The 144,179-nt window shown below is 37.6% G+C and overlaps 3 protein-coding genes and 2 pseudogenes across 21 annotated transcripts in view; 3 read left to right on the top strand and 2 right to left on the bottom strand.

The window, feature by feature from the left end:
* The window catches only part of LOC308499854 (uncharacterized protein C5orf34), a 23,903-nt gene extending 22,717 nt beyond the window's left edge, over positions 1-1,186 (bottom strand). The window contains exon 1 of the mRNA XM_081053718.1: positions 798-1,186. The gene's annotated coding sequence lies outside the window, so the exon portion shown is untranslated. The remainder of the gene's footprint in view (positions 1-797) is intronic.
* A 904-nt stretch (positions 1,187-2,090) lies between these two features.
* LOC308499433 (large ribosomal subunit protein eL6-like) lies at positions 2,091-2,969 on the top strand (annotated as a pseudogene). Its single transcript has one exon. The product of its transcript is annotated as a large ribosomal subunit protein eL6-like (transcript).
* Positions 2,970-6,829: 3,860 nt separating this feature from the next.
* On the bottom strand, positions 6,830-35,000 carry PAIP1 (poly(A) binding protein interacting protein 1). 5 transcript variants are annotated; one of them, XM_081053895.1, is made up of 12 exons: positions 34,292-34,552; positions 33,288-33,457; positions 25,503-25,688; positions 21,872-21,984; positions 19,696-19,740; positions 18,365-18,476; positions 16,888-17,013; positions 15,224-15,330; positions 14,628-14,745; positions 13,807-13,861; positions 9,041-9,134; positions 6,830-8,021 (listed from the first exon to the last, which is right to left on the bottom strand). In XM_081053895.1, exons 1-12 carry the CDS (start codon positions 34,317-34,319, stop codon positions 7,928-7,930), a joined length of 1,248 nt encoding a protein of 415 aa, XP_080910021.1. In that variant the 5' UTR covers positions 34,320-34,552; the 3' UTR covers positions 6,830-7,927. The 5 variants fall into 5 exon arrangements, with proteins under 5 accessions (XP_080910021.1, XP_080910019.1, XP_080910023.1 ...); XM_081053893.1 differs by having other exon boundaries at positions 34,052-34,514; XM_081053897.1 differs by lacking the exons at positions 19,696-19,740; positions 34,292-34,552 and adding an exon at positions 34,787-35,000.
* Positions 35,001-53,209: 18,209 nt separating this feature from the next.
* NNT (nicotinamide nucleotide transhydrogenase) lies at positions 53,210-143,802 on the top strand. Of its 13 annotated transcripts, none has more exons than XM_081053889.1 (23): positions 53,306-53,336; positions 57,326-57,465; positions 57,619-57,822; positions 62,722-62,951; positions 65,531-65,748; positions 69,080-69,167; positions 74,966-75,054; positions 78,223-78,410; positions 100,087-100,220; positions 100,518-100,709; positions 101,279-101,432; positions 104,134-104,295; positions 105,329-105,439; positions 106,283-106,428; positions 107,593-107,788; positions 109,486-109,719; positions 110,871-111,031; positions 113,054-113,233; positions 119,257-119,416; positions 121,528-121,609; positions 139,780-139,898; positions 141,152-141,267; positions 142,821-143,802. In XM_081053889.1, exons 3-23 carry the CDS (start codon positions 57,672-57,674, stop codon positions 142,968-142,970), a joined length of 3,261 nt encoding a protein of 1,086 aa, XP_080910015.1. In that variant the 5' UTR covers positions 53,306-53,336; positions 57,326-57,465; positions 57,619-57,671; the 3' UTR covers positions 142,971-143,802. The 13 variants fall into 13 exon arrangements, with proteins under 13 accessions (XP_080910013.1, XP_080910012.1, XP_080910015.1 ...); XM_081053888.1 differs by having other exon boundaries at positions 53,324-53,474; XM_081053890.1 differs by having other exon boundaries at positions 53,325-53,376.
* LOC308500232 (keratin, type II cytoskeletal 8-like) lies at positions 96,725-98,821 on the top strand (annotated as a pseudogene). The gene is made up of 3 exons: positions 96,725-97,320; positions 97,520-98,510; positions 98,811-98,821. The product of its transcript is annotated as a keratin, type II cytoskeletal 8-like (transcript).
* Positions 143,803-144,179: the final 377 nt, after the last annotated feature.

The following is a 144,179-nucleotide window of genomic DNA, read 5'->3' as shown; positions in this document are numbered from 1 at the left end:
TTATATCTCTGGCATCTAAAACAATACTTGACAAATAATAAGGATGCAATAAATATTTACCTAATGATGAAAGAATAAGTAAAATTTTAAATTCTTGCTTTTCTTGAATTTGCAATTTGAGTTGATGACATCTCAATGTTAGCAATATTTGACTTCTCACTCTGTTTCCCTCCACACTCTTGTAACAAGTCCTGTTGATTTTGTAAGTCTCTCTCAGGAACTTGGCTCCTCCTTTTCTATTTCAAGCCATCAACTCTGAATTCCTGTAACTATCTGGGGCCTTTTTCCAGTTTCTTCTTTCTTCAATCCATTTCTAGCATTGCTGTCATAGGTAACTTTCCACAACTCAGACCATACTAACCACTTTACATCACTAGTTTACATACTTGTTAAATGGCAATAAATATTCTTGGCCATATGATGTCTACTTGCTATTTCAGAAAAAAAAAAAAAAAGGTGCCTATACACAGGTGGGAACTTATATTTTCTGATACCGATTAGGAAAAGGTCTCTATCTTTGGCTAGGTTTTTAATTTTTTTATAAACAGTTTATTGAGGTATCATTGTTGTTTAAGTAAGAAGCATACACAAGAAAGAGTAGAATGTCTAAAGGTCCTGGCATATCATAATCCGGCCCCAACCCCCATCTCCAGCCACAACTCTACAGTCTGTGTTTTCACCACCCAGCGCATTACGTATGAATATGTTTAACGATCAAAAAGCCACAAATCTGTTGTTGATATCAACGGGAACCTAATTTTTCAAAATGCGGTATCTAGTTACAGAAAAAGCCTCACCAAAACAACCAACGTCTTGAATTCACACAGCCGTTCTGAGCTGACAAGTCGTGGAAATGAGACCAATCAACGGCTCATGTGCTTTAATTTGCCAAAATGCTCGAAGCTGCAACGTATACGCCTGCCCACAGACTGCTTCTCCAGAAATATTTCTTGAATTTGACAAGTTACCAACAAGTGATGTTTCTTGATGAAAGAAAACAATCACAACCGCAGAGGAGTAAGGTCACAGGCAGAGTGTTTTGGCCGACACGTCCGTCAAGTTTGAGTAGCGGGAGTAGCGGCAGCGGCAACAGCAGCGATGATCTAGGAGAAAAAAAACACAGGCAAACAACAGAAATTCAAACCTTCCCGCACCTTGGGGAAGCGGCTTTCCTCTCCGGAAATACAAACACCGGAAGTCCCGCCCTGACCGCGCCACCGCTCCAGAGGCCACGCCCCGTCGCACTCCTAGCGATGGGCGGGACCGGAAATGCAAATGGTTAGGGAGATCTCAGTCCGGAATCTACTGGAGGGCTCTTCCGTGTTTACTTCCGGTACCCACACGTAACCTGTCCGACCTGCTTGTGACAAGCTTGTGAGGACCGGCGTTCTGATGGTCCAGCCAAGCTAACTACACGGGTGGGTTTTAGTGGAGTGATGCCTATTTAAATATCTAAACGACCGTTATACTTCAATAAAGCTGTTAAAGAAGAACTCGGCCAAATATAGACACTTCTTCCTAATTTGGTACAGAAAATAGGTCTTTCGACTATGTATCTGCACCTTTATTTTTTCTAAATATGTGTGTACTATATTTATTTATTGCCATTAAACAGGTATTTATGGAGTGCCTGTTATGTGCTAGGCACGCTGGGGATTAAAGCAGAGACTGAGACCCAGGGTCAAAGATGGAAACTAGAGATTAACTGGAAAGAAACGATTAGACAATAATTTGATCCCAGTTGTAGTAAGTGTTCTTTCTAAAATAAAAGAGGTTTGTGAGAGCACATAGTGGACAGGCCTAACCTAGGCTCAGGAAATATTTCCACTGAAATCCAAAGGATAAATAGGTGTTAGGTAGAGAAGAAAGATGTTTCAAGACTGGGTAACAGCCTGCGTTAAAACCCTGAGGCCCAAAGGAAAGATCTTCCCCTTAAAAGATCTTTCGTTTAAGAATGATTAAATAAGAAAGAGAGGACTTTGGGGCAGAGAAGCCTGAAATGGAGCTGTAAGGTAGGCAGGGCATGATCATTATCAATGTATGGATTGTGGACTTATCTTAAAAGTAATGGTGATTTCCCAACTTGCAAGATGGCGGGTGAAAAAGCTGGGAAGCCGGACACTAAGAAGAAACCTGAAGCCAAGAAGGCTGATGCTGGTGGCAAGGTTAAGAAGGCTAACCTCAAGGCCAAGACGCCTAAGAAGGGGAAGCCGCACTGCAGCCGAAACCCTGTCCTGGTCCGAGGAATCGGCAGGTATTCCCGATCAGCTATGTATTCCCGAAAGGCCATGTACAAGAGAGGAAGTACTCAGCAGCTAAATCCAGGATTGAAAAGAAAAAGAAGGAGAAGGTTCTTGCTACTGTCACAAAACCAGTTGGTGGCGACAAGAATGGTGGCACCCAAGTGGTTAAACTTCGCAAAATGCCTAGATACTATCCTACTGAAGATGTGCCTCGAAAGCTGTTGAGAGAAACCCTTGGCAAGAAACCCTTCAGTCAGCACATGAGAAAACTGCGGGCCAGCATCACTCCCGGGACCATTCTGATCATCCTCACTGGGCGCCATAGAGGCAAGAGGGTGGTTTTCCTGAAGCAGCTGAGCAGTGGCTTGCTACTTGTGACTGGACCTCCATCCCTCAATCGAGTTCCTCTGCGTAGAACACACCAGAAATTTGTCATCGCCACCTCCACCAAAATTGATATCAGTGGTGTGAAAATCCCCAAACATCTCACTGACGCTTACTTCAAAAAGAAGAAGCTGCGTAAGCCCAGGCACCAGGAGGGGGAGATCTTCAACACAGAGAAAGAGAAATATGAAATTACAGAGCAGCGCAAAATTGATCAGAAAGCCGTGGACTCGCAAATTCTGCCAAAAATCAAAGCTGTTCCTCAGCTCCAGGGCTACCTCCGCTCTGTGTTTGCTCTCACAAATGGGGTTTATCCTCACAAACTGGTGTTCTAAATTAATTAAGAAAAACCTAATTAAATGCCTGAACTGTTAAAATTTTTTTAAAAAAAGTAATGGTGAACTATCACAAAGGCGTTAAGCAAAAATGGCAGCACCAGATATGGGGAGAAATCTAACTCCTTAAATTCATCTCCATTTTTAAAAGTCTGATATGCAAATTGACTTCGACCTTATATAAAGTATAATAAGGGCATCCTTAGACAACCATATTTTCATTTATTTGTAGTATCGATTTGTATTATATAGTGCTAACTTAGGTCTTACCGCACTTCCACCTTTTCCCTTCCAATGTCTAAGAACCTCCTGCTGTGTTTCCCCCAAAGTAAGACCTAACTGGAAAATAAGCCCTAGCATGTTTTTCAGGATGACATCCCCTGAACATAAGCCCTAATACGTCTTTTGAAGCAAACCTTAATATAAGACCCAGTCTTATTTTCAGGGAAACACGGTATATATAAATTCTGTTTACTACTGAGGGTTTTTGTGATGCTGTTTGTACTTTCGAAAGATTTCTGGAACTGCTAAGTAGAGAATGGATTGTAGGATGCAAGGGCATATGTGGGAATCCAATAGAAGTCTTCTTTATTCTTCTTTATTCTTCTTATGCTTCTGAAAAAGCAACAAGACAGATGTGGCAGTTCAGACGGATTGGGAAGTGAGGATGGAGAGCACAGCTCCAAGAAATAGGAGATATATTTCAAGACTACAGTCTTGGTGATGATTGAATGAAGGTGTGGTAGGAGTTAAACAGTTGCAGATTTTCTGGTTGGTGCAAGTGAGTAGGTGGCAGTGCCATCAATTGGGGGGCAGGGGCAGGAGAATAAGAAGAGCAAATTTAGGGAATAGCATAACTTAAATTTTCTAAGTCCTCCTGGTGGAAATGACAAGTTAGTAAAGGTCTAGTATCAGATTAGAAACAAACCTGGAGGTCAATACCTGATAGTTGTTAATTGAAGCTATAGGAGAGGATGAAAGAGTCCAAGGATATTGTGACATGAGAAAAGAATGCTTAGAACTAAGCTTTGAGGAACACCGATACTTACAGATTAAGGAAGAGAATCACACAAAGACATTGAGGAACAGCATGAAGCTAGAAAGCAAGTGATTGTGTTCAAGATGCTTAGAGGTTTTCAATTTTGGTGTCACAATACTGTCCGATACTGGCTAGAGAACAAGCTAAGGAAGGAACTACTAGATTTCGTAGTGACATGGAGATCTTCGTAATTCTAGTGAGAGTTGTAGACAGTGGAGGCAGAAGCTATAGTGGGTTTGAAGAGCAAATGGAAGGAAATGGAAAAATGGGACAGCACTTGAGAAATCTGACTAGGAAGCAGACATAGGACTATATTTGGAGAGAAATATGAGGCATGTTCAACAGCTCATACGAAGAGCCAATGGAAAGACATAAAAAGTACCGATCAAGTAATAATAGAACTCATAAGAGCGTGAGAGGGGATAGGTTTTGAGCACATGTTGAATAATTGGCCTTTAATAGGAAGAGCAATACATCATCTATAGGAAGAGGAGGGATGAAGTGAATGTTTGTGTACATATTCGTCTGGTGTTTTATTTTTCCTTTGAAGCAATTCACAGGGGATGAAGGAACAGATGAGTGTAGGGTTTAAAATAGTTGAAAGAAAGAAGAAACACAGTAAGATTAATGGTAGTGCTGACAGCCGAATTGAACTTGATGACTGAATTTACAGTGGTACAAACCTACCAGAAATGTGACTTCCAGCTATCTGGGTGCAGCATCAGCACTGGGTTCATCCAGGGTTGGCATCTGGCAATAGCCAACTCTGGCAATAGCATACATGACCTTAAATGATTTACATCTGTCTAGTCAGCCAAAGGCCACTGAACTCAGGCCTGTAGTCTGACAAAATCATATTTATTGACTTGAAAGCAAAGGAGCACACTCCAGAGGAATCATGAAGGGTATTCAACACAGGGAGGAGAAGGGCACCATCTTTGGTAAGGTTTGGGTTCCTTCTGAAGAATTCTGAGGAAGTTCTAAGGGAAAGGAGACCAGTTCTGGGTTGGATGCTGTTTCTGAAGCAGGATTAGGAGAGGCAGGGATTAACTAGGGGTTGGGTACTGCTGTGAGTGAGGGCAGTTTAGCAACTGGGTATCCCCAGTAATAGATGGGTGGGGATAGCAAAGAAGTCTGGAATTGTCACAGAGGAGTCATGACATTTTATAGCTGCAGCATGACCTTGGAAGAAACAATGTTTCCTATTAACTTTGCAGCTGGCTTCATCTGTTCATCCTCCCATCCTGATTAATAGCAGGGCTGCTCCACCCCCACCCCCACTTTGAACTGATTTTCAGTCCTTTAGTCCTGGACAAGTTTTGACTTTTATACCAAGCATCCTCCTCTCACTAAATGTGACTTTTTAAAAGTAAATTATAACTTAATCCATGCCCCTATCTGTCCCTTGATAAGATTTCATGAAATACCTAATCACAGAATTGCCCCTGCTTTCTGACATCCAGTAAACCTCCGGTTTCTTAGACCCTCTCCCAAATTACCAACCAAAGCCCAAATCCTGTAATAGGTTGCTTCTAACACCTTAGTTGCTACACCCGTTTCCCCACAGTATATATTCTGCCTTATTGCAACGTTCAAGGACAGCTGTTCCTGGTAATCTTTGGCTAGAGGGCACTAACAACACAGGGGGTCTGAGATGACAGGACTGCCAGGTTCAGACCAGTATTTGCACTTTATTGCCAACAACATTTGTGGCACCTTTGTGTCCTTGCTCCTTGAAGACTTGTACTAATAATCCTTACAAAAGACTTCATGATGCATATTTCTGTGGAAGATATGGCCATCCTAAAGGCCAACAACAGCAGCACAGAACCATATTTCTCTTTGATTATGTACTGTTGCAGTTTCAAAACATGTCCACACATTCCTCGATGGCCTCCTATCTGATATGGCGTTAGCAACTCAGACTGTAGTGGCAGGAATGTTCCTGTAGCTTCTGAATGCAGCCTCTTCCTGGGTCTTTTGGAATGCCCCACCCCCAAATCCAGCTTCCACGTTGTGAGAATTGCAAGCCATGTGGACAGGCTATGTGTAGGTGGTTCTGGCTGAGTGATGCTTTCAAGTCACCTCCAGTCATCAGCCATGAGAGTGAAGAAGACTCCAGGTGATTACAGCACCTAGCTGTTCAAGTCACCCCGAGTTCTTAGTTTTCCCAGCTGAGGCCCCAAACATTGCAGAATAAAGCCATCCCTATTCTGCCCGTCCAAATTCCCGAGCCACAGAAACCATGAACATAACAGAATGCTTATTATACAAAGACACTAAATTTGGGTGGATTTTTAAGCAGCACTAGTAACGGGAACATATATTGATCTTGTTGCTTAGAAGCTGTTATGAGTAGAACAGTGGGAGATGATAATGAGCTAGTGGACAAAACTGGATGGTTATTCATAGAGCAACTGCTGGAAGTTTCAAGTATATTCAGTTAGCATAGACTTGGCCCCTGGTCTAATGCCCTGCCCCTGAGATTTACAGTGAGCACAATCTTTAGAGAACTGCAGATTAAGGTAATGGCTACTATTTTGAAAAAAAGTTCTATTACAATTTCCAAAAAAATCCAATTGCATATATACTTCCCGTTTACAATAAGGAATCTTCAAGTTTTTTGGGTTTTTTTTGAATCTACAAGTTTTAATGTTTTATATTTACTAGTTTTTCCAACTAGACTTGTCATTGAACTGAATTCTTATTCAACAGGCATTGAATAGAATATCTTCTAATAGTTTCTCTGATTTCAAACCATAATTTTATGTCATGTAAAAAAAGTTCAACAGAAATTCTTTAAAATACCAGGATACTACTCCAAAAAGTTAGAGAAAACAAAACTATTTCAATTTTATTTTCAAAGTCTAATTTTAATCCAGACTGAACAAACAAGCAGAAAAGTGAGAAAACTAACTGTATTAGCAGACACAGATGTACCAAATGTAAAACAGTGGGTTATTAACAGAACTATTTACATGCATATTTACAAGCAATCCCTTTGTACATAAGTTTTAGTTAGTTGGAAAAAGATTTTTTGACATTAGGTAAAAATAGGGCTGAGGTGGTACTACATTATAGTAAAAGTATTAGAAAAGTGATCTTCAAGGTGTATCAATTATAAAGCAGATGAAAACTTGAGTGACAAAGAACTAGCAAAATTCTCTAGTAAAAAAGTCAATGCAACTCATGCCACAAAATAAAAATGAGAAAGCCATATAAATGAAGCAGAAAAATTCTCCAGTCTTCTAAGTAAAGTAATGAAGTTATATGAAAAAAAAAAAAATTCTACGACTGCAATAAATCCTCAGTGAAGAATCTTGGTTGTTTAGTTTGGAGTTCTAACTCCTTTTTTCTTTTTTTTTTTTAATGACATTTTAACAGCCCTTGGTATCAAATAGCATCTGGATATGTAAATCAGTTAACGATATAGTCTAAGACTTTACTGCTAAAGATTTTTGTAATTGTGAATCATATTTGAAACCCAATTTATTGAGACACTAAATGTAAAACTAAATGAAAGCTATATACTTATATCTAAAAAAAGGGTGCTACATTTTTGCAGTAATATGTATTTCCAGGCTAAGACCTTTTCCCTCAAGAAAAACTGAATTTAAAGGATAAGCCTCTAACCAGCTAGCAAAATTTACTTTCAACATTTTATTTATTTCAAAATCGATTTTATTGCAGCCAAAACAGTGGAATTAACTGTACATAATAAACTATTATATATATATACACATTTTAAGTTATAGGGAATAAAGTTTATTTTGGCAGACAGTGTTAAACAAAAGTTGTATACATTAGTAATGTAACTTAACATCCTTAATTTGGTATAAGTGTGACACAATTTCTTGCTTTCTGTGTTCTGCTAAATCATCATAACCTAAACTGCTTTATAAAACTGATTATGCTGACATTGAGCTTTACTGTTTTCGTTTGCGCTCTGATTCCAAACAAAACTTCTCATATGCTTCTTCTATCTCAGGGTCCATCTCATCATCGATATCATCGAAGTATCTGTGAAAGGAGCAAAGATGACTCAGACATTTCATGTTTTTCAGTTCAGAAAAGGTCTAAGATGCTAAACCATGAGAAAAAGTGACTGAGCTGTGATAGAACGCAAGCACTAACTGTTTAGAATTACATTAACTGGCAGTCCTCAGACAACAACTGCTTAATATAATGAGTTAAATTTTACACTGGATTTTGAGTCTGTTGTCTTCGAAGTTAAGATTCTGTTACATATTTAGACATATGTTAAATTCTTTAACCTAATCTAAAAGTTAAATCAAAGGCTTTACGTATAAACTCGGGGGCTCATGAATGAATTTCATAAATTTATCTTATCAACATTTATACTATAATTAGAACTTAAGTTCAGATGTGCCCTTCACCTCTAATGCTGCCCTAACATTTTATGTCTACTTAACATCAGAAATGGTATTCTTACAATGACAATTTAGTCAGATTCCATTTGGAATCAGGCTTCCATAGCAAAAAGCTACTTTCAAGATCATCTATTTCAGAAGTTTTCCACCTATTCAGTGGTTTAAAATGATGGGAAACAAGGCTTTCCATAGTTAAGTAAAAAGTGTAAAGTACCCTGTGAAGGGCTTAATATACACACTTTTACTGAATTCCCACAGTCGCCTTAAAAAGATAGGTACTACTATAATCCTCATTTTAGAGATTAAAAAACAAAGAAACAAACTCCAGAAGATTAACATAAGATTTGTTAATATGTGGCAGAGAGAGAATTTGACTCCAGATCTTTTCCCTTTTTTATACTTTTCCTCCACAAGACACTGACTCCCCATCTCCCAATAACCCTTTCCACCTACATGAGTGACAAAATTATACTGTTTTTAACATGGTTGTCTGAAAATTTTTGATAAGTTACTACATATATACCACTATATATCATCAAATCAAAATGCACATTCTTTCATTATCTACTTTTTTCTGGTCTAAACTCTACCTACAAACTGTGGCCACAGAAATTTCACAAATAAAGTTAGTAGCTAAAGAGAACTTACGGATCACCAGCCCCCGATAAATCTGTTCCATTTTCTTCATAATCTGGAAAAAAGTCTTCTCTTTCAAGTAACTCTTGATATTTCTCTTGGTAATCTACAAAAATATAATAAAAAAATTTAAAAGCTGAAAGAAATTCACAAGAAATGGCCAGTTATCTCTAAGAAATTTTAGTATAATGACTTTTTAAGTAGATCCAAAGTACAAATAGCAGTAAGCTATTTTAACTTACTTGTTATTAATTATGTATTTAAGAACAGCTTTTACAAATCTTATTTTCTGATTGGTTTGCTTTTGCCCCCTGCATGCTCACAAATTATATGTAATATTCCTCTAAATATAAGTTAGAAATCAAAGCTACTGTGAATATACCAGAGTACATTTCACAGCCTATGTGCATGCTGTTTACATTTTTTTACTGCTTTTTTCCATTGGACAACATATTGGCTATATAATTTGTTAGGGAAGAACGTGTTTCTTCTTCTACACCTATTTTTCCTTTCACAAGGAGAGATTTCAATCAAACATCCTGGTTTCCGGCTTCCCCATTATTCCTCCCCAAGGAGATAAAGTGAGCTATCTATCTGCTAGCAGGTAACAGCCTTTGGTCCATATTTCTCAATCAGAGGAAGCTAACCAAGCATAGGTTGAGCATAGGGGATTTTCGTTTCTTCCCTCTATTTAAAGATAGCTGGAAGGTAGCTACCTGATAAATGTTTCAGCTATACCAACTTTCTAAGGCAGTACATATAATATAGCTCTCCATCTGCTAACTGTCTTAGACTTACTAAGTATCTTATAAGATTAGCATGTCTATATGGAGTCCTTGCCTTTGAATAATAAAATCGATCAGTGTATATTAAAACTAGTTTTAATAAAATTAGTTTTCTATGAACATTACCTCAAATTTTGAGAGAATAATATAATTACGTTAGATTGGATAAAGACCATGTTCCCAAGATTGTCAGTCTCTATAACTCTAATTCGAGCTTAAAGGATTAGTGATATCTTGACATTCAATTCTGGCAATTTGGGGACCATTTTAGGTGTAAAACTTTCCTGCAACAAACACTTGAGGTAACCAGTAAGATATTCTTTTTAAATGTATGGGTGACAAAAAACATCATGTCATCCGATGACAGAAATGGAAGGGCACTGAAAGTCATACATAATTACTGCAGCTGGGAGGCTGGTAAACCATGTGGTAACAAATAGGCTTGGATTTTAAAACACACAGAAGGTCAGAAAGGAAGGTCTTGGGCCCATGTGAAACGGAGATGGAATTAATGCTCCACAACCATCTCACCCTGCACAAACCCAGGACATTCAAAGGACAGGTATCTCAAGCAAAAGATGGACGGGGGGAAAAGCAAAATGAAAAATGCCTCAGTGAAAGGGAGCTAGCAAAGAAGTTTGGTTGTCTCTGCCTGGATTTGGTAGTACTCTGAAGAAACTGGTTACCCAGAGAATTTGTAACAATGGGCCTGGAGCCCCCGTGACAAGACAGTAAAAACTTGTCCCAAGTCACTGTTACCCTGTGGCTCCTGGCAGGAGCAAACAGAAAACCCACTTTGGACAGATGTTCAGCAATCCAAGCCACAAGGAATGTTCATGCAGATAAACAAAAGGCAGTTAAAACACTGGAGCAATCTCAAAGGGCTATAACATATGTAACTTAACTGCAAATGATTAGTTTTGTGTTGTTTTGCTTTTTTTTTTTTTAAGGAGGGTGCAGCTCACAGTGGCCCATGCCGGGATCAAACTGGCAACATTGGTGTTATCAGTACCACACTTTAACCAGCTGAGCTAACCAGCCACCCCAACTGCAAGTGATTTAGAAAAAAGAATGACTGTGGAGACAACAAATGATAAACAGAGTAAACTTAACAAAAGGTATGTCTGAGTAAAGGATAAATGGATGTTCTTTGTACAATTTTTACATTTGTAACTTTTCTATAAGTTTGAAATCATTTCTGGAAAAGTTTAAGAAAGACGGTTGAGATTGCAATAAAAACGATCATAACATAAACAATTTTGGGTGTAATAATCTGAAAAAACAGCAGGATTGGAATTAAAAGATAGAACAAAACTATGAAGCAAAAATAAGTGTTTAGAATGATGAGAAAAAAGGACTCAAAACTTTGAGAAAAGATCAAGATACTTTGAACAAAATGCAAAAACCAAATTCAGTTTGAAAAACCAAACTGAATTTCTATAAAAAACAGTCACTAGAAATTAACAATTAAATAGGATCAACAGATTAGACAAAGATGAAGAACAAAGAAATAAAAGGAATCAAGGTAACATTGAAGAATAAGGGAAGAAAAATTTGTTTTATCAGACAGCAAGATGTATAGTGAGAATAATTAAGAATGTGGAATTGGTGTCAAGACATACAAACGAAAGATCTACATACATTGACAGAGGAATAAGACACGAGCTTACAGAGGAGTTACATGGTGCCCAACAGAGGAATGTTTTATCTAAAAGAGGATGATTCAACACTTATTGCTGCCATGAGAGATGATGGAAAAAGTATATCCCATATATAAAAAGTAGCCAGACAGATTGAAGACCTAAACATAAAAAACAACAAAGTAAGACTTTTTAGAAGAAAATGGAATTTGATAGTAGGAAGGAGACTGTCCCAGAGAGCACAAACAAGACAGATACATTTAGTTTACATGAAAACTCAAAGCTTCTAAATGCTCAGACATAAACAAATAGTAGGACGGCACATACTGGGAAAAACTAAGGATCACTTTCTAGGCGATGCAAAGAATTACAAATCAGTAAGAAAGATAAATGGTCCACTAGAAATATGGACAAAGAACACAAACAGGCAATTCTCAAAAGAAGAAATCAAAAGGTCAACAGAAACATGAAAAGAAATTCAGTATCATTAGTAGGAAAATAAAAATGTACAATTTCATACAATCAGACTGACAAAAAAACTAGGTCTGGTAACAATTAACTGTTGCCAAGAATGAGAAATAGAAAAGCAAACCAAGTTCTTATATAAACTCTCTGAGTATTATTTGGCATTTAAAATGAAAGAACCAAATGTATATATTTCAACATGAATAAATGCCAAAAATAAAACTGAATAAAATGTAAGTTGCAAAAGGATGTGCACTATAAGATACCACTTACATTAATACTACTATGTGATAATACCTATTGTTTACAGACTCACATAAAGTAAAAAGACACCACAGTGACACAAATGTAAAGGACAGTAATTACACCTCAGGATGAGAAGTAATAGAAGGACTGAACTTGGGGAGGAGGGGATCAATTACAGGACAGATAATGGTTTTAGTAGAATCTATTGGGTTTTTGTCTTTAATAAGACCCACAGTATATGTTAATATGGTAAATGACATTGCCATAATCAATGAACTTGGTTTAATCTTTTTTTTTTTTTAAACATTTGCCATCGTAACTTTTTTTTTTTTTTTTAAAGGAGGGCACAACTCATAGTGGCCCATGTGAAGATGGAACAGGCAACCTTGGTGTTATCAGCACCACGCTCTAACCAACTGAGCTAACTGGCCACCCCGAACTTGGTTTAATGTTGACTGAGTGGTTTTATTTTGTCTGTGAATCAACAGGTCAGTTTTCTGTGGTTTTTTAAATTATGAAACATTCAAGAAATTTAAGTCGAAAGTTAATCAGTCCTTCTTTTACCTCCTGTGTGCTACAGGCACAGACCAGTTAGTGCCTGCTATCCAGAGGAAACAAAAGAGAAAATTTCAACGATAAGCTGGTTGTAGTTGTACCAAATGGGAAAAATGTCTCTCTTGCTCACACAGTAGTCCCATTTATCACAATTAAAGCAATCTTTTTATAAATGTCCTTTTCTGGAAGAGCAAGTGTGAAGAGACTTAGATTTTAATTAACTTTGACCCACCAAGTATTAATGAAATCCATAATTCCTAATATCTGTGAATATTAACCCATATTAATGAAAGTTGCTGACTATGTAGTGAACTAGAACCATCTTTTCTTTCCATTCAACCACCTGGAAAGTTTAGAGTATAAAAACAAAATATCAGAGGAAATACAAAATAAAAATTGCTGCATTTAATTGAGGTATTCTTCCAATTCTTCATTGTTAGGGTGACAAGACACTATATACTGAGTCAGATGTCCCATCTGAAATGGTTCCAAGTGTAACTAACCATTGTAAAGAATATTCCATGAGAGGGCTGGCCCGGTGGCTCAGGCGGTTGGAGCTCCGTGCTCCAACCACAAAGTTGCCGGTTCGACTCCTCGACTCCTGCAAGGGATGGTGGGCTGCGCCCCCTGCAACTAAGATTGAACACGGCACCTTGAGCTGAGCTGCTGCTGAGCTCCCAGATGGCTCAGTTGGTTGGAGTGCGTCCTCTCAACCACAAGGTTGCCAGTTCGACTCCCGCAAGGGATGGTGGGCTGCGCCCCCTGCAACTAACAACAGCAACTGGACCTGGAACTGAGCTGCGCCCTCCACAACTAAGATTGAAAGAACAACAACTTGACTTGGAAAAAGTCCTTGAAGTACATATACACTGTTCCCCAATAAAGTCCTGTACCCCTTCCCCAATTAAAAAAAATACTTTCAAAATCTTAAAAAAAAGAATATTCCATAAGAGATAAGCTTTTACTCTGTATTTTAGACTGATGTAAACGCTTCAAAAAGCTACAGCTTTGTGCTGGTGAGGTTATGGTTTTTCTGTAATTTACTATCCTACCTAACAATGGGGAGAAAATGACTGGGACAACATACCTGGATCAGCTGCAGTGAAAGGAACACCATCAGATGTATAAAATGTTGGCTCGTTCTAGGATGAGTCAAAGTGATAAAAATGTTATCATTTCAGAACTCATTTTTAAAAAGCATATTATTAATTAAGCATGGCTGATGTCATTCATCTGCACCTGATAATGCAAGAGCAAACAAAACACTAACCCCCAGTAGCCATTTTCATTTTATTGAGAAAGTCTATGGTTTTCAGATTTCTATTCTATTATCTCAAGTTCTTGTGGATCTAACACTGCAGTCTATTGTCTGTCACACTCATGGTGAATTGTTCTGCTGTATACTATGATTTACTGTCAGCTCATTTTTAGTTGTGGTTCCTTCCCCCCTATCATTTTTTCCTCCAAGAATTTCCAGACTGGGGTTGTCGGAGCATTCTTCCATAGTTACCTTATGTTTGGTCATGTTGGGAGCTTCTGGGCATCATTGGTCTGGTAACCCTTTTTATTTTCTTGATTTACTTTACTACAACATGCAAAGTAAAGGTCTGAGATGCAGGCGTTTGGTTATGAATTTCCTGGAAAAACTGCTTCCTGGAATCCCTATGCTCACCCAAGTCCAAGCTTTATTAATTTCCCTTGCCATTGGATGGATCTTACTCTAGCCCACCCATTCATTGGAGGATTCCATGTTTCTTTTATTTACCATGTGTTTGCTGCCATGTAACCCTAGCGAGTGACAGGTATTAAATTCTGAGAATAGCTTTATATATCTCATCTAGAAATTTCCAAAATTGAATGGGAAAATTCAAGCAATAAACAAAATTAAAAATGTAAACATTGGCATACCATGAAATAGTTAGGATCATTTTCAGGTGTTGCTTCTCTGTATGTTGAGGTTACATGGACTCTACCCCAGTTACTTGACCGGAGTTCTACAAGCTTCAAGAGCATCTGTTTTACATCTCTGCAAACAAAAGTTGAAAAAGAGTTAAAGTATATCCACCGTAAGAGTTGTCAGGCTCTAAAATACCACAGATTTCTAAAACTAGTTCATAAATTTAACATGTACGTTCATTGCTTTTTCTAGACATTTACTACAATGACACAAGTTTACGTTTAAAAAAAAAAAGCCTTGAAATTTGTTCCATGTAACTATGTGGTTCTTAAAGTCAGTGGCTCTCCTACAAACATTTTTATGCCTCCAACTGGACTTATACTATTATTTTACCCAGATATTTATTGGACAATGGCTAGAAAATTGGTTAGGTGAGCAGAAGCCATAGGTAAAATATGATGCCTTTAAAGAAAATGTTTCTGTAGATAAATCTATAAGATTTCAATTATTCTGATGAAGTATAGATTTAAAAAGATTTAAAAACAACCCCCAAAGAAAAAGCAAGGAATTGAGACCTACTGGCTGTCTTTATTACTTCATTTCTTACCTGCTGCAATTTGCATCTAGGACAACATTTTCAATTCTCTGAATAATTTCTACCATATCAGTCTTTCCTTTTTCCTTCCAGGCATCTTCCAAAACTGACCCTGTCAACTAAAATAAACAAGCAAACAAACAGGCATCAAAATAAAGAATTCAATAAAGTATAGAAATTCTAAAACTATATTAGTAGCAGTTTAAGCATTCTTTGAACAAGATGAATTTAGCAAGTGAAATATTCCCAATACTTCTCTACCATCTGATATTCAGGCATCTCCATACCTTCTATGTTTTTCTTGATTGAGAGAACCTAAAGAAATGACCTATAGCAGAATTTTAATCATAGGTTTCATGTGTCAATGACCACATGGTATACTACCTGTATGTCTAAAACAGGCTATAAAATTTTAATCAATATTTTTTTTGAAATATGCAACATACAATAAACATTGAAGCTTTGAATTAAAAAATACAAACTTCAGAAAAAAATGAGTTAAGGATATAAACAGGTAATTCACAGAAACTAAAAAAATGTCTAATAAACATGAAGAAATTCACTAACGATCAGAAAAATACAAATTGAAATGAGATTTTTGTTTTTACACATCACCTATGACAAAACAAAACCCAGGATTGATTATATCCATCACTGATAAGGATTTGGGGAGAAAGATATATCATTCACTGTTGGTGGGAACAGACTCCGGTTAAGCATTTGGAATGGAAATTCAGCATTACAGAAGGTCCCCAACTTATGAGAGTTTGACTTAAAATATTCTGACTTTACAATGGTTCTAATGCAATAAGCATACAACAGAAACTGTACTTCAAATTTTGAACTTTGGTCATTTCCTGGGCTAGCAACATGTGGTATGATACTGTCTCGTGATGCTAGGCAGCGGCACTGAGTTGCACCTCCCAGTCTGGCATATGATCACGAGGGCAAACAACGAATACTCAACAGTGTATTCGTTGTGTTAGATGATTAGGCCAACTGTAGCCTAACATAAGTGTTCTGAGCATGTTTAAGGTAGGCTAGGCTAAGCTATGATGTTTAGTAGATTAGGTGTATTAAATGCATTTTTGACTTACAATATTTTCAGCTTCCAATGAGTGTATTGGGATGCAACCCCTTTATAAGTCAAGGAGCATCTGTCCTTACCAAATTTAAGTACACATACTCTGTGATCCACCAAATCTATATGTAGGAATTTAACCTATATAAACAACTGCACATGTAAACACATGGTGAAAGATTACCGACAGTGCTACAGTAACTAAACTGAGAAAACCCAACTGTTTGACAATAGAATGGATAAACAACGTGCAAACATACAATGAAACGCTAGGAAGCTACTGAAGAAGTAAATCTATGTGTCATGCAAAGATATTAAGATCTTATTTACGAGAGCATACATATAGACATAGGAAAGGAAGGAAAGGGAATTTACAGATGGGGGTAGAGTGAAGGACTTCCATTTTTTCACTTATAAATTTTGCTTAAGTACATATTGCTTTTCCAAAATTTAAAAAATTTGAGAGCAAAGTAAAATGTCAGCATTTAAAGTAATAACTTAATTTTGAATTCATTTGTGTATAATACTTTCTTTTCTCCAAATTGTACACTAAAGGGGTAGAACTGTTACATTTAAACAAATTACTAAAACCTACCTTCAGTAATTTTACTGCACAAATTAAGTTGTCATCCATAGGATTAGAAAGGAGGGCATTCAGCAACTCCCGTAGACCAACCTGAAGAATATCTGCTCTTGTAACCTGTCCATTTGTTCCTTTGATCTTTTGGGACAAAAGAAAATGAAAAGCAACTATACCAAAATATAATACATACATGTAAATGCCCTAACAAAGTGTTGGCAAAATAAAGTGTTTTACATTAAAAATACACCAAAATCATAGGAACACACTCTGGTATCGTCACAAAATTAGACTTACTTTACACGTAACTAAGACCAGTAATAAAACTGGTAAACTATAGGTAAGTTTTCATTTACCACACATAACATATGGTCACGGAATTTAAGCCTCCTTGAATGTTACTGCTTGATAAAGCATTCTCTAGTCTATTAAGCTATGCCCTTTTTTTGGAACACGTAGCACTTTATTCTGCTTCTTATACTGATTAAAAATATTGTTTTGCATTAGAATTGTATACATATCTTAGCTCTCTGGCTACAAGAATTAGGAGCCATGCCTCATCTTTATGTTCCCCACAGACACAGCATCAGTACTTGCACATATAAAACTCAACAGCATTTTTAAAATGGCTCCTCATTAAAAGCACATTTTAGATTGGTGCTCTTATTTTGGCTTATATAAAAAACCGAAAAAGATTAAAACATGAGATTAAAAAAAATTAAGTCCACCTGTGATAAAAAGGGATCGCAAATGAGGCACCAGAATAGACAAAGACCTTTTAAATGCACTGAGATGCATATTTAATAGTGGATTTATGTGTTTTTTCAGTGGTGTTTATGATACTAAGTCCTCAATTCAGAGTTTAAGAAATATACCTATATCTAGGACTAGTCAAAAAAGAAAATTAAGCAAATCCATTACAAAGTAATATTCAGCACTTATGTTGTTTATTAACAAGTATATATTGATGTGTACCACCAATTTAGAAGTTTAGCTGTACACCTTACATAAATGCATTTTATGTGGAAGATTTGTAAAATAGGACCAAGATGCACCAATCTGGGTGAATTAGGTGAAAAAAATCAGAAACTCTAGTCTCTCCTCTCTTCATGCAAAGCTTTATTAAATGTAAGTTTAATATTAATGTTTCTGATGAAAGAATTGAAAAAGGTATAAATGTCTGTATTGCAAAAGCTTAAAGTTGCATGTAAACCATGGCTTTCCAAAATGACACAAAGACCTTAAAATGCTCAGTAACTACTTCCCAACACCTTGCCCATGAACAGGAAAACAAATGTTACTCACATTCCATTAAAATTCAGACACCACCATGAGTGGGTATTAAGACATTATTTTCTTACTCTCCCATTCTCCCTTTCCCATTTCACTCTTAATGTTATAAAAGTATCATGTAAACACAAAATCCTTATTAAGATCACTTTTGTATTCTCAGGCTTTGTCAGTACATAGCAAAAGAAAAATTTCTCCTCACCTCCAGGTTAAGATAAAGTTCTCCCAGAAAGAGTACAAATGCATGGAATCGTTTTCGAGTCACTTCATCCCCTTTTGCAGCTTGATCTTTAACTTCATATTCAGTCCGACATCTAATAAAGATATGCCTTTTATAACCACACGATTTTTCTTAATTGGGGAATATTGGGGAACAGTGTGTTTTTCCATACACGTTATTTTTTTAAATAGTCAAAGGAGATAACCATTTGTCGGTTTGGTTGTCCACAAGCAATACAGAAGCAAGTACAATGCACCAACTTCCTGACGTTCTATAACAAAAAGTTCCTGTCCATTGTAGAGAACAGAAAACAGTCTCGTTCATTCTAGGATTCCTAGTTTTAAGAAACTAATAATAGTTGAAAATAAACCTATCAGATCAAGCTGTAGTAAGTTTAAACAATATAGGTTTCATGAGGTCTGCTGTATACTGGCACTAAAAAGAAGGAAAAACAATGCCTCACCTTATTTACCTTATAAGCATTTCTGTTTAAAAAAGCACTGTTATGATCCAAATTCTCTCTGTAAAATGTTCTACTCTTTCTGAATATATGAACTTTTGAAATATACCTTTAAAAATATATTACTGGCCTCCAACGAAGATGAAAATAAAATGAATTCTTATCAACCCTATTATCCTTATTATTTCCATTATATGAATCAGAGAAAAGAAATGAGGGGAAATCCCCAGTTGAGCAGACACATAGGAAGCGATTAATTTGGTTTCTATTTCCAAGAGACTGAAGGAGTTAAATACCTTATTTTCCCCCAACTTGGCCCAGTGGCCTTACACAAGTTAACAAAAGAAATCCTCTTCTTTTGAAAGCTCTTATGAGCTTACAGACATAGTTCCTACTTGATTTCTAAAATAATGACAATAAACTTGTCCTTGCCTGCGTCAATGAATTACGGTGTTTGGCTATTGTCACTAAAATGAATTTTTTTAAATGGTCTTTAAATGTTTACCATTTGGGTGTTAAATATTTTTTTTCTATCTTTATTGAAAAGATGGTGAGAAAATTCTAGGAACGTCATGTGTTTTATAAAACTAATTTTGACAGTTCTTTTAAAGATAAAGGGAGGAGCTTATGGAGATTTAATGGCTTTCATACATGAGGGATCAGTTTAGGTTGCTTTGTAAAAAAATTGTTTAAAAAAAAAGAAGTCACTTCAAGAATTTACCATGGGTCAGTCTGTGAATCAACCATAAACCAGGATAGCTTGTTGTGCCTACGTGACTGATTCCAGTGTTTACAAGCTATGTTAAATGAGCAACATCTTGTGCATGAGTAAGACATAGAAGATATTTGTTACCTTCTCATCCATATTAATTCCTCATCAGAAAAAAAGGTGGGATATCTATAAATAGAACACTCTGGTTAATAATGGAAAGGACCAGTTAATTAATGCCAATTCAGTTATCCAAGCACCATGTTGGCTGGTATTTCTCTGTCCTTTCTTTTACGATTTTACAGGTAAGAGCTTTGATGAAATGATCTCCTCTTTGTTTTATAAATGCTATGACTATTATACATTAATTTATGTCAATGTATGTGCAAAAGCAAATCTCTCATGCTGTACATGATTGATTATCTAGGTGAGAGGAAAGACCCAAAACCTTTTTAGGGTAAAGAGTTCAATTATAAAAACAATACATGCTTATTTCAGAAAGGTTAAAGCAAAGAAAAACAAAGAACAGAGAAAAAACAAAGAGCAGAGAAAAATCACTGCAACCCAGAGGTAACTGCTGTGAAGGTAACTTAGGTCTTTTCCAAGTATGTATATATTTTTAAGTCAGATAATAGAATTATGCCCTGCTCTTTGTTATATGATTAGCATTTCTCCATGTTAATATCCTTGACAATACCACAGAACTACAGAAGCATACGAGGGGTCAAGAGTCGGAACAGTGGTTCTCAACCATGGCTACAGAGTAGAATCACTTGGGAAGCTTTAAAGAACCATGCCCAGGCTCCACTTCAGTCCATTACGTTAGAATTTCCAAAAGTGGGGACGGTCTCAGCCCTATTTTAAGGCATAGCCAGGGGTAAGCAGCACCGGGGAAGATAAGCAAGCCTTTCTGCCACCCTACCTACTAGAGGTGCCTGCTTTCACATCTTTCCAGAAGCTATGATTTTCATTTCCTCAATTATAGGTTAAGGTTAGATCTTTCTCTCATTTATAGTTTTCCAAATTGTTCCTATGCAAAGCCATTTCAAATATTTCTATTAAATAACTGGTCTTTTTCTTACTCATTCCTAAGAGGCCCCTCTTTTCATAGTGAATAAATGAGCTCATTACCATGTGTTAAATATTTCCTTATTTTTACTTTTCAGTTCATATAAATTTATGACTCCCCCAAATATTATAACCTGTATGTAATTAAATTTAAATAATCTCTTTTTAGAGCCTGTGGGTATCATGTCTTGCTTAAAAGGGCTTTACCAACCTAAGATTTTTGTTTGTCAATTTTTCCCCTCGCATTTACTGTTTCACTTTTATTTAAGTCTTTAATATATCTGAAATATATTTTGGTGGGAAGACTGAGACAGGAGCCCATCTTTGTTTTGTTTTCCCCCCAAATGACTAGCCAGTTGTGTCAGCAGCACAATTTATCTTGTACATATGTATCTGAAGTCTCACCTTTATCAAAAGTTTAATTTTTAAGTGTCTCTGAAGTGTGCTTTTGGAATTTTTATTTTGTTCCAGTGTAGTGTAACCACATGATGAGAGTATTTTGCAACCATTAAATGTATCTTTAAAGAACTAAGGTGCAAACTATAATAAACTCAAACACAACCTTATTATTGAAATAACTCAAATTATAAGAAAGTTCCTTAAATTAGTTAAATGTCACCCCAAAAATAGCTAATAAATACCAACAAGATTTGTATAATTTCACATGCTGATTCTAAAATTCATTGGAGAAAACAAGCATGCAAGAAGAGCAAAGAAAATTCCACACAACAAAAGTGGGGAACTAACTAGATATTAAAAAATTAAGAGCTTTTTAATAGTATGCTAATAAAACAGGAATAGAACCGATGATGAATAGAATATAATGAAAGTCCAGAATCAATACCCAAATATAAGGATACAGTGTGATAAAGGTAGCAGTTCAAATCAATAAGGAAATGGATCATTCAAAAAAGTGGTATGGAAAAAACTGGTTAAACATGTGGCAATAAATAAATTAGATCCAAGCTCAAACCCAAAGTACAAAAGTACCAAGAAATATGTAAGTGATCATTTTTAAGATCTTGGGAAAGGAAAGGCTTTTCCAAGCACAAAACCAAAGGCAGAGACCATTACAGAAAAAAACAGCTATATATGTGACTATAAATTTTTAATACTGTACAAATAAAAATGGTCCACCTATTCTCCCCTGCAACTTTCTATAATATAGTCTTTATAAAAAAAAAAAAAAAAAGAATGGTAAAATTCTAGTACCTTTAGAAGTTTTCTTTTAATTTCATATAGTCACACTAACCTTTGAAGTAGCAATTGGCGGAAGTTGCCACTCTGTGGGCTGATTGTCAGATGATGGGACAGGTAATTACACAGGCGAGCTCCCATGTAAGAGAAATTTGGAATAGATGTGGCCTTTCAAACAGAAAAAAGTGTTGTAGGACACAGATAAGTTGTCATTAATGCAAACACTTAACAGCGACATTCTAGAGAGGAAAAAACATTTCTACTCCCCAAAACAACCATATTGTACAGAAAAATGTACAAGTCTTTTGTAATTGCTAGGCATAAGAAAATTAAGTTAACTCCCTCCTAACTGTATACCAAGAATCAGAACAGGTACAAAGAAAAATATTTGAGGCAAGTTCTCCCAATCATTTACCTGAGATTACCAGAAAGCAAACAGACACTATCGCTTTATACTAACCCATTTGTACAAAACATGTAAATGAACCCACTTGCATAGTGCCCATTATAAGAATATTTGCCAAACTATTGATGTGTGGTGCTTCTCAAAAATAGGACAGCACTGACTTTGGCATCTAGCAGTCCAGAAACAGGATTCCCAAGCCTTCTGATCTGTGACTTTGGACATCACTAAACCTCTCTGAGCTTCAGTTTGATTCCTAAAGAGGTGCTTAATAGTACCTGGTGCAAGAGATTAACACTTCAAGAACAGTCCAAAAATTCTTGGGGTAAAGAGGAAATCAAAACGGGTAAGCCATTTAAAGAAAATACGACAGTGATGAAACACCACTTATCAAAGACTGTGTGATATAGACAAAGCAGTACTCAGGAAGTTTAACTTTCATTGTAGTTTTTAAAGACTGTAGAGAACATATTAATAGTTCACTACCTAATGTGTGTACGAAAAACAGACATTAAGAGGTTATGGGACTCGGCCAAGGTTACAAAGGTAGTATTAACCAGAATCTAGATCTAACAAATGTCCTTTCAACCCTATTTTGGGTCTACTTATTAGCTGTGGTAACCTTAGATAAGTCATTTAGCTTCTCTGTTAAGATACGTATAAAATGAGGGTAAGAGTATCACTCAACCACTGAGGATTAAATGAGTTAACTACAAGTCAAGTGTTCAGTTTTGCCGGGCATGTAGTAAGTACTTTATAATTAGATCTTTTTATTTCTAATTATTTCCTTGTTCAATCAGGATCCTGTACGTTTCTCATTAAGACTGGTTTCTCCTGACATCACATGTGTTTATGATGTATCTGGTACCAGAAAAGACTTGAGATTCAAAATTTATACTTTTCCCATTATTGGTATTGCCTGTTTTCTTTTAGTTTACTTTTAAAATTATCACACACTTTAAAGACTAGTTCTACAGGCTGGTTATTAAAGTTTCCTGCTTCCCTGCTATACCTCAATTTTACTCCCATGGACAACCACTTTCAATTCTTTCAGCTAAGAATTTAACCTCTCTATCTGCATGATCTGTGATTTTTCAATTTAGACATTATTTCTTCCCACCATGGAAGATGAGCATTTAGTTTTCACCCTGCTTAACCCCACTCCATTCCACTACGTCACAATCCTTCCACCTACAATTATGGTTATACCATGATATCATTCATTAGTTTTTGTTTCCATTTACAGCTAAACCATGTCTAATACTGATTTCTTTTTTGTACAACTTTCTTTTCCCTAGACTTACTCATTTTTTTCTAGTACTTTGTTTTTTATATACTTCTCATTGCTTTATTCTTAAACTCACTACTTTGTAAATTTATTAATATCTTCTAAGTGCACCTGTGCTGGTCTCACCAGGAAAATCTTTCCTGGAGCCTTCTGCCCTATTCCAGTGACGCCTGGCCCCTCCAGGACTGCTATGCTCATGGCTAATATCTTAGGATCGATCTCCTTTCATCATCACTTAATGATACACTTAGCATCTCCTATAAAATTCCCCATTTCCTAGTGCCCATGTCTTAGTCCTTGGCTTAGTTGCTTTTTGCCGGAGCACTGTCTTTAATAACTTCTCAAGAAGGGTTATAATAAAATTTCAAACTGGCTACTCAGTGCAAGAATATCTAGAGGGTCTAGCTTTTGTTTTATTTTTCAAGCAATTTTTTTTTTTGTCCCCATTCTATCCTTAGAAATTTTTGGTGATTCTGCATTGTAAATCAGGGAGATTCTCAGCTTTCCTCACCGGCTTGGAATTCAACTTTTTTAGATCTGCCATGTCAGTTACCACTCACCCACCTGCTTTCTAGTCTCCCAAACTGATACTTCTATCTCCTTTCCCCATCTCAGTACTTATGGGATTCTGGCTTTTAAAAATCCCCATACTATCATTTTAATGGTATTTGGTGAGGAATCAAAGTTGACTATGTATGTTTAACCTGTTTTTTTGTTTTGTTTTGTTTTTTAACAACAGGTCTTCTTTTGTTAGTTGCTTTGAGTTAATTCCCTCAATGAAACTTAAAGAACTGTTGGTAAATCTGTGTATCACTGACCACAGAATGTTAAAACTTAAAAGAACGCTGAGAACATATTTGAGGAACTAGCTTTAAGACAAGCAAAGAAATTGTAATTTGTCAGGTCACATCCTTCTGTTCAGCCCTAAAGAACTATAATCAGGCAGACTATTGAAGAGCTGAAACTAAATAGAAGAGAAACCAAAAAAGAATTAAGAAATCAGTATAATTCTTCCATTTTCTTATCTCACATTCCTCCTCAATCCATTTAGAGGCCAAAAGCACTTTTCAGAACAGAGTATTTCTATTTTCCTAAAATTTCAGGCATTTCCGGAAACCTGAAAGTTGGCTAGGTAATCCAGCAGGGGTCCAGAAATAATCGACAACAAATTGGAAATGTAGTCAAATGAGACACTAGATGGGATAAAAAAAAAAAATCAACCTGCTATCATAATCACCTGTCCATATATTCCAAGTCTGTTGTTTATTCAGCAATGACTTAAAGAACACTAAAAGTTATATTTCTGTTCATCTACTATTCTATTTTGGCCAGTCTCACACACTCAAATGTCTTCAAAATCCAGTGTTATCTATTTTTTCCTCCTTAAAATAACATTAGTTTGTCAATGACCAATATGCTAGGATCAAAACTAAACTTTATGTGAAGAAACAATCTAGACTGACATCAGACTTTCAAGGAATTAAGGAATTAAGATATATCCTTGAATATTTTAAAATAAGTAACAATAAGCAGAAACGTTAAAACTTAAGATACAGTGCTTTGTGGTCTGGGTTTTTTAAAGACTCATTTACGAGGGAACAAAGTGCTTCCATGATTTTTTCTTCCCTACTCTAATAATGCTAGATAATTCAACATATAAAAGAATTAGGCTTTTTAAAGTATTGTTAATTACAAATCCTATAAAGCGTGTGTGTGTGTGTGTAAAAGGTATGACTCATGTAGCCTTCCTCATAAATGGCCAAAGCTCCTTACAACTGCTTGTGTAGCGCCTTGGCTACACAGGTGCATTTGCACTCTGGCTCTAGCTATGGGTGCCTAACTATTGAATTTTATACAACAGACACGTGAAAGCTCCCAGAAACCATAAAGTTAATGAATGAGGCAGGTGAACATGACCCTGGCCTCCCTCAAAGAGCAGCTACCATCCTTGAGCTTTAAGTAAACTATCTGATAATCACCCATCAGCCAATATACCTGTTGATAGATGAGATCCACAAGTTCTTGCAAAGCATCATCTGTTGTAACCCAGCCATTCAGGGTCTCTGCAAACTGTTCAATTTCAGTTTCAAAACTGCCAGGCTGCTCTGTAAGATGATTCAAGAAATCCTGAACATATTCTGCTAGAGTGGGATAATCCTCACAACCATCCTCATAGGATTCCTATAGATAAAAAGTTTAAAAATTATTAATCCATGCAACTGGCTAAAGTAAACATGAGGCAGCTTTAGGTTGAAATGTCTCTAGCACAAATGATTTTTAAGGACCCTTCACGTGATAAAATTTGTTATTTCCTTTACTAAAATTAAGTCCACTAAGGAATCCTTCTTCCATGCCCAATGGTCAAAATGTTTTAACAGAAGGGCTCTATCTAGCTGGGTAGGGAATTGTCTTCTCATCAGATAGATTCACAAGATGGCTGAGAAATAAAGTTTAAACCAATATAATACCAACATCAAAATTAAAATGCTGACCTATTTATCGATACAATAAAATCTAGGATTTGCTTCAAAATGGGAGGGAAGGAAGGGTCAGGAATATAGAATCAAGAATGGCCACATGTAGCTAAGTGACGAGGCCATGGCGATTCATTATATCATTCTCTATATTATTATAGATATTTGACAATTTCTATATTGAGAGACACTAGTAAGGTTTGTCATCCATCTGTTAATCCCCAAGGAGAGGGAAATATATAGTTTAGTGACTATAAAAATTAATCATAGTGTACAGTGGCAGGAGATTTTCTGGCTGCTATATCCAGGTTTCTAGCCATCCTTGATAATAGTAGTTTCCAATTATTATCTCCACCACTACCACCTTTGGAAGTTCCCAACCTTTTAATTAATGGCAAGAGAATGAGCAAGGTGAGTACTGCCAACGGTAATAGATCAGTGCACCAGCTTATACTTTCAATGTCTAGAACACCACCCCAAAGCATCCTGAAGTTTACCTAACAGTTATGATTTTATAATGACCATATTGCTTGATGAAATTTACCTTTCAAAAGGAGTCAAATGAGAAACCAATATGAAAGAATTAGAATTATGACTACAGTATAGAAGAACTTTATGAAAGGGTTAGGTTCTAAAGTCAATGACTGCATAAAGGAAAAAAAAAGTCACACGGAGTCAAAATTGCCCTTAGGAAAACTCCATGTTGGAGAAGGACATACAATCTTAAAAGAAAGACTAACACAGCCAATTTTTCCTCCATTGTTGGTGCTGACCATTATTTCTTCAGCTAACCACCATTCAGAAGCCATATTGCTTAATTTTTATTTCTCTCTAGACATTAAAGTGACACATTACACGAGAAATTGCATGTACTATATGTATGAGAGGCACTCAGGAAACGCCATCTGCAGGACAGCAGATTCATATGCCCAGATCGTGTGCGTACAGCGTTCACTGACAAGAGCAGGTAACCTCTCATGTATTAAATGTTTGTCTGATCACACAATTGAATCCATGACTTTCAATGTTGATGAAATTCAAACCATGAATCATAAACATTACAGTTGTGTAACTGAGGATGAAATGAGTTCATGAGTTAAGTTAATGATTAAATGCCCCTGGACCAGTGACTAGCACATAGTAAGGCACTAAGTGTTCAACAAATACATTTTTAAATTTCTAGGAAAAGACCAAAACGTATTCCAAATGCGACAGTCATGTTCTCATACCTGAAAGGGTTAAGGCATAAAAAGCATCCAAAAAGTAGAATGATAAAAAGCTGTATTTCTTGGTACCTAGGATGGTATTCTAACTGATTAACTCATTAATAAGTTAATAACCAGTATGTTATCCACTCAAAACCACTTGAGGGGTGGTTGGTTAGCTCAGTTCGTTAGAGCATGGTGCTAATAACACCAACGTTGCCGGTTCAATCCCCGCATTGGGCACTGTGAGTTGTGCCCCCCTTAAAAAAACAAACAAAAAAACCACTATTTGAGTGTGGAGTATCTAAGAGCCAAAGGCTGTTCTATGTGCTGTCGTGCCATGAATAAAGGAGAAAAAGTCCTCCTCCTTAGGAGCCAACCTTCCATGATGGAAGACATTATTCAAACATTGAGATACCCTATGAAAAATGTGGTCAGGGAAGGATTCTGAACAGTTTACATCTAAACTGAGATCGAAAGGGGGGGGGGGAGAATCCAGCCATACAAATATCTGAGGAAAGATTCCATGCAGTGGGTACAAGAAGCATATAGGGGCTGGCCCGGTGGCTTAGGCGGTTAGAGCTCTATGCTCCTAACTCCGACGGCTGCCGGTTCAATTCCCACATGGGCCAGTGGGCTCTCAACCACAAGGTTGCCAGTTCAATTCCTCGAGTCCTGCAAGGGATGGTGGGCAGCGCCCCCTGCAACTAAGATTGAACACAGCACCTTGAGCTGAGCTGCCGCTCCCGGATGGCTCAGTTGGTTGGAATGCGTCCTCTCAACCACAAGGTTGCCGGTTCGACTCCTGCAGGGATGGTGGGCTGCGCCCCCTGCAACTAGAAAACGGCAACTGGACCTGGAGCTTAGCTATGCCCTCCACAACTAAGACTGAAAAGACAATTTGATTTGGAAAAAAGTCCTGGAAGTACACACTGTTCCCCAATAAAGTCCTGTTCCCCTTCCCCAATAAAATCTTAAAAAAAAAAAAAAAAAAAAAGATAATATTATGACCAAAAAAAAAAAAAAAAGAAGAAGCACATAGGCCTCAAGGAGATAGGTATTTGCCTGAGTCCTTTAGGAAAGGCCAGAACACAGAAACTAAGGGTGGGTGGTGGCTAATGAGATCAATGAAGCAGATAGGGAAATACTGTAGGGTGATGGGGAACACACTAAGGAGTGCCTGGAAAGATAGTGGGAAAACCAGGGCGGCTGGGGAGCAGGTTAGGGTGGGTTTGATCAAGGAAGGACCATGTACCAAGGACCATGTCATTTGCACAGTCACATAGCTAGTTAGAAAAATGGAGTACAGAACACAACCTATACTTTAACCTCTATGCTATATTCCAAATAACCAACAAAGAAGCTTAAATGCCAACTTCAACATATATGCAAGGATACTCATTGCCAAAAACTCATCCAACAATCCATCAACAAGGAATTGGTTAAATATATTACCTTATAACCATATAATGGAATATTATATAGCCACTTTATATTTACATTATCAATACAGAAATATCACCAATATAGTGTTAAATTTAAAGAGAATACATAACCATAATTTAGTACAACTCAATTTTTTTAAAGAGTTACACACAATGAAAATTTTGTAAAGATAAACAAGGGATAATAGTAGTTACCAACGGAGAAATATTCATATTATAAATATTGACCATTTATTATAAAATTGTGAAAGCGATTATAAATGCATACATAAATAATATACTTAATATTAACCACATACGTGCGTGAATTTTACATTTAAAAACTAAGTTTAAGTTTTTGATAGTTTTACAGACTTGTAGTATCCTACCATTAATGATAATAAAAAGCAGGACGTCTATAGGTCCCACCTGAAGGTATTAATTTCCTAATGATCTCTATCAAATGTCATTCATTATGGCAAAATGTAGTTTAGAACACTGATATCAGCCTTTTTTTATTTTTTTAAATTAGCAAAACTCTTACAAAAATCTGAATTCTGAAAGTAAAAGCAGAAAGTGAAGTCTGCTTTGAACATAGCAGAACAGGGGATTCAGAGCCTATCGTTTTAAGCAAAAAAAAAGCAAAAATATTCGGAACAAACAAGCACTCCGACATGTTTGAATCAAAGCTTGTGCTAGTTCTCTAGTACCATATTTTTTTTAAGTACTTAGTTCTTCAGTCTTCAATGTGGAATTAATTAAATGGTTTCCAAACTGAGGAATATTTAAGTTTTATTTTCTTGGAAATAATTCTGTGACAAGAGATTAGGAGGGACATCAATTAGAAAACTCATTTTTCACAGTAGGTACGTTAAATACATTGTCAAGATGAGAACCTAATACAAAGCAGTGGGAATAAAAGGAAACTAATCAGACACTTAGTGGAATAGTCAAGACGACAGCTGACCCTTAAACATGGGTTTGAACTGCGCGGGTCCACTTATAGGTAGAATTTTTTCAATACATACCTGCACTGTTTTCAATCTGTGGTTGAGTCCATGGACGAGGAGGGCCGACTATATGCATTGACCTATGCCATTTTATATAGGGGATTCTAGCAACCGTGGATTTTGGTATTCACAGGAGTCCGGAACCAATCCCCTGTGGATACTGAGGGACAACTAAGTTTTAGAGGAGTCAGAAGTTATACGTGGATTTTTGACTGAGCCAGGGTTGGTGTCCTTAACCCCCATTTTGTCCACGGGTGAACTGTACTTTATAGTTAGCTGGATTGAAGGGGGGCAAGAGTATGAAAGAGAAAGGTGAACTGATATACCACCAAAGTTTTAGCCTGAACAGCTAGTTAGGGTATCAAATCATATGAAGTTTGAGGAGATACATGTTTTTGTATTTGAATTTAAACATGAGATCCTCACGAAGAGGTCAAAACAAATGGAAACACAAGCCTGGAGTTCAAAGAAAGAATTAGATTTCAGAGTTATGAGAAGACACATAGGCAATGGTTAGAGTCTAAGGAATAGGTAGGTAGGATCACCACGGGAGGTAATACAATGGAAAAAAGACAGAATCTCCAAGACTACAGTCTGAGGGAAGAAGGCATAACCTGCAAGTTGTGAAAAGAAAGAAAGAATACTGTCACAGAAGCCAAAAAAAAAAAAAAAAAAAGGTAAATGAGAAGAGGTGCTCATAATATCAAATGCTACAGAATTTCATAGGTTGAAATGTGAGAGAATGATTGCAGTCTTGGAAACAAAGGAGACGATGAACAGAGAAGGAAAATTAAAATAAAAAATTATTACCTTAAATATTCAGTTCTTAAAAACAGAACTTTTCTAAGACTAAAAATCCTTGGTACCTAGCACAGGCACATTAAACCTGACTTGTTAAACTTTACAGATTATCCTCTAGTCAATAAAGTCCAAGACGAGGGTTAAGAAGACAATAGATTTTAAAACCTGGAACATCAGTAAATGTTGCAAGAATAGTTTCAGTACAATTAGGGGGATCAGTTTGTACCAGTTTGGTCAGTGAGCTGTAGTACTGACAGTGAGTAATTTTACATTTTGGAGAATGTCACTACTGAAAGGCAGAAGAAAAACTAGGCAGTAACTTGAAAGGGGATGTTCTTAGAAAAAAGCTGGGATTTTTTTTGTGTGTCTTGGGGGAATTGTGTCTCTTAATAAATGCTTTATGAATTCCTCTGTGAAAATTTTGGTTCTCATAAATGATTAAATATTCAAGACGTAATGGTTTATCTGAGAAGCGCAATGCCAGTAACAGATGGATACAGCAACTCACTGGTAAGAAGGCAGGAAATTCTAGCAATGGGATTAGAAGGACTGAAGATAAAAGAACTTAAGAGTTTTGGAAGGGTTAAGAAAGCACAGCAAAAGACTAATATAAAGGTTTTTAGGAAAAGCATGCATTCTTGAGAGCAGATCTAACTCAAGGATACCAAGCAATAGATTTTCATGTGTCTAACAAAAGCAGATTCAAGGAGTTTCTGGAGACCAAGCCAAGACCACTAGAATAGAGGCTCTAGAAAGGTAGGAATTTTTGTCCACTTTGTTCAGTGATGTACCCCCGGTGCTTGACTCGTGGTAAGTGTTCAACTGTTTGTTGAATGTTCAAGGGAAAGATAAGGATACTGCTATTCTGTGACTATGTGCATTGCAAAAGCTCCTTAGTCTTGACAGAGGGCTAAAGGGTAAACAAGTAAGGCTTGAGAATGTACCAGTGCAGGGGTAGCAAACTTGAATGCTTATAGAATCCAGGTGGATTACAAACACATGAAGTAAGTGAGCCAATGAGCAAACTAGAGCTCACACACTCCCATCTAAAGGGGCTGCCTCTATTCAGCCAATTTTTATCAAGATAACAGTCCAGTACGGCTGGATCTTATGATTTCAAGAGAAACAAGAAAATTTAGATTTGCAGTATCTAATTTAAGTGTTGGTAACTTATTAAAAAGCCTTAAAAAAAAAAAAGAGAAAAAAGAAAACAGGGCCACAAGTTTCCATTATGCAATTCATTCTGGAGAACTGAGCATAGAAGGGATCGATCTACTAAAGGATATCAAGAAATGCCTAAAAGATGACAGTGGCTCAAAGTAAGTGAACTGACATAGCTTTATACACTGCTCTATACAGCCCAGGAGTCACTTGATATATGTAAAACGAGTTGATACAGAACTGAAAAAAATTGCATCCCTCTTATAAAGGAGCCCAAGTCAATAGGGAGACAAACAAAGGGGGAACTCTAGCTGTTAGAAGGTAAGTACCGTTAAGAGTTTTTTCAACTACTCACAGCTCTCCAATGATTCCTTTCCTCTATGAGCCAAATACAATTTTCTGGCAAGAACCCAAGCTGCTCTTACTTCTTCTACTTTAATGATTGATGGCCCCTTTCAACCCAAATCAACTGCTCTTCCTGCTATGCAGATACTTCCCTCCTTTCATCCCCAAAGCTTTTTTCTAATGCAGTCTAGGATGCATAGTTTATAAAATGTGGAATACAGCTTTTCCATACTTTCTACCAAATATGGAAGCCAAAAAAAATAGTAACAAAAAAGGTGTCCCACCATTAGTTATAAGGTAAATACATATATTGAAACCACAACTAGATACCACACACCCAACAGAATGGCTACACTTAAAAAAAAACAGAAAATACTAAGTGTGGGCAAGAAAGTAGAGCAACTGGAAATCGCATACTATTCCAAGCATACACTGGAACAGTGTTTTAGGAAAACTATCAGGCAGTCTCCACTAAAGCTGGCTGCCCTATGTCCCAGCAATTCCATTCCTAGGTATGTACCACATAGAAACAAGGACACATAGCCAGTAAGACATGGCCAAGAATATCAGCCCTATTCATAACTGCCCCAAAGTGGAAGCTACCCAAATGTTCAATAGACAAATGGGACTATGGTTTAGTCACACAATGGAATGGCATGAGAATAAGTCACTTCCAATTACATACTACAATATGGATTTTGATGTTGAATGAAAGTGAAAAACAAAAATAACATTCTGTATGATTCCATTTATATAAACTTTGAAAAGAGGCAAAACTATTATAAAGGCAAAATAGTGGTTGTACTTTATCAAAACTCCTACATTTCTGCATAATAATTAGCATCAGAAACACTATTTTAACCTAACAGAGCCCATGTGCACTTCTCAACATTCAAACACCTACATGAATTAGTCTACGGGAAAATCACTTTTGATTTACCCTAAAGCAACCAATGAATATTCAGCTATCTTGCTAAAATCAAATTAAAAATCAATTTTACCAGGGCACTATTCTATAGGCTGTCCATAAGTATGGACAAAGATTTTAGTTTTATATAATGAAGAGGTCCTTGCCTACATCAAGTTTAACCGCCTAGAGATACTCTATAGATGCTGGGAATAGGACAGTTAACAGAACAGACAAGAATGCCTGCTCCCAGGCCTACACTCTGATACCCTGACTATAATAACTACAAAGTATATTCCTGAGTCGGGAATATATTTGAGGAATATGCCATATTCTTGAGTTCAATGAATTCATGTTTTTACGTTGTACAGAAAGCACCAGCATCCTGATTAATGGATAACCGTATTATTCCAGTAACACCAACCTAGAGTTGTAGTAAAAGGGTGCACTTACTGTATAATTAGAAGAATAACCTGATGGGTAAAATTCAGGGGCGTTAACGGACAGCTTCGACATTAACACGGGAGCTACGACCACCTGCGGTTTAGCCATCACGGACTCCGAGTTCTGCGGTGGGATGTTATCCTGTGAACTAGGCGGAGCTCTCTGGGGTTTCGTTTGTTCTGAGAAAGGAAAAAAAAGGGAGGGCGGGGGGATGTTAGATGCGTTCATTCCTTTGTATAACAACTTAACTACACAATGAAAAGTTATCTGAGAAGGGCTGGTTTTTAAGAGTTAAACAAGAACCGTCCCGAAATGTAAGGTCATCGCCAGGGTAGGTGTAGACAGCCAGCGAAAAGGAACAATAGACTTGCTTTGAAGAAAGCTCCTTTAGGTACATCCGTGCCTCCTACATGAATGCTTGAGGCTTTTTTTTTCATTTGAAAAGAGTCGGCTGAAACAAGGTGGCTGCTCCCCTAAGATCTCCCCTTCGGGGGCTGGGGCCGGGGAGGTGATTGTTACTTCCTCCCGGGACAGCAGAACTCGGAGCCCGCGCGCTGCGCCCCTCCCCCCGCCGGGGCGCACAAAGGATTCCAGCCGCCACCTTCCAAAGCCCGTTCCGGGCCCATCCCCACCCCGTCACAACCCGGCCCCTCGGGGACTGCTTTCGGGGAACCGGGGAAAGGAGGAGGCAGCGCGCCGGCTCTCGACGCGAGCGGAGGGCCGTGGGCAAGCGCTGGCCCTGAAGGACCGAGTCCCCTCGAGCTGCTCCATACCTGGGAGCGCCCCGGGCCGGGGAGGCCGCTGGGGGCCGGCGGGGAACTCGCACTGGGCCCCTGGCGGCGGGGCCGTCCTGGGCTGGCGCAGCGGCGGCGGCTGCAGGAAGCCCGGGGCTTTGGGCTGAGGCGGCGGCTGGTGCCGCGGCCGCTCAGCAGGCCCCGCTCCGTTCGGGAAACCGCCGCCCTCAGGCCCGCCCCCTCCGCGGCCCAGGCCCCGGCTCCGGCCCCGACCAGCACCTGGAGCCCGATCGAAACCGTCCGACATGCTCCTCCTCCTCCTCCACCGGGGGCCGCTGCCGCTGCCGCTGCGCTCTGGAGAGGACGCGGGGGGAGGCGCCACGGGCCGGCGGTCGCCGCCGCGCTCACTCGTCCCTCATGGAGGAGGAGGGCGGCCGGCCCCCGCTCGGCTCCTCCGCGCTTCGGGCGGAGCGGACAGCAGCTGGAGCACCCGCCCCGCACCGCTACCCCCCGCTTTCCAGTTCTCCCCTAAAGCCCCGCGACCCCGCCTTCGGCGCGCCGGGGGTGAAGGCAGGTCACAGCGGCCCCCCGCGGCCCGGAGGCCCCGGGCGCGTCTGCCGCGGCTCCTCCGGTTTCGCCGCGGGCCGCCAGCAGCCGCACCGCAGGCCGCCCGGCGAGCGGCGTCTCGGCCGCCGGTTGTCCTGTCCGCCGCGGGGGCCCGGCGGGGACAGCTCGGGTCCCGCGGCGGGGCTGGCTGGAGAGAGGGACGCTTACCCCAGGCGGGCCCGACCTGTGCGGTGGTTCTCGGGAGAGAAGTGCAAGACTGACGGTTGATGCCCGGAAAATAAAAATACGGGGGGAGGGGGCGTGAAGCCGGCGCCAGGATTCGCGGACGCGCTCCTCCGTGGCGCGCAGGTGTGTTCAATGACCGCCACGGAGCGGGAGGCCTAGTCCTGAACCAGCTCTGGAAGAAGCTCGGCCACCTGCTTGGTTTGCGGGGCCGCGGGGAGTAAAAAGAGAATAAAAAGACGCTCAATCCCACCCCTCGCCCCCGCCTTTTTCAGTTTCAAAGTAGCTAGTCATCACAGTAAATCACACCTATTGTGATCCAGCTTCAATCTCTTTCCTTTGCACCTCCTGAAATTTTAAGGACATAGACTACCTTACAATGAAACGCCCCTTTTTCGTCTTCTACCAGTGCTGTCAAATGTATAGTGCGAGCCACAAATGCAAGCCGCTTAATGTAATCATACGTTTTCTAGAAGCCACATTAAATGAGTAGAGAGAAACAAGTGAGATTAATTGTAATTGACTTAAGCGTTTTACTTAACCCAATATTTCCAAAATGGTATTATTTTAACATGCAATTAATATAAAAAATTAATAAGATCGTTTCTTTTTTTCCATAGTAATCAAAATTCAGTGTATTTCACAGTGAGTATACCAGCTGGGATTAGACACATTTGAAGTGCTCAATAGTCACATGTGGCTAGTGGCTATCATTGTACAGCAAAGTTCCGGACATTATGTGTAAATTATTGTTTTTGTCAGGACTGACAGTGTTAAAGCCAAATGAGGGGTGACTATAAGTAATGAAAAGGAGAAAAAGTATTTCTTTACTGTTAGTTTGAAGCATCTGCACAAATTGATTGTAGCCCTGTAGTCTAAGCAGGACTTAATGTTTTGCAATCTTGTCATCTTGAAAGTCATTTCAATTTGGAACAAAAAGTTATGTTAACCTTTTTCTCTAACAGCTTCACCTAAGTGAATGAGAAAAATGGCTTTAAGTGAGAGCAATCATGGATAAATGATTTGTGCTGTTGATTGTTGACAATAATGAAGTCAGGGAAGGAAGCCAGCAAAAAGTGTGGTTCCTTGATGCTGAGAAAGAATGTAGGGTTAAAAGTACCAGCAGGCCAGAGCTTGGTTTGGGTCCTTGCCTTGACCATCAATGCCTCCCTAATCTTGGGTAAGTAAAGGATTTAACTTCTCTGAGCCTCAGTTTCCTCATCTATAAAGTAAGTATATTGCAGTATTAAACATGTTTTACAAAGACAAGATTACAATTTAAAAATTAGATGTGGTAATACTCATAACATTAAAATCCATTCTTTTATCATATTATCGTTGTCAGTCACTTCTTGCCTGGACTTTCTATTATACAGGAAATACCCATAAACTGTATGCTCATGCAGGGATGGAAAACTTTTCCTTTTTCCCCTTCTAGATTCATTGGCTGGTCTAATAACTGAATTGACTAAGTCAGATCAGCAAGAGAAAAACAAGTTGAATTTTGTACATACAGAAGCCCATAAAAATATGAAACACCCTAAAGTAACCAAAGCAGGCAGCTTTTATACCTTTTAGATAAAGAAACAATAAGTTTGTGAAGAATTGACAAAGGGGTTTGAACTTGAGGTAGCACATTGGTGAAGAAGTAATAAGGTTTATTTACGCAATCTTCTCAGCCCTGAATTCCCTATCTCTGGCAATAAAGATGCCTTCTACCCTCCTGGTACAGGGTGGGAACCTTCACATGGGACATTTATTTCTTGCTTCCAGAGGACAAAGGAGGGTCAGAGTGTCCTTGCACTGGCTATTTCTTAATAACTTTTATTCAAAATAATCAGTATGCCAAAGTTGCATGATTTGGGGAGACAATGTCTGCTCTCTTTCACTTGAAAACTGTGAGTTATCCTATATGTAACTTTAGGATGTAACTTTAGCCCTATTCTTATGATATATGAAAGGTGGACTTGGGGATAACATGAATGGAATTAGCTTCATGATAATAACAATAGTTAACATTTATTGAATGTTTATTATGTGCCAGTCACTGTTCCAAGAACTTTACTTTTATCATTTTATTTAATCCTCTCATCCCATGAAGTAGACATTCCAATTATCCCCATTTTACAGAAAAGGTGCCGAGATATTATGAGGGCTCAAATTCACCTGGGGACTGTTTTAGGGCTAACTGGCAGGTGCTAGGTATCGCAAAATGCCAAGAGGCTACACACACACACACACACACACACACACACACACACACACACACACACACTGTGGAGACAAAGCCCCAAAAAGCAGTTTCCAGGCCTCACATAGAAAGGTGCTGGCTCGGGTGGTAAATGGCCATCAACTGTAATCAGATGGCCATCAGCTGTGGCTAGTTGGCCGTCAGCTGTAACCCGTAAGCCATTGGCCACTAATATAATTGCCGCGGCTACGCTAGCAGGGATGGGGGCTAGCAAGAGTGGATTGCAGAGAGGCGGATGCCGCTGGTGAGAATATAGTGATATGACTCCCCTACTTATGGCTCCGTGGGTGTTCCTTTTTGGCCTCACCATGTCCTGCGTTCTTATGTGGGGAGAGGGAGAAGAGACCCCGCAGGCCGCCCTGCACAACACACACACACAAATGAGCACTATATAGGACTCCGAGGAGAATCATCAAAAATGCTCCTCCTCCATATTTATGCCTTTCTTATAGGTTTATGGTGAAAAGAGAGTAGGAGGACTAAATTCAGAGAGGTTGCAAAATATGTTGTAGTATGTGGAGAGGCCTGCGGTGAACTACGGATAAAGATTTATTTCCTTCAGCTGGGATTGAAAGAGGTTTTTCAGGAAGAACTTGACAAGTTGGCTAATCTTAGATTCCCTCCTTTGTGATAGTTTAACGCTGAGAAAACTCTGTTTTGGCACTTGGCATGCTGAATTGTTGATCTTTGGTTTATTTAACTGTCTCCTCCACTAAACTAGCCTTGTGAAAGCAGAGGACACCTTTTAATCTGCGCCCCAGTACTTCTTGGTACATAACAGGCTTTTAACAGTAATAGGACTCAGCTGCAACAGTCCTGTTTTCCTTTGAGTCACCAGTATAATGACTGTAAAGAAAACTAGTTTTCAGAAACCTAGCAGAATTTAATTGAGTTCAAGATCATCATTGGACCATACAGGAGTAAATAGTGCAGTTTTTCAAGTCCAGCTAATGGGAGAAAGTTGTTATAAATATGGGGGAGAAAAAATTTGTACACCACATATCTGACAGAAGATTTGTTTCTAGAATATATCTTTATACATATAACTACTTTATAATCCAACAGCTACATTCCTGAGCATTTATGATGGTTAACTTTTTTTATTGGGGAATATTGGGAAACAGTGTGTTTCTCCAGGGCCCATCAGCTCCAAGTCGTTGTCCTTCAATCTAGTTGTGAAGGGCGCAGCTCAGCTCCCAGTCCAGCCACCGTTTTCAATCTTAGTTGCAGGGGGCGCAGCCCACTATCCCATGCGGGAATTAAACCACCAACCCTGTTGTTCAGAGCTCACGCTCTAACCAACTGAGCCATCCAGCCGTCCCCTATGATGGTTAATTTTATATGTCAACTTGACTGGGCCATGGGATGCCCAGATATCTGGTTAAACATTATTTTTGGGTGTGCCTGTGAGGGTAACCCTGGAAGAGATTGACATTTGAATCTGTAGACTGAGTAAAGCAGATGAATCTCCCCAATGTGGGTGAGCATCATCCTATCCACTGAGGGCCTGAAGAAAACAAAAAGGAGGAGGAAGGGAGAATTCCATCTCGCTGCAATGATTGCTTGAGTTGGGACATAAGTCTTCTCCTGGTCTTGGTCTAGGACTTACATCATTGTTGCTCTGGTTCTAGGTCTTCAGACTTGAACTGGAACTACACCTCTAGCTTTCCTGGGTCTCCAGCTTGCAGACAGTAAATCATGGGACTTCTCAGCCTCCATAATCATGTGAGCCAATTTCTTATAATAAAGCATGTATATCCTATTAGTTCTGTTTCTCTAGAGAACCTTGACTACAACAGAAATTGGTGCTGAGAAGTAGGATGCTACTACTACAACAAATGCCTAAAAAATCTGGAAGTGGCTTTGGAACTGGTTAGTGGGGAGAGGCTGGTAATGTTTGGGGGTGAGTGCTAGAAAAAGCCAACAAAGCCATGAACGGACTGTTAAAGGTAAATCTTATGAGGGCTCAGAAAAAAAATACGAAAGCTACAGAGAACGCTTCCATCTTCTTAGACAATACAAATAATCATGTATAGAATGTTGGTAGAAATATGGATGGTAAAGGCATTTCTGATGAAGTCTCAGATAGAAATGAGGCATGTGTTGTTGGACAACGGAGAAAAGGCAACACTCATTATAAAGTGGCAAAGATTTTGGCCAAACTGTGTTCATGTTCTAGTGATTTATGGAAGGTGGATCTTGTAAGCAATAAATTGGATGTTTAGCTGAGAAAAATTTTAAGCAAAGTATTGAAGGAGCAGCTTTATGTCTCCTGATATGGAAAAATGTGAGAAGAGAGAAAAACACATGTAAATAAATAAATGTTTTTTTTTAAAGGTAATTGTGTGATTCCACTTATACGACCTTGAAATGACAAATTTATAAAGATGGAGAACAGATTAGTGTTGCCAGAGATTAAGAAGGGGTGGAGTTTGGAGGGAAGTAGGTGTGGTAGGGTAGGTACCAGGAGGAGTCTTTGTGATGGAAGTACGTATTCTGACTAAGGTCGTGGTCACAGGAATATATAAAATTGCGTAGAACTAAACACATGTGTGTGAAGAAGGAATTATAAAGCAAAAAGTAACTAAAATGTAGAGATTTAGAAAATTCTCAGCCTGTTCCTATTGAAAAGAATGAAAAAGCATGTTTAGAAGAGAATACCAAGGGTAGGACTGACCAATCACTTGACAAGGAGATTAATATGGGTATGAACTGTGGACCTAATCAGCCACGCCAGCAGGAACACTGCCAGGTGAAGAGGACAGAGATAGGACAGAAGGAAAGAAGGCTATTGACTTCTTGATCCTACAGGACAAGATGATAAAGCTATTTGTGAATTTGCACTATTCTTCAAGAAAAGGGAAGAATGGCTCCCAAAAGCAATTCAGAGATCATCAGGGGCACCATCTCAGTTTCAACAGGCCAGATAACCTCGAACCAAAGCTGTGGGGCAATGCCACCCAGAGTTCTGCGGGTGATCTCCTGCCCAGCAGAGCCCTGGGGTACTACCCCCACAGAGAACCTCACGTAGACTCACGTAGATGTGGAGTGGCATCCTGTGCCACTGCAGTGGGCCTGGAGGGCGGATCATAGAGCCAAGGATGATTTCTCAAACCTTAAGATGTTATGATATTTGCCCTGCTAGATTTTGGATTTACTTGGGACCTGCTACCCCTTCTTTCCTATTCTTTCCTTTTGGAATAGGAATGTCTATCCTATGCCTGTCCCACCATTGTGTTTTAGAAGCATGTAACTTAACTGGTTTCACAGGTTCACAACTGGAGAGGAATTTTGCCTCAGTTTGAATTGTACTTTGACTGTCATCCATATTTGATCTGGATGATATTTAGATGAGACTTTGGACTTTAGAATTTAGAGTTGATTCTGGAATGAGTTAAGACTTCTGGGGCTGTTGGGATGGAATGAATGTATTTTGCATGTCTGAAGGACATAAATTTTCAGGGGCCAGGAGCAGAATGCTATAGACTGAATGTTTGCGTCCCCTCCAAATTCATATGTGGAAGTCCTAATCCCCAGTATGATAGTATTTGGAGGTGGGGTCTTTGGGAGGTAATTAGGTTAGATGAGGTCATGAGGATAGAGCTGCCATAATGGGATTTGTGCCTTTACAAGAAGAGGAAGAGACCAGATCTCTCTCTCTTTGTGCCATGTGAGGACACAGCATGAAGATGGCCATTGACAGACCAGGAAGAGGGTCCTCACCAGAACCTGACCATGCTGGTGCCTTGATCTTGGACTTCACAGCCTCCAGACATAAATTTGTAGTTTAAGCCACCTAGTCTTATGGTATTTTTGTTACAGCAGCCCAAACTAAGATTTATCCAGAGGAATACAACTTTATTTTCACACAAAAATCTGTACTTACATTTTTATAGCAGCTTCATTCATCATACCCCAAACTAGAAACAACCCAGATGTTCTTTAATAAATGAATAGTTTAACTGTGGTACATTCATACCATAGAATACTACTCAGCAAGAAAAAAGAATAACTACTGATAGACACAACAACTTTGATGGCTTTCAAGGGAATTATGCTGAATAAAAAAAAAAAAGCCCATGTCAAAAAGTAATTGTGGGAACAGCCCGTTAGCTAAGTTGGTTAGAGCAGCTCAGTTGGTTAGAACTCGGTGCTCTTAACAACAAGGTTGCCGGTTCAATCCCCACATGGGCCACTGTGAGCTGTGCCCTCCACAACTAGATAGAAACAATTGCTTGACTTGGAGCTGATGGGTCCTGGAAAAACACATGTAAATAAATAAATGTTTTTTTTTAAAGGTAATTGTGTGATTCCACTTATACGACCTTGAAATGACAAATTTATAAAGATGGAGAACAGATTAGTGGTTGCCAGAGATTAAGAAGGGGTGGAGTTTGGAGGGAAGTAGGTGTGGTAGGGTAGGTACCAGGAGGAGTCTTTGTGATGGAAGTACGTATTCTGACTAAGGTCGTGGTCACAGGAATATATAAAATAGTGTAGAACTAAACACATGTGTGCGCGCACACATGAATGCATGTTAAACTAAGGGAGGTGAATTATATATTGTCAATATTCTGGATGTGATGTTGTATTATAGTTATGCAAGATGTTACCATTGTGGAAAACTGAGTGAAGGGTAAGTGAGATCTCTTTGTATTGTTTCTTATAACTGCATGTGAATCTACAATTATCTGTAAATAAAAAGTTTTAAAGACCAAACATATAAATAAACCTTGTTCCACCTTATTCCGTCACTCCCAACTCTTTCCTAGATCTTTCAGTTCACTCTTCTCTGCCCAAACATCATGTCAATTTACATATCAATATAAATTGGTGGGGCATCATTAAAAGAGAGAATTAGGAGATGTGTTTGTTCTCTTGGGTCTCTTTTGTGTAAATTATCTTCCTCTGGTGAAGTCTCTTGGGTTTGGTATGAAATGCAGCGTCAGCCAGACAACACCCATCTGGATTAGGCTCCAATACATCTTTGAGTCTGAGATAGCCAGGAATGCTGCTGGGATCACCCCATATCTAGTACACTTACTTGTTTAATGTTGATCTCTTAGCTGGACTGTAAACTCCATGAGAGTAGGAATTCACTTCTTCATTTATTCAGCAAATATTAATTGCATGCCTACTCTGTGGCAGACACTGTTCTAAGTGCTGAGGATATGCAGAGGTGTGAGATTAGTAACTGTGAACTATATGAGACTAGAAGCTGGAAGACCTGTTTGGTGGCTGTAGTGGAAATTCTGGAGAGAAATGATGATGGCTGCTAAAGTAGTGGTAGTGGGGTTGGAGAGATGGGCCAAGTTAGAGATGGTTAGGAAAAAGTTGACAGATGTGTGTGAGGCTTCATGAGAGGTCAGAGATAAGGGTGACTCTCAGGATTCTAGCTTTGGTACCTAAATTCCTAAGAATTGGGAATACCAGAGGGGAGCAGACTCTTACTAAAGAGGGGACTGTTACTAATTCCATTTTGGATGTTTCACTTGGCACCTAGGACATCCAAGAGGAATTGTTAGTGGACAGCTAAATTGTGGAGCTGGAGTTCAGAGGAATGTTGCCTAGGATTAGAGATTTGATAGCTGAAGCCATGTGAAGAAACGAGATTACTTAGGAAAAGGGTACAAAGGCCGAAGAGGAAAGAGAAGCACCAAATTTAATGGCTGGTTGAAAAGGAGGAATCTATTTATGAACTAAAACTGAGAGAAACCGGTGGGGAATAGAAGGTCAAAAAGGGAGAACCCAAGAGTGTCAAATGTTGCAGAGATATCAAATAAAAATAGGATTCTAATGAATCCATAAAAGTGCACCATTTCCCCAAGTGTACACACTCTAGTCAACTCGGCGGGTGTGTCCTGCCTGAATGAACAACTATCTCTGGGAACCAAGTCCCCTTCACCAAGCAGTCTTCTGACTATAATTTGACATCTGTCTAAATTTGCATTTTAAGAGGAACAATAATAATAGCTAATATTTAACACTCACTGTTTCAAGTAAACACCTTACATGGGATATCTCATTTAATTATCTCATCTAATCTTCAAAAACAATCCTGTAAGGTAGGTACTATTACTGAACCTATTTTATAGATAAAAACACTGAGGTTTAGAGAGGCTAATTAATGTGCCTAAAATTACGTAAATAGTGAGCAGTTTTGTTAAGTTCAGAGTCCACAAGCTAAAACGATATACTACACTTTGTCTCCAAAATAAGTGGATCACAGTGATGCAAACATTCTATTCTGTTTGAGTTATATTTCTCATTATAAATTAATAAATAGGCATTCCAATAATATTATTGGAATAATATAGATTTGTGAGTGACTTGGGTGCAAGCAACTGTCAGTATTAGAAATTGTAGACAGCTCTGAGCTTGACTCTGAAATAAGTGGGAGAGATACCGGAAGTTTGCAAGGAAAATAAAGATGTTTTATTGCTATTACAGTTTTTTCTTTTTTTAAAGAAGAGAGAAAGGTGTGTTTGATAGCTAAAGACAACAAGGCAAAGGAACACATCAGGGAAAAGGGGGAAATTGAGGGAATAAAGGAACAGAGCAGGTGGCAGCTCCCAAATTCAGAGTACAGGTGGCAGGAATAACTTGGGTTGGATGAAAATCTATTTCACTAAGAAATGGAAACAGATGCAGATACATTGTAGGAGAAGGAAGGTACTGGAACCTTAAGAAGGTCTCTATGTCCTCAGTATAAAAGGAGGAAATGTCTTTGCTGTGAGGGTGGGAAACATAAAATAAGGGAGCTTGAGGAAAGTGGTGACGGCTGCAAAAGCTGCTCTGGGAGAGGAAGCTAAGAAAGAGGGAGTTATTCGGAAAAGAGCTGCTGGGTGGTACGAAGGTCTGCTTGAGGTTGGAGACAAGAATTTGCAGAGGCAACACTGAACAATTTTGTGATTTTTCTCTAGTAACTCTTGACAACCTGATGTAGGAACTGAGAAGCTTGTTAGTGGGAGTGAAATTTCATTATACAGTTAAGGCAGAAGAATAACAACAGAAGAGGCCGAGAGGCTGTTCATGATTTAAGCTTGGTAGACAAAGGGTTGAAGATGAAAGATAAGTTGCAGATTGGAAGAAAAAGGGGAGCAAGAGACAGAAATAAGGGAGTTGGAAAGAAAGAAAGTGGTCAGAGCAGAAGATACAAGAGTTAAACATTTCAGAAGTTCTGGATGAATAATTACAACAGGCAATATTCTACTAATTGCACAATTCAACTAATTGAACTGAAGTACTTGCTGGCCAGCAGCAAGGTTATGTAATACGATAGTTGGAAATGCTATTTTCATAGTCCAAATTTGGCATTCAAAAGACATCAATATTTAATGGATAAATGTCAAGTAAGAGGTTTTTTGCTACTGGCACTTTCTGTTTCCTTGTCTCTCTGGCACAGCCTATTATTCATTGCCATTTCTGTTGGCATAGGGTCAAAAGCCAGTATCTTCTTTCTGTTTCTTTTTTTTCTTCTTTTTAAATTTTTTTTTGTTTTTTTATTTTTTATTTTTTAATTTATTGGGGTGACATTTGTTAGTAAAATTACATAGATTTCAGGTGTACAATTCTGTATTACATCATCTATAAATCCCATTGTGTGCTCACCACCCATAATCAGTTCTCCTTCCATCACCTTATATTGAATCCCCCTTACCCTCATCTTCCAATCTTCTTTCTGTTTCAACTCCTACAGTGTACTTACCATGTTTTTCTTCCTTTTAACAAATATTTGTTGACTGTGTAATAAAACCAGTCTGTTAGGTGTTGGTGGGAAAATCAATGGATAAGACAAAATACCTATCCTTAGGAAGCTTATGTGCAGCAATCAGGCAATAATAATAATATAGAATGATAAACACTATAATTATGTTAAAACTTGGGTCTTCATAGGAGGGTACCTAAGTCAATCTTGGGTAGTCAGAAGAGGCTTCTGTGAGAGGATCTCATCTCAAATGAAATACAGTAGTAGGTATAATCCAGGCAAATGAATGGGGAGGGGAAAATAAAAGGGACTCTTGACAGTCACAAAGGCATCTTTCTCTCTGAAGAGGCCTCTGTTTTCCTTGCTTCTCTTGGTACCTTCATTTCCACAGGCCAGTCATGCCCTATGTAGAGGACACTTTTCCCACCAGGAATCAGAGAACCAGAAGATCTACATTTAAGTCTCAGCAACATCTCTTATTGATGTAACTAAGTGTGTCAGTTAACCTCAAGCCAGTTTTTATCTTAAAAGAGGAATAACAATACCTACTTCAGTTACTGAAATGGTCAAATGAGGTAACACATGTGAAATGCTGTATAAACTGTAAAATATTACATAGATTTTACTATTCTCAGTGTCCTAAGGTAGCATGCAGACTGTTTGCTTCTGTACTCTTGAGCTCATTAAGGAGATTAAGAAACTAAGAATCCTTAATCATTACTCCAGATTTATAGGTACTTTTCAGGTCTGTCCAGCTTAAGATCTGAAGTGAATTATTCCCTGAAGTTATTTAAAATGTTTGAGTTAATGCCATAAATTATTGGAATTGACCCTCTACTCAAAAGCCACCACACAGAAGATGTGGCAGTGAAAGCATCACCTAGCAGTACAGTGAGCAATGCAATCCTTAGAGTACCTTAGCCATTCTATGGATGAAAAAATCAGTAGAGAGGGAATTTGATAGCAGGCCTAATAAATACTGGAAATGCTGAATAAAGGTGAGGGGCAGGATAAAAAGCATCTTTCACCGCAAATTTAGGATGAACTCTTGAACCATTAATATTTGCTTCCTCTACCTCAGAAAAGCCCCACTAATTAAAAACCATTTCATGGTATTGGTTTCTTGTTCAGTGGGCAAACTCATTTGACAAACTTATGCTACAGGGTAAGAGGCATGTAGAAATACCTCTAATGAATTGAATCTATGTTACCTTTATCCTTTAGATTATGGGAGTGGGCAGATTTTTTCTCAATATAATTATAATAGTTAACATTAAATTTTTTCCCCTAATTTTACTAAGAAAAATTTAAAAACTACAGCTAATTCAAAAGAGTTTTATACACTTACCTACCTGTATACCTACCACCTAGATTATATACCATCACTATTTTATGACACCTACCAGGTGTATTTTTTAAATTAACTTTTGAGATAATTGTTGATTCATATGCAGTTTGTAAGAAATAATACAGAGATACCATCTGTACTTTTTACCTCATTTCCTCCAGTGGCATCATCTTGCAAAACCATAGTATATTGTCACAGCCAGGATACTGACATTGATAAAGTCAAGATATAAAACAGTTCCATCATTACAAGGATCCCTCATGTTGCCCTTTTATAGTAACATCCACCCTCACCTTAAACTTTAGAAACTACTAATCTGCTTTTTATTTCCATAATTTTGTTGCTTCAGGAATGTTATATAAATTGAATCATATAGTATGTAATCTTTTGAGATTAGCTTTTTTTCTGTCAGCATAATTCTCTGGAGAGTCATCCAAGTAGTTGGTGTATCAGCGATTCATTTCTTTTCATTGCTGAGTATTCCATGGTAAGGATGTAACCTTTTATTCAACCATTCAGCTGTTGAAGGACATCTAGCTTGCTTCCAGTTTTTGGCTATTATGAACATTCAGGTACAGGCATACAGGTTTTTGTATGAACATACATTTTCATTTCTTAAGGATAAATGCCCAGTACAATAATTACTGGGTCACAACTGTTTAAAAACATGGTAGTTGCATGTTTAGTGTTTTAAGAAATCACCAAAGTGTTTTCTAGAGTGACTCGTGCCATTCCTATCAGCAATGTGTGAGCAGTCCAGCTTCTTCCCATCATTGCCAGCATTTGGAATTGTCACTATTTCTTATTTTAAACATTCTTATAGATATGTAGTAATGTCTCAATTTGGTTTTAATTTTCATTTCCTTAGTAGCTAATGATATTGAACATTGTTTCACATGCTAATATCCCTTTTTGGTAAAATACACTTTTTGTCCATTTTCTATTTGGATTTTTTTTCAACCTCACATTTTGAGAGTTCTTACATATTCTAAACACATGTCCTTTGTAGTTATGTGTTTTGCAAATATTTTCTCCCAATTTGTAGCTTATCTTTTTATCCTCTTAACCAAGTCTTTTGCAGAGCCAAAGGTTTTTATTTTGATGACGTTCAATTTATCAATTTTTTTCTTATATAAATCATACTATTGGTATCAACCTTAGCCTTAGGTCCTGAAGATTTTTCTCTTATTTTTTTTCCCCTGAAAATTTTATGGTTTTGCCCTAAAGTCTGTATTTCATTCTGATTTAATTATTGCATAAACTGTTAGACTTAGATTGAGATTCATTCTTTCTTTTTCTATGGCTGTCCAATTACTTCAGCACCATTTGTTTAAATGGCTATCTTTCCTCCATTGAATTCCTTTTGCATGTTTGACAAAATTGAACTGGGCGCACTTTTGAAAATCTATTATGTGCCAGACTCTTCTTTATACAAGTTTTGTTCTCTTCTTTACAACAACCTGAGAAATAGTTATTTAGCATCTGTTCTGTTATCGGTAAACTCTAGTTTAAAAAAAGATCTATGAAGAGATGATGTTTCACAAAACTGTTTAAAAAGTGTTTGTGCTAAGCTCAGGGAAATAAGAGGCAAATAAGGCTTTGTGGAATGCTTCACAGAGGAGAGACAAAAAAGCCCACCGTTGAGGATGAGCATAAACCAGAGAAGAATAGGAAAGGCAGGGAGAGCATTCCAGATTGAAGGAAAAGCACGTAAAAAGGGTAGGGGGATAGAACAGCTTCATACATTTATGTAATATAATTGTAAGTAAATATTTTGTTATGGTTAAAAGCAGGAGAGCAAGTGTGAATTTTCTCATGTTGAGTTTGTGGGGGTCAGGAACAAGTCTCCCCAGAAAGTGCCAACCTGGCATGCAGATTATTTTGAGCTGAAAACAAATCCCAACAAACTCAAGAAGAGGTTTTTTTGTTTGTTTGTTTGCTTGTTTTTCTTTCTTTTTTTTCTCTCCCCCTTTCCTGCAGATAGAAAAACCTCCTCAGGCCGACTGGAGGATCTAAGTAAAAATCTGTCTGCTAGATTTTCCTTTGTGTCCCATTGTTTCTGGGTGGTCCTGCAAGAATTTGTTTACCGTTTGCTCTTTCTCATCTGCCTGTGAATTGCCTACCTCCCCCTCCTTAGTGCAAAATGACATATGTACCTCATTTTGCCATGCTATCTTTGGAGTTTTCATGCTTATGTGAATTCCCTGTGCACATGTATTAAAATTTGATTTTCTCCTGGTAACCTGCATTTGAATTGCTTGATCACACAAAAGAACTAGAGGTAAGAAGAAAGTTTCTCTGGCCCCCAGACAAGAAGATATTGTGGTTATCTCAGTGGAAATGACCAGCAGGTAGTTGGCTGCTTGAGTCTGGAGCTCAGGAGAAAGATTTAGGCTGGACCTTAAGCTTTGGGAGTTGTCATAGCACAGTTGACATTGGACTGCCAGGAAGAAATATTAGAGTTAAAAGGAAAGAGGGCCAAAGCAACATTTGAATCATTTGCATATTTAGGTGGTGAAAGAACTGAGAATGAATGGTTAAAGAAGGAGGAGATAGGAGAGTGGAATGACAAAAACCAGTGGAGATGAGAAATTCTGGATTTTGCTTTTCTGTTATGGGTAACCTATAGTTTAAAAAATATCTATGAAGAGATGATGTTTCACAAAACTATTTAAAAAGTATTTGAATTAAAGTTTTCATCACATGCAATATTTAAAAAGTTAAATATAGACATGGTAACTGCTTTTATGGAGTTTTATAATAAGTAGTTCGATAATGATGATAACTATATATCTAATTACATATGTTTAAAAAATTGAAGGAAGAATTCAGTTAGAATTGAGTAGTAAGAAAGCAAAACAAGTATATAGGGAAATTCTTCTAATTATTAATACAAAAGGACTTTTCACCTGAATTTCCCCCCCAAATAATTTGGATTTTCATGTTAAACGCAATAACTGGTAAATCTACTCATGTTTTATAAAAAAACCCTCTTTACTTGTAGTACCCTTAAAAACAGAATGCCCGGGAGGCCGGATGCTCAGTTAGTTAGAGCATGAGCTCTTAACAAGGTTGTCAGTTCAATTCCCGCATGGGATGGTGGGCTGCGCCCTCAGCAACTGAAGATTGAAAACAGCAACTGGACTTGGAGCTGAGCTTCGCCCTCCACAACTAGATTGAAGCACAACGAGTTGAGCTGATGGGCCCTGGATAAATGCACTGTTCCCCAGTAATTAAAAAAAAAAAAATCAGAAAATACTGAAAAAAATTAGAAAAAACAAAACAAAAAACACAGAATTCTCTTGTAGTGGGTTGAATAGTATTCCCACAAAATTCATGACCACCCTTATTTGGAAATTCAGTCTTTGCAGATATAATTAGTTAAGGATCTCAGGATGAAATAATCCTGGATTTAGAGAGAAACTTAAATCCACTGACTGGTGTCTTTAAAAGAGAAAGAAGAGGGAGATTTGGGCATAGAGAGTCGCACAGAGAAGGTGGTAATGTGAAGAGGCAGAGATTGGAGGGATGTGTCTACAAACCAAGTCACACCAAGGATTGCCGACAAACAGAAGCTTTCTCCAGAAAGCTAGGAGAGGCATGGGGCAGTTTCTCCTTTGGGGTTTCCGGAGGAATCAACCCTACTGACACCTTGATTTTACTTCTGGCCTCCAGAACTGTGAGAATATATTTCTGTTGTTTTAAGCCATCGAGTTTGTGGTAGTTTATTACGGCATGTCTAAGAAACGAATACAGCCCCTATTCCTCACCATCTTCTTAGGGCTCCCAAAGTATCATTAAATAAATAATTTTTATATTTATAAAAACAGATTTTTATCATTGGCACTTACTATATGGAGAGAAAAATATCCACAAATGTATACTAAAAAGCTAGTTTTTTAGATGGTCATAACAATTCTAAATACAAACCAATTTTATTTAAATAACTTAAATTGCCAATTATTTAACTTTGTATTGACTTTTTTTTTTTTAAGGTTTTATTGGGGGAGGGGAACAGGACTTTATTGGGGAACAGTGTGTACTTTCAGGACTTTTTTCCAAGTCAAGTTGTTGTCATTTGAATCTTAGTTGTGGAGGGAGTTGAACTGACAACCTTGTGGTTGAGAGCCCACTGGCCCATATGGGAATCGAACCGGCAGCCTTTGGAGATAGGAGCATGGAGCTCCAACTGCCTGAGCCAACAGGCCAGCTCCCTCCCCCCCCCACTGACTATTTAATGTCAGTTGTCTTTGAATCTCTAACTAATTAATCAACTAATTAATGTTGATTCATGTAAGTTCATTTAGTTGGTTAATATTTGTTTCCTAAGATCAAACACACACTTGATTGTTCTGCCTAGGAGAAGAGAGCTAAGACTGAGGTTAGTGATGGTTGCCTTAAAACCTGTCAAGTGTCTGTATTATTAAAAATCCCTGGTGTCTAAGAATACTATCTCATTGGAATTGTTCACTTAGTTAATAATTATAAAAGGGAAACTTGAAACAATAAACTGCTAACTATTTAACATAATAAACACAATTAATTCAGTTTTTGATCACATATCTTCTCAGGTTCAGTCTACATTTTGATTTTTGGGTATTGGGCACCTTTCTGGTTTAAGGCGTCAACGCAGATCGTAATAGTGTGTTACACTTTACTAAAGATTTCATCTTTTTTGCTTTTGATAGATTAGGACTCTAAATATTAAATATAGATTATACTATATTTGTGCATTTGTGGGTACAAAGTCTGCTAAATTTCAGAGAGTTTAAATTTTGCTGTGTATTCTAATTTTAAAGTATATTTAAAATTTAAGTATCCAATCATAGAACAATCTGTAATTAAAACTTGCACACATGTGAAAGTTACTGTTGGAAATGGCGTTTGGAGCTGGAGGAAGCTATGGATAGACAAAGGAACAGATATCAAAATGGACAAAGCCCTCACAACCTAGGAGGGGATATAACAAAAATTTCAAAAATTTCAGTGTCTAAGATTCAGAAGCAACTAACTTACAAACTTTTGGAACTTAATCCAATTTTCTTTGGGACTCTATGAATACATTGTAATTACTATGAAGAAGTTGAAGGCCTAAAACAGAACCTTCCAAATGATAAATGTTTTCATCTGGAACAATAGTACCCAAATTATGTTAGACAAATAAGCAGAATAAATTTTAAAAATTACCATATGCTTACTATTTAACAGAAAAAGTGAAAAGTTGTGTGTTCTCTTCGGATTTGTTCTCATGTCTTATAATCATAAGCAAGTCAAATTAAATAACCCATTGAGTATTTATTTCAGCCAGTGTTTCTGGATCTTACAACTATTGAAGTTTGGGATTGGCTAAATCTGTTGTAAAGGATGGTCCTGTGTAATGCAGTGTATTTAGCAGTATCCCTGGCCTCTGTTAATGCCTCTCTTTTTCAGTTGTCACTGATGGAGGAATATTTTCCTGTGAGTCCCCAAATGACATAGATGATGTTGGATCTGCCGGGAGTTTCTGGGTGTAGGACGGGTTAGTGTCTCGTGAGACCGAAGAATGGAAACACAGACTAAGGAGAGGCAAAGAGTTTTAAAAAGACGATAATTTATTGAAAGCAAAGAGTCAGAGCTCCTGAGCGGAGGGGGTCCCGCATGGGGGTGGCCGGTGAGTGAAGCAAAAGCTCTTACTTTTATACCTTCCCTGGCCTGTTTGGGGAAGCGGAGTTATTTGAAGAAGGGAACTGGTGCCTTCTAATGAAATTCATCTACCAGGTTTGTTCTGCTTGTCCATCCTAAAGGAATTAGCAAAGTAACCCACTCTTAAAGGAATTTTATGATTAATCTCAAGGCCTTGTTACATTATGTCCTGGAGCGGAAGGAGAGATTTCAAAACCTAGAGTTTTAGAATATGGCTGTCTTTTGTTTATTCCACCAAGGACCTCCCTGTCTACCTAGGGACATGCTAACTGTCCGGTCTCATGACCACCAAAATGTCTCTAGACACCTTGGGACAAAATCGTCCTCAGCTGGGAACCACTGATATTTAAGCCTTGAAAGAGAAAAGAAGCAAACACACCTATACCCTACAGTTGTTTTAAAACTAGGGCTTAGTTCCCCCCCCCCCACTTTATTGAGATATAATTGACATAAAGCACTGTATATGTTTACGTTATATAGCATGACTAGACTTACATACAGAGGGTGCCAAAAAATGCATACACATTTTAAGGAAGGAAAAAAACTATTAAAATTATAATAAGATATACAAATAACAAAAGATGAATACAAGTCACATTTGACTTCTGCAATTACAAGATGTGCTCAAAGGGTTACCATCAGCGTCCAGACACTTCTGATTACTACGAACTACTGCTTGAGCTATGTTGACCATGTTTTTAGGCACCCCCCCATATATTGTGAAAACAGCTTAGTTTTAATCCTTATCAATTACTCCTGACTCATTGTATATGCAGTATCTTGAACCTGTCCCTACTGTTGCACTTAATCATGGTTCATTATCATTTTAAAAGGTGGCTTCGTCCTTTCCCACTTGGGAACTCTTCCAGGACAGGAATAGTGTTTTACCTTGTTTGGGTGTCAGTCTGAGTCCATTAGTTGAATGACCTTTTGTGCTGGTTAAACACGAAATGTTCTCAAAGTAAGGATTTCTCTGCTACTTATTTCTTTTTAAGAATATGGAATACTTGTTTTGCCATATGTCTTTTAGATTCATAATTCTTTTATTCATTTTAAAGTAAAAAGCAGTGACTGTACTGACACTTCACGATGATTCAGCTTTGGGTAAAGGGGCCATTTTATACTCTATATTTTATTCCTCCCACTTTTAATCAGAAGACACCTGCATACTAATTAATGGAACTATGTGCAAAGAACAACTAGATCATTATGTTTTGGAGTCCTTTAATAGTTTTGCTGAAATCAGCCTAGGCCTGGTCAGGACACTTAACATCCACCAAGGACGCTCTCCAGCCACTGGGTATGAATACTAACATTAGCACATGGCTTTGGGCCAGCCATTGGAAGACGAGTACGCAGATGTGTGTTAATTTTCGGGTCTAGATAACGTTTCCTGAGGAACTTAACTCCACCTCTCCCACAAGAATGGAAAAACAACGCCCCCATTCCCGCCCTTCACCACCCCCTGCCTTCCTTCCCACTTTCTTTTTGGTCCTCTCCTGTTACAGAAATTCTGATTTTTCCTGGAGAGCTAGAGGAAAGTCAGGTACAAAGTGTGGAGCTATATTAGTCTCTTACTTGATCAGGTGGGAGACAGGAGAAGAAATCACACTTTCTAACTGCCTCTCCAGGGGAAGAGATCAAATGTAGCCCTGAAAACTTCAGGGCCCGGGTTTGGCTCCAGGTTTGATTGACAAGGACGGGCGCAGAGAAAGCGCGGAGGCGGGGCGGGGGGCCGCGGGTCCAGCCCGAGACAAAGAGGTTTGGGCTGCCACCGCGGAGAGTGAAGGACCCCTTAGGGTAACTGGCCTTTGCGCGCTAAGGGGGCATTTCGTGAGGTCGCTTTGCCGTGCCGTGAGAGGGCAGGCGGGAGAGCGGAGGGGGCCGGGCGGGAAGAAGGGCCTGGCAAGGAGGGGGCTCCGGGCCGAGGTGGGGGCTGCGTCGCCATCACGTGGCCGCTGCTGCCGGTTTGGGGCTGTTCTTCCGGGTTGGAGGCGCTGTGCCGCGGGGCCCCAACCCGGGTCTGCCAGCGCGGCGTCCCCTCGTTGCCCCTTGCGCACAGCCCAGTCCAGCCCGGCCTCCCCGCCCAGGTGAGCGTGGCGGCGCCGGCAAGGGCAGCCTGGGGCGCAGCAGGGAAGGGGCGCAGGGCTTGCGGCGACATTCCAGGCCCCCGCCGGGAAGGAGACCTGTCAAGGAGAAGGGGGCGGGGTCGATAGGGACCTGGCGCGGGGTCCTTTCTTGTCTCTTGCTGGGGCGACGTGGAAAGGAGTGGGCGCGTGGATTCAGGAACTGGGTCTGCGCAGAGAGCGGGAACGAGTGCAGGTACCTGCGGCAGCTGTGCAGGTACAGGTCTTGGAGCTTTGAGGGGTACGGCGGGAGTGGTACGGGGGGAAGAAGAGGGGTCCGAGAAGACTCTCGATAGGGGGTGCATCCAGAGAGGTGGCGGCGGGACGCCCCGAAGTTATGCTTCAATCATGAGGGGATTCGGGGTGGGGACCTGGTTGGACTCATAGGACGTGGCGAACCAAATCTGTGAGTGCATGTCGGGCAGGCTTGTGGTGGTGGTCCTGGTAAGGTTCTAGGGGGCCGGGGCTGGCGAGGGGGAGGAGCCAGCGGAGGGGCGAGAGGGGGATTCGAACTTTGGATGCGGAATGAGTATTATGCAGCCTCCTCCAATCGGCTTTCGGGGAAGGTTATAAATAGCGGTCCCTGGCAGATGCCAGCTGATGGCAGTGTAGTTGCAGAGGTAGGGGTGGTGCCGGTGGGTTTGGGCAAGGTCACTCTGCCTGCCAGCCTAAGCTTCCGTAGGTTGTTGCGTCCTTGGTTGGTATGTCTCGCTTTAAACGCATGACTTGTTTACGGTTGCGGGCTGTCCTTTATTTACCCTGTGATGCAGGGCAGTCCTTAAGCGACCCTTTTTTAAGGAGCCTTGTAGGACAGGCTTTATTGGAAAGGTGAGGCTTGCTTGCCTACTTTTATTTAAAATGCTTCTCTCCTCCGTCGCGCCCCTTTTATTTGCAAACTTTGGCTGTTTTTTTTAATTGAATGAACAGTTTAGGATTACTTTCTTATCAGCAAGTGTGCCCAGGCTGCTTACCTTTGCTGATGGAATTAGTTTTCCACAAGGCTACACAGCATTTCATTTTTAGAGGAAATTTCCTGAAACTCCTTGGAGTATGTGTGCCATAGATACCCAGGCTTCAGGTTATCTAGCTCTAGTTATTCATTCTTTCAGTCAAAAAATACTTGTTCATTTCCACTATTTTGTACAAAGCACTGGGCCAGAGGTAATACCAAAGTGAGTAATAATAGGAGTAAAGATATTGTATCCATTTAATCCTCACAACAATCCTATAAGGTAGGTGCTATTATTATTTCCATTTTAAAGATGAGGAAATTAGGTACAGAGAAGTTAAGTGACTGATTTGCCAAGGTCACACAACTAATGCATTGCAGAGTAGGGGCTTCCAACTCACACAGTTCACCGTATTAGTCTCTATGTTATCCTCTCAAGTGCTTGCCCTCAAAGATTTTAATATCTTTTAGGGGAGAAAGTTACCCAAATAACTTACATGTATGAATGCCATATGTATGAATGCCATACTAAAAAACAAGTGTTTTTTTTTCTTCCAATTTAGAGTTGTCAAATTTTCCCCTGTTGTTTCAAAGCCATAGAAGCACATGGATAGTAAAACAGCAGAAAGCTTTAAAGTGAAGATAGGGGAGAATGTGACAATTGAGATGGAATACTATCTTTGGTAACAAGTGCTGGCTTGTGATAGGTTCAAATATTCTCTGAATATCTTTCAGGATGTTTTGTATTTGATTGAGGCTTGGTGATAGGTACTGCTCTTGTCAATAAACTGCTTCCTGATTACTGTCCTGTACGTTCACAGCTTGGATCAAGTGGAACTTTTGGGAGAAATTCACCTCTGAAGGCCCTGGCCATGTTGACATCTGATGCTAGGGATCTGCTCAACATCAAATTACCATTTTCCGAGTAGGCAGAGCAAATTTTCCAGACTCCTGGCTAAGACATAGGACTTCAGCTTTGCAAAGCATTGCAAAATCTCACCTAATCTTAACATTTCTAGAGCCTAAAAAATGAGCTTTCCTATGCTTCTTTTATAGATGGTCAGACTGAGGCACAGGGTCAGGTCATACAGTGAGTGAGTGGCAGACTTAGGCAATACATAGATGCTATGATAGCTAGCTTTGTTTAATTAATTTATTTATTTATGCTGATGAGAGCTGGGTAACCCTCATCAGCGCCAAGACAATGGTGGTTGTTGGGGAGCTGGGATGACCCAAGAAGAGAAACTAGGGTAAGGGGAGGTTAGGAGAGGGCTAGGTCATTGGTAATGGTAGGACAAAATCTCCCTCAAGACAAGAATTATCTTTATCTTTGTATCTCCCTTGGTTCTTAGCATAGATTCAGTGAATGTTTTGAATGAGTGGCTGAAATTGAACTCATTTGCTTTCTATTCTCAGCCATGAATAACCTTGGAAGTGACCCATGAATGAATGAGAGTATTTTTGGGACTCAGGCATGCTTTAGGACTGAAATGGAATGACATGTGGAAATACTTTGAAAACATCAAATCTTCTATTTAAATGCAAAGAATTATTTATACTCATTTTTGGTTGCATGCCTGAACACATCTTGCATGCTCCCTCTTCCTTAGCTTTTGTTCATATTACTCTCTCCATCTCAAATGCCTTTCCCTTCTGTTTTGAGCCCTGTAGCAGGATATGATCTCCTTTGATCCCTCCAAGAACTTTGGACTTGCCTTACTCTGCTTTGTAGTATTATTACTTGTTGATTTTTACGTCCAAGCGTGTGACCTATTCCAATTTGATTCTACAGATGCTCCTAACAGCTGTGCCTCTGAGGCAGCTCTCCGTACATGGTTGTTGAATTAAAGGGCATCTTAAGAATCAGCACTACCTGGATCGAGGATTTCCATTCCCAGTGTTGTATTCTGCTGTTTGCAAGAAGTAGCTTCAGGGAGTTGTGGCGGCAGTTCTGAAATTAAAAATGAGCTAGACCCTTCTTCCTTTGGAGGCTGGAAGATTGTTTATGGAGTCTGCTGGGATTAGGTGCTGGGCCCATGGGGGCACACATGATGGGGCAGAGTATAAAGGCATAGGTGGCGGAATTAGCCATACCTGACTGATAGAATTCCAGGTCCTCTGCCTCTTCCCAATTTAGAAGGACAGGAAAGAAGGATGGAAGAACATTAGGAATCCTGGGGATGGTGGGGTACCTTCCATGAGCCCCTGGGATCTGGTACGGAGAGCAGTGGAGGTCTCAGTTCGGGGGTCTAACAGGATGGCACGCTGAATAGGATGTTAGTGTTTTCTGTACAACATAGCATCTAAACAAGTTACTGTGCTGTATAGTATTTTAGACAGTTTAAGGGAAATCCAAGGGTAAGTTTGAGTATGTGAAATTTTTGCTGGACATGCAGACTTAACTTTCATGTAAGATATGACAGGACTGTATAGCAATTTCTTTTTTTTTTAACTTTCCAGCTGCATTAAGGATCAATTGGGCTTAGGTGATCTAGGCTTGGAGTTCAATAGTGAGTTTATAACTACAATTTAAGTGGGAAAATGGATTCCAAGTTTTACATACCTGAATTGGAAACAAACTTTTGAAGCATCTTCTGTAGGTAAAAGACTTTGCAAATAAATTTATTGTAGACGCCCACATATAACCGTTATATTCCAAGCCCTTTGGATTAGTATGTTTTTATGTTTTTGATGTTCGAAAGACAAAGTATGTTTTTCTCAGCCCATGACTATTTTATTCTCTTTCCTCTTAGTGATTTACCTTTGAGAAAATTGGGGATTCAGAAAGTCGGGAACTCCTAGGAACATGGCGAACCTACTGAAAACAGTGGTGACTGGCTGTTCGTGTCCTATACTTAGCAGTTTGGGGCCCTGTAAGGTTCTACCTGGGAAGAAGGATTTTTTACGAACATTTCATACTCATCAGACGCTGCGGTGTAAATCCTCTGTAAAACCAGGTAAAGTCTCACTTAATGTGTGTAAAGCAAACCTTCAAGTCATAGGAACTGATAGATCTCCTGATGATTGATAAAAGGAAAAGCCACACAGTTTTACAGCCTGGTGCTTGTGAGTGATTATTTTGAATAAAAAAAGCTAATGAGTACTTTTTTTAAACATTTTCCATGTATAGAAGTTCTTGTTTATCAGAGCTAATAGAGAATAAAAGATAATAGAAAAAGAAAAGTGGTACACCAGTTGAGTTGTCCCCTGGAAGATACTGCTCAGAATAACTATTTTCTCTTTCCTGGTCGGTACTGGGGAATTGTACCATATGTGGATCATCTATGCTCAAGAATTAGGAACTAAGTGTATTAAGTAATCTGCAGTAATGCTTCTCAATTTAGTAAATGGCAGCTTCTTAGTTGCTCAGGTCCGAAACCTTGGCGGCATCTTATATCCTCATAGTAGGTGGAGGTCAGTTCTACCTTATGTCTAGAATCTGTCCTCTTCTCATCATCACCACTGTTATCCTGGTCCAAACACCATCATCTGTCACCTGGACTACTGTATTAGTCTTATAAATGATCTTTATGCTTTCTGCCTCTGTCCTTCTACAGTCTGTTCTGTATACAATAGTGAGAATCATCTTTTTAAAATGAAAGATCATGTCACTCATCTCAAAATTTGCCACTGGTTTCCTAGCTCCTATAGAATAAGAGCTGAAATCTTTCAGTGGCCTGTAAGGTCTTCCCTGCTAGGAACCCCACCCCCTACCCGCATCCCTTGCTTCTCTGTTCTAAGGTACATGCCAGAAGGAGGAGAGGTTGAAAGGGGCCCTTCTAAGCTGAATCAGATCCCTTTAGGCATTTTGCCCATAGACTCCCTTGAACTCTGTCTAAACCTCATTGGTCAGAACGCACACAGGTGGTCATATGTAGCTATAAGGGAGACTTAGCCATTTAGTCAATTATTCCAGGTGACGATATATTCAACTAAAAATGGCATTCTGTTACTAAGGGGGAGGAACAAGATGCACATTTGAGGGGCAGTCAGAAGTGTTTGCCACATGGTATAATGCCCTTTAAAATGTAAGTTTGTAGGACTGTTTGTTGTGTATTAAGGACCCCTAACCTGCTAGGCTTTTTGAGTTCTTATGTCTGCCTTTAGTAGATTCCACAGCCCCTTTTCTTCTTCTCATGTGACAAGTCAGTATTGACAGGGTACCTGCCCCTGAGAGCCCTCAACTTTTTCTCCAGATTAAAAAAAGTTTTCTAGAAAGTCAGATTACCCAGTGTGATAAAATTGTGTAGTACAAGTAAATACATTGAGGACACGATTGTTGTCCTTGTGAGTAAATGCATGGGCACCAGGCATGGGCACTATGTTGACTATGTTTAAGACTTTTTGTTTAATTTCTGATTCTGGACTATTTCGTAGGTAATTGTTTTTTATCTTTAAAAGATAAGGATTCGGAGAAGATAGTCAATAATGTTGTGAAAACTATGTGTGGTATCAGATGGCTTCTAGACTTAAAGGGGGATCACTTCATAAATAAATGCCTAACCACTGTGCTGTATACCTGAAACTGATGTAATATTGAATGTCAGCTATAATTAATAAAACCGTATATAGCCATAGGATGTAAAGTACAGCATAGGGAATATAACCAGTCATATTGGAATAGCTATGGAAAGTGTCAGATGGGTGGTAGGCTTGTTGGGGTTATCACTGTGAAGTGTATAAATGTCTAATCAACAGAAACTAATTAAAAAAAGATAAGGATTCTATTTTTTCCTTAATTAAACCACAATTTCATTATCACACCGAACAGCATGAAAAGTAATTTCAGTCAGTATTTGTATCTTCTCAAATTTTTCCACTTTTTTTGTTTTTTACAGTTGCTTTGTTCAAATAATGATCCACACAAGGTCCACGTGTTGTATTTCCTTGCTGTGTCTTGAGGTCTCTTTTGAGCTATATGTTCCCCTCCTCTTTTTTCTGTTTAATTTATTTGTTGAAGAATTTAGTTGTTGCCGTGTAGAATTTCTCACATTCTGGGTTTGCCTGGCTGAATTCCCTGGGTATTTTTAAACCAGTTTCTCTGTCTCTTGTATTTTCTGTAATATTTAGCTAGATCTAGAGGCTTCGTCAGAGTCAGGTTTAATTTTTTTTTGACAAGAATACTTCATAGGTGATGCTATGTATTATCTATTGCATTATATCAAGAAGATTGATTGGTGAGTTTAGATGTTGTCCATGTGATCCATCTATTATAAAGTTCCCATCAGTTTTTCACTCAAAGGCTATAGAAGCAATTTGATTATCATTAACTAAAGCCATGATTCTCAGGGGTTTTAAATTGGTGACATCTATCATTCTATCTTAATTTATTAGCTACAATTTTTCTATAAAGAAAAACTTTCCCTCTATTCAGTTACCCTCAGAATGTACTGGAAATATGGGAAAAATGTTTCATTCTTTCCTGTTATTTACTACTTTTGGTAATAATCATTTGGTTCCCTTATGTATTTATTCCAGCTGTAACAAATGACTACAGTCTTATTAGCTTCCTACGACACAAATTTATTGTCTTACCCTTCTGGAAGTCAGAGTGTGAAATGGCTCTTACTAGGCTTAAATCAAGGTGTTGGCCGAGCCGTATTCCTTCCAGAGGCTCTAGGGGAAAACCTGTTTCCTTGCTTTTCCAATTTCTGGAGACCATCTGCTTTCTTGGCTTATGGCTGGCCCCTTCTTCATCTTCAAAGTCAGCAGCATAGCATCTTCAAATTACTCTTTGACTCTGACTCTTCTGCCCCCTCTTTCACACTTAAGGACAATTTGTGGTTACGTTGGACCCATCTGGATAATCCAGGATAATCTCCCTATTTCAAGGTCATCTGATTAGCAACCTTAATTCTATCTGTAATCTTAATTCGTCTTTGCCATGTATTGTAGCACATTCACAAATTCTGAGGCTTAGGACATGGATATCTTTGAGAGACCATTATTCTGCCTACCACACATTACTTCCGCCAAAGGTGACCAATGAAGCTATTAAAAAATATTTATTTTTTGAGTGACATCATGAACTCATGAATTTTAACATCCTTGGATGTATTTTACTACATTGCAATTAATTATTATTCTTTTCTTTTTTAAAAAACATTTTATGTATTTAAGTATGTTTTTCCAGAACCCATCATCTCCAAGTCAAGTAGTTGTTTCAATCTAGTTGTGGAGGGCACAGCTCACAGTGCCCCATGTGGGGATCGAGCTGACAGCCTTGTTGTTAAGAGCACTGCTCTAACCAACTGAGCTAACCGGTCGACTCCAATTATTATTTTTTTTGATCCTCAAATTGTCTCAGAGTTGTCTAGTGGAAGCCCTTTCAGGTGGCCTTCTAAGTCCTTTTGATGTGACTTCATTTGTCTTTGGAACTTTCCTTGGCATATGGTATGTAGGCCCAGATAATCTGAGGTTGTTAGGTAAGTGAACTCCAGTTAAGTGTATGTGATTTAACTTTGTACATCAGTCCGAAATATTTGCTAACTTTCTATCATTTTCCTCCCTCTCCTTCAAGTATAGAGTAAGATTCAGTATATATTTGCTTTTGGCTTACTGTCAACTTTTACTGCTTAAGTAGTGTGAGATCTAAGACTTTCAAAGGCGACATTTTTAGGTTGATGCACTCTCTCTAAGGTCTCAGTAAGTTTACTCTAGAGATAATCTTATTTCTTTTTTTATTATGTACATCCAGAGTTTATGTTGCTAGAGTAGATTTTCTAAACGTTAGTAAAACTTATATAGAAGCAGATCCTTTTTATTAAAAAAACCTGTTTATGCCCACTTTTTGAGTAAAACAACAGAAGAAAGTAATGTACTTTAGCTAAAGCTGGTCTGTACTGTGTTAAATGCTTTAACTCTATTGAACAGGATGTTTTAGGTTGCTATGAACAGACTCACATCGGGTTATATTTTGTGATGAGGGCTTATTGTATGGGCTTATTTTGGGAAGTATGAGAGCCCAAGAAACCCTTCACCTACTTCTTGGAGGAGTGGAATGCTGTTCTGGATTTCATAGCTATGACTCATCTTTTCTCCTTGCATCTCCATTACTGTGGCTTGCTGATCTCCCTTTGATTACCTTTTGTATATGCTTACAAACAGCTGCTGCACCATGCTCCTTTCTCCGTCCTATTCTTTCTGTGGGTCTCCCATTCAGACTTCCTGAGAGAGAGCCTGACTGGGTTGGGTAGTCACTGGCCAACATAGAGTGTCCTTGGGCAAAATTCCTGTGTAACTCATCTCATAGGCTGCTGGTTTTCCTCATGTCTGGCCTGTAGATTTTTATTTTTGACCTTGCTGCTAATCCCTGGTTTAATTAGTTGTGGCCAAGAATGTAAGGTCTCAAGGTTTAATACTTGGAAATCTATGAGGCCAAATTGCCAGGAAGGGGACTTTGGGTGTGGCAGGCTATTAGAGTATGTAATGTAGGGGTATTCTTTTTTTTTTTTTTTTTTTTTTTTTAGGGGTATTCTTTAAAACACCTAATTACTCCTGTCTTGCTTAAAAGTAAGGACAAGGAGAACATAAACCCAAGAGGGTTAGTTTGAAGAATGGGGTATGCATTTTTTTTCCCCTAAGAGTGAACTAAGCTAGTCCTGTGCTTTGAAGAGAGCCATTTGATTAATTAAAATATTTAGAATTTTTAGGACAGTGGGCATAAAAACTTATCTATCAAAAAATAGTCAAGAATTATGATTATGAATCAGAATCATCATTTTGAACAGTAACTTGTATGTGCAGTATGTTTTGAACAGATGGCCCATTTCCATTATCTGAACTTTGTTATTAAAGCTTTTTTTTTTTTTTTTTTTTACCAAATGTTCTTTTTTCTTTTTTGCCTTTGTTTGTAGGAATTCCATATAAGCAACTGACTGTTGGAGTCCCCAAGGAGATTTTCCAAAATGAGAAGCGAGTGGCATTGTCTCCTGCTGGTGTTCAGGCCTTGGTCAAGCAGGGTTTTAATGTTGTTGTGGAATCGGGTGCTGGCGAAGCTTCCAAGTTCTCAGATGATCACTACAGAGCAGCAGGTGCCCAAATCCAAGGGGCGAAGGAAGTGCTGGCTTCTGATTTGGTGGTCAAAGTAATTATTCCTTTCCCCCTCTTGTTTATGACTTTTCAAAATGTTTTCATAGAATAGTTAAATGTCATTGTTATAGCTTTTTTTATTTTCAAACGATGCTTTTTTTCCTCAAAGAAATGATTGCTTTTTGTGAATATTCTTCACATTCCAGTAGAACCTTTTCAGGCCATGTGATCTTTGTGTAACCATGAGAAGAGAAAAAGAGATCTTCCTTTTCACATGTGGAAATTTGTTTTAATTGGTTAGGGAAATTGTACTGCATGGTTCATATGTATCCAAAATACCCACAGGTTGAGTATTTAATTGCTACTAAAATAGAAAGAAAGCGTGCAACTCCTCCTGGGACTGAATGTACAATGATCTTTTGATACCTACAAAGGAGAGTGATTTAACTGACCTAAGTGCTATTTTTAGAGAGGGCAGAACTATTCTGGAGAAAGCAGCATTGGGCTGAGTGGCTACTTGCCTTATGTACTTTAATGAAAGGTCTTAATATATAATAGAAATCTGTATGCTGAAGAACTTTAGAAATAAATCTCCAGTAAAAAATTATGTAGGGAAAGGAAGAGAGACTATCATAAGTCTAGCATAGATAATTACTGGAGTTGAACATTAACTTAAATCCTAAGCCTTTTGCAACCAAGGCAGACAGGGCAGTATGGGTTGTATAAGCATAATTATCAGGTTAAAGTAAGCTCACTTCTTTTGGGAGACATCATCTTTTTCTTGTGTTAATTTCTCGGGAATCAGTTACATAGGTTTTTTTTTTTTTTTTTAAAACAAAGTCCACTGAATATCTTGATAGGGTCTTAAATAGAGGTTTTTGGCGAAGACATAAAACCATTTTTTTTGCTATAGAAAATTAATAGTAAAATTTATGGTATGGAGATAAATTATAATTTAGCTAGAGCTTTTAAAGTGTTTGGGTGTACAGATACTTGGTGATATAACTTGGTAGAGTGAAAGAGTTAGTGAAAATAGAAAAATAAGTATAACCTATGCCAATGTATGTTTTAGGGATCAAAACCTTTTGAGATGTCACATAAAAAAAGGTTAGTAAAGTGCTCAAAAGTTTTCAAAATGCTTTGTGTTCCTTTTAGAGATTTATAATGTGTTTGAGCATGTTAAAGTCACTGGGAAATTCTGTAATATAGAAGCTTATGTACTTGCATTAATAAATTACTTGACCTTGGGGCCTTTTTTGAGTCAAGCTTATTAATATACTGAAGAACTACCGTGTTTCCCTGAAAATAAGACCTAGCCAGACCATCAGCTCTAATGCGTCTTTTGGAGCAAAAATCAACATAAGACCCGGTATTATATTATATTATATAAGACCAAGTTTTATGTTATATTGAAATAAGACCGGGTCTTATATTAATTTTTGCTCCAAAGGGCGCATTAGAGCTGATGGTCTGGCTAGGTCTTATTTTCGGGGAAACATGGTAATGATCTAAAAAGTACATTCAGGGAAACATTCTATTGGCTTATCTCACTCAGATGATGACAGTCTTAGCTGAGCATTCGATAGGGGCCAGTAGAATCAAGTCAAAGTGGTCCTCTAATTTTTATTAACTCTATATTAATAGAAATTCTGACTGAGTAAAGGTAGGCCTTATCAGAGAGTCTTAAATAAAATCCAGAACCTAAAATCACATGCATCACCAGATTAACGACCGAAATGGGAATAACAGATAAAGGTGTCTCATAGGTAAATTGAGATGAAATGCTGTGAAAGGAAAGTATTGACCAAGTGTTTGTATTTGTATTTCCTTTTAAAACTTAAATCCCAGAGGTTATTTTTCTGTGCTTACTTGCCTAAAAGCACTACTGTGAACTGGGAGCTAATGAAATGATATACTTTCATTGAAGACTACTTTAAACTTTGATATAAAACACATTTTAAAATACTTTTAGAACGGAATTTTTAAAATTTGGCTTTAAAACATGGACATTTGAAACTTTAAAGCATGTGAAGTGTGTATTTATTGACTGACTTGGTACTTAACAGTGTATTGTAGCTTTTTGCTTAAAAGCAATTCAGCAAGGCTACTGCTATGTGTTCATCTGTGAATATTCATCTGGAATTTTAAGGTGACGTAAATCTATACATACAACCATGGAAATTTTAGTTTATAATATTCTTCTCAGCACTCCAAATGTTCGTGCTTATCAAAATTAGCAAGTGGAATCTTTGAATACACAACAAAAACTTCCCGTCTGTTTATTCTAATGTCTCTTAATTGTACCAGAGTAATAGGTTTTGGGAGGACAGATTTGTTATAGAACTTACATGTTTTTTCCAGTGTTCTACAGTTGATTGTCAAACCCGTCCCGACATTATTTTCAGTTGTGTGTGCACTTTACTCAGACCAGTCAGTGCATAGCTCATCAGAGGATAGATGGCATAGATCTTTATGTGCCTTAACCTGGTTAGGACTTTAGTCAGAAATTTATTGCTGAAAGATTACTTCTGGAGTATTATTTCAACAGTGGCATATTATTTAAATTGTCCTGTTTATGTAAAAATATGGTAAAGGAATTTACATTTTTAATCGGTGACCTGACTTTTCTCTTAGGTGCGAGCCCCCATGCTTAATCCAACGTTAGACTGTCATGAAGCTGACCTTTTAAAGACATCTGGAACACTGATTAGCTTTATTTATCCAGCTCAAAATCCAGACTTGCTAAATAAACTTTCCAAAAGAAAAACTACAGTTTTGGCGATGGACCAGGTTCCAAGAGTCACCATTGCTCAGGGATATGACGCACTAAGCTCTATGGCCAACATTGCTGGGTAGGTTCTTTTCTATTTCAGTTCAACAAAAGAACAATGAATGGTACGGCAGAAACATGCTCACTGTAGCTCTTCTCTCTTACAATGATTTTGTGAGAATTGTTGGCGGTTGCAGCCTTTTAACTTTGCACTTAAGTTATTTTTAAGACTCATTATTTCATAGTCATCAGATAGGAAATAGTTCTTCATATTGCACTCTGTTGTGTGCTCTTTTTTAATCTTTATGGGTAGAAGTAGTAGGAAATGACTGCCAGATTATTTGTATGAGGAATATACTGTATTTCATATATATGTGTGTGTATATATATATATTAGGTTGAAATTGCTATTTTCCCCCCAGTGTTTATTGAGATGTAATTGACATAACATTGTATAAATATAAAGATTTGATATGTGTATATATTCTGAAATGATTAAACAATAAGTTTAGTTAACATTAATTGCTGTTTTTATAGGTCAAAAATGGTTGGATAATGGCAGTTTCATATGGTTCAGTCTAATATACACATATTAGCAGATTTACCATTTTAATTAGGTTTTGCTTAGGTAAATTCATAAAATATTTAATGAATAGGGAAAATGTCTTGAAGTTTTATCTGGTGTCAAAACCTATATTGATAACTGAGGACTGAGGACTGACTGTGTCCTCTTTTAAGGCAGGGGTGTCAAAACTGCAGCCTGTGGGCCAACTGCTGTCCGCAATCCATTGTTAATTGGCCCGCAGCAAATTCCAAAAATATATTTAGTTTACTTAAATAAACCAGGTGAGGCAATACGTACTTTACCTTGAGTGAGTGGCCCGGCTTTTACCGCATATGGCCCTTGGTAAAAAACGTTGAAAAAAGTTTTGACACTCCTGCTTTAAGGCTAAGATGGCAATAAACTTCATTTACCCACTAGCAGTAATGCATTTCCTCTTTATTGCCTGGGGTGCTACACTGGGAACAATTCTAAGGCCCATTTTGCTCTGGGGAATGTGGCTGTGATTGAGTAATCATGCCTGCCTCAGGGGAGGGATAGGAATAGTGATATGATTGCAGTATGTTGCTGACTGTGCCTAGAGAGTGGGAAAAATCTGGAAATCAGATAATGCTTGTGAAATCAGCTCATTTAAAAAGCTAGTTGAATTCGATTTTTTAAAATGAAAATTAAATGGGGTTGAATTAGATTTTTAGCACAAAAAACAGTTAGTAGTAACATTTGCTAATATGAATGAGGCACCAACAAATGAAAACATTTAAAAACACAAAATAGTGCATGAAAAAAGACTAACTTAAATAAAACCTTTTATGGCCTGACACATAAGCTGAAAGTTTTGTTAGGTTTTGTATCTTAGGTACAGCATACTAAATAGGCCAAAGATTGTACTTTGGGTTTCAGCTGTTCACTTTGGATATAAATGAGATGAGCAATAAACAAAAATCACAAGGTAAAAACACATTTTGTTGTCCTTAATGTAACATGGCAAATGGCTGGTTTGAAGATTTTGTTTTTGTGTGACATAAATTACATACAAGAGACAAAATAAATTTTTGCTGTACAGAAAGTGTACAGTGTTAAATTTTGAGAGTGCTGTTGGTTTTGTTGTGTGACATGCACATATGTGAAAGGTTATAAAAACCAGTAGCTGTAGACCAGTGGTTTTTAGCTGCAGAATCTTTTTGAGCAAATGAAATATTACCAGGAAATACAAACAAACCGACTAAGAGCAGAGTGGCCTTAGTAAAACTGAGGCATGGAGGGGTGTGCAGAAACATGTCTATTTTCTACCCTGCCTACTGTGGCCCCAGAGGTGGCTGAAATTTGAATTCATACACACAGATTACAGTGAAGATGTGCTCCTTTTAGTTCGTTTATGTTCATTCTTAGCTTTTTTGCTGTCATAAAAAAAGGCCCACTTTTTCCCCCACCCTAAGTGTTTTCTTGTACATTTCCTGTATAACCAATTCTAGTTTGTTATTTTTTTTTCAGTATAGCAACTGAATATTTTAAAACGTTAATTCCCAAATTAATTTCTTACACTGGCCTTTGAATCTTTGTCCTGTTTGTTCTTTAACATTTCTATCCCTCGGATTCAGAAATAAGACTAACAAATCATGTAACCTCTAAAATTTTGTTTTCCTGCTCTGGTATTTTTTAACTTAAAGTAATAGTAGTAACTGTTTAATGCTTTTGTACCAAATATTATATCAAGTATTGTTTTATTAAAAAACGATCAGGGAAAGGTGTTAATGTCAGCAAGCAGGTAGATCTTATCATTAAGTAGTTGTATTATAATATTAAGGTAGAGTATATATTACCGAGTGAGACTGTGCAAAAGTGGTTTTTAAGTATAAAATGATAAGAAAATGAAATTAGCTAATATGTTAAAAATATTCTATTAAAGATGGCATATTTCACTAGTTTTTGCTGCATAGAATGTTTCTTTAGCCCAAACCACTAAGATTTACCAAGCACTTAGGAAAGGCTGTAGGTAAGCCCTTTACCTGTATTATCTCATTTGGTTCTGACAACACTTAGAGACGCTCTTTTTGTCCCCACTTTATACATGAGGCAACTACGGATTAGAGAATTAAAGAAATTTGTCCAAGGTCACATATCTAGTTAGTGGTAAAACTAGGACTTGAACTGAGTTCAATCTGTTTTAAAATCCCATGCTTTCAGCCGGTAAAGATCAAGGGAAATTTTTTTTTTCTGAGGTTGGAATTTTATCGTGTACAAGCATATATAGCTAATCTATTTTTTAAATTTTAAAGTTTTCCCCCTATTACACAAAAACTGTATTGTCATAAAGGAAAATTTGGACAATATAGTAAAATAGAAAGTTTGAAATATCTGTAGTCTCAGTGCCCAAAGAAAACCATTCTTAGCATTTTCTTGTCTTTCCTTCATTTCTTTTTAAATCACAACTGATTTTCTGCAGTATTTGTTATAAAGAGTCCAGGAAACATGGATAAGAGTGTGTCTCTCTAGGCAGGGTACCAGGGTTAGACTTCTGGTTCTGCCATTTACTAGCTGAGAGACCTTGGGCAAATCTCTTCATCTCTTTGTCTCAGTTTCCTCAGTCAAAAAAATGAAGGTAATAATTGCATCTATCCATAGGATTGTTGTGAAGATGTTGTGAAGACATACATAAGTGTCTTATGTACTTAACGGCGTAAGTACATATATAGCACTTAGAACTGTTTTTGACACATAGTAGGTACTATAGAAATGTTAGTTATTCTTTGATGATTAAAGTGTAATTGATGACTTATGATCTATGAGCCTAAGCTTTCATTTTATGGAATTATTTATTTATATGTTTATTTATTTATTTATTTTTTTTAAGTTATAAGGCTGTTGTACTTGCAGCAAATCATTTTGGACGGTTTTTCACTGGTCAGATCACAGCTGCTGGAAAAGTTCCTCCAGCTAAGGTAGGTAAAACTTCTATTTGTTTGTAATATGAATTAATTAAAGGCAAGGATATATATGGTTTTAAAATACAGCATTTAAAAATGTTTGTTATGTGTTAGCTTCACACTGACGACTTATGTGGCATGTACAAATATGTGGTGGAACCTCAAAGATGCTTAAGATTGCTTGAAGAAAAAAATTGACATTTCTGGACATTCTAGTCTTTTTTGAATTTTTAAAGGGATTTTGGATAACTTGTTCCTTGTAGTCTGTTTAGTACTAATTTTTATAAAAAGCTTCAAGATCCCATTGAGCAAATTTTAAGTTTCCTAATGATTGCAACATATTGGTTCATTCAAAAGCTTGTTTTGGTTTTCTCACTTTTTGTGAAATTTTGGGTCAAAAGGACAGAAAATGGGAGATGGCGTAATCAGGATATTTGTCAGGGGGAAAAGATGCAGTTTCTTTAATCTATATGGAGAGCAGAGAGGAGCATTTGAAGAGGGATAAGGATAGCTAGGTGAAAGAGTAGACTTTGTTGTCACCCCTCCAAACTACCTACACGAAATGACAATGTAAGCACATCGGCAAAGTATTATAGGAAACAGGACTTGTAACTGTTGTCATCTACCTGCAGAGTGTACTCTGTCTGTAGGAGACAGGTTTACTTGGTGCTTCCTGCTTTTAAGTCATTATAAACCCAGAGTTCTCACACAAAATAAATCACCTAGAAAAATAAAAGAATGCTAATAGCAGCTTTGAGAAATCCAGTTAATTGCTTTAAAAACAAGTCAGATGAAGAAAATGACAGGTGGTTCAAGTGAAAACCAGAGTACTGGTACGTAACAAAAGTATGAGCCAGCAACACGGAGCTGTGGTATGTGAAGTGATTACGTTTTGACTTCTTGCTCAGGGTCGTAGGAAAAGGTTGGGCACTTGTGGTGGCCAGACGTTGGAAGCTGTTCTTAAACTGGCTGTACAAATGCACTGCTCACTTTTGGTTAGAATTTTTCTTGAAATATGTGCAAGTTGAGTGGAAAGCTGTGAATATGAGATTAAAAAGTGAAACAAAAGGGAAGAGGCTTAAAGGAAGAAGTGACTATCTTTACTGAGAATTTAAATTGCAGCTTAAGGGATTGGGTTACATGTCAGAAATGTTTTTTCTGATACTGAAGAATTAGATGCTAGTTGGGTTCATCAAGGCAGATTGCATAATATTTTATTTTGGTTTCCTTTAAACATGGAATGTTCTTAGTTGTTTAGAATGATCTAAAATCAAGCAGGCTTATGATACGCTAGGTACTGTTCCAGGAGCTGGGGATATGGCATGAGTAAGGCAAATAAGGTGTCTGCCACGTGAAACGTACATTCTAGTAGGGGACACAGTGAGGAGGTAAACAATCAAATAAATATATGAAATAATTTTGGATATAAGAGAAGTGACCATAATGTATGATAGCGAGTATTGGCAACAAGTTTCTTCAATGGGAAAGGCTCCTCTGACTTTAGAGCTGATACCTCAAGTATGGGAAGAAGGAAACCAGAAGTTTAGGATTCAAGGCAAAGGAAACAGCACATATAAAAGCTCTGAGATGGGAAAGAGTTCAGTGTGTTCTAGAAGAATAAAGAATGCCTTTGGTCTTGGATTGTGGAGAGCAAGGTGGAGAGTGATCTGAGATGATGTGGGAAAGGGAGGTGGGGCTGGATGATGTGGGGCCTCTCTTACGGGTCATGGTATAAAGTTTATCTTTTCTTGCAAATGAGGAAAATGTCTGATTTAGGATTGTTTTGGAAAAACACCACTCTTGCTCCCATGTCCCTCCTTTACTTTCATCCAAAACACTTCTCTTCTAATACCAAATGTGTGGGTTTTTTCTCCATACCAAGCAATTCTGTGATACCATCTGGGTGTTCAACAGTTTAACCAAATTTTAATACTATTTATATGGAGATAGTGTCAGATCCCATACATTAAGCGTCCAATCCCACAAGACTGCCCTTCCTGCTACTTCACATGCCAGTTGCAAGTCCAGGTTTTCACCTGTGCTTCTGACAGATTGGCTGTAAATTGGAGGTTCCCACGATTGCCTCCTTGTGTTCGATTAATTTGCTAGAGTAACTCTCAGAATTCCGGAAACAATTTACTTACTGTTCACCAGTTTATTATAAGAGCATACGATAAAGGATGCAGATGAACACCCATATGGAAGAGATGTGTAAGGCAGGGTATGTGGGTGCCATGCTCCCCATACCTGCATGTAATCACCAACCTGGAAGTTCTCTGAACCCCTACTCATTTTTGAGTGCATGTTGGAATTTTTATGGTGGCTTCATCATTAACTGATTTCCAGCCCTTCTCCCCTATCTGGAGAATGGGAGGTGGGGCTGAAAATTCCAAGCTTCTAATCATGGTATAGTCTTTCTGGTGACCAGCTCCCATCTAAGAGACCACCAACAGTTGCCTCATTAGAATTAAAGACACTGCTGTCACCCAGGAAATTCCAAGGGATTTAGGAACTCTGTGTCGGGAATGGGGGTCAAAGACCAAATGTTAGAACAGAAGATTGCTCCTAGTGCTTTTATCACTTAGGAAATTACAAGGGTTTGGGGAGTTCTGTTCAGGAACTGGGAGCAGAGACCAATATATACATATATTTCTGTTATCTCACAAAAGTTTAAAAGAATCATCTGGCTGTTTTGTGGGAGATGGATAGTAGGGGGAAGAATGAATCAAGAATTGGTTGCAGGGGCCGGCCCCGTGGCTCAGGCGGTTAGAGCTCTATGCTCCTAACTCCGAAGGCTGCCGGTCTGATTCCCACACGGGCCAGTGGGCTTTCAACCACGAGGTTGCCAGTTCAATTCCTCGAGTCCCACAAGGGATGGTGGGCTCTGCCCCCTGCAACAAGATTGAACACGGCACCTTGAGCTGAGCTGCCACTGAGCTCCCAGATGGCTTAGTTGGTTGGTACGTGTCCTCTCAACCACAAGGTTGCTGGTTCGACTCCCGCAAGGGATGGTGGGCTGTGCCACCTGCAGCTAGACTGAGCTGCTCCCTCCACAACTAAGACTGAACAACTTGACAACAACTTGAAGCTGAATGGCACCCTCCACAACGAAGATTGAAAGGACAACGACTTGGAAAAAAAAAGCCTGGAAGTACACACTGTTCCCCAATAAAGTCCTGTTTCCCGTCCCCAATAAAATCTTAAAAAAAAAAAAAAAGAATTGGTTGCAAAAATAGTGCCCTGGGTAGGTGGTAGCAGTAGAGATGTAGAGAAAGGGCTGGATTGGGAGCTCTTTGGGGGTTAACACCAATAGTACTTGCTGATGGGTTGGAGGAAGGAATATGTGTAAAGGGAGGACTCAGGATGACCTCCCTGTTTTAGCCTGAACGATTGTGTGCCCAGTTAGTGCCCTTTACTGAGATAGGGAAGCCAAGAGGCAGACCAGGTTACCTGACTGGAAATCGAGAACATTCTAATGGTAGTTTCTTTCCCTTGACCTTTTCCCTACTCATTTTTGAGTGCATGTCTCCAGTGTGACAGCAGCCACTCTTTTTGATTCCATCATTTAGTGTAACAACCTTCTGGGCAGGTGTTTTGACTGCTGTTTTGCAGTTGCTATGTGGCTTGCTGAAGGTCTCTCTTAGAACTAGCTGGTAGCAGAGTCTGGATTTGAACCTAAGCTCTCTGACTCTTAATCTGTATCTTTTTCTTCATACTATGTAGCAGAGAAAGAGTAAATTCCTTTTGTAAAATGACATTGCTTTATTTTTGTGCCATTCCATCTATCGTGCGTGGTGGCCTGCGGGGTCTCTGCTCCCGCTCCCCACATAAGCATGCAGGATGTGGTGAGGCTAAAAAGGAACATCCACGGAGCCATAGGTAGGGGAGTCACACCACTATAGTCACACGGGAGGCTGGATTCACATGATGTGCGACCTGCTGTCCGCTTTGCTGCCAACCGACCGACTCCCACTCCCCAGTGCAGCCGCGGCAGTTATATCGGTGGCCAATTGGCTAACCGGCCACAGCCGACGGCCATCTACTACTCCCCGAGCCAGCACCCCTCCACATGAGGCCGAGAGCCTGGAAACTGCTCTCTGGGGCTTTGTCCCCACACTATCGTTTAAATTCTGGGGTCTTCTGTTATTTCTTGATTCCTAGGCCTGTGCTTTTACTTCTTTCATTGTTTTAGCACTGGTCTGGCTCAGTGTGCAGACGGTGTCAGTGCCTTGGAGCCCAGAGCCTGCTTTGATCCCTTTGGCCCCTCTTTGTCCCCTTTCCTTTACCCCCAAACAAACCATCACCATCAAGAGCACTTAATAGGATTTCTGAGACACTGCCTGGGGTGGGGGTCACTGGTGCACAGTTAGACTAATCTAGTCTTAAAGAGGCAGAAGGAGGTGTGAGTATTATGGGTGGGTAGGAGTTTATAAACTTTACTGTTTCTGTGGGTGGCTTTTTTTTTTTTTTTTTAAACAGCAACAAGGAGTTGCCTTCAATTGACTGGGAAGTACAATAGGACTTTGATGGTCTCCCATTCCAGACTGGAGACAACAGTGTTCTTATTCTGTTTCTTAGAAGGCGGGTTGGACTCTTGTTTCTGAGGAATTCTTTGGTTTTCTTGGCTCTGATCCTTCCATGGTTAGGGAGATTAAATGCATTGCTTTGGATTTTAGGTATAGTTCATTCGAAAAATGATTCAAAATTATGTGGTTGACCACCTGCTGTTCCTTTCAGAAGTGTGTGAGCTCAAAATAGAGGTTGGAATAGATGTTTCACCAAAGTTATACCCATCTTTGAAACTTATTTTGATATTTTGTGAACACAGTAAAACCTTAAAATTTAGGAGGGGAAGGGTAGCTACAAGGCTACACTGGGAATGTTAGTAGAAGCAGCTTTTATACACTGAAAAAACCTGTTAATCTTTAACATAACATAAACACTGATTATGTTGTACGTAGCTTTTACACTGAGAAGCTGATTGTCAGGCTATTTTTAGTGATGGTTGTTGGCCTTTGCCAGCAGTTGTAACTTTGATAAATTTTAAAAAACAGTGGCAGCTCAGTTAAAGAATAGTCTATCCAGGATCTAGAGAACATTATGTTAAGTGAAATAAGTCAGAAAGAGAAAGACAAGTACCATATGATCTCACTTATATATGGAATCTAAAGAAAAGACTATGTGAATGAACTAATCAGAAACAGTTTTGGGGACACAAAGAAAAAACCGAGAGTTGTTAGATGGGTGTGGGTGTGGGGGGGGGGTTGGGGATAAGGGGAAAGGTGAAGGGATTTGGAAGCAGCTGGTAACCACAAGATGGCCTCAGGGTTTTTTTGAAAATTAATTTGGGGAAGGTATTCAATAATGTTGTAAAGATTTTGTTGGGTATCCGATGGACATGCGTCCTATTTGGGAGACCACCTCAGGGATACTGTGGATACCTGATCATGGCATTGTACACCAGAAGCTAAACATTAATGAATGCCAACTATAATTTTATATATATAATGTGATGGTTCAGTGTGAGGTCGGAGGGATAGTGGATGGGGGGAGGGGGGTTCACAGTGTGAGGGATATAAATGATGAACGTCTAAGTATTACCTTGTCTTGTACACCTGAAACTAATAAATAAAAAAAAAAAAAAAAAAGAATAGTCTATCCATTCAGTACATTCAGTGAGGGCTGATCACCACTGGTATCACCTGGTGTATTATTAATTGTGTACGAGGCACAGATAGTTGTTAGTTGATCATTTTTCATAATCAGTTGATAATGAACTTTATCGATAACTTACTGGTTCTCTTTTTTCCTAGATTCTGATTGTTGGTGGTGGCGTTGCTGGGCTGGCCTCTGCAGGTGCAGCCAAGTCGATGGGTGCAATTGTTCGAGGATTTGACACGAGGTGAGTGCCTTACTAGTGATTACTGTTAAGATAAAAACACGTTTCAGGTGGATGTTATGCTTTGTGTAGAATTTATAAATTGAAGTAGCACATTGAAAACTGCTTTATAAGCTCTTTCCATTTAAAAATGTTTCCACTTTTTCAAAGTCAACTCAAAGTGAAAAGGTATCACTTAGTGAAAAAATTTAAGGACCTAGACTCAATACAAGAGAAATAATTATAACCAACAGCAAAAAAGTTGGAAACTAACAACTCATACTCAGTTTTGTCTCTGCATGTGGATTAGCATTGGTTGGGAGGCATATGACTTTTCAGAGTAAAGGATGTTCCATAGAATAGTGTTAACAGTGCTTTTCTGGAGTTCAGGGATGTGATGTACTGATAAAAAGCTATTTTGCTAAAATGAGAAAAGGTATTTCTGAAGTAACCAGGACACAAGCCAAGGAAAGCCAGAGTTAAGAATGCCATTAGTCCTGTCTTTTAATTTTTAAGGTTGCTGATGTGAAGTTTTTGAAGACTTCCAAGCCTAGAGAAAGCAGGTTGTTCAATTTTTCATTGTAGTGGACAATAGCCTCGAAGTGGAAACATATACTATATTTGAGTTAGAGACGATTTGAAACTCGGTGTTGGGATAACTATTGAGAATTTATTAATATCATTGGTTTAGATTTTGTATAGAGTAAACAGGTAGAATATAGCTGTTGCTTAAATCCATTTTGACTTACCTTTATTAAGATAACTCAAGTTTATAGTGAAGAAAGATGTAGCTGAACTGATACAATTTCTAAGAAGTATAGAGCTCATTAATAACTATTTTGAGACTGGGGGTTGGTATCACATAAATATGTAATCCAAATGTGTTAGAAAGCACACTTCATTATAAATTCTTTTTGGAAGCCTGAGTGGAGTATATTTTTTAGTTAAACATCCAAAAACCTAAGGATAGCTCATTGCCCAGTAATATTAATAGAGTGTGATTTTTTTTGAATTCTTTCAAATAACTAGGAGATGCCCCTTGTGACAATAGTGAGTATCTTGCCTAATGCCTGTATTACAAAGTTTAGAAATACACAAGCTTTACTTTCTTTTTTATTTGTGTGTGTGTGTGTGTGTGTGTGTGTGTGTGTGTTCCAATAAAGCTTTATTTACAAAAATAATTGGCAGGTTAAGAGCTATTGCTTTCAGACTCCTGTATTAAATGTTTACTCTCTTCTAGACATTGCGCCTATATGCTTTGTTCTTTCTGATCATAAAAAGAATACATGTTTCCTTCAATTCAGAAAATATAAAAAAATACAAAAAAATGAAAGTACAATCCTGCAACCTAGAGATAACTGTTAACCTTCTAGTAAATGTTCTCTTTTCTACACATTAAAAATGTAATTTTACTAATAGTACTATATAATTTTTTTAACTTAAGAGTAGATCATGAAGGTCTTTACCTATAAATATTTTTAATGGCTGCAGAAGATTCCATTGTCTAGAAGTAGTGATTTAATTAGTCCTCTATAAATAAGCATTTTTACTATATTTAAATAACATTGTATATATATATATATATATATATATATATATATATATATATATATAACACGTATAACATGTATTTGGAGATATCTCATTTCTTTAGGATAAATGCCTAGAAATGGAATTTTTGGGTCCAAAGATACATCTTAAATTTTGATGTAATATTTTTAAATGATGAGATTATTTTGAGGGCAAAGATTCCAAAATAGCATTGTGTTTCTAATTATACATGTTCATTATTGGAAATACAGGGCAACATAAGGAAGAAAATAAAAATACCTTTTATTTTAAGTACCAGCTAGATATGATAGCTAGTGGTTTTTTGGTATAATTTCTGATAGGTTTTTTTATGTAGATACCTTTTGAACAAAATCGGCATCATTTTATATATATTTAAACACACACACACACACACATCATTTTGAATTCATCTTATTTCATTAAAAATAGTAGAGATTTCTAAAGCATTTTAAAGAGCTGTGTCCGTTGGCTATAAATGGGATACCAAATCAAAATGGATTAAACTATGAGAAAATGCATTATTTCTCCTATGTGAGATTTAATGGAAAGGACTCCCTTTTCACACTGGAGTCTGTAGCTCATTGGTGCCAGCCTGGACCAGGGTCTTTCTGCTGTCCTCAGCCTTGGCTGATCCCCTTTGTGGTCACAAGTTGAGCACAAGCTTCCTTGTTCAAGCCAGCAGAAGGGGAGAGAACGTGTTGCTCAACCATGCCTTACCCTTTCTGTCTTGCCTTTTACGTCCTACCCTTTGGGTCCCCTCCCTGACCATGACAGTTGCCAGGGACTGATGCGCTCAGACCACAGTTGCCCAAACTTCCCTGATGGCAAGAATTACCTGTAGCTCTTGCTGAAAATATAGCTTCTGGTCTGTCTGCCGGAGATTATAACTCAGTGGGTCTGGGAAGGGGCCTGGGAATTTGGTACCTGGAGTGATTGGTGTCATAAGGGAAGTTTGAGATGCACTCTAGTGGGATGGGTGTTGATGAACTAAACACACTGTCCACCACAGAGCTGAGATTTTCGTTGGCTCTGGTTTTCTAACCAGTACACAATGTTTGGCCAGCATTTATTTTCTTTAAAGTGAGTGTATTTTTACATAATCGGAATGTGTTGGATTTTCACATTTACCGTTTATACCATTTACAAGTTGCTTTTTTCAAACGTAATTTAATGGGTACTAGAGGCAAAAATTATTCATTAAAATATTTGTAAGTAAGAGTCAGTTATGTGAATAAAGTCTCCATAAGTCAGAACATTTACGAATGAAAACCTCGACTTGAGTGATTTGAACGAAGTCAAATCTTAAGGTAGATCAGAGCTCACATAATCATTGACATTGGGGCCACAAGAACCATAATGGGTTACTGGAGCTGGCAACAGTGAAATTCCTTTTGTGACTTTACTGAGTAGAAGATGGAATTCTCTATAGTTATTTTTCTTTCTTAGGAAAAAAAATTATTGTTACCTCCCTTCAGAAAAAATTTGAAACAGTCCATTCAGACATCAAAAGAAAGTCTCCACTTTTGAGTGTATTTTTTCTTTTTACAAATGTAAATAATGATCTTGATATCTGTATTAAGGGTCTGAAATAACCGCTGTTTTTCCTTTATTAATTACCAGAGCTGCAGCTTTGGAGCAATTCAAGTCTCTTGGTGCCGAGCCCTTAGAGGTAGACTTGAAGGAATCCGGGGAGGGGCAAGGTGGATATGCGAAAGAGATGTCCAAAGAGTTCATTGAAGCTGAAATGAAGCTCTTTGCTCAGCAGTGCAAGGAGGTGGATATCCTTATCAGCACAGCACTTATTCCAGGTATGTCATTAGGTTATTGGCATAGCACCTCTACTAATGATATTTTAAAATGAGGGTGAATAATTGCTTTACGTTTGAGTTTCTTCAAGTAAAGATTGATTTACTTTCCAGAAAATGAGAAAGCACATGAAAAGCAGAAAAGACAAAATCACTGCAGCCCCTCAAGAAAAACGGTCATTAATATTTTGGTATATTTTGGTACACTTTCTTCCAGTTTGTTTTTGTGTGTGTTTTTCTGTGTGCCTAGATCATCTCTTATGTACAAGATTATATTTGTAAGCAGTTTCCTCTGTATACACCCTTGCTAAGTTGGTTTGTAATTTATTTCTGTTCTCTTTGTTAAGATGCTACATTCTTATTGTAGGAAATTTAAACAGTACTGAAAAATATGGAGAAAAAAGGACAGATCGAAACTTCCACCAGAGATGACCATTATTAATATTCTGATGACCATTTTTTCATACATGAGATAGAAATGGGGGAGATGTGTGTGTGTTTATGGAATTTCTAGTACATATCTTTTTACTAAAGGATATGATACTTTGTCATTTCCTAATTTCCTTTAACATGTTTGCTCTTTGCAACCAAATTGTGAGCTCTTTTGATGGCAGGAATTACTTTCCATTCCGTTACAACATCCTCTTCTAAAGAATATTTTTTACTCAATAGATGACTGATGTCAAACCAGGAAGTACTTATTGTTCAGTAGACACTAGCCTGATCTAGAGATTTGGGAGTGAAGAAACTCTCTACCTTTTATATTCTTACCTCTTTCCTTCTCCTGTCCTTTCTTTCTGTTATTGAATAATGAATAGACTTGCTGACTCTCATTTTTTTCCTTTTTGAAAGAAATTGGACCAGATAATAGGAGCTTACAGGGCTCATGGTTACTTGTGTTAGTTCCTACTAAAGGAGCCTTGCTTTTTCTAGGGGACTGTGTGTGGAAAATTAGGAGAAGTTGCTTTGTCATGAGATCGTGGGAGAGGCGAAATTCTCTGCTGTCACCCCTCTCCCCAAAATATGGCTATTATATTCTCAAGGGTATGAAATTAATTGGCATCATAACTATGAGCGTGTAGGGGAAAACGTACCTCCCAAACTTTTTTCTGTCCTGTTTACCCAGGTGATACCTGATAGGTGAGCTGGTTTCCAGATACCCCGTCCCTCCAGAGCTGACTACGTGAAGCAGACAGGCAGGAGGGCGATATGGCCTCAGCCCATAGAAGAGTCTGTGAGAGTAGAAATGAAGCCAGGGTTGGTTACTGGAGGTGGATGCATGTCAGGCAAGCCAGGAGCCCAGGGTGGTGTTTGTGAAATCTGCCAGTGAGGATAGGATTCAAGAACAATCAGTGGTAAGAGAGCACTTGAGGATTCGTCCTTTCCTTTTGCAGCAGTGGCTCCTGGCGCAGCTGTTTGCACAGGTGGCTTTTGAGGAGGGACAGGGTGGCCTTTGCTATGTATGCCACCATTTGACCTATGAAAGAGATGCATGCTGGGGAGAGGAGTTATGTGCTGACTAGATATAACAAGTGGCCAGTAGAGGGTGCTAAAACATTTACTCATGGAGTAAATGAGGAGAACATGAAGCTAGTTTTAGTCAAGTCAGACTCTTACTAAAGAACTGAGGATAATTTGCATATAATATATAGAATTATTGATCATAAAGCTTGAAATGAGTGATAGGATTCAAGATTTCTTAAATAGAATACTGACTTTTAGGGTTTCCCCCCAATAATACCTATTTTCTTTTATAAATAGCTTATAGTAAGTATACTTTAGTAAAAAGTCAAAATGTGTAATAGTCTTAAAGAAGACTTGTTGAAGAGATTTTATTAATCTGTTCCACCGAGCCTTTCCTGCTTTCAGCCTTTTCTGAAGCTATGAGCACATTAAACGTACACAGAGACCAATGGATTGGTCCAGAGCGTGCACTCAGAAGACTGATCTGAAAAAGACTTTTGCAGTACTTTTTCTGAAAACCAAAAAAAGAAAAGTTAATTAGAACATCATAAGGAAGTTTCTAAAGAACTTTCCTATCTTTGGGGGACTGAAACCTGAAAGCATCAGCATTTAAAAAAAGATTGAAAGATTATTATAAAGGTACAAATGCCCTTTGAAAAACAGTGTCTCTGGCATTATACCTTTACAGGTTTATGTCCTGACTCTGCATGGGTCCCCTGATGGTGTGTCTAGCTCTTGAAAAACTCTTAGAGCAGAAGTCATTCTAAAGTTTTCCTTGAGTTGGATCCAAAGGGGATTAAGTCAAATGTCAGAAGTTCTCCAAGTTGAGATTCCTTAGACCTGGATCCTCAGGGCTGTACCGAAGACCTGGCATGGATAAGGATGTTGAGAGAGGGACGGAGATTATTAGCTAGTTTCAGATAGCAAGTTTAGGAAGTTGGTTAATTTTCATTTCTCTTAGGTGCACATCAGTCAGTGGACTTGAAAAACAGGAATCTTGTACTTATGTAGATTATACGTGGAATGAAATATGTTTGTAGCCAGCTAGTTATTACTCTGCAAGGTACTTTGTACCAAATACTTGTGCCATCATCTAGACCCCCTAGATTGGGTTGAGTGATGGGTTAAAGGCTAGAATTTCCCTTAATGTAGTTAACTTTAGGTAGCTCCGAAGTGACAGTTCCATTATGTCGTGCTGTGCACGCCAGGGAAAGCTCTCAACCTTTCTGTCCAGCTCTTTGACCTTTAGGATTACTATTGAAAAATAAGGCAACCCACTCTCTGGTAATGTTGAGGCTGTGCTCATAATCTTTTTTACTACACCTTCTGAGACACGAGATTTTTCAGCATCCCTAGTGTTCTGGAACCCTTTTAGAAAGACTTTGCATAGACTTGGAATATTTAATCAGGAAGAGGCTGAATCAGGTTGGAAATCTGATCTGTTAAGTTAGGGAGGGGGATGTTGGGGTGGGACGAGGAAGAATCATAGTGGTTTAGCACTGATTGTGTGTTAGGCAAATTTCACCTAAATTCCAGTGAGAATTAAGAGTACTGAGGAGCACACACGAAGGCTACCCCGACAGAAACAACCTTTTCTGTTTAAAACCTTTCCTGATGATCATCTTATGAAGAAACTCATAGTATCATGTGGTCATCTGGCACCTCAATTGAACCATAGCTATTGGAAAGCTTGGGGTTTTGTTTAGTATGATGACAATCTTTCTGACCACTCGGGTTCCCAGTATCATTAGATGAAGGCATCTGCGATGATCAGGATTGGATCCCATTAACCCCCACCCCACGACCTATGCTATAAAGATTGTACTCCTTGGTAAGGCATTCATTACCTTTCAGTGTCTAGTCCTGATTTAGCTTTCGGGCCTTATGTGAAACTAATTTATTACTCTCTGGGTCTGATTTCAGTCATGCTGGCTGCTATGATCTCTGTAAATAGGCCAAGGACTTTCAGGCCTTTTACACAAATATATTTCTTTTTTGCAAAACTGTCTCTGCCCTTCCCTGCCTTTTGAAATCCCATTCAACTCAGTTACCACTTTCTCTAGTTTCTGCTGTCTCCTCAGTAGTAAACACTCCTTTTTTTTTTTTTTTGCATTTATAGCACTTGGCCTGTGCCTCAGATTCCAGTAGTTCTCAGTCTCATTGCCCCTTAGTTGCCCTGTCTCCCTGGGTGTGCAGCAGGAGTGTTTGGTTTATTTCTGTCATGGCGGGTGCTTATACACAACAGTGGCTCAGCAAATGTTGCTGAGCTAATAATTCTGGGTGTCTTTCTTAGGTCTTTGTTAGTACAATCCCTTTTATCTTTCCAGTGCTATCCAAGGAAAGATGGAATATTCTGTTGGCTCAGTTTTGGATAGGAATACTGTAAAGGCTTAACTTTTTTTAAGGACGATACAACTCACAGTGACCCATGAAGGGATCGAACCGGCAACCTTGGTCTTACCAGCACCATGCTCTAACCAACTGAGCTAATCGGCCATTCCCCCCGCATAGGCTAATTTAAGACTGGGAACCCAGCACTTTCATTTTCATCACATAAATAGATACCACGAAGTGGAATTGCTGAGTCATGTGGTAGTTCTATTTTTAGTTTTTTGAGGAATCTCCATACTGTTTTGCATTGTGGCTGTACCAATTTGCAATCCCACGAGCAAGGGTTTTCATTTCTCCACATCCCCGCCAACACTTGTTATTTGTTGACTTTGGTGATGGTCATTCTAACTGGTATGAGGTGATATCTCCTTGTGTTTTTGGTTTGCATTTCCCTGGTGATTAGTGATGTTGAGCATCTTTTCATAAGTCTTGGCCATTTGCATGTCTTTTTTGGAGAAAGTCTCTTCATGTCCTCTGCCCATTTTGATTGGATTATTTATTATTTTATTGGATTATTTATTATTGAGTTGTATGAGTTCCTTATGTATTTTGGATATCAATCCCTTATTAGATATGTCATTTGCAAATATCTTCTCCCATTCAGTAGGATGTTTTTTTGTTTTGTTGATGGTTTCCTTCACTATGCAGAAAGTTTTCAGTCTGATGGTCTCATTTAGTTATTTTTGCTTTTTGCTCCCCCCCCCCCCCCCCCCCGTGTTTGAGGGAATATATCCAAAAAGATACTACTAGATCTGATGTCAAATAGTTATTACCTATGTTTTCTTCTAGGAGTTTTATGGTTTCAGGCCATACATTTAAGTCTTGAATTCATTTTGAGTTTATTTCTGTATGTGGTGTAAGAGAGTGGTTCAGTTTCATTTTTTGCATGTATCCAGTTTACCCATCAACACTGTTAAAGAGACTGTCATTTCTCCATTGTATATTCTTGCCTTCTTCGTCGTAGATTAATTGACCATATGAGTGAGAGTTTATTTCTGGGATCTCTATTCTTTTCCATTGATCTCCGTATCTGTTTTTATGCCAGTACCATATGTTTTATTATAGCTTGAAATCAGGGAGTGTTATACCTCCTACTTTGTTCTTTCTTCTCAAGATTGCTTTGTCTATTTGGGGTCTTTTGCGATTCCATATATATTTTAGGATTATTTGTTCTAGTTCTGAGAAGAATGCCATTGGTATTTTGATACGGATTGCATTGAACCTATAGATGGCTTTGGGTAGTATGGACATCTTAAGAATATTAATTCTTTCACTCTATGAGCATGGTATGTTCTTCTATTTATTTGTGTTCTCTTCAGTTTATTTCCTTAATGTCTTATGGTTTTCAGAGTACAGGTGTCTCATCTCCATGGTTAAATTTATTCCTAGGTATTTTATTCTTCTTGATGCAGTTGTAAATGTGATTTTCTTAATTTTTCCTCCTGATCATTCATTAGTGTATTTATCTGGAAAAAACACTAATTTGAAAAGATATGCAGATTAGTGCAGCCACTATGGAAAACAGTATGGAGGTATCTCAGGAATCTGAAAATGGAACTACCCTATGATCCAGTAATTCCACTCCTAGGCATCTACCCGGAGAAATCCAAAACTCCAATTCAAAAATCTGTATGCACTCCTATGTTTATTGCAGCACTTTACACAATAGCCAAGATATGGAAACAACCAAAATGCCCATCGGTAGATGACTGGATTAAGAAGCTGTGGTACATTTATACAATGGAGTATTACGCAGCCATAAAGAAGAAAGAAATCTTATCATTTGCAGCAACATGGATGGATCTAGAGAACATTATGTTAAGTGAAATAAGTCAGAAAGAGAATGACAAGTACCATATGATCTCACTTATATATGGAATCTAAAGAAAAGACTATGTGAATGAACTAATCAGAGTAATTTTTGGGGACGCATAGAAAAAACCGAGAGTGGTTAGATGGGTGTGTGGGAGGGGGTTGGGGATAAGGGGAAAGGTGAAGGGATTTGGAAGCAGCTGGTAACCACAAGATGGCTTCAGGGTTTTTCTTTTGAAAATTAATTTGGGGAAGGTATTCTATAATGTTGTAAAGATTTTGTTGGGTATCCGATGGACATGCGTCCTATTTGGGAGACCACCTCAGGGATACTGTGGATACCTGATCATGGCATTGTACATCAGAAGCTAAACATTAATGAATGCCAACTATAATTTTATATATATAATGTGATGGTTCGGTGTGAGGTCGGAGGGATGGTGGATGGGGGGAGGGGGGTTCACAGTATGAGGGATATAGATGATGAACGTCTAAGTATTACCTTGTTTTGTACATCTGAAACTAATAAATAAATTAATTAATAAAAAAAAAAAAAAAAAAAAAAGAAAAGATATGCACCTCTGTGTTCATTGCAGCATTACTTACAACAGCCAAGCTATGGAAGCAACCTAGGTGTCCACTGGTAGATGAGTAGATAAAGAAAATGTGATATACAGAGGGTGCCAAAAATATTTATACACATTTTAAGAAAGGAAAAAACTGTATTAAAATTGTAATAATATATACCAATAACAAAAAAGATGACTACAAGTCACGTTTGACTTCTGCAATTACAAGAGGTGCTCAAAGTGGTTACCATCAGTGTCCAGACACTTCTGATTTCAGTGGACTACTGCTTGACAAGTTGCTGTGTGAGGCCTCGCGGATCTTCCCTGGTGCACATCACACACAGTACCATGTGTCTCAAACTTTATCATGAACACGTGCAATTGTTAGGTGTGTTGGAGATTCTGTTGCATACTCATGCCTTCATTGTCATCATACTTCCACAATGTTCTCGAATTTCAAATACCACTTCAAAATAGTCTTGTTCTCCCCCAACGACAGCTGAGCATTTTCTTTGACTGTGCTGCCTGTCACGTGGTGACGCTAGCATTCATTTGATTAACGCCATCTTTTGAGTGAACGTCATACTACATACTGCTACTGTAATTCAATTCAACTTCAAAAAGTAATAATACATAGACACCATCTCTTAAAATGTGTCTGTATATATTTTTTGGTATCTCTGGTGTGTGTGTGTGTGTGTGTGTGTGTGTGTGTGTGAACATACATACACACACACAAAATGGAATATTACTTAGCGATAAAAAAAAATGAAATCCTGCTATTTTGACAACCTGGATGGACCTAGAGGGTTATGCTAAGTGAATTAAGTCAGAGAAACACAAATACCGCATGATTACATTTACATATGGAATTAAAAAAATCAAAACAAAAGAACAAACAAAACAAGAACAGACTCATAGGAACAGTGAACAAACCCTTACTTGCCAGAGGGGAGTTGGGAGGGGGAGGGATGGGTGAAAAAGGTGAAGGGAAATATAATCAATAATGTGATAACTAAGCATGGTAACAGTTATTAAACTTAGTGAGGTGATCACGTTGTAAGGTATATAAACGTTGAATCACTATGTTGTACACCTGAAACTAATATAATAATTTATGCCAACTATAATTTAAAAAAAAGACTGGGAACCTAACTTTCTTAGATTATTAAAACTAGGACACTTGCCCAATTTGCAACATGAGGTACTTAGATTTCTCAGGGGATAGAATTAGGAAGTTGTGGAAGATGTATTTAGGAGTTAAAAAGTATTCTATCCAGTTAAGAAGGAGATATGCATGGCTTCATTATAAATTGTTATATCTTAGGCCATATATACTTAGACTTTGTTTTAGGCATAATCCGTATTACCTAAGAAGGTAATAGTGCTTTGGTTTTTTATCTATACCAGTTAGAGTCTGTAGAATAGACCCCTCAAAGGACCCTTTTGGTAATTTTACATGACTCTGGGAATTGGGAGGGGCATTTCCCTGATATATGAAGGCCTGCTAAATATGAGATTTAACATGAGGGATTTCACAGTCTCCTGGAAAGTCAGTATCAGTTCTCCATCTGGTGCTGCTTATCTCTGAATTCATCTTTCACATGGAGTAGAAATATAGTAGAAAAGAATAACTTTACATAATAATTTTCAAACTTGTTCTTTCAGGCAAGAGAATAATTGATTAGAATGATGTACTGTTCATTTTTGAAATTTCACAAAGATAATATTGTTTTGGTGACTAAACAGAGTTTTCCCCTAAAGTGAAAGTTTATTTTTCAGATTGTTCTTTTCCTTTTTTCTGTAAGCATTATGCTCTTACAGGACAAAACTATATAGATCAGTAATTTCCAGCATTTTTGGAATTATTTAACATATTTGATGAGAAATCATCCATCCATCCTCCTCTCCCTTAAATGTATTCTTGTAGAGAATGGTTATGTGGAATTTTGTAATACCACTTCTACAAAGTTTCATCTGTTTTGAGAATTTTGAAGGGCAGAGAGAAATACTTAAATGTTGCAACATCATTACCAAGGGTTGGTAACCACAGGCTGTCTACACACCTCTTGATAGCTTTCATCACTGACAGGACAACTTGTCATCAAGAGGAGGATGCCAAAATGTGGAGCTTTCCATTGCCATTTATCAATCTTGACTTCGTAGAGTGTGTTTGAACACATTTAGTGAGTAACTGGGCTAAATTTAACAAATGTTCTGTTAGGGAAATTTATGGCACAGAATTATGTTCTTTTTTGGTCTGTTATTTCTCCAGAAGTATGTTGCAAGGTTGGGAAGCACTGTGCTTTCCTGCTGGTAGTCCCTGAGTTGAAAAGGATTGGGAAGCTGAGGCGTTTTGGTGAAACAGCACCTGATAGAGTTACTGCTAACAACTTGTATTTCCCACCATATTGATTTCTGTGTCTTCTTCCTTCTCTTTTCCCTATCCTTTTTTGTGCCACAGTATTAGTTAGGGTGGTTTAGCTGCTGTAACAGATTAACCCAAAAGTGTATAATGGGTCAGGCATTATAGAAATTATAGAAATTTACTTGCTGATTTAACAGTAATGGATGGTTGACAACTCTCTTTCATGTGATCATCTGGGGAATTCAGATATAACAATGCTGCCATTATTCATATGAAGCTGTGAAAGTCACTCTGGACACTGTCTCCATCCCAGCCAGCCACAGGGAAAGGGCCACAGAGGACTGTGTGTGCGATGCATACAAGTGGCACACACCAGTCCCACTCACTTTTCTTTTGCTACGACTTAGTCATGTAGCCAAACCTAACTGAAAGAAGCTGAGAATTATGGCCTAGCTATGTGCCCTGGAATAGAATAATTTATATCCTGCTAGGGCTGCCGTAACAAAATATCACAGACTGGGTGGCCTACACAACAGAACTTTATTTTCTCACAATTTGGAGGCTAGAAGTCCACGGTCAAGGTGTCAGTGGGTTTGGTTTTTCCCAAGGCCTCTCTCCTTGGCTTGTAGATGGTCCTCTTCTTGCTGTGTCCTCACATGATCTTGGGGTCTCTTTTTTGTGTCCACATTTCCTCTTGTTTTAAGAGGACCAGTCAGATGGGATTAAAGCCCATCCTAATGGCCTCATTTTAACTTCATCTATCTATCTATTATCTGTCTGTCTGTCTGTCTGTCTCTCTCTCTATCTCTCTCTCTCTCTCATCTATCTATCTATCTATCTATCTATCTATCTATCTATCTATCTATCTATCTATCTATCTATCTATCTATCTATCTATCTATCTATCTATCTATCTATCTTAAGGAGGGCGCAGCTCACAGTGGCCCATGCAGTGATTGAACCGGCAACCCGGTGTTGTTAGCACCATGCTCTAACCAGCTGAGCTAAGCGGCCACCCCTTCATCACTTCTTTAATATCTCTATCTCCAAGTGCAGTCACATTCTGAGGTGCTGGTGGTTAGGGCTTCAACATATGAATTTTCTGGGGACACAATTTAGCCCATAACAAATGTGGATTTCGATGAATAGCTGGCAACCTCTTTCCTCTTCCCTACTTTGTAATTTTATCTGCTTATGTTTAATTTCTTCATTAGGAATCAGATCATGGATTTAGAGACAGAGTAGATTCAGATTGCCAGTACCACTGTCGAATAGCAGATGTGTCTCTCAGATTCCTCATCTCTGAGTGGGGGATAAAATTTCTACCTTGCAGAGTTTTTTTGAGGAGTAGATGAACAACAAACCCAGTGTAGAGCCTGGCATATAGGACATTAACTTAATTCTCCTTTTTTCCATTGATGACGCCTTGTCTTGCAAATGGTATTCAGGACTAAAAGCTTTATTGACTTTTGCAACAAAAAGTCCAGATATTCTCAAAGATTATGTGGAATGTCGAAGATAGTCCCTGAGATCGTCAGGCTATGGACGTACTTACTCATGAAGTTACAAACCCAGCACCCATTAAATGACAGTCTGGCATGGGTTTTCCTGTGGAAAACATGACTTGTTTTTTTATCTGAATTTTCTGAAGATACCCATTTTATTAAGGCTCATTCTGGACTAAGTTGGATGAAATGGGAAAGAAAGAGTATTATTTCTATTTTTACAGATAACCTTTTGGCTATTTTATATTAACTAGTAAAATCAGAATGTATAGTAAATATTCATTGATTAATTTTTTAGGGATTTTGGCAGCTAATGTACATCTAAACATGGGTTGGAGGGAACATAAAGCATGTTACAGTTTATGTAAGAGTATTATGCATTTTCTTATTTGTGCTACCATTTAAGTTTGGTAGATTGTTTTGTGAGAACTTCCATAAATTATAAAGCCATGGTAAAATCTTGATTAACTTTGATTTTTATCTGTACAGAATTTTGTAGCTGTGAGAGGTAAATTATTAAGATAATCCTTAAATTTTTTTATAAATGTGTTCTTTAATAGGTAAAAGCTTATTTTTAGGTTCCATAAATCTTTAGGGATTTCTGCAATATACTAAAATATGCTGTTGACCAATCATATTTTGTAGGCATTACGTTTAGAAATATCTCAAAGCATCCAATTTGTAAAAGCCAAGTTTTTGCTAGCTTGACTTTCTGTCTGTTTCCTTATACAAATAATTAATTATGCAGAGAAAAATTTCCCATAGTTCCCACATATAAAGTACTCTGCTTGACTATTTAAGCTTGGGTCAGAATCTCTTTATATTCATGAACACAGCTGTCTTAGCCTCTAGTGATTTTTAATAGCGATGGAGGAATTGCATTGGTACATTGCTCTATGTACCATGAGGCTGGCTAAATCAGAGACCCATGAAATGGATTCAGGGATCAAATGTTCCGCACTTTGTTGCCGCCTGTCCTGTCTATTACATAATCTTTCTCTCATATGTGTACATATATGTATAAAATCCCTTTTGTTCTTATCTGTACCATTTTTATGGCTTAAGACCCAATACTTGAACTCCATCTGTGATTTTGAAGTTACAAAAGAGCCCTTGGTGTGTAACAATTAGGATGCCTTTGGCTGCCGGAAGCAGTAAGTTTCAGCACACTGCCCTAAATAAGAAAAGTTTCAAGGGTTATGTAACTGAAAAACGTCCAGCTGTAACCATGGACAGGTGTGCATTATGGCGCTCTAGCTGTGCTCCTGTGTATTGTCTTTAGCTTCGTCCTCTTCTTTGAGCTGGTTCCATCCTCAGGAGTACAAGGCAACAACGTTTCATGCCTCCAGTTTGCACAACGCAACATCTGGAGGACAAAACAGGCCAGTCCTAATGGCTGGCTCTTGAAGAGCAAGGAAACTTCTTTTTCAGAAACCCTTAGCAAACTTTCCCTTGTATTTATTGCCCGTTCCTGAACCATCCTTGCTGGCAGGGCAATGAGATGCTCCTTGGCTTCCACCTGGTTTTCTGAACCAGTCACTAATAAGTTGACGAGATTACCCTCAGGCCAGCCAGGCTCACGTCTGGCACAGTTTCTGAGGTCATTTCCCCCGAACCTCACAGAATGTGGAGAAAATGGAAATCAGGAGGAGGAAATGGATGCCGGCTAAACATCAACAATGCTCAGTGCAAAACTGTGTTCTTATAGTGATATTTCTTAATGTGTAAATACTGTAGTTCAAAAAGTCTGTACATGCTCTATTTGGCATTTAGTCAGTGTGCGGTACTGCATTAGATTAAAAATTATCCTTGTCATCCTAGTTTTCATGAGAAATCTATTTTGGTTTGCATAAATGTATTCTATAATTTATATTAGTAATCTCTTTGCTACTGTGTTGTTAAATGTGCTGTGTTCTTGTTAAAGCAGGAAGTTTTTCTTAAGCTGGTCTAATTTGACGCCTTACAGGCCAGGAAGTTAGGAATTTCCCCATCTGATTACATGCCATTGAATAATTCCAGTAAGTAATGCTAAATGCTCTTTGGAATCATTATAAAATTTTGTAGTAAACCCGTTTAATCTTGGTGTCTTCTTGTTCTGAATATATTTAGTAATTCCTCTTAATTTCTTTCTTTTTTTTTTATCTGTCATTAGAGTTGTCTGTGAGGGCTTGATTCTTTTCCCAGTAAGATAGAATCTGAGAACTTACTGATTTCAGATGATAATGTTAGGCCTGATTCATTCAGATGGGTATAATACTGCAAAACTTTCTGGTAAATCGTTAACTGTTGGTATTTGATTTAAGCTAAATCACTTTTTTTTTTTTGAATTTAGTGTTGTCGACAGGCCAATGATATATTCTTTTGCTACATAGCAATAAGTTGTTAAAGCTATTTTTAGAAATGAGTAATTTTTCTAGAGGTTTCTAATTTTAATACTTTTATAACTGCATTCTTAGTATTTGATTAATAAGAAAATACTTAAGTATAAAAAGATACTATGAATTAAATCACATTTAAGAGTGATTTTGTATGAATCACAGCTATACATGCATGCATACATCTAGAAATTGCACATATATGAGTAATTTTCTTAGTCTATAGTCAATTCTTGGTGTGCACAGAGATTCAAAGATACGGAACACTAACCTATGGGATCCATAGGCACCCCAAATAATGGCCAACCAATTGGGAAACTCTAATTAAAATTTTTAGATGAGTCCTTTAAATATCTCAGATATTCCAGTAATAAAACTCATCACTAACCTTTGAATGCAGCCTCTTTCAGGCTTAAAATATTAGACCTCAGAGCTATAAGTAAAAATTTCCTTCCCTATCTAGCTTGTACCTGGTAGGCACTAAATAAGTACTAAGTCAATAAATGAATGAATATTTGAATGATGGTGGTAAGTGCACGATATCCCACCATTGTCTTGGCAAAAGTATGAAAGTATACTCCCAACTGGGAGGAAAATTGAGTAATCTTTCTAGGGAACTTAATGTCCATGAACCAAAAGGAACCAAGCAATATGTCATGAAGTTGAACATCATGCCAAATCTTTCATCCACAGTTTGTATTGTAGCAGGAAATATATTTAAAAAAATTTTCTCTCCTTGTTAATTTTTTTCTATTATTGTGGTTTCATTTTTTAGGGAGGTGGGCTGAGGAAATGTCACAATCTTGGGTTTTTTGTACATTTCATCTTTTTTCAGCTAAATGATAAAATTAACAGAAATGAGCATTCAAAAAGGGAAAGCCCAATTGTGCCTCTAAAAATACCCCGCTCTTATCTGCCTTTCTTTTTATGAACTCTTCTGACTTCTACAGTTATGTCTTGAAATCTGATATGCTCACTATCTTTTATCCTTGTATCTCAGATCTTCACCTGGCTTTCCTTGGGTTTATGGGATGTCTCTTTATATTTGAAGAATTTGCATCAAACATTGTATATATTCTTTTCTATATTATGTATTGTAAAAAAATAAATCTGTACACATCTCCCTGTTTGTTATTCATCTTCAGTTTTGTGTCTCCCCCTTACAAGTGTTTTGGCGCAGTCTTTATAAGCTGTCCTAACTATAGCTTCCTGTGCTGTAATGGGCAGGGCAAATGACTTTGAGTTAAGCCTTTTCAATTGGTAAGTAAATAGATTGGTCTAATGGCGTTTCTAAGTTATTTCAACTCTTCTAGTACAACTCTTTAATCTATGTCTTCAACTTAAAGCAGAAACTGGTTGTGATTATGCAGGAGTACTTTATTTTATAAAAATAGTATGTGACTTTTGTTGGAAATGCAGTAAAGTACAAAGTAGACAATAAAGATCATCTGTGATTGCTCTACTTAGTGAAAAACACTATTAACATTTTACTATGTCTGCCTGGAACTAGTGTTCGCGAGAGCACGTCTCTTGCTTGTTTGCTGTCATCTTCACCATTTGCCATTTCCCCTGTCAGAGAATGTAAATCATTTAATGTTAGGCCCAAATAATAACCTGTAGGGTACATACATATGTTGTCAAAACAAGGTAAAACAATGTATGCTAAAATACTTGGACTAGTGTCTACTGCTTGGGTAATCGGGTTCACAGAAGATTGGGACGAGAAATTGGAGTTTATTGAGAGCATTTCAGTTCCTCTTACCTCCTCAACAGGGCTTGTCTCCTTTTACCTTTGTGCCTTGACCGTGGTTCTTTGTGGCAAGATACTTTGGTTGGTAAAACATAATACAGAACAAAGAATCCACTGAAGTGGAAAAAACAAAGCATTTTACCATTGCCTTTCAGCCTTTTTTCCTATGCATTTTTATCATGTTAGATCAAAATACAATGTCTTTTTCTCCTATTTAACATTATCTTATAAAAATTTCCCCTTAATATAATATGATGAGTTATTAAGAACTCTTGGTAAATATATTTTAATGGTGTTGTAGAATTTTCTTGTTTGAAGTACTATATTTTAACTGTTCTCCCAAAGTTGGGCTTTTCATTTATTTTTATTTCCAGGTTTTGTCAGTTGAAAATAATGATCGGACATTTTTTCTGCATTATTCCTGTGTCTGTATTTTTATTAATTTCCCCAGGATTAATCAAATCTTAGAAGTAGAATTACTGGATGAATGGTATCAACATTTGTGGCCACTTGATGCATGCGTGATAAGCAACGCTTTCCTGAAAGATTGTGCAGTTCATACTCTCATCAATAGACTGTCCAGTTATTTGTTTCATTTCAACATTGTTATGTTTCATTTCAACATTGTTTTGATTCTTTCAGTTAGGCAAAAAAGAAAGTATCTCATTTATTGTACTCACATTTCTTTGGTTCGTACTGAGGGTAGACATTTTTTTTTAGTTGGTTGTTACCGTTTCTCTTTGAAATGACCATTTGTATTTATTGTTCATTTATCTTTTAGGATCGTAGTGTTTTGTTTTATTTAAATTTCTGTGAGCTTTTTATCATATTATTTTTGGTCATATATGTGTTTTTTTTTTGAGGATTGTAACATATATTTCATATTGAAATCTATTGATATTTTCCTTTGTAATTTTTCTCTATTGCTTTAAGTTTAGTAAGTGCTTTTTAATCCAAAGGCTGGAGAGCTATTTACCAAGGGTTTTTCTTCCTTTTCTTTTTCTTTGTGGGTTGGTTCTCTTTTTTTATAATTAATTTTGACCTATACAGTGTGGAGTTTAGGTTGAAGTGTGATATTAAGTTTGGGTAGATTTTTTTTCCCCCAATACCTAACTAATCATCTCACTTCTTTTGTTGCTTTCATTTTGTGATGTTTCACTTATCATACAGTACATTTTTATCACAGTAGGCTGCCAGGGTAAGGTAGTATTTTGAAAATGCCTTCTCAGTCTTTTTTCCTCTCTTGACCTATTCTTTTGACGATTTGCTCATTTGGAACTTTTTATGTACTACCCTGCTTCTTTTTTTGGCTCTATTTTTTTCCCTTCTGTTTTTAATTTTTATCTCTGCACTTTTTATAATTTTCAAAAAATTAATCCATGCGAGTGCTTAAAGGCAGCTGCCCTGTTACATTCATCATTGTATTCCCTGTAGCCCTTACTGAATTTTTTTGTTTGTTTGTTTATTTATGTGTGTTTTTCCAGGACCCATCAGCTCCAAGTCAGGTAGTTGTTTCAATCTAGTTGTGGAGGGCGCAGCTCACAGTGGCCCATGTGGGGATTGAACCGGCAACTTGTTGTTAAGAGCACCGTGCTGTCACCAACTGAGCTATCCGGCCGCCCCCTTTTATTGAATTTTTTTTAATTATAAAATTAAAACAAGCTCTCAGAAAATTTGGGAGATAAGGAAAGCACAAAGTAGAAAATAAATTATTCTTAGTCTCACCACTCAAAGATATCCTGGTTAAACATTATACTATATGGAATTTCATAGAAACTCTATAGTATATGTAATATTTTATGTATGTATAAGTATACATACATGTGAAGCTCATATATGTATATATATATTTCATTTTTACTGAATGGGAGCATCCTCTACTGTTTTGTTGTGTGCTTTTTACTTATAGTAATTCCATGTCTTTTAAATACTTCTCTGTTACTTAAGTAAAAATTTTTAACTCCAGTTATTTGACTAGACACTAAGTAAGTTATGTGAAAGGCTGCTATTCTTTCATAAGTGATTGAATTTCAGAGTGATAATATGGACAGACTATCCGTTACCTTTGTTAAGATACAAATTGTGTGTGTGTGTGTGTGTGTGTGTGTGTGTGTGCGCGCGTGCCGCCTGCTTAAAGTTGTGTCAGCAACTACATAATTGTTTTGTGAAGGCTGAATGAGTAAAATCAAAGAGGACAAATAGGTGGGACCTCACATGTTTTCTAGGGAGCTTCAATGGTTTTGGCCACTTGATGTCTGGTGAAGTGGGTAGGTAGCGTTACCATCCAGGATGAATTCTTAGCTATATGTAGATGATTGGTCAGAAGAAGGAAAGAATTCAGAATTTCAAGGGCAGGAGAAATTAGTTAGATACCAAATCAAATTTGTAAGGTCAATGGCCTGGTTGGTGCATTTGAAAGACAAAAGTGGTGGACCTGGATCCCAGTTGGATATAGCCAAGAATAGTTTAAGCCATGTCAACCGAAGATGAGAGGGTACAAGTAAAGTAGGAGGAAAAGCTGTAACAAACAAGAGGCTGGTTAATAGAGAAGTTAACAAACAAGAGGCTGGTTAATAGAGAAGTGGCTCTGGACCATGAAGGGGGAGTGTGATGGCAGTAAATACCTGGAAAGTACAGGTTAGCTCTTTCAATTTGCCACTTCATGCGGAAGCAACCACATGACCCATAGTTTTAAATCACTGCAGAGCTGAACAGCATAACCTTTATTTAAGGAAGAGTCCTCAGATGTATGTGATTTGCATCCCTAAATTTTCACGCTTGACTAAAGTTTAGTTAAATATTCAAGATGCCTTTGTTGGACTACAGTGGGGAGGGTAGAGGAAGGGAATACTTCCAGAGAATTTTGAAAAGTGGTGAAACTATCAGGACTTCAGGGAAGAAGTCTTTGGGGAGTCTTTGGGGAGAATATCCCTTCATTCTCACTCTTTGTGGAGACTCAGAAGAGAGACCCAGAGATCATCTGACAAACTATGTGGCAGCCAGCCCAGTGTGGCTGGAGCAAGAAGCTCGAGTGGGGCAGTAATGAGAGGGAGTGTTCAAAAGAGTGCTTCAACCCAGGGACAAAGACCTTCTGTAAAAGGAGGCTTAGGATTTGGACTTTATCCTGGAAGTGTAAAGTTTGCATCGAGAAGGAAGGAGGTATCATATAAACACCCACTTGTATCTTTACAACTTTTTTTCACGTGCTATAAAAGTTATTTTTCGTTTTTGAATAATATTTATTCCAATCAAGTAGATTGAAAAACAGATTACATGCAAATTTTAATTTTAATAAAATTGTTTTTTTACTAAAATTTTCTAAACTGAGAATTGAAAACTTTTAAAAGAGGAGAGAAAGATAATTAGGCTACTAATTCTTTGCTTTCCTGCTACTAATATCACAAGTTTATTTCCTTTTTCTTTTGAGTTAGGTACTTACATTGTTTTAGTAAACTTGAGCTCGATAATATACTGACAGTGTGGGTCCCATTGAACATATAGATGTATGTAAGCTTGCAAAAGCCTTATATTTGGTGCTTTATCTTCTATGTAAGAATTAGTGAATGAATTTAAAATGTGAAATGTCTCATGAGGAGTACGTTCCATGAGAACAGGGATCTTTTGTTTATATGCCAGTATATTTCCAGCAACCAGGAATGGGATTTGACTTAGCAGAGGTGTAGAATAAATAGTTGTTGAGTGGGAATAAATAGTTGTTGAGTGGGAATAAAAGTGTATAAGTGTTCCTAAGCCTTTCGGAGTTGTGGTATTACACTGTTTTCATTTCATGGCATTTCCTTGACTCTCCTCGAAGTTATCCCATGTTAAATTAAGGTAGATTAATATAGCATGTAGGAAAATAATGGTGACGTTTGTTAAGATGATTAGAAATATTCTATTTTGTAATTCATAAATTACTATTGAATGTTCCATTGACATTTATGATCTTCATGCATTGTCCAATTTGGGTGCACATAGTTTCCTTAGTTGCTTATTATTATTCCTTTAAGAAAACAAGCACAAAGCAGCTTTTTGGCTTCTTCTCAAGTCTCTGTGTCATTCTGCCTCCTCGTTCCCACTCCAGCCTCCACCATGTCCACAAGGGTGACCCAGATGACCTACGAGGTGTACACTTCTGGCCCCCAGGCCTTCAGCAACTGCTCACACTCGAATGCTACTGGCTCCTGCATCAGCAGTTTGTCCTTTTCGGGCAGGCGGCAGCTACTGGGCTGGCCTGGGCATCAACATGAGTCTGGCCGAGGTGTTAGGGTGGGGTTGGGAGTATGGGGACCATTACAGCTGTCCAAGTGAACCAGAGCCTGTTGAGCGCCCTGAAGCTGATATCCAGGCCGTGCACAACCAGAAGGGGCAGATCAAGACCCTCAACAAGTTTGCCTCCATCATCGACAAGATGCGGAGCCTGGAGCAGCAGAACAAGATTCTGGAGAGCAAGTGGAACCTCCTGCAGCAGCAGAAGACGACTCGCAGCAACATGGACACCATGTTCGAGAGCCACATCAGCATCCTTTGGTGGCAGCTGGACACGTTGGCCCAGGAGAAACAGGCTGCAGTTGGAGTTTGGCGGCATGCAGGGGCTAGTGGAAGACTTGAAGAAGAAGTACGAACACGAGAGCAGCAAGCGCACAGAAATGGAGAATGAATTTGTCCTCATCAAGAAGGATGTAGATGGGGGGCAGCCGGTTAGCTCAGTTGGTTAGAGCACGATGCTCGTAACACCAGGGTTGCTTGTTCGATCCCTGCATGGGCCAGTGTGAGCTGCAACCTCCACAACTAGATTGAAACAACTGCTTGACTTGGAGTTGATGGGTCCTGGAAAAATACACTTAAAAAAATAAAAGTTAAAAAAAAAAAGAAAAGGATGTAGACGAAGCTTACATGAGCAAGGTAGAGCTGGAGTCTCGCCTGGAAGGACTGTCTGATGAGATCAACTTCTACAGGCACCTGTATGCAGAGGAGATCTGTGAGCGGCAGGTCCAGATCTCTGACACGTCTGATGCTGTCCACGGACAACAGCCACTCCCTGGAACCTGGAAAGACCCATCGCTGAGGTCAAGGCCCAGTGTGAGGAGATCGCCAACCATAGCAGGGCTGAGGCTGAGACCATGTACAGAGCAAGTAAAAAGAGTTGCAGAAGTTGTCTAGGAAGTACGGGGATGACTGTTGCACAAAGGCAGAGATTCCTGAGATGAACTGGAACATCAGCTGACGACAGGCTGAGATCAAGGCCCTCAAAGGCCAGAGGGCTTCCCTGAAGGCTGCCATCGCTGATGCTGAGCAGTGTGGGGAGCTGGCCCTCACGATGCTCAGGCCAAGGTCGCCGAGTTGGAGGTTGCTCTGAGAACTGCCAAGCAGGACATGGCCCAGCAGCTGTGCAAGTACCAGGAGTGGATGAACATCAAGCTGGCCCTTGACGTGGAGATCGCCACCTATAGGAAGCGCTGGAGGGTGAGGAGAGCCAGTTGGAGTATGGGATGCAAAACATGAGTATCCATACCAAGACCACCAGTGGCTGGCTACCCAGGTGGGCTGAGCCCGGCCTATGGGAACGTCACAAGCCCTGGTTTCAACTACAGCCTAAACGTCCAGTCCAGCTTCAGCCCTGGTGGGGCCTCTGGCTCCTTCAGCTGCACCAGCACCAGCTCCTCCAAGACCGTGGTTATGAAGAAGATTGAGACTCTCGATGGCAAGCTGATGTCTGAGTCATATGATGTCCTGCCCAAGTACAAGGCTAGGCTACCGAGGTCCCTCCTGACCTCCGACCCTGTGAGAAAGGAGCTGAGCAAGGGATTGTTGAGCACAGGAGACACTCCAGTCCTCAGCCCACCCCTGGAGGAGGAGTCTACTGCCTGTAGGGCTGCTTCTTACTCATGCCCCCAACTAAAAGCCAAGTCAAATGTTTTTTCCAAAAAGTCTCAGTGGGCTCTGCCAACCCTAAAAAAAAAAAAGAAAACGAGCAAAATGTTTATTTCTTCATGAGTGGTACTGGATGTGAACCACTTTTGAAGAGCAGCACTGAGATTTCCACGCTTAGCAAATAGCAAGCCTTGCTCGCTAGCTAAATGGGTCCCTCCTGCACACTGGCTTTGCAGTTTACACTCTTACTGCTCCTTAGGAGAATGACCACTCTCACCTGTGTTATGGACTTTAGGGGTCTCTTGAAAGAGTTAAAATTTCTGATGTTAAATTTCTGAGTACTTAGAGACTACTGTAATACTTAGAATGTGGGAGAGGGGTGGTACAAGAAGGTAAAGAGGATCAAATATATGGGATGGAGGACAATTGACTTTGGGTGGTGAGCACGCAATGCAATATACAGATGATGTATCATAGAATTGCACATACACTTGAAACCTATATAATTTTACTAACTAGTGTCACCCCAATAAATTTAATTAAAAAAAGAGGAAAGGAGAATTAGGAGTGTCATGAATAGTTACGGTTAATCTATTTTATGCTTTTGCTGTAATTTCCCTATGCTGTTGTTTTTTTTCCTACCAGTACTTTTGTTACTTTTTCATAATATTTTCCAAATGTGCCTTTTTCTATGATTTTTTTTTTCTTAAATAGGCTTAGGTTCTTTTTCAAATTAAAAAATAGAGGTTTTAAATTTTTATTTTGATATCACCATTGTCTTCTGATTTTCATGACACTTGACTTAGATTTTATACCTAAAACATACCTATTTTCCTTAAGACTTTTTATTTAAAAGTTTAGAAAACTCCTTTAGAAGAATATTTCTTGTTTTAAAGAAGCCTTTTTCTGAAAGTCAGCAAGTTCTTATTTTTCTTTAAAACTTTTTTACTGGTAAATTTAAGTAAACTTGATAAATATAATGCTTTTATTTAATAAAATGTTAACAGTGATTATCTTAAAAAAAAATAAAAATTATGGGCCGGCCCTGTGGCTCAGGCGGTTAGAGCTCCAAGCTCCTAACTCCGAAGGCTGCCGGTTCGATTCCCACATGGGCCAGTGGGCTCTCAACCAGAAGGTTGCCAGTTCAATTCCTCGAGTCCCGAAAGAGATAGTGGGCAGCGCCCCCTGCAACCAAAAATTGAACAGGGCACCTTGAGCTGAGCTGCCGCTGAGCTCCCAGATGGCTCAGTTGGTTGGCGCGTGTCCTCTCAACCAAAAGGTTGCCGGGTTCGACTCCCGCAAGGGATGGTGGACTGCGCCCCCTGCTACTAGCAACGGCAACTGGACCTGGAGTCGCATGGTGCCCTCCACGACTAAGACTGAAAGGACAACAACTTGAAGCTGAGCTGTGCCCTCCATAACTAAGATTGAAAGGACAACAACTTGACTGGAGAAAAGTCCTGGAAGTACACACTGTTCCCCGATAAAGTCCTGTTCCCCTTCCCCAATAAAATCTTTAAAAAAAATAAATAAAAATTATAATTTGTACTGATTTCTTTGATTTTTATTAGGTAAAAAAGCTCCAGTTCTATTTAAGAAAGAAATGATCGAGTCAATGAAGGAAGGCTCAGTTGTTGTGGATTTAGCTGCTGAGGCTGGCGGAAACTTTGAAACCACTAAGCCAGGAGAGTTGTATGTTCATAAGGTATATCAAAAATCTTCTTCTTCTATCTATGCACCAACTCCCACATCTTCAATGATTTGTACGAGAGTGTTTATTCCTTTAAATGTTTAGAAAAACTGAGGCCTGAAATTTTTAGAAATAAAAATAGGCACATTTTAAAGCTCCTTTTGAAATAGATATTTGTGTGTCAGTATGTGTATATATTTATAAAGATAGAAAATTTCAAAACTTAGCCTAGACTGTGACTGAGAATTGTCCTAGAAAGAAGGGGAGCATACGATAATAGAGCTTTCTGACTGTATTTTTATTCATTTTTAGGGAATTACTCACATAGGCTACACAGACCTTCCCAGCCGAATGGCCACTCAGGCCAGCACCCTGTATTCCAACAACATCACCAAGCTCCTGAAGGCCATCAGCCCCGACAAAGATAATTTTTATTATGAAGTGAAAGATGACTTTGACTTTGGTACAATGGGTCATGTCATTAGAGGAACGGTAGTGATGAAGGTAAGTAAAGAGATCTGTTCCTTCCTCTGTTTTCATTTTAAATTTATTTTAGGATTTCTGTTCATGGAAGAATCCTATTTGAAATTGGGATATATTCTAATAAAGTGTTGATGTATTGGGTTTATGTCAATAAAAATCGTCTAAAATGCAGAATGATTTAAATAAATATATTCCAAAGACTTACATACACAACTAAATATGTATGTATTTATTATATGACTCACCTAAAATATGCATTGCTTTTGAAAAACAGAAATGAATAAAGCAAAAAATCAGAATTGAATAAAGTAAAAAATGTTTACTCCAACCTATAGGTCTCCAACCTATCTGCTTTTAAGGGTTTGATTTTTATTCTTCCATGTCTTCTATGCACATACAAATTATAATATCTATGCATGTATGTGTAATACAAACATCGTATATTTATATAAAGTAAGTTATAAATTATATGAATTTATATAAAATTATTTTTATATGAACCTTTTCCCCCAGCATTATTGCTATCCTCTGTGTTTTTGAAACACTGGATTGACTTTTTAAAAAAGCACTATTCTTCTAATTCTTGTTAGGATGGTGAAGTGATTTTCCCTGCTCCCACACCAAAAAATATTCCTCAAGGTGCCCCAGTAAAACAGAAGACAGTGGCTGAGCTGGAAGCTGAAAAAGCAGCTACTATTTCACCCTTCACGAGAACGATGACAACGGCTTCTGCATATACAGCAGGTGAGGATCCTATTTAGCAGGATTAGTACTGAATGTTTGAATTTTGAAAGTAATGTATGAATTGTCAAAATCAGTAAATGAAATACTGTTGTCCTTTGGATTCCATTACGAATTGGGCCTGATAGAAGCAGTTTTTCATAAATATGGTACCTGTTCCACCTCTAAGGAATTGGAGATTGTATTGATTGCCTACCCCAAGAGATAGAGGCATTGTGCTAAATACAGGAATGAATGTGTATGAAATAATATACAGGCTATTAATACTTTTCCTTTTATAAAAACATTGAAAATATATTTTAATATTTTTATCTACATCAAATATATTGAGTAGTGATGTACATCAGATTGTACTGGAGTTAAGTGAATATGATTGTTTGTTTGTTTATTCATTTATTGATTTTGTGGTTTATAAAACATTAGTTGTGCTTATCTGCACAGCTGGGTAAGACTGGGGAGCCAAACGTTTACATTGAAGAATAAGCACTGTAATACAGGTAAAGCCTTTGAGCGTTTGACTAACTTTCTCAGTTATTCACCTAGTAAACAACAAAATTCAGTTTTTTAATGTTTATCTCTTCTTTACACTTTAGCATAAAGTCTTTGTTTTTAAATTCATTTTCATGAAAACACTAAAGAATTATTGTAAAATATGGGTAAATAATTCATTCTGGCTATGAACTGTTTGAGTCTGACATTTAGATATTTGATTTTAAATTGGTTTCTTTTTCATAGAATGAATTAAAATGTTTAGATCTGCTTAGAACCAAAACAAAAGCAAACTGTAAAGAATTAAGGACCAGCACCAGGCACAGAGAATTCTTGTAGCCTCAGCATTCTCCTAATTCCCATGTGAGTCCAGATGTTTTAAAGCTAAGTATGTAACTCTCCTTGAATAAAGAGCAAGTCTCAGCAAAATGACCAGAAAAACCTCTCATTGTGAACATGGTGAATAGATGGGGCAGCGTCCCTACTTGTACTTACTTATAAAAAAGAAATCAGATTATTGTATTGTGCATGGAGAAATACATTATCAGAAGGATTGTAAGTTTCCATTTCTCTTTGAGATTCATTAGGAAATACAGTGAGGCATGTATGATGATTTACTTTTCTAAGTTTTTCTTTAAGTCAAAGTTTATTGCATTTTAATAGATATGACAGTAACATATTCCAGTGACTAAAAAGATGGTCTTATATTTGTTTTTCTTTGCCTTGAACTTCTTCCTTTATGATAAGAACAAGTGTTTTTCTTGATTATATGTTAGGAATCTGTTTGATAGCATTTTTCAAAGAATGTCATTTGCTTTTTTCCGCTTTTCTTTCTTTTTTCTCTGCCTTTCTCTTCTTTTTCCTGTTATGCAAACTATAGAAACAGCACATTTGACATTATTAAATGTATTATAGAAAATACATTAGTTTGTTAAATAGTTGGTAAGAAAATCTTCCGATGTGTGAGTTCTTTTTCCAGATGAGGACAGAAAGGGTTAATAATTTTACAGATGACGGTGCTGTAGCACAGAGATTAAGTAACTTGCCTGAGATCACACAGCTAGCAAGCAGTAGAACCAAGATGTGAACCAGGCAGCCTGGCTTAAGGAAAGGAACTTAACCACAGCCCTGTATAGCTTCTTTAATGTTTAACTGGAACACAAAACAATATTCTCTCTAACTCTCCCTCCAGTTGGTTAACGGGCCATGCACTGGAATACTGGAAATCTTATATGTGGGTGGGAAAGTATAAATTGAAACTACAGTTTTATTGAATGACTTAAGGTAAAGTTAATGTAAATTCCTAGATGATCCAGCTGTACCACTCATAAAGAAATAGTTCATATCAAGAAAAAAAAGTACCCAATTCAGGGAAGTTAAATTCCAGCTCCCTGGTCATCCATTATTATTCTGTTTTTACTGACCACTAGGTAACCCTTCCTTCTGTTGCGGAACAGCCGTTCACGTGTTTGCTATTAGGAAAGGCGATAATTAAAGATGTATGTTCCCAGCTGACTGTTTGTATTCTTCACATTCTTAATTTAATTTGTATTTTTTTCCCCCCTCTTCTTTGTAAAATCCTGTTTGATGACCTGGTGTTGAGGCTGGAGCTGACTGCCCTGGCCAGCAGTCCAGTCCAGATTCAGGAGCAATTGCAAAACTTCTGTCCTGGGTGGGTGGAAGCCATATGTTTTGGGGAGGTGCTGGAGTGAATGAAATCCTTCCTACTCTTTTCAAATCCCTCTTCCTCAGCCAAATCTGAGAGTGACATAAAATTGGCCTTACAAATATCCTGTCTTATAAAGGTGTCTTGCCCAAGTTGAAGTTGCTTTGGTAGCTCCTCCATAGGCCTGTAATTCTGAAATAAAAACGCTTATATAAACACATGTGGCATTGTCAGTGACACTTAAAACAGGGAAGTTATATAAAGGAAAACTTGCAAATTGTTATTAAGGTGACTCATAAATTTTACTAGATCTTTACAGTTTATTTTATTTTGGGGGCGGTGGTCAGGAAATTGAGATTTGTTCAAAATTTCTTTAACACCCTTCCCAATCATGAAATGTCTAAAAAAAATCTGATCGATGTTGGCAAGGGTGTGGAATTTAAAAGCATTGACTATTTCACATGTTTGTTTATGTGTGCGTATATGTGTGCTTTTAATCTTCCCGAGATAATTGGATGTCAGATGACACTTTTTCCTTTCTTTCTCTAGGTCTCACTGGGATGCTGGGTTTGGGCATTGCAGCTCCCAATTTAGCCTTTTCCCAGATGGTGACCACCTTTGGCCTGGCTGGCATTGTGGGCTACCATACTGTTTGGGGGGTGACCCCTGCCCTCCACTCACCACTGATGTCTGTGACTAATGCAATCTCAGGTTTGTTCTCTCTTGTTTTCTCTCATCTTAGGTTTTCATGGGCTTCTAGGAGCACTTTCAATGAGGTTCATAAAGTCTGTCTTTTCACATTGTATGTTTGTATCTGAGGTGGTGGTGTGGTGACTTGGGCTCCCAGCGGGTATGGGGGTGGGGTTGGAAGTAAGAGGCCGAGGGAGCGGGTCAAGCTTTAGGCTGCTTCCATTTCAAGCAGTGCAGAGTCGTTATTTCTTTTACTTATGGTTTCCTTTAAAGAAAGGACTCCTGGGATAGAATATGGAAATCCGTGTTTCCTAGAGTCATAGTTGCAGCATCGTTTAGGGGCTCTGAAATTCAGCAAAACAATCCGTCTAGCAAGTCTATAGTAGACCACACCTGGCGTCACGTTCACACTGTAGCGTATGGGACAGGAGACACAGCTGGCCAGCGGGGCACATCAGGTGTTTTTCTGTTTGAGTCTTTCCAGCAGTCTATGCAGCAGTCCACACTGCTGCCCAGGAGCTGTTCTCTTTGGCCCCCAGCGAGAGCTCAGATCGGAGGACTGAGACCCACATTGGACGGATGTGGAGCTGCTCTGCACAGAAGCTTTCTGGCTCCAGTGGGCCTGTCTTATAACATTGCCACAGGCATAGCTTCCAGCGTCTCCACAGGGAGCGTGTCCAATCCCAAAGAGCACTGTCCTTAGGAAAGCCCAAATCTATGGCTTCACCATCTTGTATGATAGTTCATCAACAGTTCCAGTTTAGATGCAGTTTATTCATCAGGGGTCCCTTTTTACCATAAACAATGGTGTCTAATATCCTTATTGATTTATATCTTTAGCAGGGGAACAGAGATAGAAAGTTAAAGGAAGCTGAACTTCTTAGGCAAAAAGAGAAAAAGGTTTGTTAACTCTCTGCCCACAGTAGTACATCAGTGAGAATGGTGTGTGAGAACTTTCTTCTTTGTGACTCTGTGCACGTGAGGTCCTTCAGCTATGACATGTGATTTGGTGGTGTCACTGTAACTATTGACCATATTGATGCTTTCTTCCTAGGGTTGACTGCAGTTGGTGGGTTGGCGCTGATGGGAGGACACTTGTATCCTTCCACAACTCCTGAGGGCCTTGCTGCTCTTGCTACATTCATATCCTCAGTCAACATTGCAGGTATGATGACGGTAAAAGAATCCAGAGTACTATACTTAATAGAGACATGAGAAGCAAATATAAGCCAATGTAAGATAGACATTCTGATTTTAAGACTTTGTGCCTTTAAGAAATGTTGCACTCAGACCATAAATGCTCTCTGTGAAGGAAAATTAGTTATTTTGCCCATCTGTAATTTTTAGAAACTCGTTTTATAAAAACCACTCCCCAGAACCCTAAAACAAACAAACAAACTGATATCTTGCTACAAGTTAATTGGAAAATTATTGAATGCATAGTTTGGAATTAAGTTGACTTAGAGCTATCACCATAACATCTCTAAATGAGTATAATTTTAGATAAAAGTTTAGCCTTTTGCCTTACCCTGGCCTGTGTGTGTTTCTAAAAATTGGAAGCTTAGTACCTCATTTGTGCACAAAGCTCATCTGATGCTATTTTGTAGCTAAAAATTCTTTAATGGGTCCAAGAAACCTGGTGCCTGTTAATATGGAATTTTTTTCTTTTATCATTTATTGTAAGGTTTAACAAACAGAATAACCTATTAGAAAATAAATCCTGGCCTTTGGTCATTTACATTCCCAAGCTGTTTGAATGGCTGTTTACTTTCAGTTATGCAGAAATAGTTGGTTCTGCCTTGATAGCAAGTTCAGATTTTTTTCTCCCCTTCAGTGGAACTGGCTTGTATAAGTAGAATAACTTTTGATTTTGAGGGTCTAAAATGTTATTTAAAATGCTTATCCATAGATGATATAGGTCTGCTTAAAATAGAAAAATTGCAACACTTTAAAAAATCATGTTGCTCAAAGAGATAACCTCTTTCTGTTTTATATCTGCTTTGATAAGGTGGCTTTCTGGTGACTCAGAGAATGTTGGATATGTTCAAGCGTCCCACTGATCCCCCAGAATACAATTATCTGTATCTGCTGCCTGCTGGTACCTTTGTTGGAGGCTATTTAGCTGCCCTCTCCAGTGGTTATAATATTGAACAAGTAAGAAGCTCTTTTGAAAGTTTTAATTTTTTTCCGCTGGGTTTTTCCCCCAATTGTATTTAACATTGTCATTACCAACATTTAAACTCTATCAAGCAAATACAACAATAACTCTAGAAACATCCTGGTCAAATAAAGCGTTCTCATCCCCTAAGAATCAGGACCCTGCTAACGGAATGTGCAAATGTGGGTTTACCTGTTTCTCTCTTAAGTTTTTCCACATGTGAAAAGGTTATTAGTATCCTCTTTATAGACCTGGCTGGATAGTTGTAGGGACGCAATGAAATAATCAGAAAAATGTTTATTATTAAATATTAGTCCTTTTCTTACTTTTTCTGCCCTATAAATCCAGTGCATCATCTTGTTACTAGATGTGCCAATTAATTTAAAACAGATAGGTTAAAAATTAACACTGTGTAGAAGAAGAAACGATCAAGTTGAACTTCTGAAAGTTCTATGTCTACATGTAATTTTAATAGAGACTCAATTTCGACCTCAGTATTTTCCATTTCTTTTCGATGACTATCGTTATTACAACCTCTCTGACAGCAGAAAAATCATGTCTCTCTTGGTTTACCGTTTCCAACATGGAGCATTTGTTGAATGAACAGTCTTTTTTTGAGAAGAGTTGGAGCGGTGAGTCAGAGAGACCAGGCCTGACCCAGATTGGCTATTTACTGATCATTTGACCTTGGAAAGACTGTAACGTCTTCAGGCTTTGGTTTTTCCTTTTGTAAAGTGAGGGTGATGAGTCTTTCCTCCTGTGAATCTCATGGGACTGGGTTACAACATAAATAAAGCGTGTGGCGTGGTACCTGACACAACGTCAGCAGTTGGCACCTCTATACTAATAGCATTTGGTCACGTCTAGAGCCCTCAATAACTCAGTTTAAATTTGGGCACTTTGTATGCATTTGTGCATGCTGTCAAATCCGGAAGAACCCCGTTTTCATAAATCATATAATTGCAAGTACCATTTTCAGGTATTTAATATCCCTAATGGATAGGAAAATATAGAGACATTGAAAGAGCTCATATCGATCCCTCTATTGTCCGAATTTAAAATTGTCCGCAGAGAGGCATGTTTCCTCAGGAGAGGTCCTCCTGCTAATAGACTGAAAATTTTGATAGCTTCTCTCTCTCTCTTCTGTTTCCTTTGGAAAGATCATGTACCTGGGCTCAGGTCTGTGCTGTGTTGGTGCCCTGGCCGGCCTTTCCACCCAGGGAACAGCTCGTCTTGGCAATGCACTGGGCATGATTGGGGTGTCTGGAGGCCTGGCAGCCACCCTGGGAGGCCTAAACCCGAGCCCAGAGTTGTTAACTCAGATGTCTGGAGCAATGGCTTTGGGCGGTACCATTGGTAAGCACTTGTGGGTTTCTACCTTTATGTGAATGCCCATGCCGATTTTTTTAGCCCACTCTTTTGACTCAGCTGATGGACCTGCTCAATTAAATGTTTTAAAATGTTTGTATTTGAATGAGAATTATACTAATTGTGATGACTGTTCACCAAACTAAAATAGATAAATTATATTAGAAACAAAAGTAATAATACTATCTATAACTTTCTGATTAATTTATTAGATTTTGTTATTTTTGCTCTCGAGGTCATTCATGTTTATTATATCTGTATGGTAGAAATACTATGTAATAGTGAGCGACTGTACCTCACATTGGTACATCACATTGGTAGCTTGAAATTGGCCAGGGTAGTTGTATTGACATCACATTGGTAGCTTGAAATTGGCCAGGGTAGTTGTATTTACACCATGGAAATCAACAAATGCTACAAATTGTTTTGTTGATTGTCCAGACCTAGGAAAGTGATGGAGAAAATTTTAATAATGCAGCTTAAACTTCAAAGTGTGTTGTGTCTAGCCGTTACATTGTGAATAGCACAAAAGATTGAGCAAATATTTTTCTAGTATTTGAAAACTGTTATTACCATGTGAGTGAAGTCATCACTCACATGGTTGACAGTGAAGTTTTCACATATATATCTTCTTTCACTTTCATCTGACTTGTTAATGCAAACAAAAATACTTTCCAACATTCATGTGGGAACTACACTCATTCATCAGTTGCAAATACTAGGTTGGGTACAGATACAAGAGTTTGGCAAAAATTAACCAAAGCATTTTGTGAAAATCAGTTGGCTCTGTGGAATTTACAATAAAGAGTATTGCATATTTTATTATTATTTGAAAATTGTGTGTACATACCTGTATATCAGTAAAGAATCATGTGTATACGTATACACGCAAATGTTTTTATTCTGAGGAGCTGGTGGTTAAATATTTTCCAGGACAGCATTAGCTTTTGGCCCCCTTTTATAGTTCCCCAGGAAAGCTTTGGGTCCTCTCTTGACAGTGCCTAGAAAGGTACTTGAAGATAAATGCCTGGCTGTAGGTTCATGGCAGGAGACCTTTTAGACATTATCTTAGCAAATATTCTGAGCCCCACTCTTTCTATATCACCTATCTAGAGCCATGCAACTCCTTTAGACTCTCCTAATTTGGACATTTGCTATACAGATATTTGCATTTCTTTCCACCCCTTTTCCCCATCCACAACATATTTGCATTTCTTTACCTTTGGCCTTGGCTCCCTCCCACCCACCTGAAAACCTATGTCTTCTTCATATTCCAGCTGTTTCAGGAGCAAGTGTTGGCTTATAGAGAAGAGGGCCTGGGTTATTCATGCTGTGGGGAGAATTTAAGGGGATTTAATTGGAGTGTTAAGTAATCTGAAGATGGGGTAGGCCAGGGGCGTGTTCGAAAGTTGCAAGGGGAAGAGGCACGTGATGATGCTGTGTGTGTTTGGGTTTTTTGGAGTTGGGCCTTGGTGAGATGTGTTGAGAAAACCTGCTATTTTGAAAGGGTATGTACAAGTACATCCAGTGCCCTTACCTCCTGTATAGTCTCTATAGACTATATTTAGCCCATACTTGGAAGCTGATATTTATTGGTGACAAGGATAGAAGTGTGGTCTTTATTGTGGTTACTTCTCCAGGGTCTGTCAAATTTTAATTTCTCTTTGACCTTCATTTTCCAACAGGATTGACAATTGCCAAACGTATCCAGATTTCCGATTTACCTCAGTTAGTTGCTGCTTTCCACAGTTTAGTGGGCTTGGCCGCTGTGCTTACTTGCGTAGCTGAGTATATTGTAGAATATCCACATTTTGCTGTGGATCCAGCAGCAAATCTCACCAAGATTGTGGCCTACCTCGGTACTTACATCGGTGGTGTCACGTTTAGTGGGTCTCTTGTTGCCTACGGAAAATTGCAGGGTAAGTTATTCAACATAACGTAGAGGTAAATTTCTATTGTTTCGGGGGTTTAGGGGTCCATTTCAATTTCAGAAAATAGCTCAACAGTAGAACTTGTTAGGTGAAGAGTTTGCGTAGCACTCAGAAGTACATAAATGCTCTTTTCTCTCTATAAAGATGGCTTCCCTTTATTGTTCCTTGTAAGTCTCATACTCATAACGCTTTGAAGCTATTTCTTGTGAGGGCAGCTAGTGGAGGAAACCGGTATGCAGAAATTTGCACAGAGGGACTAGTTGACATTTGATAATACATATGAACAAAATAACATCTTCATAATCTTTGGTTAGAGATGCATGTGCAGAGTTCACAGAAATGAACTTTATGTATTTTCCAAAATAGAGAGAAGCTTATTGAATAAGTTCATGTGATTGGTATACAGTGCTTATCTTGAAAATAAATGCACATCTTAGGGCTCTAGTTTGGCAACTTTTGCTACTGCTAAAGCCAGTCATGAAAATAGGACAAAAAAACCGTCACATGGGCTACTTTCAGTGTTTTCATGAAAAAGTGAGTCTAGAGAAACTAGTTGTGATTCATAACTCTGGTCTTGCCTCTTAGTAATCAAGTCATTAAAATTAAATGACCTTCCGTGAAGCTTAAAAAATCACAAAAAGAACCTCAAACCTACAACGTCCTTGTCTCATGCTCTGTTGTCAGAAACAACTAGCAAACCAGGTTCTTCTCACTTGGGCTCAGTTGATACAATCAGAAATGCTAGTGTGCTAGGACTTTGTTTTGAAGTTTCACATAAATAAAACCACACTTAACAACTTCCGTCTTGGTCCTATGGGAAAAAAGTGACTCTTCAAGATTCCATGGCAGAGAGTAAAGAAATGTGTGTGATCAAAGAAAAGTTGAGTCATACTTTTCTTACTTCCGTTAATATTTGTTATGTGTAAGAACTCTTCCGTTAATATTTGTTATGTGTAAGAACTCTACTTTGCTTTTATGTTTTGGTATCTGGTGATATAATGTGATATTTTAAATACTATGTTTTAATTCTAAGGTTACATTTTGGTACTTTAGGATTAAATGACATACACTTAGGAGTATGTGTGTGGGAGTTTCTTATTTCATGTTCTAGGTTCTGACTGCCATGTGCTTGGTTCTAGGTATCCTGAATTCTGCCCCTCTCCTGCTCCCTGGAAGGCACTTACTCAATGCAGGCTTGCTGACTGCTAGTGTGGGTGGAATGATCCCATACATGATAGACCCCAGCTTCACCACTGGCATTCTCTGTCTGGGCTCTGTGTCGGCTCTCTCTGCTGTCATGGTAAGAAGTCAGGGATGGAAAGCAGACACTTAGCGAGGAACGGGGATTATTTTGTTAGATTACAGTCTAATCATATTTCTCTCTCTTCAGAACGACTGATGGAATAAACATGTTTTAAAATGATCTTATTGTTTATCTTAGAATCTGGAGAAAATAGAAAAGTATAAGAAGAAAATCCCTCTCTCCACTTAATTGTTCCTTTCAAGTTGTCACATGTAACATATTTATTGCTCTGGCATCTTTTCAATGAATCAATATGTTGGTGAAAGGGACTTTAAAAAAGCCAAGCATGTAAATTCCACTTATTATGTGCTTGCTATGTGACAAGGCCTACACAGTAGTGCTTTGAGGTTTATGTGATAAGTGTAAGATAGTTCCTGCCCAGTAGTTGCTCTCACGTTCATTGGAAGCTATGACACCAAGTCAAATAATTATATAAAATGAGATGCAGTTAATAAACTCTTGTGTTCAGTGAGGGAGTTCAGTAAAGCCTTTCATGATAGGTTTGTCCTCTTTCTACTTTTTGCATTTAGTATATTGATACATACAGTATTCTTTAGTTGTCTATATTTTACGATTTAGCATTTTGTTATATCAGTGTATAATGCTCTGTGGTGCATATAGCTCTGTGTTACTAAGTAATTGATTTATGTAATTTAGTCCAGTGTATACTTTGTAGGCAAAGTTTATGTTTTAAGTTTTTAAAAAATTTACAGTGCTTAGCACAAAGTTAGACATAGAGTAATTGCTTATAAACACTTATTGGCTGCTTGGTTCAGAAATAACAAGATTTACAGTGTTACAATGGTACTGATTTTTATGTAATATTTAAGAGTTAGGCCATGATTTCAGCACAGAACCTTTGCAACACTGAAAAGTAACTTAAAATTCTATGTTTATATGACTACTGATCATCCAATTTTATTCTGACTTATAAGCACTGATTTTTGTTTTATTTTAAACAAAAGAAAAATAGTTTTGATATTTTCTATCTAATAGGGTAGAAGAGGTAAAAAAAATCTCAAAATCAAACCTGTAGCATTTCAATGTTAAAACTTCAAGAATTGATATTTTTGAGAAGAGGTGAATTTGATATTTAAAAGATACGTAATGACTGAGAATGAGTAAGATAAAATATTTTGCAGATGAATTTCATTGTTTTTGGCTTACTTAAGTAATACATGAGTCCATTTACATTGTAACAAACTCAAAATACATAGAAATATGTGGAATAAAAAACAAAACTCTTTCTCCCCACCATCCCTTTCCTTTCCCGTGTTTAGTGATTTTGGGTTGCATTATGGACATCGTGAATGATATAGAGACTATGGATTCTGTTGTATTCCTTTAAAGTGTATTGATTATAATTTTTTATTCATTTATCTTTGTAGGCAGCTCACATGGCTGGATCCAAATTTCAAATTCTGGCTCCCCTAGGGTGGTGGGCAGCTGCAATCTATTGCTATTCTATCCTTAACAGAATTGCTTGGAATATGACCACATGTGCCTAGTTCAGGAGTCAGAGATTTGGGCAGCGTTTATACATAGGAATTGGGGCTTTCTTTCTCTAGTCTACTCCTTTGCAGAATTTCCCTTTTCTCTTTCTAACTGCCTTAGTCACCCTAAGCCATAACCTTAGATCTTCAAACTAGTAAGACTGTGGACTTATATTTTAGTTTTAACTGTTTCACTTGGCACCCATAAAGGCCTTCCCTTAGGCCAACACCCCTGGGAAATTCACTCGGTACTGTTAACTTTTTGTCCAATTGTAGACCCCTCTCCAGTTTCTGCATGCTTTTCATCTTCATCACGGTCTTTTAGAGATTTAGGGATTTTATTTTGGTGGGGGAGGTGATTCATTGTTTACATTTGTTATATCTGTGGAAGTTGGTCTGATAGGAGGCACCAGCAGTGGAATGTATGTGTAAAGAAACTAATTGGAAAACAGTAGTGATTAAGAACCAGGATGTTCCATGTCAGATGTTTTAATAATTTTGAGTTACACTTTGCTTTCCTTCCTAGGGTGTGACTTTGACGGCTGCTATCGGGGGTGCGGACATGCCAGTCGTCATCACGGTGCTGAACAGCTACTCAGGCTGGGCCCTGTGTGCAGAGGGTTTCCTGCTCAACAACAACCTGCTGACCATCGTGGGCGCGCTCATCGGCTCCTCAGGTGCTATCCTGTCCTACATCATGTGTGTGGTAAGAATCACGTGTCTGAAAGAAAAGGAAATGGTGTTCTGCAAATAAAAATGTGTCTGTCATTTCTCTCATTTACAGTAAAAACAACTGTGTCCACTTTTATTCTCTTCAGCAGAACTATGAGACTGTATTGTTGGAATACATTTGCAAGACTGCTTTTTGAAGTACTCAAGTGTAGATGATTAGGAAAATTGAATGTAAAAAGAAAAATCTGACTCCCTCCATCTGAAGATAAAACACTTCAGATTTGGGGTTATTTCCTTCTATTTTTTTGCTTTGTGTATTACTTCTTGGTATATTTTACTTGTCTGATCATATAGTACACTGTTTTACATTGCATTTTTAAAAATCTTACAAACTATATACTTTCCATTTTCTAATTAAAAATGCTTTTCAAATATTATTTCAAGGGACTTCATAGTAATCCATCATATGGATGTACAAAATTTATTTGCTTTTTCCTTAATGCTGTACCTGTTAGGTTGTTTGATTTTTATTTCTCTTTGTACGTAGATACATCTTCTGATTTTTCTCTTATAATCGATTCCTAGAAGCAAAAGGATATGCTCATTTTATGGGCTCTTTCTGCTTATTGCTGTGTTGTTTCCAGAAAGCATGCTGCACTTTACACTTCCACTGGTCATCTGTGAGAGTGCCTGTCTTGAAGTTTTGTGGTCAGCATGATTTAAAAAAAAAAGAAAAAAAATTAACAAGACAAATACTTTCTAGCCTCCTTTTTGTTTTTAATTTTCTTGATGGCAAGAAGATATCCTGCAAATAATTAAAACTTTGACTAGAAACCTTTTTCTAATTATGGATATTATTCTCTAAATAATAGTTTTAAATGACTGTGAAAAGACAAACATGAAACTGAGTGAAATCAGAATGTGAACTTTATACTGATTAATAATTCAGGAAAAGGATACTTACCCCACCTTCACTCTTTCATTACAATATTAAAAAAAACCCCTTATTTTACAATTCAGAATTTCTCTTATATTTTAATTAAAAAACTCCCTGTAAATTAAGTGCTGATTTATTTTTTATAATAAAAATTAGTTTTCTTTGGTCCTATTGCAAAATAAAGGATTTGATAGCCCAAGTTCAAAACAAGCTAAGAGGTTTTGAAATTAGATCCCCCAAGTTGTTCAGGGAATTTGGAAAGGCAGAAGTTTGTGTCGCCTATTTGAAAAGTGTCACTTGGGGTTTTTAAAAACAAATGTTTCTGAAGAAGAAAAAATTATTCAATTGTATTAGAAATAGTTTTTTCTAAAAATGAGTTTTTAACCCTTAGTTTGACTTTGCTTCATTTGGTGAATTTGAGTGACCAGCAGGGGACAGCAGATTTTCATTAGTGGTTGTAGTTGATCAAAATGCTGATTTTCAAATTAAATGGGAAGATTTGAATTTTAACAAAGTTAGTGGCTTACTGATATGGGGAGAGGAGAGAAAGCCTTGTACCTAGTTCTTGAAGTGTCATCATGGGTACCTTTTTGCCTTTATCCTTTTTTTTCTTAAATGGTTTTCTTTAGGTTTTTAAATTTGTGAATAGTATTCCCCAAATTTCTGTGTGTCTGTGTCTCTTTTATTTCCTCTCCTGTGCCTTCTTTATTTAGTTGCTTATATTATTGTTGGTTATAGTAACTACAGTAACTTTTACAGTAGCAATTCTGTAACAGTAACTAGAATAAGACAGTAAGAGGCTCTAATTGAAAGTACTCTTCTATGTGTAGTTCTTTCATTATATCATCTTTCTCTTATCTTTTTTCTATTCTTTCATATTTCTTTAACTATTTTGTCTCGTTTTTCTGTTTCTGTTTCCACTGCCGCTATTTATTGTTGGGATACCGCAGATATTTTTTATTTCTATACTGTGCATAAGGCTAACAAGGTATTCTTATAGCTGTCTGACCATACATGTCACACTAGGTCAGATTGATACTCTTATTTGTAATAGGAAATTGTATTAATGTAGATTCAAGGACAGTTGAAGCTTTAATTTTTAAAAATTATTCAATTATAAAAATAAAAGATGTTTAATGTGGAAAATTTGGAAGAAAATAGACAAGGATAAATAAGAATATAAAATAATCTATAACCCCATTATCACGTAACTGTTAACATTTAATATTCTAATTCTGATCTTTTTACTTGCTTATGTTTAAACACATTCTATGTTGTTTCAGTTTCTAACAGTTTTCTAATAATTTTTAGTGTCTACTTAGATGTTACTATATCACATAGATATATCATTATCCAATCTCAGATTGTTAATTGTTTTGAGCTTTTTTTCTCTGCAGTACATTCTCCTTGTGCATCTTTGATTATTTCCTTAGGTCAAATTTTTATAAGTACAATGAACTTGGACAAAGGGGGTAGGATCTTGTTGGCTGTTGATATTGATAAATTGATTTCCAGAAATAATTCTCTAGTCAATCTTTCACCAGTTAGTGATGTGTGAAGTGCTTGTTTTACTGCACACTTATTAGAAAACAAACAAGACAACAACAAAACAAGCATGCCATATTTTTCAATTTTGAAGATAGAAATTTTCTTTCCTTCTAAATTTTCCTGACTTCTGACTTTTTATATTAATCTTCGTTGATTCTTAGCCTGTGCTTGTTTCTTATAAGAAACTGTTTCTTCACGGCCAGTGCTTAGCAACACGGAGTGGTTCATATTACTGAAAAAAATGAAATAGCTGCTCGTAATTGGGTGAAGTACAATACTGCTGCCATTACATTGGGTACTTTACAAATATTAGCTCATTTAATACCCACACTAATTCTGGAGGTAGGGAATATTATTCTCATTTTACAAGGAAGCTATTTTAAGATGTCATTTATTATTCTCTTTTGTATTTATGGAGCCTGACCTAGCACCTAGTACATTCAAATGAATATAATAATTTTTGAATGAACATTAGATGAATATTTTGTTTGTTAGCTAATTTCACATTTTGGTACCCTTTCTGAATAGGTTCTGATAGCGTACATACTATCATACATCAATATACAGTAATATTACCAGGTATTGTATCTCCATTATTTAATTATTTATTGAAGGAAACATGCAAGTCCAAACCAGAATAGAGTGGTTTTGTTATGTGAGAGGGAATGGAATGCACCCTAAGTGGCTAATTAGTGTCCCTAAAACTAAATTTTTATTCTGACAAAAAATTATTTTGGGTGTCTTCCGAGCCTAATGTTGTGGTTACACAGATCCAGTATTGTAAAATGTCAACAGTGTCCAACAACCAGCTTAAATGAATGATTTGCTTTGTATCCAGATGTCATTAGACATTAACCTCTTTATGATTTTATAGTCCATTTGCTTGAGATAGTGTCCTGGGAAATAGAGGGCTTTTAAAACGGAACATTTTTAGACCAATTTTTTTTGATTTTTGCACTTTGTTGCTCGTTTCCAAATGAAAATAGAACAGAATGAAGTGGATCAAATCCAAACCAAAAAAAAAGAAAAAAATTTTTTTTGTCTCGCTACCAATTAATTAGTACCTACAAAGCATTGAAATGAGAGATGCTAGTAGATGGATATATGTGATTATTGCTTTGGTTTTTGTCTGTTTTATGACCTTTCCTTTGTGTTCAGATTTTTTTTTTTACGTTTTCCTTAGAAGTATGTGAATTAGGCTTTCTTTAATGTAGCATACAATTTTCATTATAGAGCTTAGTAACTTAAAAGGAACAGTGTTGGACAGTGTTGCCAATACTTTGTCTTGGAAGCTGGGAACTCTTCAATCTGTGGATCAGTGGTCACAGGATCGTCTCATTAATCACTTAAGCAAGCCAAAAAAAAAAAACAAAAAAAAAACCAGAAACAAAACAAATCCTTAAGCCCTAAACATTTGTTGAAAATATGATGTTGCAATGGTAAATTCAGAGATGAAAAATAATTGTTTTTAAGAGACCACATGGAATTAGTTTAATGGTGATATAATTGTGGATACGTGTTTAACAAGTTGACTTTGATTGTTAAACTACTGTGTGGTTCCCTTTTTTTTTTCTCCCTAAGATGCCATCAGAAGTGGGTACACATTAATTATGTGTCCTCAGAAGTTCTTTCCTTCTCCTTCATTCAGTTTTATAGGAAGTAAAGAATGGTTCCTTTTAAGTCAAGTCAGAATAAAGTGGTTATGTGCTCTACATCTGTCTCTACAATCACGACCCTCTGTTGTCTGTTCCTCTACAGGATTGCGGGTCATGGCATGGGTGTGTGTGTGTGTGTGTGTTTGTTTAAGTTATCTATGACAGAAATATCTTAATGTCTGAAATAGTCCTTTGAATCAGTTTTTAAGGGCAAAAATTTGATGGAACATATTTTTGGTAATTTCAGAATTCTGTAATTCAAAACGAGAAAGAATATATCACAATCAATAGATGTTGAATATTTGGGAAGTCTCAGGGTGGCTATTTAGATTTTCATTAAACCTTGGATTTAAGTAGAGGAGATTGTAGTAAGAACTTAAAACTTCATGTCAGATTGGGACTATGAACTTAATTAAAAGCATTACTTAATTTTTCTCTGACCCTCTTGTCTGTTAATATATATAAAGATATTCTGGGCTTTATTTTATATGTAATAATCTTACACAAGTTTAGTAGATTTTAGGCTCTGTAAAATGTGAATGTTGCATCTGATCACTGAGCTTAGGTCAAAAGAACAAGTTAAATTCTGACAACATTTGGTCCACATTTGAAACTTAGGTTATTGATATGTTGCCTTTAGTCCAGTGTGGCTCTCTGCTCATCTTCTCTGCTCCTTTACCTCTGTCCCCCCTCAGCAATATATGTACTTGTCTCCCCTAAGGTAGTACCAGGATGGGCTGTGTTTGGATGGTGGTAATGTTTTTTTCCTAAAGTGATTTTCACTATAAAATCCCCATGTACTTTTAATAATAAAATGTTGTCTTTTTTGTTTTTATGTAATAGATTGACATGTAACCTTTAAATGGTATAAAAAAATGGGTCAGTGGTATGTTTATCACCACCCTTAAAATAGGGTTTAATAATTTTTTGGAATTTTTTCTGAAGTGATAAATTCAGTTGTAATTATGTAGAATGACTGCTTTGATCATGTACAGTGATTTGAATTCTTGCAATGCATTTGATTACTCAGAACGTCTAGCTTCTTGTCTTTTTTCTTTCCTTTTACCACCTCACCTCCCAGAGGTCTACAAATGAATTGTTTTCAAAACCAGATAAATTATTGTCACATTTTCGTTGTGGTGTTTGTACGATACATTGTTGGGTGATAGTAACTGAACATGCAATGAAAAGTGCCTTCCTATTTTTTTCCCCCAAGATTGTTTTTCTGATTAAAAGGGTAGGTGTAAATTATAATGAAACAGTACATATAAACTCACTCATCTATCTTTTTGGAAGCGAAATATTTTAGGAGTCTAATAATGAACCCAGTCATTTCTACTAATAGCTTCATGGAGCTGATTGGATAATCAGACGGTATCAGCCTTCACATTTCTTTGTTTCTTGACGGCAGAGGGCAGCAGAGTTCTAAATGAAATGAGTCCCTTTTGATTCCTCCTGGTTGCCTCTTGACAGCTTGCAGCTGGCAGCAGAATTCACCTGAGACCTGTAGGGTCACCTTGTAAAACTTCTTATTCCTGTCGTTCTGTTTTACTCTTGTGAAATACACGTGAATGTGGAGGTAGAATTCAGTATACAGATAATAATAACTAGATCTGAATTTTTCATTAATTTCTTATTGTTATTAGTAACTTTCTATTAAATGCTTTTATAATTACTCCTTTACTGAAAATATGTCAGTATACAGTGGATTTTATAGAAAAAATGCTTTGATTTCCCAGATGTCTTTTCATTTAAATTTTTGAAATAATTTTCAGAAGCTAGATCAAATTTGTCTGGTTAAAATGTTTTAGATGATTACATAAACCTCTTTAAATGATTCTGAATATCATAGGATTCTTATTATTTTAAAAAAGTTACATGGATTAAACTCTCACAGCTAATAATTTTGTGTTCCAGGCAATGAATCGCTCCCTGGCTAATGTGATTCTTGGAGGCTATGGTACCACTTCAACAGCTGGTGGAAAACCCATGGAAATTTCTGGCACACATACAGAAATCAACCTTGAGAATGCAATTGACATGATTCGAGAAGCTAATAGCATTATTATTACTCCAGGTAAAAAAAACCAAATTAAAAAAAAAAAAGCAAACAACCTTTAATTGTAATTGATTACATCAAAACCAGTTTCTTATAATAGGAAAAATCTAATGGGAACTTCTTCATTTTTGGAAACTTAGAAGCAATCCTATCTTACTAAACGAAAAATCATGAGAATTCTCAGCTTAGGTTAATATTTTGGGGATCACATAGAGAGTCCAAAAATTGATGTAATGGTTCTAGCAGTGTCATTCTGTGATTTTGTACAAATGTTTAAATCATCTTTGAGTCTTGGTTATTTATTTCTCATTGATAAGTTTTGGGCCTATTGTCAGGATTAAGTTAAGTGTAGTAAATGTTAGTAAATGATAATCTCTTTCTTTTCAAAAGTAAATATTTAAAAATCGTAGAGAAACCTGTGGTTGCCAACAAGATGAGGTCACATGGCCTAGGAGAAAAAGCTTGGTCTGGGAGTCATAGCATCTTACTTTGGTTCTTAGTTTTGCTTCTAACAGTCGACATGACATTGACCAAGTTGTATAATCTTTCCAGGCCTCGGTGTCCTTCTTTTCTGAGGTTTAGTTCAGTTCTTCTTCACTATGATCACAGAATGCTGATGTTATAAGCAATACATTGGCTTCAAATTACGATTTTAACTCTATCATTCAACGTCATAGGAGTTTTCTGTAAAGAAAATCTGTTGATATGTGGGTAGTTTGTTGATTGGTTATAAGATACGAATAACAAACATTAGCAGAACTGAATGTTCAGGTGCAAGCCTTCTCAATTGGGTAAAATGTCATTTTCTGGAGACATTTGAAAATGTGGGCTTGGGATTTTGGTTGTCTCAAAGAGAAAACTGCTACTGTCATTTATTGTGTGGGAGCAGATAAGCTATAAATATGCTATAATACCTGGGACATTCCTGCAGGAAGAATTGTTCCAGCCAAAGTGGCATTAGTGTTACCTGTTGAGAAACATGGCACTAGAGTATAAAGGTGGAAAGATGTAAAGGATACACTCTTTTCCCTTTGGGCATTTTCCATCTAGTGAAGAAGTCAGATAGATAAATAAAGTAAGGTGGGTTATGGTAAGGGCCAAGCTGGACTGTGTAGACAATTTTTCTACCATGGGGAACCTAAGAAGGATTGTCGGGAGGTAAGGATTTGTTCTGGGCCTTAGAGGATGGGTGGTATTGGGGGTGGGGGAAGGCAGAGGCAATAGTTTGAGAAGAGACTTGGTATTTGGAAAAGTGGGGGTAGAAAAGTTGGGGACAGATGTGCGATTCATTTTACAAGGAGAATGGGCAGAATTGTAGGGGGTTTAAGGAGAAGGAAGACATATGAAGTTTTTAGTCATACCTGTAATAACATTAGAAATGTTTTTTTTTTTTCTCCTTTGTCAGAGGGAAAGTTTTGTTTTCGACAAAAAAGGGTTTCCCCTTTATTTTAGTTTTTTATTAATTTTTTTTGTTTTTTTAAATTATTAGTTTCTAAGTTTTTTTTGGAGACATTAAGTTTGGGGTGGAGATGGGACAATGGACATGCTGTATTGGCGCTCAAATGACAGACCCTGAGCCTGGAGACAGAGTGGGAGTCGTCAGATGGTTTTTGAAGCCATGGGGTGGGCTGAGATTTCCCAAGGAGAGTGTGAGAGGCAAAGTTAAAGCCCTGGGGGACCTTCATTGTAAGGGGGAGAACAGAAGGAAATTGAGTCACAGAAATTGAGGAAGAATAGGAGCAAAGTTAAGGGGGGAACCAGGGAATGCAGTGTTATCAAAGCCAAATATGAAGATAATTTAAAAACATTTATGAGAGAGACAGAGAGAATGAAAGAGTGAGAGCAAGAGTGAAAGTGTGTGTGTGAGTGAGAGAGAGAGAGAGACACAGGTGTATGTGTGGTGTGGTGTGTGGGGAGGCGTGGCCAGCAGTATCAGGTACTACGGAAGATTGAGGAGGGAACCACTAGATTTTGAATTTGAAATTCAGTCCAGTATTTTACAAACTCCATATTATAGGTTTGCTTTCATTTCTAGTCCTGTTAACTGATTGCCTTTTGGGCATAAAATTATGTTCATAAAATTTCAAAATAAAAATCATATTCTTCTGTGTTCTTAACGTTCCTCGTAGGCTATGGTCTCTGTGCGGCCAAAGCTCAGTACCCTATCGCCGATTTGGTAAAGATGCTCTCTGAACAGGGCAAGAAAGTCAGGTAAGTGCTTCCAGTGAGAGGATTGCAGTGTGTGTGTGAAAGAAAAGGAAAACAGATGACTTTTTTTTTAGATGAGTATTTCTTTTTTTAAAAATCTTACATGTAATTTCTGTTAATTAAGAAAAGAATATTGTGCTTATTGAATGAAATCCAAGAACACATAAATAGGAAAAAGAAAAAAGTAATTATAGTCCCATTGCCCAGAGACAACTAGTATTAGCAGTTTGGCCTATTTACTACCACTTAAAAATTTATTTCATGTGGTAAGAATGCTTCTTACATAACTGTTACTTTATACTAGGTCAACAGCAAGCAGCCCTCCATTTCTGGTGCTCTGCATGTTCAAAGAAACTCCTCCCTTAACAACTATGGAAATGATCCCTGAAAGTACTAGTCTTTCTGTCATTTGTTTTGAGTGGAGAGAACCAGAGATGGGCTCAGATACTGTTCACGAGGCCTGAGTTGAGGAGATCACAGTCTATACCAACATTGTCCTATAGAACTTTCTGTGAAAATGGAAATGTTCTATACCTGCACTCTTCCAATATGGTAGCCACTTACCTCATGTGGCTAGCGAGCACTTAATGGGCTTAAACTGAGAAACTGAATTAAAAAAAAAAATTTCAATTATAGTTGACATTCAATATTATATTAGCTTCAGGTGTACAGCATAGTGGTCAGACATTTATGACTATTCCTTAAAAGTGAAGTTTTATTTATTTATGTTTTAAATTTTGTTTATTTGTTTTTTGTTTCAGGTATACAAACATAATAGTTAGACATTTACACCTTTCACAAAGTGATAACCCCCCCCAATGTACTACCCCTCTGACATCGTATATAGCTGTTACTATACCATTCACTATCTTCCTATGCTGTACTCCATATCTTGTGGATATATTTTATATGTGTATGCATATATATATAATATCCACTTAATTATAGTTGATATCTTACATTATTCTACTTCAGCTTCAGGTGTATAGTGCATTGGTATCTTAAAGTGGAGTTTTAAATACGTAATCTTATGTGAGGAAACCAAGTTGTAAAAATCCTATTCTAGCCTTAGTCTTTCTACTTAGTTTTCACCCTCTGTCTAATAGCATCAAACCTAAATATAGGCTCATTTTAGAAAGGGAAATTTTGTTATACTAAACTGCAAGATATTTATTAATGGGGTAATACAGAAGTCCTGTTTCTCTGTGGTTTGTTTGATTTGCGGAAGGAGGTCAACGAAAACATTTGAACCACATCAAGTTGTGTCTGTTTGGTTTCTGTTGTTCACACCAAAGAAAAACAATAATCGAGAGGTCTGTGAAGAGTGAGACCCAGTGGTGAACGTGTGGGCTGGTTACTGTTTGACTGATTTAGTTCTCACACTCTCAGGCTGGAAAAGACTGCTGAAAATTTTCTTTTTCTAAAATCATACACTTTTTCAAATATGAGTTAGAGCAACAGCTGTTCCTGTCACTTGCCATTTGGGCTCTGGACTCTGCTCTTGGGAGGATGGCAAAGTAAACAGAATGGCAAAGCTGAGGACTCTTTATTTCTAGATTATTCCTCCTGATCTTGGACAGAGGGTTTGAGGCATGTGAAAATGGGGCCAGTGGGTGATGACCCTGGCCGTACTTTGCATCTCCTGTACACCTTTGGATCTCTATTCTGGAACTCTGCTGTTGGGAGTCCGTGACAGGATTGGCTGGAGTTCTCTCTGGGAAGATAACTGCTGTCTTATGTCTTTATGGGGAAGCTGCTTCACTAGCAGTTTCATTGATATAGTACCATAAGTAACAGAGACAAGGTAACTATTATTAAGTAAAATTAGTTTGTCCACCAGGATGTTAATGTATATTGACATAACTGTTAATGTCTGTTAACAAACATTCCTGTTAGATGCCCATCTTACACTTTTGTGGGCAGATGATAAAAAAATAAGCTGCACAGTGTGCCTAGAACTGGTGAGAGTATCAGGCCAGACGGGATGCAGAATCCTCATCTTCAGCTTAAGTATCACAGCTATTATTAGTGGTAAGAGAGACTTAGATGATGAAATCATAAGGTTATCTAAAATGTTTTACTGTCAGCTGTATTTTCTTCCCTCCTTCCTCCTTTCCTCCATCCTTCCCCTCTGCCTTCTTTCCCTCCTTCCATTCCCTTTCTTTCCTTTCTTTTTTCACTTTTCCCCCTAATCTCTACCTTCCTGTGGTCTATAAATCTGTATTTTTCAACACATAGAGTTAAAATACTATTTTGTGTTAGGACCAGCATTTCTGTGATATACATGGTTCCGATATTTAGTATATTCTTAGATTAATTGAAGATAGATGAGAAAACTCATTGATTTTGTTTTTTAATTTTCACTTGTCTCATTTTCGTAACTTTCCTATTTTCATATAGGGTATTAAACTATGCTTCCCATTTAGTCATTGTTTTGCCACTTAAAGCATTTGCAGACCTATAAGTGGAAAGGATGTGCTAAAGAATCTATGATTTTTCTAAAATGAAATTGTTTTTCTATATTCAATCCACATGTGAAAAGTCGAGTGTATTAGTAATGCCTTCTATCACCGCATATTATGTTTAGGAGATGAGTGGCAATCATAATAAAATAGAGGAAGATGGCTTTTATGTCTTAATTATACTTAGGGAAGGGAATGATTAATTTGACATACCTCCTTTGTTACCCATTGATCTGTATTAACCAGACATCTGGGAAAAACAGTCCAGTGTTAGATAGGTAGATGCAAAGTTGGAGAGCATTGTAAGAGTTGGGCAGCTTGATGGAAGGCAGGATGTGAAAAGAAAGGAATAAGAGGGATGGAAAAAAATGTTCTGAAAAGAAAAGGAATAAGACAAAGGAAATTTTAGTTTCTGATCTGATTAAAATTTGAATTTTATCCATGAGGACATAATATAAACTGCTGTTTTAGGGTGAATTCTGTCACACTGCATGAGAAAAGTAATTATTTGACTTAAGATTTATGGGAGATATTTAATTAAACATGTGTGAATAGTTTCTTAGTTATAATTTTTTTTTAAATTACAGTTTTTTTTTTTTTATTGGGAAGTGGAACAGGACTTTATTGGGGAACAGAGTGTACTTCTAGGCCTTTTTTTCCAAGTCAAATTGTTGTCCTTTCAGTCTTAGTCGTGGAGGGTGCCGTTCAGCTTCACGTTGTTGTCCTTTCAGTCTTAGTTGTGGAGGGCCCAGCTCAGTTCCAGGTCCAGTTGCCGTTTTTTTCTAGTTGCAGGGGGCACAGCCCATCATCCCTTGTGGGAGTCGAACCAGTAACCTTGTGGTTGAGAGGACGCGCTCCAACCAACTGAGCCATCTGGGAGCTCAGCGGCAGCTCAGCTCAAGGTGCCGTGTTCAATCTTAGTTGCAGGGGGCGCTGCCCGAATTGGCAACCTTGTGGTTGAGAGCCTGCACTCCAACCAACTGAGCCATCCGGGAGCTCAGTGGCAGCTCAGCTCAAGATGCTGTGTTCAATCTTAGTTGCAGGGGGTGCTGCCCACCATCTCTTGCTGGACTCGAGGAATTGAACTGGCAGCCTTGTGGTTGAGAGCCCACTGGCCCATGTGGGAATCGAACCGGCAGCCTTTGGAGTTAGGAGCATAGAGCTCTAACTGCCTGAGCCACTGGGCCAGCCCCTATAATTTGTTTTTTATTGAACTAATTTTGTGACTAGAACATAGACTTTTCATAAGAGCTTTTCATCGTTTCACATAATTGTCATAGTTCAAATAATTTATTAATAAAAATAAATTTATTTATTATATAGGATCAGAATAAAATTATTGTTCAGTCTGATTTTGCTGTTTGTGAGTTAGGAAAAGTTAGTCATTTATCTTGATCTAAATATTTCATATTAAAGATGAAATTATATTAGCATACTACAGTTTTTAAAAAGTATATTATGTTGAATTTTCAACATGGGCTTTGTAACAAATTATGTAAATCTCATATTTGAATTAAATGGAAGAGAACTATCCTTGCTAACATGATGACAGTAGATTATCATATTTTTCCTTTCTTTTTTCTATGTGAAGATTTTTTTTTTATTTAAAGGGAATTATAGAAACTTCATGGATTTTGCTTTGAGTGTGTCATCTTTTCATAGGAGAAATGCAAAATATATATATATAGATAGATAGATAACAACTTTTTTTAAAGAGACAAATGTCTGTGAACAAGAGATGGCTGCAGCAGTTACCTCGTATGTTAATGAAATAAATCTGTATTTACAGTTTGCGGTAATTTAGTCCTTTCATCACTCTGTGGAGCTCCCACGGTGTTCATTGAGCACAGCTGCTGGGCCTCTGGTTTTGGTAGATCTCTGAGCCTCAGGACCCCAGCATGCCTAACATCCAGATGTGGTGACATACTCGCACACATCCCCTGTGGACATGTGCCAGTGTGGACATACGATTGTCATCAGTTAGTTATGCCCAAGTGGTGCCAAGAAAAATTGCATCTGTCATACAGTCTGTCTGGCTTCATGGCCCATGATTGATTTAGAGACACTCCTGTTTTCCTTTACTTTGGCCATAGTCATAACATGCTCGCAGAGAGCTGAGATTACAAAATGAAGCATGTGACGTTTCATGACAAGAGCTCATTTTGGAACATCGTGAAAGTTCACTGACGTAGACATTCTTTACTGGCTGGGATATTGCTTTCCAGTTGCTCAGAATGCCTCTGTAACTTACCTAACTTAGGCTTGATTTCTAAAAGCGTTTTATTGCAAAAGATCTTAGGATACAAGAGTACAGACATTTTTTCTCTTTATTTTCCAGTCTTTAGATTGATCTGATAGGCTTTTCATTATAAAGAAGAGATAGTATTCCCAGTGAATAATTCTTAGAAAGAGGTGTAATTTTTTTTTTTATAAACGCATTATTGCTTGGATTATCACAGAAGTCTTTTGAATTTTGGAAAACACATATCAGCTTCTTTGATTAACTAAGTGATGTTATATATTGCTTTCATGTTAATGTTCAACTATCTTTTTATTAATAATTTGATAGAAATTTATTACGAGGTAGTGACAATTCAAGGATGCGTAAGCCCAGTTCCAGCTTTCAAAAGTTTACACAGTATTTTGCCGTGCACCCATATTTTGTGCACCCATATTTTTAGCCCATACTTTTAGGGAATGTGCATCCATATTTTTAGCCCAAACTTTTAGGGAAAAAAATCTTTCATTTTAATTTTTTAATTCAAATTTTTATTTGTTTACATTTAGGTACTTGTTTTTTGTATTATAAAAGAATTTTAGCATTTACTTTTTTACATATTATGGTATAAGAAATTTTATGTAACAAATAATTACAAAACACAAGAACAAATACAAGGTACAAGAAATTTTATGTACCAGTAACAAATTTATGATATGTACTCATCATAGAAAGCCAAGAACTCTTTGTCATTGCAAGTCTGTTGGAAGTTCAACAAAACTGATTATCGTATTCCAGGGTATTATTTTGCATATGGCTATCGTTATTGATTTCTAGAGTTATACTTTTAACTCACAAGCATAAATAAAAGAATTAAAAGCATTTATATAGGTACAGAATTAGTATTACCCATATATAATACCCCTTATTGTTCCTTCACAAATTTGGGTAAAAAAGTGCGCATTATACACGGGAAAATACGGCAGTTATAAAGAAAACAAATACATCAATGAATCAATGAGTGAATTCCATTTAATGTGATAGTATGCTAAGAAAAGTAGAGTAGAATTAGGGGAGGAATACAAAGGAGAGGCAAATTGTTCAAGGGACATTTCAAACTTCTTATACTACTCATAACATGAAAATTTTTATAGGTTTTTAAAAATAAATATTAAATTTTTTTTCATCCTCTGTCTAAACACATTTGGCTGCCAATGGTATTTACAATTTAATAGTGTTTTGCAGTTTTGTATGACATGGTTATAAGTTTAAATATATGTTATTTTTGCTAAGAAATCTTTCATTCTTTGAAGATAACGTGAAGATGAAATATTTTGTCGAACTAACTGGATTTTCCTGTTTTTCATGGATTAAATGTAATTCAAATAAACAGTTTATCCTTCTTAGATTTGTTATGTTTTGGGGTGTAGGAAGAGCTAGGACATGCAAATTTGTAAAGCAATAAAGGTTCATGTTTCTGAGGTGAACAGAAATTAGACCAAATAAATGATCCAGTATCGTATCTCAGTAAAGAAATAGGCATTATTTAGCAGTTTCACGCCAGCTTTGTAATACCTCCTTTTTAGACATGACTGTTTATGTTAGTGACCATTCACTGAACAAATAATTAGATAGTACTTTGTGGTACTGTTCTAGTTTTTGAGAATACATCAGTGAACACACAGATAAAAACAACTGACCCTGCGGAATTTACATTCACTGGGAGGTTATTTAGTAGGCTTTAAGATATTCTGAATTATGAAACACTTATACCCCCATTGTGTTTCCAATTCAGATGCTAGTTGAAATGATGAACAGCTAGAGCACAGGCTATTGTGTCAGACTTGCAGAGTTACAACTGGCACTGTTTGGTGATGAATTAGCCAGTGTTCTGATTTGCTGAGAGAATATTGTGTCTGCACTGAGCCTGCTGTCTTGAGAAATATGGTGGCAGAAGGGTGGGTGTGACGGGAGTTATTTGTGTATTTGGTCAAATGAGTGAAACTTTTGGTGGAAAAGAGGAAAACCGAAGAGAGTATATGTGTTCAGTCACATCTATGTTCAGCCTATGCATTGACTTGCCAGTAACCTCTCAGATCAGAGGTGTCTGTTGTGCTCCTAGGAAGTGGCCATCTTCCTCCCAGATTCCGAATGTTGACCACACTACATTTGGCTCTATACCGTCCACAGCATATTGGTGTGGTAGAAAGAACAGAAGACCATGTTAAAAGCCTGTCTGGGATTTAGGTAATTTGCAAAATCTCTGCCAGCTGTACTATTGGAGGACTTATTCCTTGGAAATCCTGTCACAGACAATTCAGTGGTCTAAGGGAGAAGTTCGCACAATTGATGAAACCACTGCCTCTGATCATCAGGGTGATTTTTGGCTCTTAGTTCTAGTATTAATCTTAATAAACTCTGAGCTGATTTTCTTCAATAAGGTTCGTGTAAACAAGGCAGGGTATAAGTAAATAAAAACCTTCTCATTTCATATTCAGATTCCTCAGTATCTTATAATTTGCATTTTATGGAGCTCACTAACCATTGCATTCAACAACATCATTAAAGTTATTCAGACAGAAAGATGAGATTATGCATAATTTTTACTAAATCTCTGCAATGTGCCAGATTATAATCAGAACATTAGTGGCAAGTTATAATTTTAATTTTTTCTTTGATATCATTCTTCATAGTCTTATTGGTTATTTTGAAATAAAAACTGTCAGTAGTCATACAATTTCTGTTCTGGGTTTGGTAGCTGGATTTGGTTTAGTGATGGAAAAGCCATATTTGGACACAATCTTTAATGATCTCCTCAGAATGGAAAAGGGGTTGAGACTTGGTTCTGCAGAGGACTCCGTTGTGTATGCACTGGATCACCTGATCTGATCCTCCTTTGATGACTTCTCATTCTTTGGATGGCCTCAGTGTCACAGGTCACATGTACACATGGAAAATATGACCATTGCCTTTTGTCAAGCATTTCCTCATTCACGTCATAGAACAGATTCTAAATTCTGTATTAGAAAAATTGTGATCCTGAGACATTTTTGTAAGCTCTTTAACATTCATAATTTTCTTCCTGAAGAAAGGCAGACCATGAATGAACACCAGATTTCAGATCAGGGTAGCAGATCAGCCCTTATTTGCCTTCACAAAAAGAAAGAAAGGTACATAACATTCTCCAGTTCTGGCTGTTGGACAGACCTAGGAAATTTAAAGAACAATTTTTTTTCATTTGAACTTGTATGAGTGAGTTCGTCTGAACCACTGCTTCTAAGAAGCACTTTCACAATTTTAGAAAGCTGGGTGTCTATCCTTTTGCCTAAGAAGCTTTGTCAGAAAGTTGATTCCACTGCCTTTTTCATTAATTAGTTTTTGTGGGCAGTGTCTGCCTTGTTAGGAAGATTTTTTTTTCCACTTCATAATCATGTTTCTCTTCAGATGGATAGGCTAACCCTTCCCAGTTGGTCCCAACCTTTTCACCAGCAAGGGTGAAATTTGTGTCACATTTACCCTGCTTTACGTCTTACAAGGTTTCATTCTAAACATTTACTGTAGTTATTTATTTAAAAAATAATTTTTTCTTGTGCTTTTAATAAGTGACCTGTAACTGTCAATTAGACGTTTTGATCAGAAAGTGATAAACTAAAGAAACCTCCGTTTCAAATCCCATCATATTTTTCACAGGTGAAATGCACAATTAAAAAAAAATGAATATAGTCACACAACTTTTTATTACCTTCATGGACGCTCCTTGGAATGGAACATGGCCACATGCAAAGATAGAATATAAAGGTCCTTAATATGTGTAGCTCATACCAGCGACTCTATTACGTATGACATCCACAGTGGAACTCCTAACCTGTTTTGTGACTGAACATTGTAGTGTAATTCTAAATGAAGGATTCCTGCCTTAGGAAGCAGTTGAATTGGAGAATCTTTAAGGTCTATTTTAACTCTTAAGGCTTACTGATTGATAAATATTTATGTTTGAAAACAGAAAGAATAAGTAAGCTTTTAATAAACTAACGCTTTTTAAAATTTTCCCTTTGTTATGTCTTTTTCCTAGTTAATTTGTCTTTCTCCTAGGAGTTGAGAATAACATATTTTGGTAAATTGTGGGATGATGTTATTGGGAAGGCATAATTCCAAAATGCTATCAATGTACATTGTCCTATATGCAGTTTGACTTTAAAATATAAAACACAGTGAAAGAAAAGAAATTAACCCTTTGAATATCTTGAGTATGAAAATAGATTTTGCAGAACGACTCCCAAAACATTTAACCAAATAGTTGAGGGTTTAAAGATATATATATTTTAAAATCTGGAGATCCTTTTCACTATTTATAATAATAAGAGTTTGCAAAATGGAGAAAACACTCTAAATGCTTTAGAACCAGGGCACAGTTGTCCCTGTAGTTTCTTTGTCTTATCTTGACTTGGGGTACATTGCTCTTCTTCATGGTTTATTGCTGAACTAAATCTGGATATTTCCATAATATTTCCATAATGCAAGAAGGAGAATGTAGCTTATTTGAACAGTTGTGGTAGGATCCATGTGGTGAATGTTTTATACTCTTTCATCGTCCCTCATGTCCAAGAACCACTGCTATAATGTGTCCTGGTCAGGACATATTGTCTCCATGGCCCACGATCATGGGAGTTCTTGTTGTTGTGTCCCCTTTAAAACATGTGGTATCTGAAATCAAATGTGAGGTTTCAAAAAAGTCTAAGAGTGGGGTTTTTTCATCATGTATTAAAAACCAGGCTTAAAAAATTATGGTGTTTTTTTGAATTGCTCCCTTGCCACATTTTACCCAGTTCATGTGGTATTCATGAATAGCTTATATGCTTTATTATTTCTTAGTTAATTTAAAAGGCTCTGAAGATTAGGTTTTTCATTTGAGTAGATTATTAAACTTTTTTTTTTTAAACTGTGCCTGGGTCTATTTTTAATTGGTGACTGAGGTCTTAGCTTTTATTTTATAATGTTCTGTGAAAAGCTTTATCATTTTCATATACTGTGTTTCCCCGAAAATAAGACCTAGCCGGACAATCAGCTCTAATGTGTCTTTTGGAACAAAAATTAATATAAGACTCAGTAAAATAAGACCCGGTCTTATATTAATTTTTGCTCCAAAAGACGCGTTAGAGCTGATTGTCTGGCTAGATCTTATTTTCGGGGAAACACGGTATGAGAGAGAAAATAACAAAAAATGTTAAAATTTTTCTCGCTTCAAGATAATTGAAGAGATTGCTCTGACTTGGTGGTGTTTGTTGTCAGGGCAAAAAGTGTCTAATATTATTGGTGGAAGGGTTAAATACAGCAGTTTGAAATTTGACTCTTACCAAAGTAAATCTGTGTTTGAATATTAGTTATGACCAAAGAGTCCAGTATTCAGTTATATATTTGCCTTAATCTGTATTGATTATATAATTTGTCTAGTGTTTTGATGTAGTTGTGAGTACAAAGAATTTCTAGCTTTTATTGGACTATATTGATGTTTACTGGGATTTCAAGGTAATAATTAGAAAACCAACTTAGAAAATGTTGATATGAAACCAACATTTGTTTTAATGTAGAAATGTGCATTTCTTTTTATATAAATGATCATTAAAATGTGCATTTATTTGAAAAATACAGAACATTTATATTACAAAAAGAGTATTTGAATGGAATATCATAATTGCAGGTTACATTTATTAAAGGTTTATGTGTGCCAGGCATTGAGCTAAAGTGCTTCATATAAAAAGCTCTCTACATGAACTGTCTCACTTAAATCTTATAATAATCTTCTGATGGGATTTTATTATTAATCCCATTGTACACGTGAGGAAAGTGAGGCACATAGAAGTAAATTGTCCAAATGTTTTAAACTCAGGCAGTGGGACTCTAGAGCTTTTTCTTTTTTTTTAAAATTAGTTTCAGGTGTACAAACACAATGTAATAGTTAAGACATTTACACCCCTTACAAAGTGATAACCCCCCTCTACAAAGTGATAACTCCCCAATCTACTACCTCTTTAACATCGTATATAGCTGTTACAGTTCCACTGATTCTATTCCCTATGCTGTACTCCACATCCTGTGACTATATATATATTAAATTATAGTTGACATTCATTATTATTATTATTATTATTATTATTATTTGACATTCATTATTATTCAGCCTCAGCTTCAGGTGCATAGCACAGTGGTCAGGCATCTACACCGTCCGTGAAGTGGTCTCCCTCGTAAGACAAGTGTAGAGCTTTTTAACTGCTACTCTATACTATTTCCCTAAATTCTTTTTCTAAAAAGAGACATAGAAAGTTTATGTAGTCAGCATACCTTATTGAGCACACTGTGTCGTTTAAAACCCCTTCCATTCATCCTCCCATGTTCAGTACCTATAATAGAATGCTGGATATTGTGGGAACTGATAAATAAATAAGACATGGTTCCTGTATTCAAGGAGCTCCCAGTCTGGAGAGCACAGTCATATTAACCAGTTGTTATGATGCAGTGCATCGTAATGAGGAGGTATATAAACAAAGAGGTCCGGGAGCATGAAAGATCTTTCTGTGATCTCATTTTAGTAGTTATTTCCCTTCTGTAGAATCTTGTGGTCAGGGACAGCTGACTCTGTTTTGTTAAGTATGTACGTAATAAAAATAATTTTCAGTTCAAAGGGAAGAACTAAAAGGCTAGTAGGCTTTGCATTTTGGAATTCTGGATATTCTTCATGTGATGATGGAACATTGATGAGCTTTGGCCGTCAGTTCCTGGAAATTGCCGGTCATGGCCAACCAATGTCGGATATAATTAACATTAATACATACTTTGGAGAGTAGCCAGTTCCATGGGCCAGAATTGTTATAAACTCACACTTACTCAACATGCATATACGTATTTCTACAAATTTAGTGTGTTCTGTTATTTCTCTCAAAACATTGGCATTCTCTTGTAATAGCCTTGTATGTGTGTTTCTCCAATCTTAGAGTCGTAAAGTTTGGTATAATAGATTATTATGCAAACAGATGTAAAGTGATCTGTCTTTTGGGATACTCAGCATAACATGTTGGTTAGCTTTGTTATTATTTACTCTTCCCAACTAGCTCAAAAGAAACACTGTCTTTATGAAGTCTGCGGCTAATCAAATATTATAATAATAACTAATACATTTGGAGGTCTTTGATTTCTAATTTGGTCCAAGACACCTCATAATGATGATAGCCAGGTAGATTAATTTAAAAAATAAGCAAAGGCAGTATTAAAAACAAACAAATAAATAAAAATTAAACAAAAAATAATGGCATCAAGAAGGGATACCAAGTTGAAATCCAGAAGTAAATCACAATGTGTATATTGGTTTATTCAGCTAATAGAGGCCCTATTAGCTGGAATTTGAGGACTTGAAAGGCAGTTTGTAGTAGGGTGAATAATTGCCCCCAAAGATATTCACCTCCTAATCCTTAAAAATCTATGACTATGTTACCTTACATGGCAAAAAGGACTTTGTAGATTTAAGGTGAGGATTTTGAGGTAGGGAGATTATCCTGGATTATTCGGGTGGGTTCATGTCATCAGTAGGGTCCTTATAAGAGAGAGGAAGGAGGGTCAGAGTCAGAGAAAGAAATGAGACAATGGAAGAAGAGGTCAGAGTGATGCAGCCACAAGCAAAGGAATGGTGGCAGCCTCCTGAAACTGGAAAAGGCAAGGGATGGATTTCCCCTTACGGCCTCTAGAAAAAATGGAGCCCTGCCAACTGTTTGATTTTAGTGCAGAGAAACTGATTTTGGACTTCTCACCTTCAGAACTATAAGAGAATCAATTTGTATTGTTTTAAGGTACTGAATTTGTGGTAATTTGTTAACAGCAGCAATAGGAAACTAATACAGACCTCACATGTCATGTACTACAGTGACTCTTAAAAAAAAATCTCACCAATCAGGTCTGGGGAATAGGAAGGGGCGGGGCGGGGGGGGGGGTTGGCAGGAAATACTGGTGATCAGGAGGATTGGGAGAGTAAGAGAGATTTTTTGGTGTCTGAGATTACTGTTAACATCTCCAAAGAGTACAAATGAGTAATTCATGGCAAATATTACTATAGGAGTGAGGTAGAGCAATGTCTTATAGTTGTTCTGGAAATTCTGAGTCTCACCTAGGCTGTTACTAAGGGTGTTAAGACCATTGGTTGATCCCTCCCCCTCCTCCCGTCCATGAAAGGATATTTCAGCTGTTGTAACTGTCTAGATTATGTCCACTGCCAATCACCCATCCTTCTCATTTATATGTGAAATACTTCTGAGTCCATTTTGTACTGAATAGGTGGTTAGTACATCAGCTCAGATTCGTGAGCCTTTGTCTCCCCTATCCACAGAAAAGAAGGTTGAAACTTGCCCTAACTGGGAAATTTGTTTTAAATTAAGAGGAAGTCTTTTTTTTTTTTCCAAAATTTAATTCCAATTCTTTCTTTTGCATTTGAAGACCATTTTCTTTTTTTATTCTGTTGTATGAAAATGAGGACTAGTTGGTGAGCTTGTTTTATTTAGTCTGCTTAAAAATAAAGTTTTGCCTGTTTTTCTAGCCAGTTGATCTTTTTTTACTCAGAGTGTGTTATTTTCTAAGTGGTTAGGTATTTTGTGTTTCTCTTGAACCTTATCCAAGCACCCTCTGATCCTTTTAAGCACCGGGTCTCCTCAGTGATAGAAGTTACAGTACCATTTCATGAATGTGGGAAAACAATCCTGTGTTAATTTGGAATGTTGACTTGAAATTGACCCATTTGAAATACAAATTAGCATTAATTTTGAATGAAAATCAGCTGATTAATAATGCGTTCGATGCATTAGTAAGAACCTCTCTGTAAAGCAGAATGACCTTTTTTTCAAACTAAAATTTTTGATTTTAAGCTATGTTCTTTTGGAAATTAGTGTGTTCCATCATTATTCAAAAACTGACATATCAGGTGTCTGCCTTTGTTGGGGCACGTTCTATTTGCCTTTAGTTCTCCCACAAATTATTTAGAAGAATGTTGAGTTAAAATATTCTGTCAGTACCCATGTATACCACACGGTGCATTAAAATACATAAGAAATTACAGTTTCAATTTAAATTCTTCTTGACTGAGATTTGGTTTGTTAATCTTGGTAATCTGTTTTGTTAGGTATTTACAAGGAATTATTAGCTGGGAAGAAAGGGAAATATGGACTCTGTCCCTTAATCAAATGCCTGTTGAGCAAAAAGTATAGATGGTTACTATTTCTAATAGCTACTCATTCTTCTTTTTATTCAATTTCAATAAAGTAGCTCTCCGAGAAAGCAATGAAAGTCTTTAACATTTTTTTTCTTTTTCTGTTGAAGTAAGAGTAAGGGACGGGCAAACTGCTTTGAGCTCTCTTTAAGACCTTACAAATATCCTGCTCTTCATCAAACTTTACTCCTTAGGTTGAACATGTGCTGATGATTTTCATCTGAAACCAGTTTTTATTATGACGGTTGCAAAATGGTGGTTTTATACTACAGTTACCAGTTGATAGTCTACCACTGTGGGGAGAGTATGCCTTCTTTCCTCCCTTCTTTCCTCTCTCTCTCCCTCCCTTCCTCCTTCCTTTCATTCTTTCCTTTGACTTATGAATCTGTTATCAGTCTTGACTTATGAATTCCCATTTTCCCCAGTGGTTTATAATCTATTACTATCCTCATTTATTTTGATATTCAAATTACTTTTGGATTTTTCATATTTTAGTCTCATGTGTGCCCTTAAAGCCACATGTTCCACGTCACTCTCATGTGCATTTTGTTTTGTGCTCTGCCTTCTTTTCTCACTTTATGCAAGGATTACACAAATTCAGTCTTTCCTCTTTTTTGAAATTTGAATTGTTTATTACACTTAAGTGAACTTTACCTTCTTTGAGCCTGGTAGTATCTTTTTCTTACTGATTCTGTTATTGCCCATGAATCTGACGGTTGATTATTTTTTCTATCATCATAGAAAAAAAGGTTCAAAGTCCTGAACTAAAAACTTGTGACGCTTGTTCACAAAATCAGGCACCTTTGAAACTTCCATTCATTTTGTCTTTTCCAAAATTCATGGTAATCAGCAAGCTTAAGAGTGTATTTTGGTTATTTTCATACGATGCATTTTCTTTCCAAGTCTTTTTGTATTCATGCTTAAAATGCCGTATTATTATTAAAATTTTTAAATGATATTTGTTTTCAGATTTGAGGTTTAGCAATAACTCCCATTTAATAAGCACATACTTTGATGCCTGGACAATTTTTTTTGCAAATGTTTTATCTTATTACCACTATAAAAATATTAAAATTTTAAGGTAGCTATTTCAATCAAGGAGTCTGTGGAACATTTTGGAAATGCTTTCTCTGAGACAGTTTGAAAACAGCTGCAGTAGTGCTGAATATAGCTTGTATTACTATATGAAGAGTGTGAACATAAATTGTCAGTATTTTGCCTCAATTGTTTTCAAGAGTGATCAAAAACTCTGGTGTGGTACAGAAGATGACAATAGGATAATAATGTCTAGTTAAAAGAAAACAATCTTGTTTTTAGAGAACATTTAACAATTTTTACTCAAGTGTTAAACTGTTATATTCACAAAAATGATAGGAGAATTTGTGGTTGAAGAACTTAAAACCTTATGAGGTGGTGAGGGTGGGTGGTGACCACTGTCTAGATAAACTGATAACTGCCCTTAATTTTATTCTCACTAACTTAAAACTACACATAGCTCACCGAGGGAAGAGATGATCAATTTCTTCTAAAAGAATCACAGATTGTTAATAGTTCATTCTATGTAGTTCATTTCTACCTTCTACTCCCAGTAATTTTTTCAAGATCCACATCGCCAGCACTGAAGAAGTGCTGAAGAATGTTTTACCTTGTTGTACTGAGAGACTTTTTTTTCTCCTCTGTCTATTTGTCCATGCAAATATTTAATGTTTCTTTTATAATTTGTAGCACTGATGAAAATTTCTTGGCTCTCAGTTTTTCTCAAAGCACACTATACATTGGGTTCTTGGAACTCCGTATTTCATCTATTCAAGCAGATAAATAGGTATTTCTCAGACCTCTTCTACAAAGTTTTATGGCGCCCTTGGCATGATGTGAGCTTATAATCACAGCTGGTTACTACTCTGTGGGAAAACTGACAGCCAGTCATTAAGTAAACTTGCCTAACATAACATCACACAACTGGTTAACTTGAGCTGTTAACTAAACAAAAAGTCTCTTAAATGGCTTAATTCTCGGGACTATATTGTATAGTAGGTAAAAGTTCAGACTTTGAGGCAGAAGGATCTGAGTTTGAATCCCAGCTTTTAACTATTTACTAAAAAATTTGTGCAAATTGTCTAGCACATTCTAGAGTCAGTATTAGCCATTATGTCAAAATATATGTCAGCAGCCCCTCTGCAAAGAAGATACATCACTTCTTTTTTTTAAATATAGGAATGCAGCTCTAAAACTCAATTTATTTAACTAAAGTACTGAGTTTGATTCAGCTGCCCTACATTCTAATTCTTGGTAGAGATTTTTGAGGATGATTAGGGATAAAATGAAATAATATGAGAAGTCATTTATAAATTGTATCACAATATAAAAGCATGAAGTGTTAATTTATTTTAAACACAGTTAATTTTTTTATACCATAGAAACTGTACTCTCATAGAAAATTTGGAAAATATATAAAAAAAAATCAGAAATACAATGATCTGTTGTACAACCACCTAGAGATAACTATTTTCTTTCCTTTTAGCCCTGAGTTTTGTCTTTTTTAAACATAAATTGGTTATTTAGGAACATGCAGTGATCCCAGAAGGAAGATTATGTAAAGGAGCATTTGATAAAAGAAAACACCTGTCACTTGATGTCTTCCCCCCCCCCCCCACCCCATTACAAGACTCAGCAATTCAGACTCTTCACGATCAGTTGTAATGGTGTAGAAAACCATTTGTCAATTATCTGGACAACATAAATGGCCATTTTATAGCTTTTTTCAGGTCTGCTTTTGGGAGGTGTCGATTCTTATGCTTCTTTAATCTGTTCCTAACAGGACCTGTATTGGAAGTGGAGAGGGAAGCCTGGCTTGGCAATAGTTCCTGTGAAAAGTAACAGGGCATCTTACATGACCACAAGTTTGGTTGAGACAGCAGTGTGTTGGGCTGGCTGTAAATGCTAATGCCGACTTAGGCTTCATCAATGAACGATCTGAGGATGTGATCTGCTCGCTGTGCCTTATGCATCTATGTCACATCCAGCATATCGTTTGGGGGACTGAGGTTGGAGCTGGGCATTGCTAGTGTAGGAAGAGGCAACTAGGACAGCAATGGATCTGGACGCCTTGTCAGTCATTGAATAGTTAAATTGAGAATGGTTTGCTTAGCAGCCATCCTAGGATAGCTGAAAGTAATCTACATTATGAAGGAGGGAGCAAACTCATGGCTCCAGATGGCAAAACTACAGATCTTGGAAAGTGATGAGATAGGGGTTCTCTTTGGCTTAATATAATGTGTGTGTGTGTGTGTGTGTGTGTGTGTATGAAAAATTATCAGGGTTGTCTAGTAATGGAATAGACCTTAGGAAGGGGTAAGTTTCTGGTCATTGAAGGTATCTAAGCTGAGATTGGATGGATCCCTGCCAAGACATATTATAAAATGCATTTCTTCACTGGATTCATTCACTCACTCGCTTTTTATTGAATCCTTCCTATGGGCCAGGCATTGTGCCCAGTGCTCAGGAGACAGAGATCAATACAGTGGGTAAGAGGTTGGATTAAATGACTTTAAAAATGCCATTATGGCTGTGGCTGAAAGAAATTGCTTGATGAGTCAGTTTCTTTTGTCTTGGTAAAGTATGGAGCTCTGATTTGTGTATTATTCTGTCTCTCAAACACGCCAGAGTGTTACTGTCCTATTTCTTTTGGGACGTGGAGTAATGCTTCATATCATTCTGTAAGAGATTGTAGGCTGTTAATTTATATACGTGACAATATTTTATTTTCCTGCCTTTGAACATAGAGGTTACAGTTGAATGTAGAGTCACCTTTCGATGGAATAATGTTGATTTTTCATGGCAAATGTTTCATTCCATGCTGATCTACAGAAGGTTTTAAAGATTCAAGATTTATCAGAAAGTATAATGAGAGAACGCAGTGCTTATTAAATGTAAGGTGATATTATATATTAATGTTCTTGGAAGTTCATTGTACTTAAAACATATATAGAAGAGTCAGGTTCTAAAGTTACTCTTATTTTTTCTGAGAAGAGTTATAGTTTGTGTATACTGAGATATTAAATCTCCAACTTCAATATTTATAGATTGCCTACATATCTGGGCTAATTCTATTCCTGCTTGTGGAGATCAGATAGTACCAGGAGAAGTAGAGGTGCCAAGAACAAAGTGTGCAGATTTGGAGGTGATATTGGGATCTCCGAACATTTTGGCCCATTAAGTAAGGCCAGCTGTTCATTTGTTTCATGTCTAGGTTTGGAATTCACCCAGTTGCAGGCCGCATGCCTGGTCAGCTTAATGTGCTGCTGGCTGAGGCTGGGGTGCCATATGATATCGTGCTGGAAATGGACGAGATCAACCAGGATTTTCCAGGTAAGTCATGGGTGTGCTGGTGACATTTAAATAATCTTCGTGTGAAGAAAACAATGCCCGTCTTAAGACATAAATTGTGGGCTCACGGAAGACCTACAGTCAAATGAAGAATAAGCTGTTCCTAGTAGGTACAAGTTGAAATTAAATAAATGAAACACAGTACTGAATAAGGGGCCCCAGATTTGTAAGCAGCATGAGTAATTTCGTTCCTATAAGGAGAGCTGAGGGATGGTGAAAGCCCTGAGAGGCAGTGCAGTGGAGTGCATTCCCGAGGGACTTTGAACAGACCTGTCTTTAGAATCCAGGTCCTGACTCTCACTCGTTTGTAACCTTGAACCAGGTACTCAACCTTAGGTTCCTCATTTATAAAATTGCTTCCTTTGATAATTTAGTGTCTGATGCTGGCAGTGTTTACTGGTTTCCAGTTGTACCAATTCATGGTCAGTAAAGTTGTTTTCTGTTTTCTGGAAGTACTAGGACTTCACTAGGTAAGGTGCTGTACTTTCTGGCTGTCATTGGGTAGATGCTGAATGCTAAGGACATTTGGCCCAAGATCCTGTTAGTTATAATTAAACCAGTTTCCTCTGACAAGTATGCCCTGTAAATGTAAAAATACTGTTTATTAGAGAAAAATAATGAAATCGTGTGTATTTCTAGATTCACATGGCATTTTTGGTAAATTTCTAATGTAGTTTATATTATAATCTTTAAAGAGGGAATTTTGGCCATTTTAATTTTATGTCCTCTTTCAAATATCAGTGTTGCTAAACTATGTGTGAAACCTGCCAGTTCCAGGAATTATGGACACAGTTTTAATATAGTCCAGGCTCTTAGACCATTTTCTTTTAGATATCAAGTTGCATTTTAAGTGGTCATTTTAGAAGTTGAAAATGGAACGCAGATATTATAAAATAATGTAACTGGCAAGATCATGTTGGGATAATAAAGAACGATAAAGTCACATTAGGTAGATCCATTGTGGGGAGGTAAAGCATAATAATGCAAGCTCTAGTCAGGATGCCCAGGTTCCGATGCAGGAGCGATTGCTTTTTAGCTGTTTGACATTAGTTAAGTTACTTAACCTCTCTGATTAAGCTCTTTGTACAGTTCCTGGGACAAGTGTGGATCCCATAAATATTAGGTTTTGTTATTATTATGTTTGTAAAGTCAGATCACTCTAATTGGCCTCAAAAGAAGTGAAAGTGACTTCTTTGAGTTTCATGTTTTATCTTTTTCTTTCTTTCATTATGCAGACACTGATTTAGTCCTTGTAATTGGAGCTAATGACACTGTTAATTCAGCTGCTCAAGAAGACCCCAACTCTATTATTGCAGGCATGCCAGTTCTTGAGGTCTGGAAATCAAAGCAGGTAAGGTTTCTGACTTGTGTTTCGTTCCAGTAATCAGGGGTCTCTTAAAATACATATACAGCACTTGCCTCGGTCACTTGATGAGAAATGACAATTTTTTAGGAGGCCCAGGAGTTAATGTTTAGGGTCCAGTTCTCTCTAGGCAGCTTCTGTCGGTTCTGTGGTCACCAGAGAATCTGAATGAGTGCCCTGATCATGAGTAAAACTAGATGAGATTATGTGGATAGATTAACAAAATCTGTAACCACAGCTGAAAAAAGAGCTGTGAGCTTTTGGAATGAGTCTGGCCAAAGTCCAGGTCGAGTCGAGTGAAGCAGATGGCTTCTCTCTGGGACAGAGAACCAGTATCGTTGCCTTCATATATGAAGAGGAGCACATTTTTTCATTTAATTTTTTTGAAAGGGAATTTGTATGTTGTTATGGGGTGTCTAGAAGGAAGGTGATTTGGAAATCCAAACAGCAACATAGCATAAGGAAGCAAGCTCTGCACATGCACATTACTTCTGAAAAAGCTAGTTGCTAAATTGCAGAGAACTCAGAGGCTCATTCATTTTCCTTTACCCCAGCAGTGGGCACTTCTCTTTACCATTCCGAAGTCATATCTGCATTTTCAGAACTATCATCACATAATTTACATTTCCCTTTTAATCTTGTTTCCCTTTATTATAAATATGGAAGTTTCAAACTTAGTATTTGTGATGATTGAGTAGATATACCATATACTTGTTTGTGTGTATATGAACAACTATTGTACTGGTCATTAATATTTGAGAGTTTGCAGAGTGTATTATTGTACTAATGCTATTTGAAGCGTGAACATATTTGTACTGCTGCCATTTTGGGATAGATTACATGTCCTAGGAAACCATAGGAAGGCTTTTCATTTCAGTAAGAAGTGACTTGCTACACACCAGGGCAGTGACATCCATAACCTGTGTAATTGTATATGTCTCTGTGACATCAGTATTAGAGATGGGTTTACCCCTTCCATTTTGCTCTGTAGGAACATAGTATTAGTTATCAGCACTCTCCTTGTGACAAGCTAGATTGTTCTTGGGTTTTTGTGTTAGAACTTTCTGATATATTTGACCTTAAAGTGATGGAATAGGAACCTTGCCATTTTCCCATTCAACTACATTCATCTTAGGATTTGTAGTAGAAGCTTTTACACTATTTTTGTTCTCTTTAGCATATTCAGAAGATGCTTATTTTTCTGACTAGAAAATGTTTATACATAGTCTTTTTATACATAGTCTTTTATAGAAAAAAGCACTAAGAAGAAAATCACTTAATAATCTTATCACTCAGATAAACTATTGTTAACATGACTTTTTTTCTCATGGGTATTTGTATGGACACATTTTAAAAATTAAACTTAATGCAATGTAAATATGCATTTAAAAATACTCCTTGTATATTTTTAATGTCTCTATACTAAAGAATTAGTAGTGGTACTTGCCTTGTTCAGAGTTAGGGCAGGGCAATGCTTGTGTGCCGAAGACGTCCTAGCCAGATCTGTTAAATACACTCTCTCACTTACTTTTGCTTTGTAGGTCATTGTTATGAAGAGGTCCTTGGGTGTTGGCTATGCTGCCGTGGACAATCCAATCTTCTACAAACCTAACACGGCCATGCTTCTAGGAGACGCGAAGAAGACATGTGATGCACTGCAGGCAAAAGTTAGGGAATCCTACCAGAAGTAAATTTTAAAGACGAAGGTGTTGTCTAACAGAGACACCTCTTCAGCTGTGGGAACAGGCAAATAAAGTATCAATATGTACAGCTTATATACATCTGTAACAAAGCCCTTGGAAGAAAAGGAAGACTCTGAAGAAAGCAAAGGAAATACAGGGAGATTTTCCAGAGCAGTGATCCCTTAATTTTAAAAAAAGATTGAGCATTCTAAATGTCTTTCTGTGTATATCTTTTGTGTTATGAATTAAAAGTATTTTATAAAAGGAGAAAGAACAGCCTCATTTTAGATGTAATCCATTTGGATTTTTAAAAAATTCCTCATTAGCCAGTAATGTTTTAAAAAATGTTAAGTCTTTAGGATTTTAAGACTGACTACACATGGATCTGAAAAATCTGGCACAGTGTAAACTTTACAGGCACCTGCATTTATGTTTGTTCAGCAAATGTGACTAATTTGAAACTTTTATCGACTCTTGAGTTGTCCTCTTAACATTTAACCGTGATCAAAATCAGTCATATCAAATTGGTTTCAATTTTTCAAACTGTACTTTTCAATTTTAGATTTCAGGGGTATATTTTTCTCACTTGTATTTTAATACATTAAAGGGCGGGATAATCTTCTAAAGATGCTGGAAATATTTAAATCTTTTGCTTTGTATGTTTCATTAGGACACCAGTGAAACATATACTTTGAAATAAGTATTAGTTGTATTTTTAAAACCCCATTTCTAATTGGAGATCTGTTTAATTGCTGTCAATTTATAATGTGTAGTACTGTACTAAGTGCACTTGAATGGAATTCAACTATTTGCCTAATAAAATGAGTTCATTATGTTTGCACAGTGATGTAGCAATTGTCTCTGGCGACAAAAGGCTAAAATCGAATAGTTCTGCCTGTTATTAACATCTGGGGAAGACTTGCTACTATAAAATAGATGAACTTAATCTGTCTTAATTGTTTGCAAGGTTTTCTTTTTCCAAATCAGAGTGTGTTTCGAGATCTTATGTAATTGAGCCTATTTGGGATAATTGGTGTCACTTTTTGAAAAAATAATTTTTGTTAAAATTATTGGGGTGACGTAGGTTAGTAAAATTATATAGATTTCATGTGTACATGTCTATAATACATCATCTGTATATTGCACTGTATATTCACCACCCAGAGTGAGTTCTCCTTCTATCACTATATACTTGACTCCCTTTTCCCTTTTCTACCA

Source organism: Rhinolophus hipposideros, assembly GCF_964194185.1.
Source record: "Rhinolophus hipposideros genome assembly, chromosome: 7".
Lineage (NCBI taxonomy): Eukaryota > Metazoa > Chordata > Mammalia > Chiroptera > Rhinolophidae > Rhinolophus > Rhinolophus hipposideros.
This window is presented reverse-complemented; position numbering and strand designations above follow the sequence as displayed.

Coding starts and splice junctions, on each gene's coding strand:
- PAIP1 (XM_081053893.1), bottom strand. CDS start 34,319: ATGTCGGACGGTTTCGATCGGGCTCCAGGTGCTGGTCGGGGCCGGAGC. Junction 19,741..21,871: donor CGCCAATTGCTACTTCAAAG/GTTAGTGTGACT, acceptor TTCTATTTATAG/ATATCCCACCTTTTTTTCTG. Junction 17,014..18,364: donor AACTTTATCTTAACCTGGAG/GTGAGGAGAAAT, acceptor TTGTCCCAAAAG/ATCAAAGGAACAAATGGACA.
- NNT (XM_081053887.1), top strand. CDS start 57,672: ATGGCGAACCTACTGAAAACAGTGGTGACTGGCTGTTCGTGTCCTATA. Junction 65,749..69,079: donor TCTATGGCCAACATTGCTGG/GTAGGTTCTTTT, acceptor ATTTTTTTTAAG/TTATAAGGCTGTTGTACTTG. Junction 105,440..106,282: donor ATCCTCAGTCAACATTGCAG/GTATGATGACGG, acceptor TGCTTTGATAAG/GTGGCTTTCTGGTGACTCAG.